This window comes from Lynx canadensis, chromosome D2, assembly GCF_007474595.2.
Source record: "Lynx canadensis isolate LIC74 chromosome D2, mLynCan4.pri.v2, whole genome shotgun sequence".
Lineage (NCBI taxonomy): Eukaryota > Metazoa > Chordata > Mammalia > Carnivora > Felidae > Lynx > Lynx canadensis.
The window spans coordinates 9,232,719-9,361,444 of record NC_044313.2 but is presented as its reverse complement, the minus strand read 5'-3'; the positions used below and the strand labels follow the sequence as shown (position 1 = coordinate 9,361,444).

The following is a 128,726-nucleotide window of genomic DNA, read 5'->3' as shown; positions in this document are numbered from 1 at the left end:
GGGCCTCCGCTCTGTGCCAGACAGGGTGCTAAGTATAGAGGGATCAGCGCAGAGCAGGATGGACCCAGGCCTTCTGTGACCCAAGAACTCTCTTATCTTAAGTCCCCAGAAAGTACAGGCTGAAGTTGATTGCAGTTGTCCTGGGCTCTGACCTAAGAACCAGACCGTAAGCCTTGGGAGGGGGAGGAGGGCTAGAGCAGGGCTCCCCTCGACGCGTTCTCAAACAAGTGCAACCGTAAGCGGCCGGAGGCGCCTCTTGTCTCTGGGAAAGCTCCCAAGAGTTGGAGACTGGACCCGTGTAGACTGCCACAGAAATTTAGCTTGAGAAGTTAGCACGGGCCTGCGTCGCTGTGGGGAGCACACACTGGGGAGGAGGCTTTTTACACCGGGAGTGGAGGATGAGGCTCTCTACTTGTCAGCTGTAAAAGGGGGGGCCTTGGACAGGATGGAGGTTGGGGTCCCTAGACGGAGAGCTTAATCCTTCCTCGACCAGATCTCCGAGGTCTGGTCCATAACAGGCTGTAGAAGAACAAGGGCCCAAGTTCAGTGGAGGGGAAATCCGATTTAGCAAGACCCTCATCAGTAGTGACGCCAGGCAGCCGGGTGGCTGTGTGCCTTCGCGGTCTGTTTAGATGACCTTGGAAAGTCGGAAGGAGCCGACTTGCGTGTGGGTTTTGCGCTCCCTCCCTCTCCACCTGAGGTGATGACTCAGAGAATGGCTCCGTCCTCAGATGTTTTTCCCACGGGCCTGCTCCTGGGTGGGCCCCAGGGCTGAGGTACCACTGCAGGTGGGGAGGGCGCGCTGGGTGGCGTCCAGGTCAGCGGCAGCCCCGGCCGGAGCCCGTCTGTCTCCAGCCTGTCATCCGCTCGGGAGATCACAGAGGGTTCTGCTTGAAGGCATCGGCCTGGAGCCCACGGGCTCAGCCCTCTGCAAACACTGTAAATACTGAGCAGCAGTTCCGAAGGGCCATGGGACTCTGGTGGGGGGTTGGGGTGTTGCCCGCAGATGTGGTCGTATACGAGGCCTCAGAGAGGGCAGCTTGGCGCACGGTCGACACGTAATGGGTCCAGTTCTGTGGCTGCCCTGAGCTGTGGTACCCGGTGTCCTGTGGGGGCTGCTCACCCGAGCACCCCGCGCTCACGCGGGCTTTCTCAGACCCTCTTAGGCCAGCCGTTGTTTCCTCACCTTGCTTTGGGTTCTGATGGAGGTTTTGGCCATATCAATTAGCCTTAAGGTCCGGGAGGCAGAGCTGAGTTGAAGGGGCATCGCTCCTGGAGCTAGGTAAATGTGAGCTCAGCTCTGGGGTCCGCATCTTACCGGCCGCGTGACCTTTGAACGAGTTATTTCACCCCTCTGTGCCCGTTTTTCCATCTGTACCACTTCCTGTGTCTGCTGTGGCGAGTGACACAGTGGCGCACAGCGAACGCTCTAAATATTAGTGACATGGGCGTTCCTTGATGTCTTGGAGCCTCAGTTTCCCCCTCGGTCAAGTGGGGAGTAAGAGCAGTGTCCCCCCTTGCCCTGGAGTTGTGTGCGTCAACCGTGAGGGCCTGCGCTTCTAGATAAGTGCAGCTGCTCCCGTTTTTATTGTGATTAGCCTGCTGTCCTTCTGATTCTCAACTGACAATTTCAATAGTTAACATCTGCCGGGTGCTTGCCGTGTGTCAGACGTCGTGCCGAGCATTTTACATTTACTGGCTGTCTGGGCCTCAGATCAGCCCTCGGGTGGACGCTATATTTACCTCTTTTGACAAGTGAAAAAGTTGATGCCCAGAAATTGAGCGTCTTGCTCAAGTCACGGAGCTAATAAGCGGGCGGCTGCGACGTAAACCCAGGAGGCCTGAGCCCATGGTCTCTGTGCGGCACTGCCTGCCCACCTTTGCCTCCTTGGGACTAAGACTCCCAGTCCCTCCGCCTCGGGGCAGGCCTGTGTCCATCTCACTTCTAGAAGGTGGTCATGGGGGCCTGCAGCCTGCTTGGTTTCTGGTTCCTCCAGGGCCTTGCAGACCCCTCCGTGGTCCCCTAACGGCCCTGCTGGCTGGTGGGTTGGCAACGCCCCCTTCTCTGTCCCCTGAGGAATTCCTACCCACCCGGTCTTGGCTCTGTGGCTCCAGTCCCTGCTTCCGGCTTGTGTGAAACCTTGAGCGACGCCAATGGGCACGTTTACGTGGCTTGATTGGTCCCTGTCCCACCCTCCCAGATGCTTCCCTAGATGCACGAGCCGGGAGAGAGGCCACGGTGCGAAGGGGTCTCCTCACCGTCTCTTCTGGGGCCCCGCCGAGTGGGTGCTGTGCCCGGAAACTGTACGTGGTCCTGGTCTTTTCTGGCTCCATTTCTTCAGCTGCAAACTTTGCAGAATGCTCATGTCTGGTGGGTGTGGGGAAGGGCAGCACGTGTTTTTATGAAAACTTGGCACGGTGCTTGTCTTTACCTGGTCAGCACCTCAGGCCTGAGCCTTGGACAGTGGGGTTTTAGTTGGCCGGCAAGGGCACTGGGCCCATTTCGGTAGATGCCACTCAAGTGAGGCCAGCTTGAGGTTGTGCAGGAGGGGGCACATGTGGGTGAACGAATGGCCCTGTGCAGGTTCAAGGTTACTACGTGAAAGCTGCCTTCTCCCCCGGAGGTGGTTCCAGGTGAGGCCAGAGGTCTGATAGTGGCAGGATGGGTCAGTGGGCTTCCGGAGTTCCCTGGGGCCCTGGGCTGAGCAGGTGGTAAGGCTCAGTGCAGAAGCGTTTTAAAAGCGAGCTGATGCCTGGATGTCACTCTCAGCCATCCGGGTGACGTCATTGACGCAGGTGGGCTGGAGGGTGAGCCTGCCGTCAGGGCTGCTCTCTGTCTCCTGCCCCTCCCCTCCAGGCAGCTCCTCCTTGCCCTGAGATGCCTGGGCTCCCCCTCTCCCTGTACCTCTGCAACTGTCTCCCCGGGCCGCACGACCCTCACCAGCTGTCCGGTAGGGACCGGACCCCACACGGCTCTAAAGAACTCTCGCTAGAACTGACTGCCTCGTGAGCTGTGACTGCCACGTGGGTCTGATGGAACCGTCAGGATGCTGGCTTGGAAAGTCAGTCTCCTGTTTTAAAATACGTGCTGTTGGTTCCATTTCAGGGCCCTCCCCGCCCCGCCGCGCACTCAGCCACAGTCCACAGAAAGGAATCTGGCTCAGCGGGAAGCCAGTTCTTGGAATCAAATAATCCCTGCGTGTTGAAGCACGCATCCGAGGGCCCCGGGCTTCGCAGGGTGCTGGGGCTGGTTCTGCAGGAGCCAAGTGGGCCTCCGACCCTGTCTGTGCCCTGCATCTGGGCCCCAGTTGGGCTGACTCATTGTTCCCACAGGGGACTGGACGTGGCCTTCCGGTGCTTCCGTCAAGATGTGGGCGGAGCACACTGAGCAGAGGCCTTCCTGCCGTGAGGCAGCTGTTTTATTTCGCGCTTGTGAAAGTGATGGCCTCAGCGTGGTGCCTGCCAAGGATCAGCGAAGATCAAATGCAGTAAACACCCACGATTGCATTTTTAGTTTAAAAACAACTGAAACGCAGCTCAGATTCTTTATGGAAATGGATTTCTATCCAACGTGTCTCACTGGGTCAGGTAAGATCTTGGGCGCACACTGCCCGAGGTGCACACACTGCCTTTCAGGCCTCCTCCTCCTCCTCGTGCATCCCCACGGTCAGGGTCATCAGCGCCACCTGCCACAGGAGTGTGCTGTATGCCCATTGCTTCACAGCCATCTGATGATGCAGATATTGTTAGAATACATGGGGGGACACTGAGGCACAGAGCATCGAGTAACCAGCCTGAAGTCACACAGCGAGGAGGACGGTAAAGCTGGTGCATTGGAATTTCGATGGCTGGCTCTGGAGTGCTCTCTTTCAGCCACTAGGCCTTTATACACTTTTGCTGATGATGCCCAGTGACCTCTGTAACAGAACTTTCCATTGGACTGTCTCTGAAGCGGTAAAGAAAGGCTGGCTCAAGGGCTGGTTTGTAAGCATGACTTTGCAGAACTAGAAAGCCACCCCCCCCCCCCCGCCCCCGTTTCATGGGCATCACCGCCATGAAAGGGCATAAACGCTGTGGGCAATAAGGGAGCCTGGGGGCCCCGCAAACTCCCAGCTGGCCCGCCTATCTTGTATTTTTTGCCCTGTGCGCTCTCCCAATGAGCCAGTAGAGTGGGAACACAGGGTCTTAGATGATTGCCAGGGTAAAAACACACCTCACTGTCTAAGGCCCTGCATGGCAGATACTGAGCATAAAGAATGCGTCCTAGAGGAGCGCCTGGGTGGCTCAGTCGGTTAAGCGTCAGACTTTGGCTCGGGTCGTGATCTCGCGGTTTGTGAGTTGGAGCCCCGCTGACAGCTCAGAGCCTGGAGCCTGCTTCAGATTCTGTGTCCCCACCACCCCTCCGCCCCACCCCTGCTTGTGCTCTGTCTCTCTCTGTCTTTCAGAAGTGAATAAACATAAAAAAAAAAAATGCGTCCTAGAAACCTCAAGGAAGAGAGGGTTAATAAATCATTCATGTAGAACTCAAACCTCCTTGGAAATCCCGACAATCAAGGATCCTCAACTTCTAGAGCTATTTTCCGGCTTATTATCCTTGTCCCTTCCCTCGTAAATTAATTGCACTGACATTTAATGACTGGAATCAACAAAGGTGGAGTCGACGTGGAAGATTCTGAGCTGCTTTGTTGCTTTAATGAAAGTAGTTCGCAGTGAATGGAGTTTCTTGAGAATGTTTTGTCGAATTGCGGCAACTGAGTTAGGGGCTAGTCGAATCTGTTTCACTTTTGTCTTGGTCATGTGCCCGTTCCTGTGACTTTTATCCAGCACTGGTTTTGTGCCTGGCACTGTGCAAAGGCTTTACAGCCACTATCCCGACGAATTCTGAATTCGTGACCTGCGGCCCCTCTTCTCAGAGGAGGAAACTGAAGCTCAGAGAGGTGGCTTTCCTTGTTCAATGACACACAGCGAAAGAAGTCAGAGCCGGGAGTGGAAAGCAGGATTCTGCCTCCGGAGCCCCTGAGCTGGTTCCCACGGCAGCAGCCACAATGCATCCTTTGGGTGGGCATCTGCGGAATCTTGTCCTGGCTGCCTCAGTGGTCTGAGCCCCGAGCCCTATCCCTATGCTGGATTAAGGTGGGGAGGGGGGGCAAACACGTGTCAGCCACAGTTTTCCCATCAGTACAAATTACGTTGAGTGTGTTAAGCTAAAAACCTGCAAAGAGTAAAAACACTGAAAAGCGACGGGAGAGAAAACATGTCCGTGCAAAATCCTGCACACGTTTGTAGCAGCTTTATTCATAATTGCCAAACCTTGAAAGCAACCAAAGATGTCTGTCAGCGGTCAAATGGATAAATAAAGCGTGATACATCCAGACGGTAAAATTTTATCCAGTGCCTGAAAGCGATGAGCAATCAAACAATGAAAAGACGCGGGGGAAATTTAAATGCATGTTTCTGAGTGAAAGAAGCCCATTTGTAGAGGCTATGATTCCAAATGTATACCATTCTGGAAAGGCAAAACCATGGAGACAGGAAAAAAATCAGTGGCTGCCAGGAGTTCGTGGGGAAAGAGGGATGGGCGAGTTTTAGGGCAATGAAACTATTCTGTATGATACCGAATGACAGACACACAATTTGTCCAAACCCATAGAATCTACGCCACTGGGTGAACACTAATGCGGCTGTGGGCTCTGGGTGATAAGGACATGTGGCAATGCAGGGCCGTCAGTCGTCACAAACGTACCAGGCTGGTGAGGGATATTGAAACTGGGGGTTGGTGGGGGAGAGGCCCCGGGAACTCTGAACTTTTTCTTCAATTTTGCTGTGAACCCAAAACTGCTCTAAAAAAAAAAAAAAAAAAAAGTCTGTTAATTAAAATTCAAAAGCAAACTTCTGAACAATAGGAGGTTCTAGGTCAGGCCCTAGAGCCAAATGGAAGCCCCTGTCTGATCCAGAAAAATGCTTCCCTCCGATTCAGCCTCCCCCGCTGGCCTCCAGCAGCGGCCCCCTTCCGCTTCCCTTGGCCCAGGTTGCAGACCCGAGACAGGTGTTCTGGGCAGAGGTGAGGAGTGAGTGTTTTTTAGAGAAGAACTTCTCAAAGCCAGAGTCTCTCCCAGCAGGTTCAAGCCTGAAGAGTGGACCCTGAAACAAAAATGAAAAACCCAGTTGCCACCGCTGGGAGTGTGGCCGCTGGCCCCTTCGTGGCGCCCACCCGGGGTTCTAAGCCCTGTGCCCACAACCTGACCCATTCTTTTCCTATGACGGAAACCTGTGTTCTGCTGGAAGAAAATCCATTCTTGACTCGCGTGGCCCGGGGGCGCCGTGCCTTGGGCTGGTGTGGCGCAGGGAGGCATTTCAGGTGGGCCACCTTTGCCTGGGTTTCTGCAAACAGTGCCCTGTCCTCGTGACAGAATTCCTTATGGCCCCAGCAGGATGGGGAGGCCTTTGATGACCGGAGAGAGCTGCTTCTACTCCACGAAGCCACCATCACCTCCCTCCCTCCTGGGCTCGTGGGTGATGCCTTTTGGCCCGCGTATTGTCCACCTGCTGCAGGTGCCCCTGCCTGGCTAAAAGTGTTCTCTTCCCTTCGTGCATCTCCCGCGCCCAGCCGGCTTAGCTGGGTTGGGCTGCTAGATTTGGGACCCCCTGGTCTCTGTTCAGACAGGGCCCCTCTGCTCCCACGGGTTGTTCTTATAACCTCTTCTTTATCTGTAAGGGAGATACACTGCCTCTGAGCCCCGGATACTTAAATTATTTCCTACTGGGCTAGGAGAGGAGCAGAGGTTCCATGAAACATTGTGGCCATGGTGACGGCATAGGTGTGTCCACTAGGGGGTGAACTGGCCGCGTGAAACTCCGGGAGGTGCCAGGGGACCTGGATGTGAAAGGGAAGGATGCCCGGAGGAAGCAGCCAAGAGAGGGCGAAGCTGGGGGCAGGAGCGGGCAGCTTCCTCCAGCCCCATCTGTGCACAGCACTGTGGGCCTGGGGGAGTGGCTCTGAGCCCCCCACCTCTCTGCTTCTTTCCATGCTCCGGCCACACCAGCCCCTTCTCTTACATGTTACACACGGACCACATTTACTTGTCCATTGCTTATTTCTCCTGCTAAGATAAAAGCCCCTGTGACAGCAGGGACCTTACGCACAGGCTCTCCCCAGCCCCATACATTAGAAGAGTGTCGTAGGCAAGGCACGCTAGAGCAGCGGATGGAAAGAGCGGCTGTTGGCCGCTCCCGCCTATTCTGTGGGAAGCACCCTGCAGCCTCCGGCTTCCTGCACTTTGAAATTTGGGACTATTTTAGGACCGAAGGGGCAGGGGAGCATCACTTGGTCCTGGGAGCACCTCTTTGCTCTTCAGTTTGGGTGCCTTATTTCCTCTGCTGCTGTATTTCTCTTCCTTGGTCATAGTTCTCTTTATTGCTGAGCATTTCTGCCATTTTTGAAGATTAGCAGGATTTAGTTTGCCCCGTGGCACTGGGCTGTGATCTGGTTTAAGCCAGTGTGCATTCGCTTGTGGGGACACACCTGGTCTGAGGCCCCCACCGCCATGGGATCCTGACCCCGCACCCCCACCCTGAGCAGAGCCTGGGAACCTGCTTGCTAACAGGCACTCTAGCTGAGAACCCCGGCCTGGGGACGCCAGACCTGTCTCCTTCTCGTGCTGGGAACCAAGGTGACAAGTTGATCTTCTCCAGGGTGACAGCTGTCAGGCCAGAAACGTTTATTTACAGTCATTTCTGCCTTCCTCTGTGCTCACCCCCCAGGCCCCTGGACCCCTGCCATCATCAGATACTTTCTCAGCAATTCCCTTCCCTGGGCCTCTTGAGCTCTCACTGGTGTTACTGGCTGAGGCTGCTGGGGTTCCAGGCAGTGAGTGGGGGGAGAAATGGGGGCGAGTAAGGAGGAGGGGCTGTCGAACAAGATGGGGCCAGCCCCATGTGAGGCAGGGGCAGCAGCCAAGCAGAACTGGGTCAGAATCCACTTGCTGCTGGGTGCACAGCCTGGGAATGACTCTAGCCAGCATCTCAGGCGATGTTGGAAAACGTTCTGTAGTTGGCTTGGGCCTCGGTTTGTTCCTGTCTCTCATCTTCCTTCTAACCTGGTTTAACAATGGTTTGCACTTCATTGTATTTGCTTTTCATAAATAAAAAAAGAAACGCCCTACAAACATATCTGAACTTTCCTTTGACTGCTTTCGCCCAATCCCACCCTTCCTGCCTCCTCACCCCCCTGGTATTTGGCGTGTCACTTTTTTCATATGTTTATATATTACATATGTATCTATGAGCAGTGGGTATTGGCTTCTGTGGGCTTTAGGGATTTCGTTAGTGATATCTAATGTGTATTATCCTACAACTTTCTTTTTTTTCTTTTACTCAACTTTGTTTTTGGAGATCTATCCTGTGTGTGTGTGTGTGTGTGTGTGTGTGTGTGTGTTTATAAAATACACACACACACACACACGTATTTCTGTTTTGCTCCATGTTAGTATTCCATAATATGAATATTATGCCCCAGTTAATTTTTCTATTTCCCGAATGATGGACCTTTATGGTGATGGGGTTCAGTGCCTTGATCTGTAAAGTGGGAATCGATGTACCTCTCTCACATTGTGGAGCCTATGTGTGTGTGTGGGGGGGGGGGTGCAGGTGACAGTACCTTGCTTGGCAGTTGGCCAGAGAACCTTTTCAAGACCTACCAGAGGGAGTGACTTTCCAGCCCCCAGGAAGAGTGCTGTTTCAGGACATGCTGTGTTCAATGTCTTCTCCAATCTCCAGTGATGGCAGCCTATCAGGTTGGCCCCGTAAAAGGAGGGCTTGTGACCCAGAGCATAAGGTCAACACTGAGCTTCCCTCTGACACTGGAGGAAATATTAGGACTCATCTAACTCAATTTCCTCCACCAGTGACCACCATGGGCTGTCCACCCCTGCCTGTACCCCCTCTATGAATAGGGAACCCCCATCCCCAAAGGCAGCTCAGTCTTGTACTGGGTCAAAAATTTGTGTTCTGGTAAGTTCCACTGTTTTGCCCCAGTTCTGCCTGCTGGGGCCCCACAGCATGTTGCAAATTTAACGGCAGCTGGTATGCCCACCGCCGCCCCTGTCCTTTATCCTCTGGGCTAACGTCACACTTGAGAAAGGAAATGCAGCTCTCCTCTGAAATGTTATGTCATCCCCTTGCCATCCCGGCCATCCTCTGAAAGTGTTCCTGTTCCCGAACTTAGGTGGTGAATTTCTGTCTGAGTTGAGCTCCAGCTAAAATGTATTCTGCAGAATACACCAGAAACAGTAGGAGGTGACCTCTGCAGGTGCTTTTTGCCTTAAGTACAGACAACATTGTACTGAACACCTGCTGGCTTTTCTCCTTCATGTCCTCTCCCCATTCACAACTTTGCTTGGAACTGCCCCTTCACCCAAGTCACAGGGAAACTGGGATGGGCCTCCAAGCAGCCTCTTAATCAGTGCAGCTTGTCTCCCGGCACAGGGCCCCACTCTCATGGGCACCCATTCTTTGATGAAGACAGCTGACACTCAGCCCTGGGTAACTTGCACTTAAAAGCTGTGTCAAGTTCTGCCTTTTCACTTGTTGGCCTTTTTGGTCGGAACTAAGAGATTCGGGGCTCCAAGCTGTGGGTCCCTTGGAGGGAGCAAATTCAAATGAGAAAACTGTTGGCAGCCTGCGGTTTTCTTGAGGAGCAGAGAAAATGCAGCAAGAGAGAGGGGAAGGGCAGCGAGGGCGAGAGAGACGGGGGGCATGGACGGAGCAGAGGGAAGGAGGGTGTCTCGACAAGTGCCCTGGTTCCCACCCACTCACGCGGACCTCCAGACCCCCAAGTGCTAATAATGAATCTGTCTTTGGCATGAGCCACTTTCGAACCTGCTCAGTTTCTGTTTCTTGCAACCACAGGAGCCTTGATTCATGCAAACACGAAGCCAAGCCAACTCCATTGCCCAAACCGGCCATCTGACCCACTCCGGAGCCACACCCGCCCTCTGGAAGCCCCTGTCCCCACGGCCTCTGGGCTGCTGTCCTCCAATGTCCACTTTTGCAGTGTGTGTTTATCATCAACCTATTGCCTTGGCAGGAGGAAGGGCACAGCAGTGGAATTAATACAACGTAGGAGCAAAAGAGGAAACTCTGTTGAAAGGGTCAGTCTGGACTTTGTTAGGGACCCCATGCCCCCATTTCATCTGGCCTGGAGAGAAGAAAACAGCTCCCCAGATGGCAAACACCTGTGCCCGGAACCCATCTTGCAGCTTCTGCCAGCAGGAGAGAACCGTCCGGTCTGAGGCTTTGGGAAGCACGCTGCTTTCGACGTCTGTCACACCCAGTGGCTGGAAAAATCGCGTTACTTCAGGACAAAGTCCACTCCCCTCCCTAGCCCACCTCCGGCTGCCCAGTGTGGTGGCTTGGAGGCTTGCAGTTTTATAGAAGTTCTGCCGGGGAGGGAAGTGGGTGCCGTGGTTCTGGTCTTAGCTCAGTCAGCCACTCAACTGGGCCACCTTGGCCAGGGGAACCCTGACCTCTGTGGGTTGTTGTCGTTGTCGTTGGTTAAATAACATTAAAAAAAAAATCTATTTTAGAGAGAGAGAAAGAGCGCAAGCCAGGGAGAGGGGCAGAGGGAGAGAGAGAGAATCTTAAGCAAGTTCCATGCTCCGTGCGGAGCCCTGCTTGGGGCTCCATCCCAAGACCCTGGGATCATGACCTGAGCCGAATCAAGAGTCGGATGCTCAATTGACTGAGCCACCCAGGTGCCCCTACTTCTGCGGTTTTTAAAAATGGGTCTAATGATTCCTGGGCCCACTTACATCATAGAGTTTTGAGAGGATTAAAGAGTAAGAATAATGAGTGAAAGAGTTTTTTCTAAGTAGTGACAATCCGGACAAGAATGGCCACCATTTGCTGAAGACAGAGGTGTGTCCACTCTTGTATTTCATCCTTATAACACGTGCAGCGTGGGTATTATCATCCCCATTTCAGAGATGGGCACAGTGAGGCTCAGATATGCTAACTGGCTTGGCCCAGGGTGCTCTGCTAGGAAGAGCAGGGAGTCGACTCCAGGGTCTTTTCTGACTTCAAGGTCTGTGAGACACACAGGCGTGGAGGCACTGTTCAAGCGGAAGGCAGCATCATGCTGGCTCCCAGTGTGGGTGCATGCTCTTTATAAGATGATCCCGGAGACTCAGAGCAAGAGTGGCTTTTACAAGCCTGGTGGAAGAGAGGACACTGCTGTGTGAACCCAGAGCTGTCTGGAGCTGCTATGCACTGGTAGATGGTTCTTTGTCTCGGGGTAGACTTTGGAGGCCTTTGGGACTGCAAAGGCGAAACCCCTGAACTAAGAGGAGAAGAAAGAAGGAGGAGACGGCCGAACTGCTGTCTTAAGACAAGAGAAATTTGGGGTTTTTTCCTGGGCAGCCCTGAGAGAAAGGTTAACAGGCTGAGAAAAACCAAGGGCAGAGGGGAAAAGAGGCGCAGAATACAATAGGAAGCCAGTGGGAAACTCTTGAAGGTGGAAGGAACTGAAGCAGGTATTTCTCTTTGAAGTCCTTGATCCTCTGTAAACTCCCTTCATTGCCCCCAGACTCCAGGGAAGATTTGCTAATGAAACTTTAGGTCAATGCTTGACAAAGAGGAACGAACGGGTGAGGTGGTGATGCCATCATGAGATCAGCCGCGGAGCCCAGTGGGCACAGGAAGCTGGAGCCAACATCGGTGTTGAGTATGAGCCACAGAAATCGCGGGGATTGTGTTGACACCCTCAACAGGTGGCTTAGGGCGGTGAGCCCCTTAATCTTTAAATCTTACAGACCTGATTGACCAAAAAGCTGAAGGACTTGAAGAGTCGCAGGCACCCAACGCCTTCGTGAGGTGTCACCTCTGCTCTCCACTTTCCCCTGTGTTCCAATGTCACCTGCGTAGCACACGCAGAGAATACTGGGTAGCTGTGACTTTCCTGTTCCTGTGGTTTCATCCCCTCCCTGAGCTAGGGTTCTGGCATGTAGAGAGGGAGAACGTGAGCCTTCCATGCTCCTCATGGTTAGTGCTGACCCCCAAACTCACTGGCTCTGCACACTTACGGGTGACCGAGCAGCATGGTAGAAGCAGCTGCCCACTGTCGGCATCATCCTTAACAGTCCCCATCAGATTTACTTTTTTGTTGTTTTTTTTTTTTTTTCTCTCACCAACCCAACCTAATGCTTTAAAAGGAAACCTTGTCTGAAGAAACCCTGAGGAGGGAACATTTCCCTAGGTGAGCGAGGACAATAGCCAGCACTCAGGCACAGCCCAAGATGGCGCTGCCCAGCTGCAGTGTGGGCTGGGTTGTTGCGGAAATGGTTTCCTGCTTGGAGCCCAGGGCATTTCCTTCGGCTCGACCGCACCCTCAGCTTCTTTTTATTTTGGAGGGGAATAGCCAATTTGGCAGGAGACCTTGACCACTAGATACGGGACTTGTAACTTCTGGGAAGGAGAGTAGCACCATAAGATGTTTTCTTGGCGACTCTTCGAATGCTGTATTTTTCACACATGACGTCTCTGTTGTTGTGTCGTTTCAGCCTCAAGGGGGACAAGTCTGTAATGAGTTAAGGGGGGGTGTCATCTCTCACGTTTCCAAATGTTCTATGCATTAGTTACGCAGCATAGCCAGGCCCTTTACATATATTATCTTATTTAATCTTCCCATAAATGAGACAGGTATTATATTAGTCTCCATGCAAGAGAACTGAAGTGACAGATTTGCCTGTCCCCAGAGCTTATACTCTTACCCCCCAACTTGAACTATCCTTCATGGCTCAGCTGGAAAACCTTTCGTTCTAGAAATCCCAACCCCTACCACTCCCACATGAGGGGCACCCCCTGCCCCAACCCTGTTTCCTGGATTCCTAGGTCTGTGCCTGTTTGAGGCAGGCTGAGCATCCCTACTGCCCCCTTACCCCCCCGTGTCATCTTCCTGATCCCCAAAACCTGTGAATATGCTTCTTCTGATGGCAAAAGGGATTTTGCAAGTGTGATTAAGTATCTTGAGATGTGAGGATTATTCCAGACTATCTGGGTGCGCCCAGTGTGATCACAAGTGTCCTTATAAGAAGGAGGCAGGAGGCTCAGAAGGAAAGATGTGACCACAGAAGCCGAGGTTAGGGAGATGCATTTTGAAGGTGGAGAAAGGGGCCACGAGCCCAAGGGCATGAACACCTCCAGAAACTGGGAAAGGCAAGGAAATGGATCCTCCCCTGGCATTTCCGGAAGAAACACAGACCAGCAGACACCTTGATCTGAAACTGTGAGACCCACTTTGTTCTTCTGCCCTCCAAAACTATAAGATAATAACTTTACATTGTTTAAAAAAATTTTAAGCTTATCTATTTATTTTGAGAGAAAGAGCGAGCAGGGGATGGGCAGAGCAACAGAGGGAGAGAGAGAATTCCAAGCAGGCTCTGCGTTGTCAGAGCAGAGCCTAGTGTGGGACTCAAACACACAAACCATGAGATCATGACCTAAGCTGAGACCAAGAGTTGGACACTTAACCAACTGAGCCGTTCGGACTCCCCTGTGTTGTCTTAAACTACCCAGTTTGTGGTACTTTGTTATAGGAACCATAAGAAATGAATATAGTCTGTGTTGGGATTTCTTTTCCCTGCATTTATAGCCACCTCTCCAGCCAGGATGTAAGCTTCTGAAGGCTGGAGCCACTTAATTCAGCAGCTATATTTTGAGCCATCGCTCTATTTTTGAGCATACTGCCTCTGTGGAAAGCAAGGCAGATGTGAGTGAAACACGTCTCTGTCCTCAAGGAAACCACATCTAGAATCTTTGTGTTTTCAGAGGTCCCGCTCAAAACCTTGCACAAAAGAGACGAGCGGTAATTAGCGAGTGACTGAGGGTCCCCATCATACAAGGAAAACAAAATTGATAATGCAAAAGAAAACACAAATATATTTCGTAAGTTTTTATCAATGAAACTAGAAACAAGGGTCCTCTGATTTTTAAATTAGCAGCCATGAAAATAAAAATGTCTTTGAGCTTAATCTAATTCTAAATGACGAAGAGCAAGGAGAAGGGGAGGCAGCTGGAACCTAGGAGATGTGAAGGAGAGGGGAATTGGTGAGAGGCTGGTGGATATAAGATGAAGGCTGTGGAGGCCAAGAGGCTGGAAGGTTCTGGAAGGAGGAGGGGCTTGGTAAATTCCTGTAATTATATCTGCCTTCTATGATGCATAATGGCTTATCCCATCCTTTGAATTGCTAACTAAACAAATTAGCCAGCTTCCCCAAGGTTAAAGTGGCCTTTATCCTTATACCGCAGCCCTCACCTCTGAAAAGAATAGTGGAGAGCAAGGACTAGAACTGTTAGCATTTCTGCTCCTTGCACCAGGTGTGGGTCAACCCAGGACCTCTCTGATGGGCATCCTGCCAAGGGACGGCACCGCCCTGGACCCAGACAGGTCAACTGCATCCCTTTAATGTGCGATTCTCTAAAGATCACCTGTGTCTGCATTACCTGATTCATATTAGGGTTCCAAAACCCTTCCCAGACCCCTTGATTCCGACCTAAGATTTGAGAACAGTGTGACTTTTCAAGATATTAACAATCTTAGCCATTTTATGAGCTTCATTAGCATGAAGTTTGGGGCCTTAGTACACCTGGACTGGACCAACTGATTTTTGTGGTTGATTTTCTTTTTAGACTTCTGTAGAGTACCGAACAGTAGGGTAAATCATATCTCATAATTGCCCTCTATTAAGCATTATTAGGAGTAACAACAGTAGACATTTTATGGCATTTCCAGTATATGTCAGCAGTTGTGCGAAATAAAAATTTATTATTCTACCGGTTCAACACGTCACATCAGATCAGTAGACAACTTGATAGTATGGTATATGGCTTCTAGAAGCTTGATGTTTGAAACACAGAGGGTGGTGGACTTTGCTTGGACAACTTTTAGGAATCGGAGTTACCCATGATAATAAAGCCGTTATCAGGACAAGATGTATTCCCACACTTCAAGCATTTGATAACCTAAATGTCGGCAATCTGGTTGTTTTATAACATAATGGAGCAATAAACACTAATCTTTCTGGCAGATTATTTCATTACTCTTCATTACTGGCATTGTCTAAGCTGTGAAGAAATACTGTAAATGATTAACTCCCGTGTAGAGATGGGCACACCGGATAATGTCCCTGTGCCGAATGCTCCGAGGCTGGTATGGTTCCTCATGCTCATTTTCAAGCAAAAGAAAGCAGCTTGACCAGCTAAGGTCAGGCAGTTCCCCGGTAGCTGGGCTTCTGGACGCTAGCCCTGGGCTTGTGGTTGAAGATGTGAGTTACTCGTGACAAAATGTATGGAAAAGTGGCGAATGGTAGATTTCTTAAAAAGGGCATTGAAAAGGAAGGTCAGCATGAAGGCTGTAACTCTTGCTATCATGGATCTGTGTTGTGTGGTGCTCCAGTCTAGAATGACACTGTATTTTTAATTGTTTAATTATGTATTTATTTTTTAAATCTAAGTTATCGTCAAGTTGGCTAACATACAGTGTATACGGTGTGCTCTTGGTGTTGGGGGTAGGTTCCCGTGATTCGTGGCTTACCTACAACACCCAGTGCTCATCCCAACAAGTGCCCTCCTCAATGCCCATCCCCCATTTTCCTCCTCCCCGCCCGCCCCCCCCCCCCATCAACCCTCGGTTTGTTCCCTGTATTTGAGAGTCTCTTATGGTTTGCCTCCCTCTCTGTTTGTAACCTATTTTTCCTTCCCTTCCCCTATGGTCTCTGTTAAGTTTCTCAAGTTCCACGTACGAGTGAAAATATATGGTATCTTTCTCTGACGACTTATTTCGTTTAGCATAATACCCTCCGGTTCCCTCCGTGTTGTTGCAGATGGCAGGCTTTCATTCTTTCTCATTGCCAGGTGGTATTCCATTCCATGTATAAACCACGTCTTCTTTACCCATTCATCAGTTGATGGACATAGAATGACACCATATTTTTTAAACTGCTATTTTGAAATATACTTCTTGGGAGATCACATCCATAAAACAGATGAACCGGAGAGTAAATCCACATTACAGCAGAGGCTTTGCAGCGGGAGCCGGTAGGAAGCGAGCAGGGCTCTGGGGGTGAATAGAACTGGGTTTAAGCTCTTACTCAGCTGCTTAGTTATTAGCTCTGTGCCATTGGGCCTTTTTCTCGACTTTATTTCATCTCTAAAATGGGCCAGTAAAATCGACCTCATAGAATTTTTGTGGTGTCTTGAGACACTGCATGTGACATAGCAGCCCTGATGTTAAGTGGGGGGACAAGTGGATCTTCGTCACTGCTATCACCCTTCAGTCTGACCCCTGAAAACACTGGAAGCAACGATCTGTGCCCAATTTTCCGAACTGTCTTGATCACATAAAATGTATCCTACATCCCTATTTTTTGCCGAGGCGGATATATGAAATGTTTTATTCACCTGTGTGACCACCCTCCCTCCCACACTTGCCTGGGGCCTACTGCCTTGTGAGGTGGCACATGTCACACAGACTATGCTTGAGTGGAATTGAATTATAAGCTTTGGCGAAGTGGTGTCGACAGGGGGTGGGGAACTTGGGCTTTTCACCCGGAAGCCGATCTTAATTAAATGGCTAGACCTGAAAAGAGTCAACAGAGACTATTATGTCCATCTATTTACCTGTAATTAAGATGCACAATGGTTCTTTGAAGTAGGCGTGCACTGGGCGTCACAGCTCCTAGCAGCGTGAGGTCTTGGGAACCCGTCTGGATTTCCCTTTTTCTAAGTCAGATTTTGCCGGAGACACCTTTGGGGCCTTCTGGCCTCTCGCCCTGGATCTGATTTTAACAGCGATGGGAGTAAGTAGAGCATCTCCGTAATCATAGTGATCCTGGGTTCCCATGGGAGATAGCAAGTGCTTCTGCCCGTAGGAAGAGCAAAGGTAATTAGTGGTTAATCCTGCAGGCCTGAGACCCCTTAATTATTCTGCAAAGGAGGTGTGACCATATTAATACTTGTCTTAGGAAGTACGTGAGAATAAAGGAGGTAGTTGTTGCTAAGATACGTATGACAATGCACAGAGTCTGAGAGAACTTACTGCTGCCATGTCGTCTGGTCTTCCAGGGCAGGTTGGTGCCCTCCTGTGGGTGACCACGACTGCAGAACGTGTTTTCATACACTTTGGGCATCAACCTGTAAAGCTCAAACTCTCCTGAGAATTGGAGGAAAACCATGAACTCTGTAGTGTCTGGAAAATGCACTCATACCCTGCACGTTAAGTGTCCATGGGCCTTCAAGCCCATAGGTCTGTGGGACTAGGTTTTGGAACTTGTAGCTTAAAGGAAATTACTAGTAAAGGCGTTACGGAACACTTCCAGTGAACTATGCTTGAAGTCCGGCAAGATGCAGAAGGGCACGGGTAGTTACTACTTTTCACCAGCCCTTTACTCTTTTCAAAGCTGGGCGTCCAGGGAGCTAACCCCAATCTTCTTCCTTGAATCACACATTTGGCCAAGGTCAGAATCTGGGTCTCCTTGGAGGAGAGCATTCCTCGGATGTCTTTCCCAGGGAAAGGTCTGGGTGCTCAGATTAGAATACCCACACTAATGAGAATTGCCTTCATGGCTCTTAACTCATTAGAAGTATTTTTATGGTCAAGTTCAAGCAAGCCATCCCAATAAGCGCCTTATGGGAAGGGATGAGGCAAATCTGGAACGGATCACATGGTTCTTTTCTGGTGGTTATGAAGTATGTCCAAACACATTACTTGGGTGACAAAAATAAACTAGGAGTGGATAAAGGGGAGAAATGTCGGTTCAGTCCCTCTTTACCCACGTGTTTGCTTGTTTATTGTTCCTCCTCTAGTCTGGAAGCTCCAGGAAGGCTTCTGCAAAGGGCCTGTGACCATATTAATACTTGTCTTATAGACTACATGAGAATAAATGAGGTAGTCGTCGCTAAGATACGCGGCACGATGCACAGAGCCTGATAGAGCTTACTGCTGCCCTGTGCCCCTGTGGTGGTAGCTCACTGCACAATGAACACCTGGCACATAGTAGCCCCAATAAATATTCATGGAATAGATTATGATCTCTGATTCTCCAACTGTTGTCCTGTGGCAGAAACTCCATCAAATAGTAGAAGTGCTTCCATTGGGTATTTTAAGGACCTATGGAATGATTGTGGCTTCTTTATTTGCGGTAGAAAAATGTATTAGGAGAGAAATCATACGCTCATATAGAACATTGAGCTGCCCAATACATCTTTCCCGAAGTTCTCGTAAATTCTAACAAGGCAGACACAATGCTAATTAAAATGCTTCTGTCGTGGTTGTCGTGGTCATCTTTGCTTTAGTAGCATTTGCTGAATCCATGATTAATTTGTTGTTGACTCCTTGGCAAGGAACACACCATGCAAACACGAGATTGTTTTTATAAGCTTTTTGGTCATTTTGCATTGACGCTTTGTTAATTGTTTTTATTGTGACTATATTTTATGCATGCGCAATAGATTTAAACGATGTCAAAGTTTAGGCAGTAGAAAGGGAAAGTCCCCTCATAAATTTACATCGCCACTTTCAGAGGTAAATATTTTTCACGTCTTGCTGTTTAGTGATTCAGACCTTTATGGATGTTCACATTTGCTGATATGACTGAAGGGCCAGGAGATGACTTTGGCAATGCAGGAACCAGTATGAAATAGTCTGGATCTCATAGTGAAAATGTGGGTCCTTGTCTGGTCTCCTGTACTCTGTTAAGTCAAGATGTCTTAGGTCGGTGCTAGGCTTTTAGTATCACCTTCACAATCATGGATCCCTCTTTCTTTTTTTTTTTTTTTAACGTTTATTTATTTTTGGGACAGAGAGAGACAGAGCATGAACGGGGGAGGGGCAGAGAGAGAGGGAGACACAGAATCGGAAACAGGCTCCAGGCTCCGAGCCATCAGCCCAGAGCCTGACGCGGGGCTCGAACTCCCGGACCGCGAGATCGTGACCTGGCTGAAGTCGGACGCTTAACCGACTGCGCCACCCAGGCGCCCCAACATTTATTTATTTTTGAGACAGAGAGAGACAGAGCATGAACGGGGGAGGGGCAGAGAGAGAGGGAGACACAGAATCGGAAACAGGCTCCAGGCTCCGAGCCATCAGCCCAGAGCCTGACGCGGGGCTCGAACTCCCGGACCGCGAGATCGTGACCTGGCTGAAGTCGGACGCTTAACCGACTGCGCCACCCAGGCGCCCCTGGATCCCTCTTTCTACAATGATAGAACAAACCTCGGGTTCTGATTCATGTTAACACAATCTGTATTTTGAAAAGCAGAGTATGTCCTCATGAGCACATTCCCTGCCTCCAGGAGCTCACAGTTAAGCCCAGGAGATGAGAAGTAAACGTATAAGAAATTGGACAATGCTAGATGTATATATATATATATATATGAAATGCTGGATCAGTGGACAGTTTCTCATGCTCCATCAAAGGCAGCAGCTTCAGGTGGGTCTTAGGGGATGAATAAAGTTGCAGAATTAGAGCTGGGTTGTTGTAAGCAAATGGGAAGAGCTGAAGCAGGGTAAGGCTGTTGCTGGAACAGGGGTTGGCCAGCAGAAACTTTGTACAGGGGCTGGTAGATTGAATGGAGATAAGTGGAGGGACTTGAATGTCAAACTTGGAAGCCTGTCCTGTAGACATTGGGCACAGAATACTTCTAGGAGACTGTCTGATAGCCGCTGGAAACAGGTCAAAGGGCTAAAGAATTGATTCAAAACCCAAAGAAAAAGCCCAAAGCAAAGAGGTAGGTATTACAGGCCTCTAGATCCATTCAAAATTTCTGTAGGGATAAAGCTGAGCCTCGTTCTACAACAGATGCACCATGTCTCCCAGATCGGGTGCACACACAAGGCCCACGGTCCGGCCCCGGCGTGCTTCTGAAGCCCCGACTTCTCACCATTTGCCTCCCACTCCGTTATGCTTCCCTGGCAATTCTCCCAGTGCGTCCGTGCTTTGTTTTATCTTCGTGGCCAGGACACGCTAACCCCCCTGCCCTGAAAGCCCTCCCCAGCTGCCAGCCCGCCCCCTGCCTCCTCACTGCCTACGCTTCTTTCGTGACTTGGCTCAAGCATACCCTTTATGACCAATGCTCTCGCTCTGTGCCACTCCCTCCGGCACGGAGTCTTTCCTAGGTGTCCACATAGCCTCTTTTGTGATCTTATCATGCTGTATTGTTATTACCAGCTTATATGGGTCTGCCCGCTGCATCATAAACTCTTCAAGGGCAGCGACCTTCTTTTACACATTTTTTTTTGAATTTTTTTTTTTAACATTTATTCATTTATGAGAGACAGAGAACACAAGCAGGGTAGGGGCAGAGAGAGAGGGAGACACAGAATTGAAGCAGGCTCCAAGCTCTGAGCTGGCAGCGCAGAGCCCGACGCGGGGCTCAAACTCACAAGCTGTGAGATCATGACCTGAGCCGAAGTTGGATGCTTAACCGACTGAGTCACCTAGGTGCCCCAACGCATTTTGAATCCCAATATTTGGCCCAGGAATTGACATGGAACAATCACTCTCTACATTCGTATTGAATAGATGATGCAGATTAACTATTCCCTTTTCCCTCCCAGGAACTGACTTGAACACAAGCAGAGCATTATGAAGGGATGTAAAGATAGTGAGACCCTAAAACTGCGGTTCTCAAGTGTTGGGCTGTGGCCCCTCCACGTGTTACGAACTCTTCTCAAGAAGGGTCAGTGGAGGTGGGTGAGCATTTGAAATACATTGTTGTTTTATCTCGTTATTGTCGTGTTGACTGCAGGCTCAGTGAATTAAGCAGGACCTTTGAAGTGAAGTAGCTCTTTCCCTGATCTTACTCCAGGGGGGCCTAGTGTGAAATTGGGTCAGAGACAGATGTGGATGTGAGGATGTGAGTATGTAAGAGAGTATAGTCAGGGCAATAAACATTCCTGATCAAACAGAACATGGTGGTAAAGAGCGATTGAGTGAATATCACATAAACTGTGTGCTTTTATAGACAGGATGGAAATTCTGTCGTAATCTTTAGTGTTGTTTGCATTTTGTATTCTTCGAGTTCCTGCCAAAAATCTAGATGGGAGCCATTGCCCTACAAAATGTTCCTCAATGGTGACTAGGCCTCCAGTCAGTAGGTCACAGGTCTTAGGGCGGTGACCTTGGGAAATGTTGGTGGCCTTCTTGTTCCCTAAGCCTGATACCATTTTTTTTTTCAAACCGATGAAATGATAAAAAGCCAAGGACTGCTTTGTTCTTGTTTTTATAAAATTGTCTCCCTTTGGCAAGTTCTACAAATGGGTCTTGTATTCCAGGATATTTAATCATTTCCCAGTAGCAATTATTTGTCAGTCATGGTATTCACGGGCAAATGATTTTCAAGAGCAAGGACATTCACAATCACAGCGTGGAAACTTACGCCTTTTATGATTTTCCTGAAATTGCATTAGTGGTTGACTTTTCATCACGGATGGTGACCAATGTCTCCCTTCCGTACACTGCTCTTCCACATGCTTAATGATGATGCCTTATGCTTATGCCTGCTTGATCTGTAAGTGATGGAGAACGACCTGCTAAAACCCTCACCACAGTTGTGGTTTTATGAATTTCTTTTTGCAATTGTGCCAGTTTTTGCTCGATACGTTTCAAGATTATTTTCGCAGATGCCACCAACGTTTTGTGGACTATTTCTTTTATTACCATGTAGCATTTCTCTTATTTCTGCTAGTGATTTTTACTATTTTGCTATAAATTGATGTCACCACGCCGATTTGGGTTTAGTACTTTCATGGGGTGTGTGGCTTTCTCCAATGTTTTCTTTTTCTTTTTTTCTTTTTTTTTTTAATTTTCTTTAACATTTATTTATTTTTGAGACAGAGAGAGAGCATGAACAGGGGAGGGTCAGAGAAAGAGGGAGACACAGAATCCGAAACAGGCTCCAGGCTCTGAGCTGTCAGCACAGAGCCGGACGCGGGGCTCGAACCCATGGACCGCGAGATCATGACCTGAGCCGAAGTCGGACGCTCAACCGACTGAGCCACCCAGGCGCCCCTCCAATGTTTTCTATGTCATCTTGTTTAGGCATGACTTTATAGACAAGATATAGCTTGATTTAAAAAAAAAACACAAGTGGATAGTCTGTTTCTTTTGAACAGTGAGCATAACCTATTTATATTTATTTTGATTTCTTATATATTTGAACTGATTTTAAACATCTTCTCTTACATTTTATGCTTACCATCCTTTCTGTCTGCATATTTTTTTTTCCTTCCTGCCTTTACTTAGATTGATGTTCTCCTCCTCTTTTGCTGATGTGGAGGGTATAAGTTCTGTATTTCTTGTTTTAATTCTTAACAAATTTCTAAGCTTAATGCTTAACTCTAACTTTTTCTAAAAAAAATACAGTTATTCAGTATCTACGGTTTACCATCTTATAATAGGTATTGGCATTTTGATAACGTCTGTTTAATGCATTTATTATGTGTAAACATGTCTTTAGGCAATGATGTCATCATAACTCACTACATCTACGTGCACGCTTAGAAATACTTTATTGCGGATGTCTACTGTTTTGAGTATTTTGTCTTTAATTCTTTTGAAAATGGCCTTCCTTTTGCTTCTGGAAACTGCTTCATCCATTTGAGTGGGAGTTGCCATGTTCTTGAGACCCCAGCAACTCCCCATTGATGATTGGCTATGGGGTGAGCATCGGACCTAAATTAGGCCAATCAGAGTCCTTCCCTGATTTTGTTGGATGGGAACAGAAAAAAAGAGGGCTTGTCCTCTCTAGTCACAGACACTGGGATGGCTCGTGTATGGCATGAGTTTTGTGAGCACTATTCTTCCAATCCTCAGTGGAAGAGAATGAAGAAAGAACAAAACCCCTCCAAAAGGCACGTGACTGAATGGCACTTGACTCGTCAGGAAACCAAAAGGAGAAAGTGCATGAAACTGTCAGGAGGCTGTGTGAGCAGGCAGAAGGGCCTAGATGGTCAAATGGAGCACCTACATTTAGGGAGGAAAATCCCCTTTATGCTTAAAGTACAAATGGCTTCCATTTTTTCTGTGAGGATCTAAAAAAAAAAAAAAAAAAAAAAAAAAAAGGACTTTTAGAATTGTAATTGTTGCCTTTCAGGGACTGGTGGGACTGGGTACGGTCAAGAAACTAGGATGTTCCTGCACACAGATATGCCACCACCTGAAGGAAGACAAAGGAAGAAGCTTTGGAATAGAAAGATGAAGCTGAAGTGGGGTTGAAGAAGTTTCTGGAATCAGGGAGGATGAAATGATAAAATGGAGTTATTCTTTGAAGTCCATGGAAGTGGTCCACTCAGAACAAGGGAAGGAGCCATGAACTATGTTACTTGGTAGAAGGTGAATTCACGTAACATGCGGGCCGGACAGATGACGCTGTCTAAAATGTAATGTTCAAAATGAATTTGGAAAAAATCCTCAGTGACGGGCTTGGTTTAATATACAACTCCTACCTGAATCTCTTTTGGTTCTCTGTGCGGATTTGTGCGCGCACACGCGTGCACGCCTGCTTATGGAGGGCAGAGGATACGTGCCGGCCAGGTAAGTGGTAGAGAGGCATGAACGCAGGCCAGTCCGGCCCATTCCTGTTTCTGCAGGCTTCCCAGGAGGATGGGAGGAAAATTATTGCCCCAGCAGCGGTGGGACAAAGGGAAATGGGTGTTTTCTCTTCCTTATTTTGGGCAGTGTTTAACAACTTTTATTCTCATGGCTGTACACTTTATTTTCCATGAGAAAGTGTGCCCAAGGGTAGCGGGGCCTCGGCTTTTGAGTGCCTTGCACAATATGTACGTTTCACCACCTGGGGCTGGTTCAGAGACGTATTCTAACTAGAAGACGGGTGGATAAGTTGGCTTCTTAGCGAGTCCCTTCTTGTCCAGAGATCCCCAGATATGACATCTGCATGTTCTGTGATAAACACGGTGCAGCCAGCAAATCCTGGCCAAATGCCCTGACAGAGGACACCTAAATGCACACCCTGATGCTTTGGGTGTCACCTCACAAGCTCATGATGACAGATGGCCGCGACACTCTGGACACAGCCTGAGGCAAAGAAAAACAGAGAGGGACTGGTATAGGAAGGCTGTGAAAGAGACAGCTGGGAGGAACACTGTTCCATGCACAAGCCAACAGGAAGTCAATCAGGAGGGAGACGGGCAGGTACCAATGCAGCGGGAGAGTCTCCGGCCTGGCAGCCAGGCCAGGGTCAAGAAACCCAAGGCTCTCTGGCAGGACCAAGTCCGAGTTCTGAGATGCGACTGCCCAGCCACAGAGTAGGCTGGGCAGAGGGTGAGGAAGAAGGCCCTGAAAACCAGCAAAGCAAAGGGGAAGCTAGGACATGTGCTGCTTTGGCTCCAGACGGGCACGTCAAAAGAGAAGGAGGGAGACTGACCAGGAAGAGGTTGGAAAAGATTAAGGACCCGCAGCGTGGAAAAACAGGCACAAGGTGACCGAGCTGAGGTGACAGAGGGGAGTTGGGCAATCCGTGTTGGCAGCACGAACAGGAAGCTGCCCCCTGATTCCTCGGCGACCTCTGCCATAGCCGCTGCCACACAAAGGGTGCTAAGATAATCTGCCCCTTGTACAAGGGCTTCTGGGGCACACTGGGGGCTGAGGTGGGTACTCATTAATAGAGACTTTGCTCAGTCCTTCCGGAACACACTAACGGCCAGTGGCACCTGCATAGAGCAGAAGCTGCCTGAGATGCTCCTCCCTCACCCTGGTGGCCCTCCTGTCTGTTCTGGAGGACAAGCAAGCCCTCTGCCCCTGCCTACAGCAGCCCTTCCTCATGAGGCCTGTTCGCAGGCAGAGTGGGCCAGTGGGAGGAGGAGGGGTTGGGTCTACTCCATTGACCTCCCCGAAGCTCTGTTGTCTCGTCTGTGAAATGGAGGGGAGGAGAGGAAGGACTGGGCCTGAACGTTCCCTGAGTCCTTGCTGGTCCTCGGATCTTCAGCTGCTGGGTGGGAGCTCATAAGCAGAGACGTGAAGAGGTCCTTGGAGCTTGTGTGTTCCTGCTCTTCGGTTACAAGGCCAATCAGCTGGCCTCTTTAATTCCCATTTCTCAGCCGAAATGAAAGAAAAATGTAACTAAAGTAAAAAAGTAAAGAGAAGTAAACTAAACCTCTGAGTGACCTGACACTTAAGAAGCCCAGCTCCTGGGGCGCCTGGGTGGTTTCAGTCGGTTAAGCCACTGACTCTTGATTTCAGTTCAGGTCATGATCTCACGGTTGGTGAGATCGAGTCCCCGTTGGGCTCCTCGCTGAGTGTGGAGCCTGCTTGGGATTCTGTCTCCCTATCTCTGTCCCCCCCCCCCACCCTCTTTCTCAAATAAATAAATAAGAAGAAAAAACTAAAAAAAAACCAAAAAAACAAAAAACACACCCCAGCTCCATTTATAAAATAAACAAGTAGCAGGGATGGAACACACAGCATGACAGTGACAGTCACTACTGCTGTGTGGGGGATATGAAAGCTGCTCAGAGAGTAAAAACTACATTCCTTCTTCTTCTTTCTCTTTGGATTTACACCCATGTGAGAGGATGGCTAGTATCTAAACTTAACTATAGTTTTTCCATGCTATATGGTAAGTCACATCATTATGCCGTATACCTTACAAGTGCTGTGTGTCTGCTATCCCCATAAAACTGGGAAAAAAAGTCTGATTCCCCCCTCCCCAAATCACTAGGAAGTGATATTTTAAGGTATTAGAGGGGTCCTGATGGATTGCCTTAACTAACCAACTTCCCCACTTGCCGTATTAATAGGGTTCCATTCACACAATGGTTTTTCATGAAGTTCAAAGAGCAGTTCCATTGGGTAAAGACAAATGTAGTTAAGATTCCTTCTGGGGCTGGTTTGTGACTCATAAATCCTTTGAGAACAGGTGGGAGCCTGTGTATGATGGGAAACCGTTCCTTTTTTTTATTTTATAATTTACTTAAAAATTGTATTTGTCTTTTAGAAATTTGCTCGTGTGATACATTAAATGAGCATAACCCATGATGTCATCAAAACACAAGTTTACTTTTTGTCTTTGTCCCTTAAATGTTTTTTCAGTGAGGATCTCTTTCCCTGTTCCAGTAAGAAAAGTCGGTCTGGACCTTCTTCAGAAATTGAGTGTTATGGTCGCTTTTAATCACAAACTAGAGTTTTTGGGCCGGTAGCCTGTGGGTCAGTAAAGGCCCGGGTACTCAGCTTAGGGGCTTGGACACAAGGGTCATCCACCACTATGTGAGCAAGCTGGCCTGGGCAGGAAGTAGCTACACTAAGACATGCCTCAACAAGCTATTGTGGTGGGTGGATGGGCTTAACACAGTATCAACCACCCACTCAGGGAGAGCCTAGGACCAATCTAGGGGACAGGAGGGCCCCTGAAGAATGGTAAGCATTGAGCTTTTCATCAGCATTGGTGAACGCTAGGCTTGTGTAAGGATTTGATTAGATTAGGAAAATTACTATGGAATTTCTTCCATCTGAATATTATGGGGCAATTTATCACCATTGCATGTGCTGAAGATACAAATGTATTATCCTTCTTAAAAACATTTATTAGGGAAGTGCATTTTACACAAATGTAAAGTGAAAGACAGGGATACATTTTGCTCTTTTAAATAAAATAAAGCATTTTATCCTTTTAAAAAATATATAATTCGTTGTCAAGTTAGCTAACGTACTGAGTATACAGTGTGCTGTCAGCCTCAGGAGTAGATTCCCATGATTCATCACTTACATACAACACCCAGTGCTCCTACGAACAAGTGCTCTCCTCAATGCCCATCACCCATTTCCCCTTTCCCTCAGTCCCCCTGCCATCCTCAGTTTGTTCTCTGTATTTAACAGTCCCTTACGGTTTGACTTCTTCTCAGTTTGTAACTGTGTTTTTTTCCTTCCCTTCCCCCCGGGTTTTCTGTTGAGTTTCTCAAATTCCACCTATGGGTGAGAACATATGATATCTGTACTTCTCTGACTGACTTATTTCTGTTAGCATAATACCCTCGAGTACCATCCACATTGTTGCAAATGGCAAGATTTCATTCTTTTTCATTGCCGAGTAGTATTCCATTGTGTAAATATACTACATCTTCTTTATCCAGTCATCAATTGATGGACATTTGGCTTTTTCCATAATTTGGCTATTGTTGAAAGTGCCGCTGTAAACATTGGGGTACAAGTGCCCCTATGCATCAGCACTCCTGTATCCCTTGGGTAAATTCCTAGCAGTGCTATTGCTGGGTCATAGGGTAGATCTATTTTTAATTTTTTGAGGCACCTCCACACTGTTTTCCAGAGCGGCTGCACCAGTTTGCATTCCCACCAACAGTACAAGAGGGCTCCTCTTTCTCCTCATCCTCGCCAACATCTGTTGTCTCCTGAGTTGTTAATTTTAGCCCCTCTGACCGGTGTGGGTGGTATCTCTATGTGGTTTTGATTTGTGTTTCCCTGATGATGAGCGATGTTGAGCATCTGTTCATGTGTCTGTTAGCCATCTGGATATCTTCTTTGGAAAAGTGTCTGTTCATGTCTTCTGCCCATTTCTTCACTGGATTATGTGTGTTTTGGGTATTGAGTTTGGTAAATTCTTTATAGATTCTGGATACTAACCCTTTATCCAATATGTCATTTGAAATTGAATCAGTTATCAAAAATCTCCCAACGAATATGAGTCCTGGGCCAGATGGCTTCCCAGAGGAATTCTTCCAGACATTTAAAGCAGAGTTAATACCTATTCTTCTCAAGCTGTTCCAAAAAACAGAAACAGAAGGAAAGCTTCTGGATGCATTCTATGAAGCCAGTATTACCTTGATTCCCAAACCAGACAAAGACCCCACTCAAAAGGAGAATTACAGGCCAATATCCCTGATGAATACGGATGCAAAAATTCTCAAAAAGATACTAGCAAATTCAATTCAACAGTATATATTTTTTTAATTTTAGAACTCCTATTTTTATTTTTTTATTTTTAAAATATAATTTATTGTCAAATTGGTTTCAACACCCAGTGCTCATCCCAACAAATGCCCTTCTCCCTGCCCGTCACCCACTTTCCCCTCTTCCCCACCCCCATCTACCCTTAGTTTGTTCTCAGTCCTTAAGAGTCTCATATGGTTTGCCTCCCTCCCTCTCTGTAACTTTTTTCCACCTTCCCCTCCCCCATGGTCTTCCGTTAAGTTTCTCAAGATCCACATATGAATGAAAACATATGGTATCTGTGTTTTTCTGACGCAGTAATTTCTTACTTGACACATCTCCAAAGGCAAGGGAATTAAAAGCAAAAATGAACTGTTGGGACCTCATCAAGATAAAAAGCTTCTGCACTGAGAAGGAAACGATCAACAAAACTAAAAGGCAACCAATGGAATGGGAAAAGATATTTGCAAATGACATATTGGATGAAGGGCTAGTATCTAAAATCTATAACAAACTCACCAAACTCCACACCTGAAAAACAAATAATCCAGTGAAGAAATGAGCAGAAGACATGAATACACACTTTTCCAAAAAAGACATCCAGATGGCCAGTAGACACATGAAAGATGCTCAACGTCACTCATCGTTAGGGAAATACAAATCAAAACTACAATGAGATATCACCTCATGCTGGTCAGAGTGACTAAAATTAACAACTCAGGAGACTATAGATGCTGGCGAGGATGTGGAGAAATGGGAACCCACTTGCACTGCTGGTGGGAATGCAAACTGGTGCAGCCGCTCTGGAAAACAGTGTGGAGGTGCCTCAAAAAATTAAAAATAGAACTACCCTATGACCCAGCAATAGCACTGCTAGGAATCTACCCAAGGGATACAGGAGTGCTTATGCATAGGGGCACTTGTACCCCAACGTTTATAGCAGCACTTTCAACAATAGCCAAATTATGGAAAGAGCCTAAATGCCCATTGAGTGACGAATGGATAAAAAAGATGTGGTTTATATATATAATGGAATACTACTTGGCAATGAGAAAGAATGAAATCTGGCCATTGGCAGCAATGTGTATGGAACTGGAGGGTATTATGCTAGGTCAACAGTATATTAAAAGAATTATTCACCATGATCAAGTGGGATTCATTCCTGGACTATAGGGCTGGTTCAATATCTGCAAATCAATCGGTGTGATACATCACATTAATAGAAGAAAGGAAAAGAACCGTATGATCCTATCAATAGATACGAAAAAAGCATTTGACAAAATACAGCATCAGTTCTTAACAAAAACCCTCAAAAATTCAGAATAGAGGGAACATACCTTAACATCATAAAAGCCGTATATGAAAGGCCCACAGCTAATATCATCCTCAGTGGGGAAAAACCAAGAGTTTCCCCCTGAGATCAGGAACATGACAGGGATGTCTACTCTCACCACTCTTGTTTAACGTAGTGTTGGAAGTCAGCCTCAGCAATCAGACAACAACATGAAATAAAAGGCATCCAAATTGGCAAAGAAATCAAATTTCCACTTTTCACAGATGACATGATACTCTACATGGGAAACCTGAAAGACTCCACCAAAAAACTTCTAGAACGGATACATGAATTCAGCAAAGTCACAGGATATAAAATCAATGTACAGAAATCGGTTGCATTTCTATACATCAATAATGAAGCAACAGAAAGAGAATCGATCCCATTTACAATTGCATTAAGAAGCATAAAGTATTTAGGAATAAACCTAACCAAAGAAGTAAAAGATCTGTATGCTGAAGACCATAGAAAACTTATGAAAGAATTTAAAGAAGACACAAAGAAATGGGAAAACATTCCATGCTCATGGATTGGAGGAAAAAATATTGTTAAAATGTGATACTACCCAAAGCAATCTACACATTCACTGCAACCCCAATCAAAACAGCACCAGCATTCTTCTCAGAGCTAGGACAAACAATCCTAAAATGTGTATGGAACCACAAAAGACCCCAAATAGCCAAAGTGATGTTGATAACGAAAACCAAAGCTGGAGGTATCACAATCCCGGACTTTAGCCTCTACTACGAAGCCGTAATCCTCAAGACAGTATGGTATTGGCACAAAGACAGACACGCAGACCAATGAAACAGAATAGAGAATCCAGAACTGGACCCACAAATGTATGACCAACGAATCTTTGACAAAGCAGGAAAGAGTATCCAATGGAAAAAAGACAGTCTCTTTAGCAAGTGGTGCTGGGAAAACTGAACAGCGACATGCAGAAGAATGAACCTGGACCACTTTCTTACACCAGACACAAAAATAAATTCAAAATGGATGAAGGGCTTAAAAATGTGAGACAGAAAACCATCAAAATCCTAGAGGAGAAAACAGGCAACAACCTCTTTGACCTCAGCCACAGCAACTTCTTACTCCACGCGTTTCCGAAGGCAAGGAAAATAAAAGCAAAAGTGAACTATTGGGACTTCATCAAGATAAAAAGCTTCTGCACTGAGAAGGAAACGATCAACAAAACTAAAAGGCAGCTAATGGAATGAGAGAACATTTTCTCCTTTTTAAAAAATTGGAAGTGCTCTGGAAATTAAATTTTGATCACTTATTGCAGCCATTTGTTGACAAGACTGTTGTTTTTTTTTTTAATTTTCGTCTTTGAGGGGACTTTTAAATCTGTGCAGAAATGATAGCCCAAGACTCGAATTGTACCTCATTTTAACTCACCCTGGCTGCTGTTCTATTAACACACAAGAATTATCTAAAGTAGTAGTTTGTGATCAGACACTTACAAGATCTGATGCTACCTTTCCCAGAAACGTCCAGGATCTTCTGGATGGATGGCATCCCCAAGGCCCAGCTGAAGCCCTAAACTGCTCTGTGCCATCTGGATAGGTCCCTCAAACCCGTGGACTTGGCTTCCAAGAGCCCCCTGGCACGTACCGCCCCCAGACACAGCACAGCCAGCCTCTGTGCTCTTAGTGATTCCACTTTTACCTTTTACATAAAAAAAATTTGTGAGATAATAGTTCAAAACAACCAGTGACTTTCTATTTATCAAAAGCAGATAAGTAACGTAGATGAAGGCCTGAATTCGTAGATGCCTAGGCACTGCCAGGTGCCACCTCGTAAATCTTTTTCTAGCATAGATTTAACTCTTATCTATTCCCCAGATCCAAGCTTAGAAAGGTCTTTAATTTCACTCAAGTCCATTTTCTTAAAGCCATATGCCTCCCGAGGGCTCCAGCCCACGTCTCCAGTGCCAGTTCTGGGGCAGAGGCCTTTAAGGGGCCAGGTGGTTTTCATGGGTTATTTTCCGATGTGCCAGTGACCTTTCTCCACGGCTGGATTGTAAGTTCCTTCAGGCAAGGATCATTTTCTTCTTCCTAGTAGCTTTCCAGACCCCTGGCACAGCACTGGGTATGATTACACACTCTAAATATGCATGCGCCTCCAAGCATCCCAACGCAGGCACGCTGCCCTCTCTTGTTCCTCCGTCTGTCTTTATAAAACTCATCTCTCACCACTCTCCTCCTCAAGACCCTGCCAAGGCTCCCCATTTCACACTGAATTAGACACAGAGTCCTTCAGGAGTTATTGAAGATCCTCACCGTGCGGCCCAAACCGCTTTTCTGCTATTCTCAAATGAATCCGAATTTCCTCCTGGCCCTGCTCAGAGTGTCTCTCTGGGTGTGCCCCAGAATCATCTGGGAAGTTTGAACAGAAGAATCTCCAGGCCCAACACCAGAGTCAGTGTATCAGAGCGTCAGGGTGTGGGGCCAAGGCGTCTGTGTTTTAAACCAGTTTTGTCTTCTACGCAACCCAGCACAGCTCTGTGACCCCGATCTTAGAATGAGTAGCCACGGCCGCCTGCCACGGTGTGTAGCTTTTACAGAAAAAAACAAAATGGAAATGGAGCAAGCCCCTACCCTGTGTAAGTTTCTACGGTTCAATTAAGACAGCTTCCAGAGGACCTGGAGAAAGTAGCTTGTTGTTTTTCTGTCCCCAGGACACAAGGCCACAAGGCAATAGGAGGCAAGGTGGTTTCTGGTTCAACCAGGAAGCCAACTTGGAAAAATCTGGCCCTCTTATCTTTACTTTTATCGAGCAGCTCTCTTTGCAGCTTGCTATGGGTTGGCAGTGCATTATTGAAAAGTAGCAAGGCGACAGGCCATTAGAAATCGGTAAAGAGGCAGCATACGGACCGGGAAGACGCTTGACTAGAGGGGGTCAGGAGACTGGATTCCAGACTCAGGCGGCTTGGGCAAGACACATCACCTTCTGGGGCTCAATTTCCTCCCTGGAAAATAAGGGGCATTGATTAAGCGATCTCGAAATTCTCTCTCTCTTTTAAAATGTTTTATTTTTATTTTTGAGAGAGAGAGAGAGAAAGCAGGGAAGGGACAGAGAGAAGGGGACAGAGGATCTCAAGCAAGCTCTGTGCTGATAGCAGAGAGCCAGAGGCAGGGCTTGAACTCACGAACTGTGAGATCATGAACTGAGCCGAAGTTGGATGCTCAACTGACTGAGCCACCCAGGCGCCCCTAAATTCTCTTTTTGTCTTGGGAAGATATGTCAGAAAACAGCCTTTTCTAACCTATCTATTTTGTTGATTTCTTTAAAAATATTTTTTTAATGTTTATTTATTTTTGAGAGAGAAAGAGAGAGAGAGAGACAGAGCACGAGCGGGGGAGGGGCAGAGAGAGAGGGAGACACAGAATCTGAAACAGGCTCCAGGCTCGGAGCTGTCGGCACAGTGCCCGACGCAGGACTCGAACTCACAAACCTCGAGATCATGACCTGAGCTGAAGTCAGACGCCCAACCGACTGAGCCACCCAGATGCCCCTATTTTGTTGATTCTAACATATATGTGTTTTGTCCCGTTTTTAGCATGTCTCAAATTGGGAACCATCTGCAGTCGAGATACACTTTTAATGTATTTTACACTCTTCCTCTCTCAACGTGGTCACTTCATCCAATGGCAAGACTTACACAGAACCCGTGACACACGGTGATGGAGGATATTCTGCATATTTTATGTGGCGGATGCTGCCTTTCTCTCTTTGTCGAATATATGGCTTCCCCCCCCGACCCCCTTCTTCTTGGTTTCTGAGGAGAGAAGAGATAGTTCTATAGAATTCTTGAGGGAATAACAATGTTAGAAGAAAAACTACCCTTCCCAGAGGAGGTTTGTTAGCCCAAGTAGGGCTTGAACACAGTACCTGGGCAGCCAGCGGTGAAGACGAGGAGGAGGAGGAAGGGAGTAGGGGATCCAGACGTGGGGCCTCTCGTATGAGACAGATTCTTGCACATCTGTCTGCATATAAAAGTGACAGCCTCCCGAGAGTTTTGGGTGCTAGAAAATAGAGCGGGATGGACGGTTTTAATCAAGTCAAAGGCAACATTCCTGTCAGGCAGGAAGTGAAAGGCAGCAGAAACCTATCTCTGGGCTGCACAGGCCACCTCAGCATTCCAAGGGTCCCCCAGAGAGGAGCCACTCGTTGGAGCTGATGCTGGAGGGGAGGAAGGGGGCACGGGAGCACAACCAGTCCCTCAACCTCCTTGTCACACCCCTGTCACCTCTGGCATGTGGGACTCTGGTTGGAAAGCCACTGTCCTTCACCGAGGTAATCTGTCCCTGAGGCCATTCTTTTCAGGGAGACACTTCTTTTCAGGCCTCAGGAATAAGAAAAGTAATGCCTCTCAGAGCAACAACTGGGCTCAGTCTCGTGCTGATCTTGTTTCCTTCTTTGCTTTGACGCTAGGAAGCACAGGGCCCCAATTTCAGTTGACGTGGAGCAGATCCGGTCCCCTGGTGGAGGGCCTTATCGTATTTCCGGTTATGGTTTGTGATTTTATCCTGGCTTTGTTTTCCTAGCTTACCGTTAGTTTTCCATATACGTGCTCTCAAACATTTCTTTTTTGCTGGGACTCTGTATGCGGTTTTGAAAATGGCATGAAATTGTTTTGGAGCAAGGGCCCAGCCCAACATGGCGCGTGAGCAAGAGACCCACTGTGACGGTGGCGACCCTGGCGGCCATCAGAGAGAAAAGTCTTCGTGGAGGGAAGCAAGAGAGATTCATCGGGTTTTCTGAGACATGGTGGGGCCATGACAGAGAAGGAAGGAGAACTTGAATAAATCTCTCCGGGAGGAATGAGAAACGGTTAAAGCCCATCCCATGCCCTGGGACTTTCGACGTGAAGAAAAGGTTGAACCCTGGCACGCCTCCCAGTCTGGAGCCCCTCCGCAGAGCCCAAGCCACGCTGGGAGTGACCCCAGATGTGATGGAGGGCTCAGCTGCTCCACCCCAGCCTTGGGTAAGAGCGGTTCCTCCCATAGGGCTGGTTCTCTCTGGCCTGGGGCCAGCTCCCTGCAGAGCCGGACCCCTGGCACTAATCTCAGCCTGATCAAAACCACCCTATAAGGCCATGGAAAAAATGTGTTCGCCCGATTATATCCAATGAAATGGTGGGTCAGCCGTCTCCTAGGGATACTGCCTGTGCACACACATGCATGCTCACATGTGCGCACACACACACACACACACACACACACTTGCACTGGCTCTCTGGGCTTCATGTTGTAATAAGGAAGAAGGAAATATGAATGAAACATTTCTCACTCAAGGAACTAGCTTGAGAGTCAGAGGCAGCTTTGTGGAGGCCATCAACCGTGGTTTCCTTCTTCACTGGACACGCATAAGAAGTCCATTATGGCTGTGCTGCTCTTAAGCTCTGGTGACACCAGTAGCACTTTTGTTTCTTTGGTTTGGCTGGCTGTCGCGTGCTTGTCATTACCCCGTATGCATTTAAGGCTCTTCCTTTGTTCCAATTTCCTTGGAGGTATAGGACTTGTTGTGGTTTTCAACACCACCTGTCAAGGCCATGACAAAAACTGACTTGGTGATTGTTGGCGAGCAAAGCAGTGGATTTGAACCACTGCCTTAAACCCAATGTGAACCAGTTCTCCAGAGTGGAGGGGCCGAGGTGATGGTTTCCTTGTCTCCAGGGCCACCCTTGTCACCTGAGCTCACTCAGGACTCCAGCCAATGTGGGCAACAGATGATCCCCCTTTTAAATAAAAAGCTTTCCTCTTGGGTGATGTGTGTCCTTTGAGCTGCTCCCCTTGGCCCACTTTGCTTGGAGGTCAGAGCCACTGCCTCCTTCCTCAGTGTCAGAATGAGAGCCAGACGGAGGCAGCATCTCTGAGCCTGGAGGGCAGGCGGCTTGGGCCCAATGGGGGCCCTGCTAGCCTCCCCTCATGTTGAACCTCCAATCCTGGGGGTGAAGCGTGAAGATGAGCAGCACTGGGAATAGTCATGCTGGGTTTAAATCTGGATCTTTTACCACCAGCATCACCCACTCCCGTGAGCCAACACTGCTCTCTTCCTTGTTCCCTTTCCCTCCTCTGCCCTCCCTGCCCCGTGTTGCCTCACTGGCTTGAAAGGCTCCCACTCCTTGTTGTTGTTTTTAAATGTTTATTTACTTATTTTGAGAGAGAGAGAGAGAGAGAGAGAGAGAGAGAGAGAGAGAATCCCAAGCAGACTCTATGCTCAGGGCAGAGAGATCATGACCTGAGCTGAAATCATCAAGAGTTGGACGCTTAACCAACTGAGCCACCCAGGTGCCCCGAGGCTCACATGCCTTGTTAAAGGTGAAAGAGGGTGGTGGGCAGAGGGTAGACGCCCACATCAAACCACCCCAACCAGAACACTGGTGGGAGCAGAGGTGGGTTCCAGCAGTCAAGGCCCTGGGATAAGAAGTAAGAATCAGGACCCTCAGGACAACTAGACACATGGTCCCTATGTGAGCCTGGGCCCTGCTATTGAGCCTGGTCTTAATGTAGAACACATGAGGATTGCCCTGAAGCCTTCAGCAGAACAGTGGATCCATCCTGTGTTGTTAAAAGGTCACTGTAGCTTCTGGATGGAGTCCAGATTGGAAGGGGGCAAAGGGACTGTGGGGCCAGTCCAGGTTTGAAGGTGGGGGGGGGGGGGAGGCCCTGGGGCTGTGCAGTGGAGCGAGTAGCCTTCACCAGCCAGGGCCCTGGCCCTTCTTCGCTGGGGACGCCCTTGTGGGTCTCTGCCACTGGACCAGGGATGGCACCACCATACTGAAGATGTACTGGTCCGAGGCAAAGCAGGAAAACAAGGCCTCTTCTCGGGAAGGACCGTCCTTGAATCTGAGCTTCTGTCACTCTTGTCTCTTTGTGGTTAAATGTCCATTAGTTTATGAAATGGTGGTGGTGAAAATTGGGCTTTAATTTTTTTTTTTTTTTATTTTAAATTTTTTTTTTTTTCAACGTTTATTTATTTTTGGGACAGAGAGAGACAGAGCATGAACGGGGGAGGAGCAGAGAGAGAGGGAGACACAGAATCGGAAACAGGCTCCAGGCTCTGAGCCATCAGCCCAGAGCCCGACGCGGGGCTCGAACTCCCGGACCGCGAGATCGTGACCTGGCTGAAGTCGGACGCTTAACCGACTGCGCCACCCAGTCGCCCCGAAAATTGGGCTTTAAAAACATTTTCATTTGCCAATAAAAGATGGCGGCATTGTGTTAGTCCCAAAATAAAATTTGTCTGAAAATGGACGGGCCCGTTACAGCGAAGGTCTGGAAACAACAGGCCCACCTCCTGCCTAAAGCGTGGCACCCGGCAGAGTCTCTCGGTTCTTGGACCCTCTTCCCAGTGACCTTTCTTTATTCCCCACGGCCATGCCCTGGGCCTTAGAAACTTCCAGAACCTCAGCCTGTTGCTGCCAGACCCCAGTGCTGGCATAGAGCCTTCACCTTCTCCTGTCCTTAGCTCCACACAGATTGTGACAGACCCAGACCTCACCTCACTGGCACCCCTGTGCCCCCCCGCCCCCCAAGTTCATTGGCTACCCCACCCTGGCTTCACTTCTTTCCTTTCATCACACCCATGAGCTTCACCTTCCAGACCCCTGAAACCACCGGACAGTTTTCTCCACCCTCCCCTGGGCCTGGGCCCCTCTGATTTGTGGCTCAATCTCAGCCACACTGGCTGCTTGTTAGACCTTCAGTGCATCTTTCCCAGGGTCCCTCCCCCATCCCCTACAGGCTTAAATCAACTGAATGGGCAGATTAGGCTTTTGCACAGGTGGAGATGGCCAGCAGGTAGCAAAAGACAGGGGAAGCAGGGGCCGGGTAGAGAATCAGGGTCAAAGGTGCAAAGCCATGGGTGTAGATGGAGTCCATTAGGAGGCGGGAGAGCCCAGTGCCCCCCTTCCTCCTGAGTTCCCTGTCTCAGGCAGTGGCTCCTTTACTTGGTGGCCCATTGACTCAAAGCAGAGCCGGACATTCTGGGCTCCCCCACCTCCTTTGCCTTATTCCCCCGGCATCCAGTAGACCCTGGCTTCAGTTCCTGTCCCCCCTGAAATCTTCCCCACTGCCACTGGCCCTGCCACATTCCTGCAGGGCAGGGCCATGCTTTACTCAAATGTGTGCCCCTGGTTGGGGATGCGAGCCAGGCATGTGCGGGTGCACCTTGAGGTTTCTTTTGTGCAGCTCGCCTGTGAGCGAGCTGGAGGGCTTGCTGAAGCATGGATTACTAGGACCTGCTCTGCAGCCTAAGATGTTGCAGTTCTGACCAGTCCTCAGGTGATGCTGATGTGGGTTCAGGAACCACACTTTGAGAACCAGTGGTTCAGTGCATCAATGTCTGGAGTGTTCAAGGTATGTCGTGATCCATCTGGAGGGAACTGGGTCCTTCGTCCTTCAGGGCCCCAAGCAGCAACTAGGATGAACCTAGATGCTTTGTTTTCAGTGCTGCCTCATTCCACTGGATTCCTACTACCTTTCCAGTCCGTTCTAACACTGCAGTTATCCTTACAGATGCCTGGTGAAAATCCCGCCATCCAGGACTGGTGCAGTTGATTTTTAGACTCAAGGACAAGTCTGATTTGCGCTGCATTTAATCATGTTTAGCTTCACCAGCTGCTCAGTCTTTTTAGATTGTTGTGCATACCGGTGGTATCTTTGGTTTCTGTTCATCCCTCTTTATATGTCTTTTCCCAGCCACGGGTGGAGGTGTTGAAGGAGACGAGGATGAGGGACTATCTTATGGTGCAGGATGCCCTCTGGGTAGGCACTGACCAATCATCAGCCCCTTTGGATCCCAAGACTTCTCCTAAAATAACTAAATCTCAGCCTTTTAATTTAGCAAAACGACCACCAATGCAACTTGGATTGAACACAAATAATGGCATGAACCAAATTGGCCGTGGCCCCGGTTCTCGCATGCTCCGGCTGGAGGTGGCCTACTGAAGAGTCTCCCGTATCTCTTCCATAGCAGGGGCTGCACGTTGGGGAATTGCGGGTGCACTCCTAACCACAAGCATTTAGAGGTGCCCAGAATAGTTCTTTGTGCAGAACCTTCCCAAGGACAATGACAGGTTCCATTATCTTGATAAGAGTTTCTTTTGGAGACCATCCAGTTTCCTTGTTCCCATTCTTTGTTCACCAAACAAACTCTTGGTATATAATTTGGTCTTTCAAGCAGACTGGTTCTGGAGCCAAAGTATACTCCTATTGTAAATGAACGAATTGGCCCCTGGCTTACCAATTAGTGTCTGGTGAGTATAATTAGTGTTACTGGATTTACTAGAATCTGATCGCCCTGGGGCGAATTGAACTTGAAAAGGCTAACACTCCATGATGCTGCCATCCTGTGTGAGGGTGCTCCCACTGTCCCCCAGGCTCCTTCCCCCTGCTTCCTTCACTTTGTCCTTGGACTTTTGCCCTCAGGGGTTCCCTGTTCAGGTATAATAACCCCCCTGGAGAGGCAGTGCACTGGGCTTCACTAACCTGTGCCTCAGTGGGAAAGAGTTGGAAATAACTCTGGGGAAGATGGTGATCGTTGGTGAAGGAGAGATGGCTCCTGGGTGTCTAAGGGGAGGGAGAGAAAGGGAAAGACAGGTAGCAGAGAGGAACTGGGAAGCCACAGGTTTGGTTTCCTTTTATTTTCCCATTTTGTTGTGAGCCGACTCTGGACAGCAGCTGCCTACGAGGCTTCCAGTTGTGTTGGTCTAGATCTCATGTTGTCCTTAAAAATATTCTCCCTTCACTCTTTTGGGGACAGGCCACTTAGTGTCTTTCATAGGAACCGTGTCAAAAAATTCTGCACCTGTCCCGAGGACCTCAGAGCTTGTTTTCTTTCTCTACCCATTCCTTTGAATGTTTCCGAATATCAAGATGTCCTTTGGTGGATAGCACTCAAACCCAAGACCCACCATTTGGTTGGAAATACAATCTCTTAGGGGTAGGTGGGGAGGGCTTTGGGGTTTAGTGGAAAAATACCAGGCCCTGGAGTCCCACTTTTGATTCAAGCTCTGGTTCTGCCATTTTCTAGCGGTGTGATTTGAGTAAGTTACCTAACCTCTCTGAGACTCAGATTCCTCTGAAGCAGTTACCGAGCTAGTGTGATATTTTGGGCACCTCATTCAAAGTAGTTCTTCCTACCACTGATACTCTATTCTATCGCCTTTTTCATTTCCTTCATAATTCTTATCACAATCTGAAATGCTTCTTTCTATTCACTTCTTGTCTATTGTCTGTGTTGCTCTAGTTTGTAAAGCCCATGAGGGCAGGGATTATGTCTCCCTGGCTTTGGACTTTAGCCCCATTACCTAGAGCAGTGCCTGGCACATCGTAAGTACTCAGGACATATTTGCTAAGTAAGCAGATGAATAAACAGCATTATCTTTTACATATACTCAATACCCAGTTAACGTAGAAGTCACTCTGTGTGAACAGTCCTGGTCTCCTTCTTTCGGATCTGCTCATGTCCGTTCAGTCAATTCCATCTGCAAATATTTCTTGATATTTCTTGATACCTACTATGTGCTAAGCATTGTTCTAGATTCTGGGGATATAGTAGACACGAACCCTTGCCTTGTAGAGCTTGTATTGTAGTGGGAGCAGATAGGCAAAACAGTAAAGACATAAAATATAAGGAGGCCAGATGGTGAGAAGCACTGTGGAGAATGGTGAGCCAGGAAGGGGTTAGGGAGGCCTAAATAGGGGTGGTTAGGAAAGGCTGCAAGGGGGAAATACATATCAGAAAACATCTGAAGGATGGAAGGGAGTGAACTCACAGATTTGTGGGGGAAAATCTTCCAGGCAGAGAAAACAGCAAGTGCAAAGGCCCTGAGGCTGGACTATCACTGGAGTGTGCTGAGAGGAGAGGCTATGGGGGCTGGCTCTGTGGGGCTTATAAACCATGCCAGGGCTTGCAGCATTATTTTGAGAAAGATGAGAGTAAGATGATCAGACTTCTACTTTTCAAGGGTCATTCGAGTGTTTCTTTCTGGAAGATTCTGCAGTTGGATTGTGTCCTGATGGACAGCAAGCTGTATCAATCCTCCTACTCTCCATTCTTCTGATGGGAGGCCATTTCTGTTGGGAGCTGTCCTGGACACCGGCCTGGCTCTGTGTGTCACTTCATGTCTCTGGATCACAGAGTCCCCAGCTTGAGGCCGCATGTTGGTGACCCTGGGAAACAGGAGCGGGGACTGCTCTTGATAACCCACCTTCAACAGCCAATGCCTGCTGAGCACCTGCTCTGCTTGAGGCACCATTATCACAGAGGAGCAGCAGGAAACCCTGAGACAGCTTGCTTTTCAGATCGTGGTGGGGCTGGATGGGGCGGGGGGTCCCTTGTAGCCTGGTCGGGAAGACGGGCTTTCTGAGATCAAAGCCTACTGGTACCGTATGCATCATACGCATTGTGCACGAAGGGTTATTAGAACGGTAACAATGGCTAGCCGTTCTGCTGTGTTACTTAGCAAGGGCAAAATCAGATTTTGGAGGTCAGCCTGACACCCGAAGGTGAGCCGTGGTCACACAGACTTCTGGGACCCAGTGGCCAGAAACAAACAGCAATATCCGAAGACGCCCACCCCTTCCCACCCAGGCTCCCCAGCCTTCTGCTTGCACCCTTAGCTCAGCGACCCTGGTCCGTCCCAGTCACAGGGCCCCTGGGCTCAGAGATCAGACACCCTGCAGAGGCGATGGGAACCTGTGTTGCCTCCAGCCCCCCAGAGGGGCAGGCAGGGCACTTGCCTGTGGGTGGAGCCGATCTTTGAAAGAAAGCAGGGCTTAGGCCACGTAAGCTGAGGGCAGTTGCCTGCCCTGGGGAATCTGCCTGGAACCCCAGCTCAGCATCGGGGCACTGCCTCTGGCAATGGCCGGAGCCTCACTGGGCCTCTAGTTCTCCGTCCCGTAAACGGAAGGGTAGAGCTCCCTCAAGGGATGCCCAGCTCTGCCCCAGGCTGCCTGCAGGAGGAAAGGGTGGTGGTGGGGGTGGTAAGCTGGAGGACGGTGAGCACGGGAAGGAGGAGGAGCTGTCTGAACTGGCACGGACCCCTCCTCCTCCGTTTTGCATTTGGGGGCTTCCCACGAATTTCAATTTAGGAAAGGTTTCTAGTGCTGAAAAAAGTAAAAGCCATGTGCACGCCTCCAGGGTTCCAGTGAGGGCCATCCCTCTGGGACGGAGGTGGGGAGCTTGGTTCCACCTCCGGAGTCTGCAGGCAGCTGGCCATCAGTATGGTTTGCCTGGGGAAGGCCCTTCCCACGTGGGGCCTGCGTGCCGAGCCTCGGAGCTTTGATGAGCTGCTCTGTCCTGTTTTTCTTTTTTCAATTATTTATTTATTTAGAGAGCGAGCGAGGAAGGGACAGAGAGACGGGGAGAGAGGATCCCAGGCAGGCTCCGCACTGATGTCACAGAGCCCGATGCATGAACTGGGCTCTACCCATGAACTGTGAGATGATGAGCCAAAATCAAGAGTTGGCTTAACCCCCCGAGCCAGCCAGGCGCCCCTGTTCTGTTGTTCTTAATGGCAGCTCCGTAGCTCCAGTCTTCCATCCGGATGTGCTGTTCACGCAGGTGCTTCTAAGCCAGTGGGCAGGGGAAAGGGAGAGGGAGCAGATGCTGCTGGAGGGCTGGGTTCCCCCAGAGCCCTCCTCTACACACAGGAAGGCCTCTCTGAACAGGGTCTTATAACCAACAAAGGGCCTTGGGACAAGGTGGGTTTCTGGTGACGAAGGACCTACCTGGTGGTGCCCTCAACCCCACTGTGTCCATCCCGCACGTTAGGGACGTCCACCTTCTTCCTGCTCCACTGACATTAGCCATTTTCCCACCTGGGACACATCCCCAAGTGGCTTTGAAATGACAGGTAGGTCCCCTCCACTTCCCTCTCCCTGGAGTCTTCTGAAAAAAAAAAAAAAAAAAAAAAAAAGCACACACGCCCTTGTTTTTTTTGGCTCTTGACTACTGATCAAAGAGGAAGAAGAACAGAGTCACCAAAATAACGAAAATGGGGATACTGTGCCATTGGGAAAATCACACTAAGCTCTCGAGAAGGATGCTCCCGGGCTGGGCAGAGCTATCGATGAAGCTTGCTTCCCAGGCTCCTGGCAGGATACCCTCCTGCTTCCCTTCTCACACAGTCCAGAAAGTCATGCCTTGTTCTTCGCTGGGTCTTCCCACTGCTGGTCACTGGATGACCCTTGTTTATACTTCGGCACTATGTTTAGGTGTCCCCTTTTCTGAGAAACTGCCTCTGCCATCTGGTTTAGATACATTTTCTGTACATTCCCATCACAACTTGTATTAATACTTACTGCCCCCTGTTGTAATTGTCAGCATGTGCATCTGTCTCTACGACCAAGCAGTGTGCTTTGTTCGGTGAGGGAAAGATACATTTACCCTCTTTCTCCCTCACAGATATTTCTTACTCCGACCCACCACTATTCTCTGCTGTGCTCAAGGCAGACATCACTAAGCTGTAAGAGCTCCCCTGTTTTGATGATCCCAGACCTGGCTTCATGACCATCCTCGGCCCAGCCCACCAGGATCCAAACTAGCATAACCCCTGGCAGAGGAATCGATGTGCTGTCTGGTCTTAGGCATCCCTAGGAGATGTGTATCCTTGCCCTCTAGTCCCCTGAGACCTACCAATTCTTGGAGAATGAAAATCAATGAGGCTATCCTGCAGAAACGTGCCAACTTTCATCAAGGGGAGAAGTAGAACTTGGGAAGAGCTGTAGGATTAAAAACAAAATCCCCGGGGTGAACGTATCTTCTATCTGAATGAAGCGAAGTGTAGACGCCCAGCCTTGAATCCTGACTGGCGTGAGTTCATGGTATCCTTCTAGAATGACACACCAGGAGACCACAGGTTATCGGCTCATGGCAAGGAAACCAAGGTGTCATCTGATAGCCTCGGTGTCTCAGCTGAGAGGCAGGGCACTGCTCCTCCAGGTCAGCATGGCAGGCAAGTCCTGCAAAGGCTTCTACCAAGGGTTACCAACCACCAAGAGCACTTTGATCAAAATACGAGACAGGCAACCTTGGGGAGAGTGGGGGGTTTACCAAAGTCTGGTGATAAAGACTGGGGGTCCCAAAGGGAAAAGTGATACCTCCATGACAAACCCAAGGAGAGGGACCGTTTGTAAGGTAGGAGGAGGTCAGGGGCAGGCTTTGTGGGTTTGCCAAGCTCCCAGAGTTACACAACGTGAACGTCAAGGGCCAAGAAATCAGAGCCTGTGAGATGGTCGGAGGGGGTTTGGTCTGAGGTTTGGTTTCTCAGCTCCCGTGCTATGGGATTAGTGTGAGAGCCAGAAGATGGTGGAAGCTAGGTCGAGCCCACGGAATCTATGAACTCACCCCTCGTACCTTCTACTTTCCAATCATGTTGTTCTCCAAAGCAAGGGGCCAACAAGGGCATGCACTGCCAGAACAAATCATCCCAAAGAGATGATTTCCCCTTGGCACCACGTTCTATGTTTGCCCAGCAGCCCACATCCTGCTATGCCCCACTCTTGGGGCTGACTTCCCCAAAGTTTATTCAAATTCTCCAAGATTAAACTTAAGCCTGTATTCAGAGAGCACCTGAGAGTCTTACAGGTTCACCTAAAAGGAAGTTGGGAATTGTATCACTGTCAGTGTGTCTGCAGTTGGAGAATGGCCAGATCGTTCACAGAGCAATCAATCTAACACACCTAAGTTGTTCCCACAGATTAGCCATCAACTGTTAGCAAAAGTCCTCACTTCCTTTACACTGATTTATGGCAATCGCTTCTCGGCCTTTTGGCTAAGATCAAGTGTACACTGATTTATGGCAGCAGTAGAAATATACCACCCTAGTGGGCACGCCTCCTTTCAGCTGGGAACCTATAAATGTCAAGGTATTTTTCTTCCAGTTGAGAAGAACCCAGCAAAATGGGGATCTCCACGGTCATCTTCCAAATATGTCTTTTACTGGGTCCAGTTCTATCTACAGGTATCATATCTAATTATTATATTCATTAATTTCGCTCCTGCAAATCCAAATCATAGCAAATTGTATCTACTTATTCTCTGGTGTTAGAATTTCCATCTCGAGGGGAGTTTTGTATCAAGGAGGAGGCAAGTCTTTGCTGATAATTGTCATTGCGAGTACTTAGAAGGAATGGCTCTTTTCTCCCCCTTTTGTTTCTGGCTGAGAAATACAATAGTTGTACTTAGAAAAAGTCGATCATTATGTCAGTGTTTTCAGCGAGTAGCTCAACTAAGGAAATGATTGATTGGCCTTAGAAAAATCCCTGGTGTTACGGAAAAGTGTGTGTGTATTATTAAGAGGCCCTAAAATTTTGATCGTTGGTTGAGGACATGGTTTGTGTACTATAAAAACGGGCAGTAAGACTGCCCCTGAAAATGCTCATTACGTGACTTATTTCTGCAGGTATATCTGGCTTGGTAATGTTTACAGGCCAAAGAGCTGAGCACAGACAAGATCATTAAGACTCGAAATTTGTGTCTGTCACTCACCGCTTTAGAAGCTCAACAACTCATGGATATCTTTGTGTTCTTAGAGTGTCAGGTGGTCATGGACACAAAAGAGCCACAGACAAATCAGTGTGACTGTGGAATCTCGGTGTCCGTGTATGAGATAGTACGTGAACAGGCCGGTTAGCCAGTCTGCCTGTCAGCAATCTCTCCGTCTCTCTCCCTTTTCCCATTGTCTCTGTCTCTCCCTCAGTCCTTCCCTTCCGTTTTCCCTTGCTTCCCTTTCCTCCTTCCTTCTCTCCCTCCCTCCCTTCGCTTCTTCCTTCCTTTTTCTCTTCTATCTCCCTCCCCCTTTCTTTGGTGTCACCTTTTTGCTCCATTCGTGAACTTCAGAAGACAGGGCCAAAGAACCCTAATTCCCAGAGAACTTCTAGAACTCTCACGCCTACCCCCAGGCTTTGTAGGGGAAGCTCCCAAGCTAGAGGTTCATTTGGGAGACGGCCTTCGTGAAAGCAGCACCCCCGTGATGAGGCCCTCGCCGCGCTGGTGATGGGGGGCGGGCCAGTTCTACGTCAACGGGGTACTGACTACATGGTGACCGAGGGCGCCCACCTTCTTTTCTTGTCAGGAGGACGTCAGTGGATACTGGCTCCGGGCAGTGGGTACTGGCTCTGGGCAGTCTGGGGGCTGGAAACTTCGTCTCCATCAAAATACTTGCAAATGGGGGGGGGGTGTGTTGTTAGCTCTGGCTTTTATCTAGAAGACATTAATCCCTGGACTTGGACTGGCTGAGCAGGGACACGAGATCCACGTCAGCCACTGAGGGACAGGGTGCGAGCTCCCCCGTTGTTACCTGCACAGGGGCTTACGGCCGCAGGGATCTCGGATTGCGGTAACTCGTGGTTTTACCAGCGGGTGTTACAGGCATGCGCTTGCGCAAACGCGTGTGCGCGCACGCACGCGCGCGCGCCGGTGCTTGCTGTTTAGACGTGGGGGATGACCCTCTGCAACGTGCTCCCTCCGTACCAGGTGCTGGGGTGGAGAGTGTGCCTGTGTTTTCCGATCTAAACCTGCCAACAGCCCCACAGTTAAGCATCACCACTGCCGCATTGCAGACGAGGAAACTGAGGTTCAGAAAGGTTACGCGGTTTGGGCCGGGTCAGCAGCGGGTGAGCGGCTGGGCCGGCGTTTGAACCCTGGAGGCGGTCCGCTGGCATTCAGGGAGCCGTCTTGGCCCGACGACTCTTGCTGCTTCTCGAAAAGAGCCCAGGAGACAAACCTCGGCATTTGGCTCGGGGCTGGAGCCCCCGTGGGGGAGCTGGGTGCCCGCCGGCCATGGCAGCGGGCCCCGTCCTCAGCTTTGGTCCTCGCACAAACTCCTGAGAAAAATTCAGTGCCCCCAGGTTTGTGCGGGGCTGGAGGGGCCGTGGAACCCCTGCCTCTCCTAGCCACGTCTTTGGCGCTGCCGTTTGCCAGCTCTGGGGCCTCTGCAAGCCTCCCTTTACTCGTTTGTGATATGCGACCGTGTTCCAACCTCCTAGGGCCACATCGACGGGAAGTCACCGCCCAGTGTCCGGCCCATAGAGGGCGCCTTGGAACCGCTCACTTTTAAGCCTCTAGACACTGTCCTAACGTTTTATCCAAACCTAGCCACCTAAGGGCCAGTGGTGTCTTGGATTGGATCCTGGGGGAGAAAAAGCAAAAGCAAGTGACATCCAAATAAACCCTGGGGTTTAGTGAGTGGGAACGTACCAGCACTGATTTGGTAGTCAGGACAAATGCGCCCCGGTAGTTTTGGGTAGCATCAGAGGAGTTGGGTCAGGGTGTGTGGGATCTCCGTATTAGCCTTGCAACTTTTTCTAGAACCCTACAGTTATTGCAAGAAAATTTTTTTTTAATTTTTAAAAATGTTTTTATTTATTTTTGAGACAGAGAGAGAGAGACAGAGCATGAGCGGGGGAGGGGCAGAGAGAGAGGGAGACCCAGAATCTGAAGCAGGCTCCAGGCTCGGAGCTGTCAGCACAGAGCCCGACGCGGGGCTCGAGCTCACAGACGGTGAGATCATGACCTGAGCTGAAGTCGGATGCTTAACCAACTGAGCCACCCAGGCGCCCCTGCAAGAAAATTTTTAATGTAACTTCCTTTGGTCCCATTTCTTGAAGGCCAACGTTTTGCAAAACGAGGAAGTAATAACTGCTTACAAATGAATTCCAGCAGGTTGCTGAGCCTTGTGTGTACCCTTCCCACAGCTTCGCAGGGGTTTTAGCAATGACTGATGCCTGAAATAAGGAGAAAACGAATGAAGGGGTTTTCAGACATTGTGAGAAGGTGTTTAATGTGGGTGACATCTGGACAGGGGGCGGGGCGGGGGGGGGGAGATGTGGGACACGGGGAGGCACTCCTGAATCACCATCGTGAGCAGTTCTCCTTTCTTCAGAGCACGATTGTTGCACAAACTCACCAGTGAAAGTTATGTGACTCAGTCTGGTTGAGGTGCCGAATGTTCTGGAACAAGGAGAAAGTCTGTGGCCACACTCCAGTAATGCTGTTTCTCTGCCATGTTGACAACACTCATGCTGTTCCCTTTATCTGGTTACAGTCTTCTTCCCCCTCTCCCTTGCCTTCACTTGGCTAAATCTAGCTGCTATTCTTATTTTATTTAAAATTTTTTTTTAATTTTTTAATGTTTATTTATTTTTGAAAGAGAGAGACACACAGTGCGAGTAGGGGAGGGGCAGAGAGAGAGGGAGACACAGAATCGGAAGCAGGCTCCAGGCTCTGAGCTGTCAGCACAGAGCCCGACTCGGGGCTCAAACTCGTGAACCGCAAGATCATGACCTGAGCCGAAGTCGGACACTCAACCGACGGAGCCACCCAGGCGCCCTGTGTCGAAAGTTTTTAATTCAAAATTCAATTTACTCAGTAGATACAGGACTGTTCACATTTTCTCTTTCTTGTGTCAGTTTTGGTAAATTACTTTTTCAAGTAATTTGTCCATTTCATCTCAATTTTATTTTATTTATTTATTTTTTAATGTTTATTCATTTTTGAGAGAGAGAGAGAGAGAGAGAGAGAGACAGAGCATGAGCAGGGAAGGGGAGAGAGGGAGACACAGAACTCAAAGCAAGCTCCAGACTCTGAGCTGTCAGCACAGAGTCCAATGCAGGGCTTGAACTTGCAAACCCGAGATTGTGACCTGGGCTGAAGTCAGATGCTTAACCGACTGACCACCCAGGCACCCTTAGCTGCTATTTTTAAATACCGCAGACATACCTGTCCTGTCCAGGAATCTTTCCCTGACATATACTCTTAACACACACACACACACATACACACACACGCACACACACACACAAACAGGCACATGTACAGATACACACACAGAGTGTGTCATCCTATGGTTATCACTCTTATTTTTCCATGGCATCTTGCACCAAATTATCTGTGGATTTTTCTAGGGATCCTGCTATGCTGGGAGGCGCTGGAGGGCAGCGTCTTGCTCATTTAGGACCTGGCTCATCTTGCATTTCCAAGAGCCTGACAGATTGCCTGGCTCATGCTGAACATAGTGGTGCAGCCTGAATGCTCCAGTGCGGGGCCAGCTGGGCCAGAGCCGCTGTGCCTGTGAGCCGTCCCCAAAGGCACGACCTCATGCCAGGTCCTGAGCAGGATTTCTGTTTCCTTGTATATAGTTTCTGGGACGCTAAATTAAAAATGGGTGAAAAGACCTAAATGCGAGATGGGAAGCCATCAAAATCATAGAGGAGAACACAGGCAGCAACCTTTTTGATATCGGCCTTGGCATTTTCTCACGAGACGCGCCCCCGGGCCAGAAGTGTGATAAGGAAACAACAGTATACGTTTGTTAAGATTTATGGGGTTTTATTTCTTTTTATGTCTTATACATTCTTTCCTATGCAAGGAGTAAAAAGCAGGATGGATACAGAAATGTGGATGCCATCAGCCCGACTGACGTTTGAAGGTGTGAGAATGTGTGAACCAGTGAAAGTGTCAGCTGAAATTTAAATCTCACAAATAAGCAGAAAATATAATTTCTGGCAGACTATATATATATATATATATATATATATATATATATATATATATGGTGTTCTTTGAACAGTATTGTTTAGGAATAAAATACTTTGCGGGGCGCCTGCGTGGTTCAGTCCGTTGAGCGTCTGACTCTTGATTTCAGCTCAGGTTGTGATCTCGCGGTTCGTGAGTTGAAGCCCCACATCAGGCTCTGTGCTGAGAGCGCCGAGCCTTCTTGGGATTCTCTGTCTCCCTCTCTCTCAGGCCTTTTTACACCCCCCCTCAAAAATACACAAATAAACATTAAAAGAAAAGAATAAAATACTTTGCAATTTCTGTAAGTTGAAATTGATGGTATGAGGCAAGGAAGGGGAGCTATTAGCTATGTGACTTTGGTAAATGACTTAACATCTCTGAACCTCGGTTTCCTAATCTATAAAATGAGGACGTGTATTTTGGAAATGGGAACTCAGAGAAAAGTCATTTTTTTCTTTTTTTTAAAAAAAAAAAATTTTTTTTAATGTTTATTTATTTTGGGGACAGAGAGAGACAGAGCATGAATGGGGGAGGGGCAGAGAGAGAGGGAGACACAGAATCGGAAGCAGGCTCCAGGCTCTGAGCCGTCAGCCCAGAGCCCGACGCGGGGCTCGAACTCACGGACTGCGAGATCGTGACCTGAGCTGAAGTCGGACACTTAACCGACTGAGCCACCCAGGCGCCCCAAAAGTCATTTTTTTCTTGTCCAACCCCAGGGTTTCTCCACCTCAGCAGTACTTACATTTCAGATCAGGTTGAAGTGTTGTTGTGGGGCTCTGGCCTGTGTATTTTAAGACGTTTAATAGCGTTTAAGATGTTTAACAGCGTATCTGGTCTCTAACGAGTTTCTTATTTTTGTGTGTTTAAATATCTAGTTCTTTCATTCTGAAAATTATGTTGCTTTCTGGTGCGAAGTCAGTATTTTATTTTAGAATAAGGGTTTTTTTCCCCCCCTATATATTTAATTCGTATCGCTATATTTTGAATATAGCTAATATAGCTAATATTTTGAATATTTCAAAGCTAATTTTTTGAATGCCAGCTACATGACAGACACTATTTTGAACACTTGGTGTATTTTTTTTTTCTGGTTTTGTCTTCCCAAGAACCTAATGAGGGAGTTCGTGTAACTATCCTCATACAGATAAGGAGACGGAGAGCGAGGTTAATGATTGCTCACGTTTAGAGGGCAAAGGAGCAGCAGCACTAGAATTTAAACCGATGTCCTGTGTCCCCCAAGCTCCTGGGTGTACAGGTCCCACTCCCAGCACCCCCACTTTGCCCCATCAGGATCTTTCCTTTTCAAGAACTTAGTTTTAGGCTGTTAATGTTTCCTAATGAACTTCAGAACCCTTTTTTATTTTTTTTTTTAATTTTTTTTCCGACGTTCATTTATTTTTTGGGGGACAGAGAGAGACAGAGCACGAACGGGGGAGGGGCAGAGAGAGAGGGAGACACAGCATCGGAAGCAGGCTCCGGGCTCCGAGCCGTCAGCCCGGAGCCCGACGCGGGGCTCGAACTCGCGGACCGCGAGATCGTGACCTGAGCCGAGGTCGGACGCTCAACCGACTGCGCCACCCAGGCGCCCCCAGAACCCTTTTTTAAAAGAACCTCTCAAAGAAGAATCTTTGGATGGGAATGATAGTAAACCCAAATTGGTCTACAGTGAATGACATTTCTGTATTCAGTCCTTCCAGCCAGAAACCTAATTCGTCTACCTCTCCCTCTGCAGGAGACGGCCAAGAAGCTTTGCATAGAGTTTGTAATTTTTGTGTTGTTTTTTTTTAATGTTTACTTATTCTATTTTTGAGAGAGAGAGAGAGAGAGAGAGTATGTGTGTGTAAGTGGGGGAGGGGCAGAAAGAGAGGGAGATGGAGAATCCCAAGCAGGCTCCACAGCTGTCAGCCCAGAGCCCAACGTGGGACTCGAACCCACGAACCGTGAGATCGCGACCTGGGCCGAAACCAAGAGTTGGATGCTTAACCAACTGAGCCACCAAGGTGCCCCTAGAGTTTGTATTTTATTCTTATAAATACTGTTTTTTATTCTTATTCTTATAAGACTGTTTCGAAGGAGCCCTTCAGTTAGTGTAGAAGTAGTGTCCCTACCTCCTCAGAGCCCATTTTGCCCCACATCTTCCCCTCTGCCTGGCTTACCTCTGTTTGTACTTCCTGGAATTGTGCCGGGGAATCACATATGATCTCCGCTAGACTCCTGGACATCCCTCAACTGGAGCCCTTAGTTTCCTGTTCACCAGTTGCTTACCTGGATGCCTCACCTGCTAGAGCAAATTTACAAAGGACAGTGGGGGCATCATGCAATGTCAATACATCCCCTGCCTGAGGGGTCCAGCGTCCTATAGGGGCTGCGTAAGTGGTTGTCTAAGGAAGTGTATCTCACCATACTGTTGAACTCGTTGTTACGTTTCCTATACATATGCTGTTGCACAGTGGTTTTCCAATGTGTCAGAGTCACCTGGAGTGCTTAGTAAACACACATATTTGGGCACCACTTCCAGAACTCCTGATGCGTAGTTCTGGGGGAGCCCTAAGAATTTGCATTTTTAACACATTCCGGGTGCTGGCTGCTGCTGCTGACTCGTGGTCCTTGCTTGAAGAACCATTGCTCCAAAAGAACTTGTTCTTATGGAGCTGGAACAGGGAGTTTGTTGGTTACTCAAAAATGTTGTTTAAAATGGGGAACCATAAGCTAGGATACATATTTTAAGTGTTTCGCTTTAACTTAAGACACAGAAATACACTTTGATTCACCAATTTGCTGCCTTAGGACTTTCTCCCAGTAGGGATCTTCGGTGGTTCTCCAATGTCTTTCTTGCATAAACCATACCAATTTTGCATATCTGTAATTTCTAGCCTTTTCTCTAAAGGGAAGTGTGAAATGAAAGACACTTGCAAAGCGGTATGAACACAGACATTCTCATGTGGTTGTATGTCTTTCCTGTGGTTGTACGTCTTTCTTATATTCTTCAGTGTCTCTCTCACCTGATTTCTTTTTAGTAACTTGATTTTATTTCCAAAGCATTCAGCCTCATTTTTATAGAAAGCCATCATTTTCTTTTTACCCACATTTCATCGATGTACTTAATATTTAATTGAATTTAGGGGCGCCTGGGTGGCGCAGTCGGTTAAGCGTCCGACTTCAGCCAGGTCACGATCTCACGGTCCGTGAGTTCGAGCCCCGCGTCAGGCTCTGGGCTGATGGCTCGGAGCCTGGAGCCTGTTTCCGATTCCGTGTCTCCCTCTCTCTGCCCCTCCCCCGTTCATGCTCTGTCTCTCTCTGTCCCAAAAATAAATAAACGTTGAAAAAAATTAAAAAAAAAAATATTTAATTGAATTTAATCCAAGGACGACTGGCATAATCAAGGTTGAGGCTCATACCTGCCTCTAGCTGATTGTACAACTAAGCTGGTTAGGACGGAAGTTGCCAGGATGCTAGGAAACAGTGTACCAGCCCTAGTGATCGGTAGGTTTACAGGGAGGATGGAGGGCATCAGTTCACCTGGCGAGGGGGTTAAATGAAGGTCAGTGAAGGGGCGCCTGGGTGGGTCAGTCGGTTGAGCGGCCAACTTCAGCTCAGGTCATGATCTCGCGGTTTGTGAGTTCATGCCCTGTGTCGGGCTCTGTGCTGACGGCTCGGAGCCTGGAGCCTGCTTCGGATTCTGTGTCTCCTTTTCTTTCTGCCCATCCCCTGCTTGTGCTTGGTCTCTCTCTGTCTTGCAAAAATAAATAAATGTAAAAAATAAAAAAAAATTTAAAAAAAAAGGTCAGTGAAGAGAATGTGTTTACTGCCACCTACAGGATGCCTTTCCACCAGAGTATTCAGATATTGCAAATGAAAATACAATGCACCTAGTTAAATTTGAACTTCAGATTTATAAAAAAATATTTTTGGTTTGTGTGTGTGTGTAAGTGTGTCCCATGCAAATTTATTTGGGACATACTTACACTAAAGAAGTACCCATTGTTTATCTGAAATTCAAATAAAACTTTTTTTAAGATAATTTTTTAGTATAGTATGTCCCTACAGTGTTTGGCATATACTTACATTACGAAATATGCTTGTTTATTTGAAATCCCAACTTAACTGGGACTCCTGTAATTTTTGTCTGGCAATCCTACTTCTGCTCCATATTTTCTTGACATTTGTTGCCTTTTTTCAAGTCTAGATGAAATATCTGCTCCTCTCTGGAATTTTCCTGCCCTCCTTCTAAGCCCATAAATCGTTCACTTTGAGGTTCCCACCCTGTGCTCTGTTTTCCTCTCAAGGGTAAGACTGGATTACTGGCTACCGAGACTGGCTGCTGAGTCGTCTCTAAGCTCCAGAGAATGGAGTCTTGTCCTCTGTGATGGAGTCCTCCCTTCTCCCCGACTTTCAGTGCAGTGCCTCATGGGCAGTGAGAGATCAGTCCATGTTTGCTGAGTCAATTATTTAATGAGTGAGGCCCAGCTAACCCTGCAAAGTAAAGTGTGATGCCACCCCCTCCTCTGCGTGAATTAGCAGGGAGGTGAGATTTAATGCTGGTTTTCAGAAGAGTTCTCATGTGGCCCTTTTTCTTTGTATTTTTCAGCAAGATCAGTGACAGAATCAACCATAGAAGCCACTTCTGAAGAGACACAGACACCAGGTGGTAACTGAACTCTGGGATTGGGTGGTTGTGGGGCCCAACGCCACCCCCAAGGACTCAGGAGGGCCTGCTATGGAGATTCTTGCTGGGTTTTAGATGTAGGGCAAGGAAGGGCCTCTTCTGATGGGGTCTACCAGGGCCCGGGCCTCTTCCTCGTAAGGTTCCACACTGACCAGAAGATAGGTCCTGAGTCTTCATGCTGGCCTCTGCCCAGTGACACCCATTTCCTAAGATCTCTCCCCCTCAGGGTGTTCCCTGGGGGTTGCAGCCACTCAGAGAGGCAGCAGAGGCAGTAGTGGACAGGAGGATCTAACTAAGACTCTGGATATAATCAGTTATGATTTCTCTTCTTTTCTAGAATTTTTATCAAGTGTTGGGAAAACAGTGAATACCTCTGCCTTGGTTGATGCTTTAAATAGTAACTTCTTCTGCTGTTTCTTTATCTTCTTCTAGCCCTGTGTGTGCACGGGTGTGCCTGCCTGTGCAAAAGTGCAGACCTTATGATTTGGGTCACATAGTTCAATGTTAAATATATAGATGGCAAGAGGCAAAACTGTGCGATGGGTAAGAGCAACTGGCCTGAGTACAAGTCCTGCCCCTTATTGCCTACCAGCCAGTTGGTCTTGGGTCACCTTCCAGAGCCTCCGTTTTTCCATGGGTTGTTTTGAGGACTAACCAGGATGATACACGGAAAGCTCTTGAATAGCATCTGAGCAACTGCGTGGTTTGGTCAGGGCTCAGCATAGGTTGTCCTGGACGATGTGTGCTGCTCAGGAAACAGATCCTACCTGTGGCACTGCCCCCACAACGCACATGACTGTGGCCATGGGGAAGACATGGGCCATCTGCTCAGGGGGGCCTCCAAGAGATAATGCATATTACATAGCTCAAGGCAGAATCATGATAGCCATGACCTCTCTTCCTCTCCAAACTGATTTGTCCATCGGGAAAGTGGAAACAATGGAGTGCTTTGACCACCTTATTTTACCGCTAAGTCAACTTCAGTTTACTACTCTCTAAGAGGAGGGAATCCTACCATTATGGGTTGCCATGAGGACCAAATGAGACAATGTGGGTGATGTGCTTAAAGACAGTGAGTATTGGAAATTGTAGAATTATCGTCATCATTGTAATTCTTATTGCAACGGTGGCTGACATCCGTTGTGTGCCGACAACACGCGCCAGCCAGTCTGATACACATTCGATCTACGTCTCTCGTTTAATTCTCCCGATTAAATGAGAATTTAATCGAGGGTCAGTAAGTCTCAGTAAGTGACCACCTCTGTCATTTTATGAGAAAGGAAAGACGTTTTCACCTCCCCACTGTCTTTGTCAACACAAAGCCACTTGACTGTTTTTTGGACCAAACAGTTGCCAATCTATGCTTTTAGTGATTTCAGCCAGTCAAGAACCGAGAAGCCAAAGCCCGCCTTCTCAGCTCCTCATGCCCATTCATACGAATCGGCCAGGCTACGTTCCCTCAAAGAAATAAGAAAAGGAATGGGTCCCACATTTGTACGAAATTAGGTACAAGCCTAATTTGCTTTTCTCCAGAGATGAAACGTTCATTTCTATTTTAATGAAATACAGAAATATCTGCAGCAGGAAGTATGCAGAAACAAGAGCCCACATTATTAAAGAGTGTTACAGTGAATTTATTCTTCAGATGTAAAAAGCCATTTTTTTTAAGTCACCATGTTTCTTGGGACTAGCTTAGCATTTTGTTCTCCACGCACCAGAGACTCAAGAAGTCTTTATCAATTTGAATGAAGTTTCAAAGACAGATTACAGATCTGTTGACGTTGATCCACATGCAGTGGCTATAACTCTACTTCGGAGTCAACCAGAAGAAAACCAATGGTTCATATGTGGATTTCTTGGTCAGGATCCCTGTAGATGAAACACACTCATGTCTGATTTTTCTCTTATTCCTTTGTAGTTTCCCAATCAGATCTTCTCACAACACCTGGTGAGTACTTTCAAAACAATGTCTGAATTTGGTTTAAAATGTAACTATTATCCTATACAGTTATTTATATCTTAAGCACAAACACTGCCTTTAGTGAATGGTATGAGGTCTACACAAAAGCATGATTTGTGTCCTTTGTAGAAATACAAAGACAATAGAAGCTTCTTTCAGTTATAGAATAAATGGACCAAGTAGTTATACTGTTATGTTCTTCTTCAATTTTATTTTGCCTTTGCCTCAAACTTTTATGTACATCAGAATCAATGAGGATATTTTTTGAATGCCAGTTCTTGGGATCTACCTTCCTTCCCTTCAGAGACCCTGATTTGGAGGGTCCGGTTTGAGGCTCAGGAATCTGAACTCTTACGTAACTGAAAATGAAGACGGTCCGTAGACCTCACTTTGAGCAACCATGCTGCATGGCCCAGTACTGAATTAAGTTTTTATGTTTGGAGTGTAATTCCAGAAGCATGACATTGCTAAGAATTTCCAAAGACAGTGGCAGAGATACGTATATATGTATTTTAAGTGCTATCTGTTTTTACTTATTTTTTTCTTAATGTCTGTATTTTGCTCAGTGTCAAGTACAATTAAGTTGGTAACATTTTCCCAAGTGGTTCATGGCTGCATCATAAGTCTGACTGATTGGTATCAAGGCTTTTCAACAAGTGCATTGCTAACATTGAACGTTTACACCCCTTTCCAAATGGCCTCAATATCTTTGCTACCTCATTTGGCGAGAACCAGTCCTGCCATGGACGCTTCTATGCAGGAGAGACTACAGTGTGGGCTCTCTGTGTGGTGTTTCAGGAGAATGTGTTTCCCGATCTCAGGGACTTATGGTCTAATGGCAAGATAGACAGTAATCACACAGTTACAAGTACAGCTGTGGGAAATGCTGGAGCAAGAGGTACATGGCGAGAGAGATGTGATCAGGCTATGAGAAAGAGACCAGCTCCAAGATAGTCACAGGTGAACTCAGGTCTGGAGCTAGTGCAGGAATTCACCAGACAGAGCACGAAGGAAGAGTGGTTTTCTGTTCTTCACTGCGTTTGCTGTCAGGAATGTGAAGGAACAGGTACAGACTCAGATGGACGATAGCCACCCTGTTTCTGCCATTAGATACTCCCCTCCTCCATGCTTAGCCATCTAGCCAGGGTACTGCCCTGATGGGAGGTTATCTCTAGGTTCCATTTTCCAAACTGCCCTTGACACATTTTCCAAAGCTCTAACTAAAAAAAAAAAAGAGAGAGAGAGACTTCCAGTTAATAGAGTTTTTGAAGTGTTGCCTGCCATTGGTGGTAGAATATCATTTGTCTTTTGGAGCAAATGGGTTAAGAGCCACAGCTGGACTTGATTCTTGTTTGCCTTCTAAATTCTTGTCTAAATATGGATGGAGTTGGTGGAAGGCAAAGCCAGAGTTGCGTTCATGAGCAAATCCGTGGGAAGCTCATCCTTCGATCATATCTTGAACTGACATATTAAAAATGAGCAATGTAGCACAATCTCTGCTTTGTGTCATCCTATCCCCCCTGTACCAACCCCTTAAGTTGGCCATTTTCTTGGAGATAGTGAGACTTAATGAAGAGGGCTTATACACAGCTTCCATCCACAACATCCTTAACTCCACTGAGATAGACGCAGACTATACGGCAGAGTAGATGGTACCTGAGAGGAAGAGCTAATCTGGGGGCTTGTGACAGATGTAAGATGAAAGCCTTCTTAAAGATGAAAACCACAATGATTGAAAGCACTCTTAGCCTGGAGTGGTGCTACACAAAAACAATATGGAAATTTAGTGAAGGCTGCTGGGTGACTTCATATTGAAAACCTCATTTTGTTGAGTTTATGGAAAGTAGGTTGGTGTGGACCACTTTCCCTGCAAGAACCACAAGCAGTGGGTTGGTAGCAGGCAGTGGCTGTGACAAAAGTCAGTGCAGGATGATAGCTGAAAGCCTTGACAATAGAGGTGGAGTCTGTATGTCCTTGGACTCATTTGTTCAATGTTTGTGACTCCGCGTCCTTGTCTATAAGTGGGGATACTGGGTTGGGGTAAAGATGAACTGAGATAGTACATATAAATAGTAAAACATGGTGTTGTTCTCAACTATGAAGATGTAATACTTCTTCAGTAAATGTGTTTAAGGTCCAGAGCACTTTCCAGAGTGCTATTGGAGTCACCACACAGTCCCCTTAGGCTTCCCTTCTAGAATAACTGGAGTGGCCTAGCCAGTAGATATGGGCTGGTTTGATGACACCGGTTTGTTTTTATACTCAAGCTCTTCTTCAGGCCCTCCTCACCCCCACTAGAACAATGATGTATGCCATGTTCAAATGTACACAATAATTACTCCAGAAGATTTGGGGCAATGGTTGAGTCTAGATGGAAAGGGACCAGCTCCCTTGGAAAGTGACTAGGTCTTTGGGGGGAATATCTTTTGAGATCTCTTTGAAGCTTTTCCTGGTTGGTTCATTCTGATGGCTCAACTGCCTTGGACATGGTACCCAGCAGTAGAGACCAGACTATTTCTGTTCCTGGAAAACGAAGAAGTGGGAGCTGTTCTTTCCAAGTGATTTACCATCATTCCCAAAATGGCAGCTGACATCATCTACAGCTCTGTGGTTGATTGCTGGAAGAAAGCAAGTGGGTCTCAGTACTTTTGTGGAGAAGTGTCTGTTCAGACTGTGCACAAATAGCCCAACCAGAGACAACCTTAGTGTTCTGTTTGGTGCTATGGCTGGATGTTGTCAGGACTCTGGATCTCGGAGCTTCTGAGTTGATGTTTATTGACTGCCATGTGACTAAGCAAGATACCTGGAACAAGAAAATAGGAATTGTGTGGTGTCATCTGTACTGTGTTTAAATGTCAGAGTTTTCAACAGAGGACTCTCTCAGGCATGTCTGTCATCATGTCCTTGAGTGTGGGAGCAGGGATGGCATGTCAGAAATGAGGTGGGGATGTTCTGGTGCAGACATTTCCTAGGTGTGTGGCCTCTGTTGAAAGAATGCTCTAGCTTCTTGTTTCCATTTTGGATTGCTTCTCCATCCTCAGGGGCGTGCAGCTACATGGCCTCACTGGCCCTGTTACTGGGTCATCACCAATATGAAGCAGGGCAGCTGGAGAAGTCCAGTGTGGAACCCACATTCAAAGTGTTGAGACAAATGGGGTGGTTCTCTGGCATCCAGTCCCCTCCCTGGCCTGTTGGTTTTGCTAGAGAGAGACAGATCTCTGAACCCCTGAGTTCTGCTCCCAGCAGGACTCACATTTACAAGGAATCTGGAGAAGTTTGTCAAATGCCTTAACTTTCCCTGTACCAGGAAGGAAGTTAAGAAAAAAGAGATCGTGAAAGAAAATTTATTAAAATTTATAGTAAGAATTTAAGCATAACAGATCTCCTGTATGAAGTAGATTTTGGCACGTTAGCATTAGAAAAAGTGAAAGTGTTACCATCACATGTCCTTTTAGCAAAATGAGATGGTCCAAGTTCTTGCTGAGAAGTATCACTGATGAAATCCTTTCCACTGAAGTGAGTGAGCGCACTATATTTTGTTTTTGTACTTAGAATTATATTACTGACTCTTTGGTTCTTGAATTTGAGGAAGTTCCTCTACGGTATCATAATTTGAAGGCTCAGAGTCTGAGATCTCAATTGTACAAGCAATTTCACCATTACTGTTAGCATCTACAGGACTGCTATCTCTTTATGTTCCTCTTCTGACTCATCTAGTTATTGCGAAACATCTTCCTTTGTCAATTTTCTTCTCTTTATCATTGATAACAAGTAATGAAAGGTTCTGAATTCTTAATTTAATTCAATGAAAGCCAAAAGCATCCTACAAAGACAGTGTCTCCAGTCTTTAAAAAAATACCCTCTTGAAAGCTACGGTGATATTTGGGTCACTGAGAAATGGTGACCCATTCCATTTTTCTTCTAGATAAAGCCTACCGCTCCATTTTTTTCTTCTAGATAATGCCACCATTCTCTCTTTGTCTTTATTATAGAACTCTTTTTTTATGATAGTTAATAATTAATGAGTAATGATGAACCAATTTCTCAAATGATGAAATAGCAAAATGTCTCAAGATATAGGAAAAAGGGGATCACTGAGAGCCCATAATGTATCTTGGAGTTCTAAAAGGATCCAGCGAACCCATATAGTGACTGTAAGAGTCAGTTTTATTCTGTTTTCTTTTCTTTTATTAAAGTTTTTTTAATAAGTTTATTTTTGAGAGAGAGAGAGAAAGACAGAGCATGAGTGGGGAGGGGCAAAGAGAGAGGGAGACACAGAACCGAAGCAGAATCCAAGCTGTCAGCACAGAGCCTGACGTGGGGCTCAAACTCACGAACTGTGAGATCATGACCTGAGCCGAAGTCGGATGCTTAACCGACTGAGACACCAGGCGCCCCTATCCTATTTTCTTCTAATGAATAAATATTCTTTTTGTCCTTTGGAAGACCTCTAAAAACATAGAAAGGTCATGCCCTATCAATCCTCACAAATAGAAGGCGATTTGCTCAAAAAAAGAAACTCAAAAACTAAAATTAAGTCTGATGGCCCCTGAAGGTGTCCTTAGGGTTAATCTGAAGTCGAAGGGCATGGAGAGCTTTAGAGTGGCCTCACTGATGATAAAGATCCAGGGTTCTCTAGATGTCGGTTTTCTTCAAGATAGACTAGAAATTTCACAGGGTATGGATCAGAAGGAAGAGGTCATCTGCTGCCAGAATAAATACTTTTTTAGGGGGCCTCTGAGTGGCTACTCTGAGTGCTGACTCCACTCCAATTTCAGACTGGAAGGAGGATTCAACTGGCATCCAGAATCCTGGAAACCCGTCTACGCTGCCTTTTCTCGTCTAGCCCTTCTTTCTGCGAACAGATTACGCTATAAACTGTAGCGTAAGTGGGCAGCGTAAAGAGGCATGTACTTCATGACATCTAAAATTATCAAACACTCCATATCCAGCCCACTTGTAATCTATTCTTGCAAAACCCCAAACACTGCAAGAACACTGTCGGCACAGAGACCCAAGAGTGAGCCACAGCGCCCCCTGGCATGGTTGTAAGGTAACGCTCAAGCCAATTTCTGTGACTGTACATCATTTATAAACAGCAGAACCTCTGTTTCAAGGTGAATTTTGTTTCTGTCTAGGTCTGTGGAACCCCTTGACTACAGACTATGGTAAGACATTTTTTCTTTACCTGTCTTCCTGGGGTTTTGCTCACTGGCTGAGCCAGCCAGTTCTGCTGCTGTTGCTGCTGCTGTTGGCTAGTTGAGGCTGAGTGCAGTCTTGGCCACAGGGCTAGCACCTGTCCTTTAGAACGCAGGGATGGAGAGGGAAGGACCAGTGGATGCTGAGACCCTAGGCGTGTCCCAGGTCCGCACTCAGCCAGTCTCACTGTCATTCTCCTTCCTTCTCTCTGCGTCTCGCTCATTTGTCGCGTGAGATTAGCTTCAGCTTGGTGTCAGGAGAGATAGGTGAAAAAAAGCCAGTGCCTCTTCTTCGTGATAGTTATCTTGATGATAACTTACATCTCCGAAGCACTTTCTATGTACCTTGCACAAAATCAGTTTCATACACCAAATGAGTTAATGTATAAAAAAATCATTTAAAATACTGCTTGGCACGTAGTACGTGCTCAGCTAATGCACACAGTAAGTGCTATTATCATGAAATCTTTCCAACACTTTGAGGTAAGTAGTATTATTACCCCCAAGTTGCGGATGAGGAAACTGGGGCACAGATTGGTCACTTGTCAATAGTTATATGTCTAAGGCCACAGGGTGGGGAAGTGTCTGGGCAGAAATTTGAACCCAGAACAGGTGCCTTTGCCTCCGTTCACTATTCTTACTAAATCTATCCATCTTTCCTCAACCTCTGAGCATCTGTGCACACTTTGCACTGAATTTGATATGTCAGAGTCCTTGATGTGACCACTTAGGACAGTGGATCCTACCATGGGGTTCTTGGCTCTGTTGAGACCAATCTCTGTCCTTTCAGAAGCTGCCCTGAGGGTCCAAAAGTGGCCTGGGAGGGGCTGGAGGGCAGTTTTTTTGGTGATTGACCACCAGTAAAGGGCAGCTGAGGGCAGGGAGACTGAGAGATCTTCTGCAGGGACATTCTGAAGGGGCAGCAGGAAAGACTGAGGAGGCCTGGAATGCACCTCTAGAATACTCTAGAAACAGCCCGATTGGCGTTTCCTCTCTCTTTCTCTGATTCCTTCCTTTATAAAGACCACAGCAACCACCTGCCCCCTTATCTTCCATCCCATCCCACCCTCTCTGGTCCCCCCCCCATAAATTTCTCATAACCACAAACCAACCATTGAAAAGCACACCTTAGACCGAGCTCCTGCTGTCACAGTGTTGGGCTGGATTCCTCAGACCCTGCTGCTTGTTTTCCTCCCATAGCGCAGGTGGTTCAGCAGGATCGTGTCAGGCAGGAGCAAGGTGCCCATGACGGTGGCACCCCAGCTCTGTCAGGAGGCTTGAAAGGTGACCTGAGGCCCACTCTTGGATGAATGCCATCCAAGACTTGACCCTGATCAAGTGGAGAATACAGTGAGGTGCTTTGAGCAGGAAAATGAGTTGAACATATTCACAATTTATGAAAACAAGACTTGGGACATTCCAGGGGGAAACAGATCAATCCCATCAGCAGAGGAGGGGGCATAGAGTAAGCTCTCCATAAATGCTTATGGAATCCATCAATGGGATGGATTCAAGAGAGAGGGGCAGAGGGCAGGAAAGTCCACTGACAGGGCCCTGGAGTAGGCCAGGTTCAGGAGAAGGAAGATCTAGCAAAATGGCAGTGAGAATAAAAGGAAAGACAACCCTGTTGATACATTGGATACAAGAGGTACAGAAGAGGGGGAATCCAATATAGCAACCAGATTTCCAACACCGCTCATGTGGAGCTTGGTGACTCCATGATTGAAGTAGACAAAAGAGACTGTGTTGGGTACCAGACAGCAGGGCCCGGCTATCCAGAATGTCACTGGGAATATTGGTCTAGAGCTTGGCTGGGCTTGTAGGGGTTGATCAGCACTGGAGAGGTGGCTTTGGGGGTCCCTCCTCCTGGAAAGCTCTCAGAGCACATGAGCTCTTTCAGGGGGAAGATAGCATGAGAAGAGGGCTAAGAGAGCGTGTGGCAGGGCAGCAATATGTAAGGTGCTGGGAGAGGAGAAACAGGGGTGAAGGAGATGGGGAAATGGTCAGAAGGAGGAGGGGAACAGGGGGTACTGGTAAGTGAAAGCCAAGGGGGCAGAGAGAGGACGAGAGCTTTCCACTCTTTCAATGCAGGTTTGCCTCTGAGGCTGGTGAGCGGAGGTGACCGGTGTCAGGGCCGCGTGGAGGTCCTGTACCAAGGCTACTGGGGCACCGTGTGTGACGATGACTGGGACACCCAGGATGCAGATGTTGTCTGTCGGCAGCTCGGCTGTGGCCTTGCGGTGTTGGCCCCGGGCGGGGCCTACTTTGGTCAGGGCTCGGGGAACATTCTCTTGGGCTCCGTATACTGCTCAGGATGGGAGCCCTACCTGTCGAGCTGCTCCCACAGCGGGTGGTACAACCATGAATGTGGCCACAGGGAAGACGCTGGAGTTGTGTGCTCAGGTAGAGCTGACCTCGCCTCGTGTGGTCGCCTGTGCCCCTTGGATGGCAGAGGCTCCTGCTGACCTCTACGTCACGGTGCATGCCCACAGCACTTTGCAGTTTACCTGCTTTACTCTAAGCCATGTCTTATTTGATGTTAGAGGGCAGGTTCCTTTTCACTCAGAAAGGGTGAGATCCCAGGCTCAGAGAAGGCAAGTGACTTGCCTGGAGTCCTAAAGCTGGGAAGTGGTGCAGGTGGGTTTCAATCACAGGCTCCCCCAGAGTTTGTCAGTGGAACACCCAGTGGTATCGTTCTGATGATCCCTGGCCTGGGATGACCAAATGCCTTCCTATGTGGCCCTATCTCCTCCTTTTAAAGTCAGGAGAGAAGGACTAGGGACTTCTGGTCCTTAAAACTTAAATCTATACCAAAATCAAACACTGAAGTAACCAGTATATTCTCTTTACTGGGGATTAAATGACAAGCAAAAGATATTTACACTCACAGTGGAAGAGAGAACTTCTCCTTGGCTCAACCTAGCACACGCCAATGCCGAGTTTCTCCTTGTTCACACAATGCTGGTGGGTGTTCAAGCACCAAGTGGTCTTTTAATCCACAAAGAAACCCTGAGGATAACACTCAATGTGTCCCCCAAAGGGGGATTCCTAGATAAATTATCCATCTTTAGAGTGACCTCTGGCATTTGCTATGTGGACTGGTGTGTGCACATGCCCCCGTGCACAGGACGTGACCCAGATAATCCATCACTTGAGAATGGCTTCCCCCAGAAAGTGTGGGCCTCCGAGCAGTCACTTTGGAGTGGTTTATTTCAGCATTTGGGGATGCATCTTTGAAAAAACTGCCTTTATTCTTAGTTGGGGCCACCTCCTCAGGAATATCTCAGTGATGGTAGATACTTGTCATTTAAGGGTGTGGGTAAGCTATAGATATAGGCAGTTTGTATTGGAAATGCGACCTTGTAAATCAGGTGGGGCTGTTAGTCAACTGGGTTATTTTTTGGATGGAGACAGTGGAGGCAGAGGCGGGGGTTGGTGGTAGGAACAAAGAACATCTCTGGTGGCATTCCAGCATTGAATAAGGGCTGATGAAATGACAGAGAGAGGAATTCTGTTTTGTAAGGAAGAAATGGAGCCTGTCAGCAGTGGGTGGGGTTTCTGGATCACTGCATACAGCCCTTATTTCAGAGCTAAGGAAACAGAAGTCCACCCCTTCTCAAATGAGAGCCAATACTGATTACCTCTTCCTTTCTCCACTCTAGCTTCTTTGTCTCCCACGGAGGCATCCCTGGCAACAGCTGCGGTAGAAGGTAACATTTGTTATATGGGATCACTATGGGCTCATTACCTCACTGTACTCACAGGGCCATCTCTGATCCAGAAGAGGTGCAAAAGGTGTAAGAGATAGGGGTGCTCAGCAACAAAGAGGGAGCCTCTGAACAAGGCCTCAGGCCTCAATGGGACCATGTCCCTGAGACTGGGGAGGGATTGACCTGCACAGGCACTTCCAAGGAGTTCCAAGGTGGAGCCTGGCGTCTTGTCTCCAGGAAGGCCCTGTTGCTCATGCTCAGGGCCTACCCCTGTGGTCCTCACCACTGCACGTTGGTGCCTGGCCAGGCTGGGGTGCTGGGTCTCTGGCTGCAGGGCCTGGAGAGGCAAGTGCAAACCTGTTGGGGTAGCGTCCTTGCGTGCTTGTGCATTTTCCTGAGCCCATATCAGACCAACTTGGTTCCTTCTCAGTATAAAGTAACCATGGTCCTTCAGCTTATGGGCGTCAGAGGTCCCATGCACCCCCCTGGGGGCACCTCCAATGAAACAGCTGGGAGGTAGTCAATACAGCTCGAGTTTCTGGCAACCTGGGCTTTGGGAAGGAAAGTCACTGCCATATTATCACATGGGAAATGCTGACCCTAGGACAAAAGAAGGAGAGCCTTCACATGAAGGCCCCTGACTAGGAGTCAGCACGGATCAGCTGGGAATCTTAGTGGTACACATGTCCGGCATTTCTGTTCCTCGGGCATTACGCTTTCCTGTCCCTAAAGGCCATGGGGTGAAGTCTGACTTTACCTCTTTCTCTTCCCTATGATTAAGGACACAGATGTCACCAGAGCTGAGGAGGACACTGGCTTTGTTCAATTTAGCCATGTCTTCCCAAGATTCTTACTTGTAGCAGGTGTAAGAGGAGAACCTGCTCCTCTCTAGAGTGGTTTCCTCTGACTATGTATTAGGAGTAACAGCTGGGCCTGACAAGTTCTTTGGTGCAACCGGTCCACCCAGGGGTGCAGGTGAGGAACTCAGGGGCTTAAATATCTGACTACGACACAAGACTGCATATAGGACTTAACATAGACCTACTCTTGTCAGGACCGCCAGTGTGGGGTAGATGTGGGAGTCAACTTTCTCTAGATCCAAAAAGACCTCAGGTAGAAGTCCAATAGGGAATTCAGAAACAAAATGAATGCTTTAGTGAGAGTGGGTTAAGAGGAGCAATCAGGTCATCTCTTCTTCAGGTCCCAGCACCAGGTAGGATCTTGCTGGGGCCTTGGACGAACACCACAGCTCCTTGAAACAATGTGAAAATCATAGGTTTAAAGCCATAATCTTACTTAATGGGTAAACATCAGAAGCATTTTCACTAGAGTAGAAAACAAGGCAAGATGGCCTTTGGGACCCCTGTCATTTAACACTGTGTAAGAGATACTAGCCAATGCAATTAGACAAGAGAAATCAGTTAGAAGCATAAGGATTAGAAAAGTTATTTTTACATCTGTCCCCTGGAGCCCTGCATAGGTCACGTGTGGGATGGTCAGAATCAAGGTCAGTAGGTTAATGAAGAGAGATTTCTTCCAAAATAGTCTTTTAGAATGAATGAAAGAGCTTGAGGCTAGACAGGTTTGTTCCCTTTTCTAAAGTCACATAGCAAGATGAAATCCAGGTCAGAAATAATGTTTCCTTAGCAGGTTCTATTTTACTTCCAGTTATTGATTCTCCTCAGAAGGGACCTAATTTTACATTTTATGTTTTTCCCCCCTCCTTCTATAATCTATCTATGCAGATAGCACTACAGAGGATACTGGGACTACTGGTGCAATAGGTAATGATTAATTTTATTTGGCTCCTTTTTGGTGGGTAATGATGCCAAATATATACATGGGTGTCACTCTTATTCAGGAAGAATTCTAGGAACTGGGGTGAGAAAGAGTGTTTTATGCATATAACACAAAGGAAGGTCCCTTGTGACCCAGGGCCCGGCTTGAGTTGGAGCTTCCTTCATTGTCCATCCCTAGTGGGTGGGGAGGAATCAGTTGAAATATGGGATCTCTAGGAGCCTGGGTGCCTTGGGTCAGAGACCAGTGGAATCAGTCTCTAGACTGCAGAGTTACCTGTCTCATCCCACAAATATGCACTGGTCCCAGCCATTCTAGCCCCAAAGACTTGACTATGGAGCCAGAAGGAGCATGTGAAAAATGTTTTCTAAGCGAACCTCAGAGCCCAAGATATGTATGAGAACTCACAAGACATCCTGGTGTCATCAGACAAGAATTCTCTTCAGCATGGGACAGTCATGGGTCGAGCTGTGTCCCTGTTTTACTCAGACAAAAAACTTGTGGATAGTCTTTAAGCCCTCTCAAGGCTACAAACTAAGGTGCATTTACTTCCCCTTGAAGTTCTAGTGGCTTAGATTGGGGAGAGAAGTCACTGTCCTTTTAACCTTGAAGAATTCTAACTCATGATACTTTAAGAGTCCAGCCTAGTTAAAACTCTCAGTGACCTTCACCTACTGTGAAGCACTAGGAATATGATAGAGTCCTAAGACTTTGTCATTTGTGGCAACATGTAAGAGAAATGTTATGTCTTCATTTAGGGACTGAATTTGGTTTGGTCCTGAGGCTGGTGAGTAGAGGTGACTGGTGTCAGGGCCACGTGGAGGTCCTGTACTGAGGCTCTTGGGGCACTGTGTGTGATGATGACTGGGACACCAATGATGCCAATATGGTCTGTAGGCAGCTGGGCTGTGGCTGGGCCATGTCAGCCCCAGGAAATTCCCAGTTTGGTCAAGGCTCAAGGCCAATTGTCTTGGACAATGTGCACTGCTCAAGGCATGAGTCCTACCCATGGAGCTGCCCCCACAATGGCTGAACTCACACAACTGTGGCCATGGGGAGGATGCCAGTGTCATCTGTTCAGGTGGGAAACAAATATTCCTGGCTCTCTCTTGAAGTGGTCTTTGATGGGAACAAACACACTGCATACTACAAGGCCCACATCCAACCCTCTCTGAGATATCCTGTGCCTCCTAAGGCTTCCTGGAGACAGCAGGCAACTGATGTACAATAAGAAAGAAAGGGTAGAGTATGTTCTCCTCCCCTATTAGGCCAACAGAGAAGGACCAATATGACTTTGCAGCAACAATGGCATTGTGGGTGAAAGGAACCATCCACTATTCAGTGGAAAGAAAAATTGAGCCATTATTCCTTCTCAGTGGAATTATTACTCAGTACACCACCAATTTCCCAGGACGATCTTTCTCAAGGCACACATCTTGTGTGTGGTTGGAAAACGAACCACCTTCACCCCTTTGTGGTCAAATTATGTTGGGTCATCAGTGAGGCAAACTCAGAGAACAGGATTGCGGTCCAAACTGTGCATTTGGGCAGGTAGTGAATAGCAGTTGGAAGTGGGGAAGGTGCAGGGAATGACCACTCAGTAGTACATAGAATGCTGAAGAACCACATATGACTAAGGGACCTGAGCTTCACCCCTGCAGAAAGCCCAAGAGACCTTGTAAAGATTGAGAGCATTGCACCTGGGCTGGTGGAATTGGAGTCTTCCTAGAATAACTGCCCAGACTCATTCTTGCTGTTCCCATGCTGAATGAACACAATGATTTGGCAGCCTGTTGCAGGCAGGGTGGTGGCATTCTGCTTGCTGGAAAGTCAGCCCTCAGACCTAGCAAGGCAGGCAATGGCAACGGGACATAGGGTGGGGCTCCCAGAGGATGGAGAGATTCATGGAGGGCCCTGGCTCTGTCTAACTGAGGGCACAGGAAATCATCAGCTCTGTATGCATAGTCTCATAATCTTCCAGCTTGATCCAGTTGGGGCACCGGTCGCTTTGTGTCTAACCTCAAGTTTCTTTCTCACAGCTACTCACACCCAGTCCACAAGCCAGCCAGGTGAGTCCTTATGACCGTACTTGGAATGTTCCTTTTCTTCATCCCCCCCCCCCCAATGCCTCTTCTACCCATTCTGGGAGAACCACTGTTCTTCAGAGAACCTATGTACATGCTTTGTCCCCCACCCCCATCATAGAGTCCCCAACAGGTGGTTCTTAACCAGACCTGGGATTCTAAAGTCCCATCTGTCTATCAATCCATGATGTTTCATCCAGTCCTTTCAGGCTCTACCAGGAGACAGCGGCCTGCAGGTTCAGGGAACTGGCCCTGCGTTACATGAATTTCAGCTGTAAGGCAATCTTGGCTGATATGATGAGTGGGAGAGTGGACACAGATGACGATTAACCTCCTCTGAAGGGACAGCAGGCTGGATTCTCTTCATCACTCACTGCTTTCAGCAACCTCAGATTCATCAGGGTCACATGTATATCCAAAGTGGCAGGGACAGTGCCCAGGGGATAGGAGTGTAATAACTGATGGCAAGTTTCGGGTACCAAGATACCTGACTGGTTTCAAGTCAACCCACCACGCTCCTGACTCTTTTTGCCCAAGCTTCAGAGTGTGGGAAACTGCTCAGACTACATGCCTCAGAGCAGGGAGGTGGCAAAGGCTTTGTAAGGGAGAAAAGAACATGCTAGGCTTGGAGACTGATGTGGACGGACCAGGTTGTGCTCTTGCATGGCCTTGATCCCAAGAGAGCTGGCTGAGCAGGAGGCTTGTGTATCACAAATAGAAGCAAGGTGGCAGGCTGCAATGTGCATTGTCAGCTGCCTGCCAAAAACTATTTTAAAAGACTGCTTTCCATGATGTCTAACTCTGGCCTTTCCCTTTGTCATCACTTCCAGGCACCTGGCTCCCCAACTCCACACCTATAACACCAAATATAGGTAAATGATCCCCTTGACTCATTCTTCTTCTAGATAAAGTTTGGGTTTGGAAGTGACAGGAGTCGCAGGGTGTGCCCTTCATTATTTTTGTCCCTGTGTGTGTGTGTGTGTGTTTGGTGGTAGAAAGAGGTGTCTCTCACACCCTAGGTCTGATCTTAGGGGGCTGGCCACCTGAGTCAGGGGAATCATGGGATGAAGTTCAGTGAAGAGTCTTCAGCAGGGAGTTAATGTAATACTTAGATCCCTCACAAGTCCTGCTGTGATCTTGCTCATGGCTCCCACGCTATGGAGTGGGGCCTCAGGAAGAGGGGGGCAACATGACGGTACTGCTCCTTTTGTGCCAAGTTGCCATCAAGTCCTGGGGCTTTTTCCAGAAAACATCAGGGGTCCTTAGAAGCCAAAAAGCTGCCCAACAGAGCAGTGGTCTTGGCTTGCAACCAGTAGTTATGGGGCTCGATCCTGAGCAGGCCCAGTGGGGTTTGGGGTTATCTTCCTACTCACCTCGATTGAATCTTAAGGTGCTTCCCTGCATCAGAATATCCTAAGGCCTAGGATGTATAGGATGTTTCCACTATTTCCCTGTGAGGAAGATTAAACTCTAGGCATGTTCAAAGGTGAATGATGCCCAGGGCACTTTGGCCATGAGCAAGCCCCTGAGTCTGGAATATGCCTTAAACCTATGACCAGAAGATAGACATGGACAGTGGGTTTTGTTCTTTGTCTTGCTAGGGAGTGAGGCAGGTTTGGCCCTGAGGCTGGTGAATGGAGGTGACCGGTGTCAGGGCCGCGTGGAGGTCCTGTACCAAGGCTCCTGGGGCACCGTGTGTGATGATGATTGGGACACCAATGACGCCAACGTGGTGTGCAGGCAGCTGGGCTGTGGCTGGGCCGTGTCAGCCCCGGGAAGTGCCCGCTTTGGTCAGGGCTCAGGGCCCATTGTCCTGGACAACATGCGCTGCTCCGGGCATGAGTCTGACCTGTGGCGCTGCCCCCACAACGGCTGGAACTCGCACAACTGTGGCCATAGTGAGGACGCCAGTGTCATCTGCTCAGGTGAGCCTCTCATCATTCGGTGTTTGTCTTTTGGGGGTAGGGGTAGGGAAGAGAGACCTCACATTCTGATCAGCTCATTGGAAGCTACTTATACCATCCTTGTCTTCCTCAAGTCTCCTGAACTCTCCACTGGAATCAGTATTAGCTTTTTCAGGCTGCCAGGTGTGGAGATGGTAAATTAGGACAAGAACCAAACTGCAAGTCTCCATGAAACAATTACGGGCCTCCTGCAACGCTGCATCAGGCGGCGAAAGATCCTCCTGCAAAATGGAGGACTCTCATGGGGATCCCACCTAGGATTACAGAGTTTGTATGTGTGTGCCTATGGTGGCCCTGGGCTTGGGGTCCTGAGTCCCTGACTGCATCTCCCACCCGAGAAATGTGATGCCTGGTCCGTGCACTGGACTGTGCTTCGGAGGACAGCTGCTTTTGCAATTCCTGCCAGGCAAACCTTGTCATGACTCCTGCTGAGGCCTGAAAGATCAGCCATTGCCTTTTGGTGGAAGCTGGACTCCTTGCACTTGCCTGTGCAGCGGGCTGCCAAAAGCTCTCCAGAGATGATCTTTTTTGCTTCAATATGGTCATGACATGTAGACATGAAGCTAATCACCTTACTATTGGATGTAACATTTGTGGTCTTCCTGGTCTTTTTACAAGGAGCATCCTTCCGGGGTGTGGGTGGATTGTGGCCTGCTCTTCATGGCAGGAGACAAGCTTCAAAGGTTGTGACCTCCTCAGGTCCTCTACCTCTGTGTCCAGTCATATCAGTTCTGTGCACTGTGTCTCATGTACTTTTGTTTTCACAGCCGCCCAGTCTCAGCCGACGATCACACCAGGTGAGTTCTGCTGCCTCTTGTCTCCTGAGTATCTCAGTCAGGGTACTGCCTACCTGGGGATCCAGTCAGTAGTTTCAGTGGAGAACAGTGGACTGTTTCTGCCACCTGGGCCTTCCGTGACCATTCTCAATATGTGGACACTTCCAGTCGAGCCCACAACACACGGACTGTCCTTACTGGCTCAGTGAAATAAGAGTCCTCTGGGTTCACGGTCCTAAGACTTTAGGTGACAGACAAGGCTTTCTCGGGAACATTTCTGCTGGATTGCATTGTCTGGACCAAACGCTCCATGTGTTGGGAGAATAGAGATGTTTTCACGTCCTACTCCCCACGTGGAGCCTACGCGATGCGTTTCCCAACAACAGGGTCACGAAAGCATGGCAGTTACCCTTGCACATGACACCACCTTGTTGCCGTTGTGCTGGACATTTGATGGTGGGATTGTGGCTCTTGGCAGGCTCTTAGCAGAGACCCCTTTCTCCTCTAGCCGGCACTCAGATCCCATTATACTTGGTCCCACCTAATAGTCACTTGAGCCAACCTTGATTGACTCCCCCTCCATGCTAATTCTACTTTTTTGTGTGTGTGTCTCTCTCTGTCTCTCCAGATTGGTGGTATACAAGTCCTTCCTACGGTAAGCAGCCTTGATTTCCTGCCGAAATATTATCATCAACACCATAACCAACTGGCGTGGGTGAAATTGCTAAATGTGGGTTCGGCTTCCGCCCTAACCACCGTAGTCAGTGTGGGGCGTTCTGTTTCCCCACAAGAATTATGATTTCCTGCCACCTACCGGTTGTGGGATCAGTGACCGGAACCCAGCTCCACCTGTCTTAGGCTAGGAGAGAGTCAGTGTCTCCCATAATGAGGACATTAGTGGTGGGTGGGTCTAGCTTCAGGAACAACGGGATGTACAAGTCCCAGGACCGGCTGCTCACAGTGTTTGTCTTAGCACCGTTTTCTCTTATGTGCTCGGGCTCACTATGGCTGTGCTTTGTGCACATGAGGGGCCGATGCCAGCGCCAGGTCCCCATGCCACCAGGAGAAGGACTCTGTTTGTCACCCATTCTCTGGCTGACATGTGTTGGGAGGCCTCTGATACCTGCTTGGGAAGAGATGAGTCACCGGAACCATGTGCATGGGCTCTGATTCCCGGGTCAGGGTCCGCATGGCCACCGTGCTATTCCTCAGGAGACAGGGACAAGATGTGATACTAGGGCCTCCTTGACCCTCATGGACAGGGGTCTTGGCCACTTGACTTCATAGGACCGATGGCGTCTGTACCTACAACTCAAGGCAAGCGGTTTCCGACCGAAAGAGGCTCTTCCCTGTCAGAGCTTTGTTCTGTCCCAAGTGCTCTCTGCTGAATGCTGCCCACATTTGCCCAGTCCAGGCACAGAGGCTTGCCTCTCCCAGGGGTGTCAGGCCATGTCGCGCTCTACTCTGGAGCTGGCCTCCGGTTTCGGGTCCAGTTCGGTGCTGACAGTGCAGTGTCCGTGGAGCAACTGAGAGGGCCTGGATTGCCCCCAGAGCCTGGTAGCTCGTCTTCCGTAGGGACCGTAGGGGTGTCTGCTCCTGCTTCTTTCAGTCCTACAGTAGGACGGGGATGATGGTCTGTGTGACTCAGGACTGTAGCCAATGGCCAAATAGTGCTTGCTTTGTGCTCTTTGGGTCTCTGGGCATAACCGCTACCCCACAATTCTCCAGCCTAAGGTCTAGAGTGCGGAGTTTTTAGGATAGTCAGCGCGGTACCACCATCACAGTATCTACTTCCAGAATTGTTCATGCCCCTGATGAAGATTCCATGCCGTTACCATTCACACCCAATCCCATTTCTCTCTGGTCATCACCTGTCTGCCTTCTATCAATATGCATTTATTTACTCTGGCATTTTCGTATGAATGGATTCGTGCTTATGTGGCCTTTTGTGGCTGGCTTCTTTCAATGGCAGACTCTCTCAAGGTTCACCATGATGGCACACGTACACAGTGGCCCCATGAATCCCTAGCCTTTTTTTTTTTTTTAAACCATTCATCGGTTGAAGGCCATGTCGATTAATTGTATCGTTGACTCATTTGAATAGCCTTTCCATGACTGCTGTGTACAATTTTGATATTTGAACAGCTGTTTACAGATCTCCTGGGTATATACCTAGGGGTGGAATGTGTGGGTCAAGTGATGACGTTATGTTTCTTACTTGTGGAAGCACTGAACTGTTTGCCACAGTGGCCACACCAACGTAGGGTGCCATTAGCAGTGTCTGGAAGTTGTGCTTTGTCTACATCCTCAACGACACGACTTCTTCTGTCACTTTGATTGTAGTCATCTCTCTGTGGATAGGATTTGCCGTTTCCTAACGGCTGCGGAAGCGGTCGTCTTCTCATGGGTTTGTTGCGTGTGTCCATCTTCTTTGGAGACCAGAGGTCTCATTGAACGCATGCCTGAAAGAATGAGAACCAGACAATGGTCATGCCCCAGCCCAGCTCACAGGGTGCAAAGGGCTGGTGAGCCCGATCACTCATGAGGTGTGCTGTCATACTGAACCTGGCAAATGACCTTCCTGCCGGCAGACCTGATGCTGCCATGTTGTGTTTCTTTTCTGCCACCCACAGGTCCGGGCTGCTGTAGGTGTGCACAGCTCAGAGTCAGTGATCGTTAGTCCTGCCCACTGGTAGGATATTCAGAGGGCTCACGGACTGTGTCAGATTGAGTACAAGCTCGGGGCTTAAGAGCGACACGAGTCAGTGGTCAGCATAAGGGAGCCTTCACAAGAACCCTCAGGCCCAGTAGTAGGGCGCACGATATAGGACGGCCAGGGGAAGGTGGAGTCTGCAAGCACTAGGTCTAGGACAGTTTCTTGATGGTGGCTGGGTAGGAACTCTGGGCTTGATGTAGGCGCTTGGGTTGGTCATCGAGGTAGGGAGGCACGCGGCTGGCTTTCACCCTTCGCCCCTGCTTCCCATGACCAGTCAGCAATCCCAATGCTGACATTGTGGGCCACCAAACTGTGCACATGCGTAAACCTCATGACCCTCCAGGGTATCTGAATAGCCCCTCAATGATGAATAATGGCGAGCAAGCTTCAGAGAGTCCTGTGCTGGGCAACCTTAACCTGCATGCAGAAGTCATGGTCCCTGAAGTAATTCTTGTCCACTGAGACCTCCAGGGCTTTTCCTCCAGGGAGGAAGAGAAAGATAATTTTCCTGTCTCCTGCTAGGGAACGAGACAGGTTTGTCCCTGAGGCTGGTGAATGGAGGTGCCCAGTGTCAGGGCCGCGTGGAAGTCCTGTACCAAGGCTCCTGGGGCACCGTGTGTGATGACGACTGGGACACCAATGACGCTGACGTGGTATGCAGGCAGCTGGGCTGTGGCCAGGCCATGTCTGCCCCAGGAGGTGCCCGCTTTGGTGAGGGCTCAGGGCCCATTGTCCTGGATGACGTGCGCTGCTCCGGGCAAGAGTCCTACCTGTGGCGCTGCCCCCACAACGGCTGGAACTCGCACAACTGTCGCCATGGGGAGGACGCCAGTGTCATCTGCTCAGGTGAACCTCAATACTCTTAGTCCCCCTCTAATGGCAATTGCCGAGAACCAAAATGCTCCTTCCTGCAAGGTCCCCACCTGACCTCTCCTGGATATCTGTGTCTGTAGGGCTCTTGGGCGCAGCTGATCCCTGACGGGCCACAGAGGTGGCCCGCAGGGGCAGCTGCCCTCTTTCTGTGGACAGAAATTTCTTGGGCTTATCGGTGATGCTGTGGGTGACAAGGTGCATTCACCATTCGGTGGGCAGGCAAAATGACCCCCTGCTTGTCAGCTGGATCATCTGCTGAGTCCACACCTGATTTCCTAGGGCCCTTGTCTCAAGGCGCACCTTTTGGGAATGTGGTTGAAAGATGAGCCACCTTCACTCATTTGTGGTCCTATGCTTCTGGGTCCTCCATGAAGGCAACCTAGAGAACAGAATTGCAGTCTAGATTGCCCATCTGGGGTGACAGTGATAGTAGTGGAGAAGGGGATCGATGTAGGCAATGGCTGGTGAGTGGTACATGGAACACTAATGAGCCACCTAGGACCCTGGAGCCTGAGCTTGGCCCCCTTCAGAAAGCCTGTGAAGCCTTGACAAGGCAGAGCACTTAGCAACTGGGATGGGAGGATTGGGATTTCCTAGCATAACTGTTCCACCCATTCTAGCTGTTTCCACGTGGCATGGATGCAGTGGTTCTGAGGGTGTTCGTGGGCCTGCTGGTGGCATTCCATCTGCCGGAAAGCCAGTCCTCAGGCCCAGCAAGGCAAGCAATGGCAGTGGGACATAGGGTAGGCTCCCAGAGGACTGAGAGATTCATGGAGGGCCCTTGCTGTGTCTGCCCAAGGACACGTGGAGTCATCTGCTTGTGAGATTAGGCTGATTTCTTCAACCTTTGATCCAGTTGGAGCACCTGTGTGCTTTTGTGTCTGCCTTGAGGTTTTTTCTATTACAGCTGTTCACCCCAATCTACACTTCACCCAGGTGAGTCTCAGGTGACCCCACTGGGAATGTCTCTTTTCATCGTTCCCATCTTTCTTCTCACCACTTGGGGGGAAGCACTATTCGTGGTCGAAATTATGGGTATCCCGTGTTTCTGCTTGCCAGTTAGTCACCACAGCGGTTCTTAAAGAGACCTGGAGCTCTAAGAGGCCCGTCTGGCCATCAGCCCAGGAGGTTTCATCTAGTTGTTTCAGGCTGTCCCAGGAGACAGCTGCGTGCAGGTTCAGGGAACTGGCCTCTGTGTTTGGATTTCAGCTGTAATGCAATCTGGGCCGACACGTTGGGTGGAACAAGGGACACGGATGACCACTGCCCTTCTCCTGAAGGGACCTCAGAGCATGCTGGATTCTCTCCATCGCTCGCTGTTTGGAACGCCCTCAGATTCATCTGTGTCCCGTGCATCCATCGAAAGCAGATGAACAGTGCCCTGGGGGTGAACGTGTAACCAGTGATGGTGTGTTACAGGCACTGGGATATCTGACTCATTTCAGGTTGACCCAGCACCACTCAGGCATGCACCTCTGGGTGGGTAGGATGCAAAGGCCCTCTGAGGGAGACAATGACATGCCAGGTTTCGAGATGGGTGTGGACGGACCCGGTGGTCCTCCTGCAGAGCCTTCATCCCAACAGGGCTGGCCGAGCAGCAGGCCTGTGCAGCAAGGTGACAATTGCAGGTGTCAGTGGTCAAGAGGCCCGCCACACACTCTTTTCGAAGACTCCTTCCCAAGATGTCTACCTCTCGCTCTTCCCTCTGTCACGACTTCTGGGTACCTGGCCCCCCTGTCTACCCACCTGTAAGACCAACAAGGAGTAAATATTCGTACCCAAGTCCCTGGCTCACTCTCCTTCTCCATAAAGTTTGGTTATGGAAGTCACAGGAGGAGACTCGGGGTGTGTCTTTGCTCTCTTTGCCCCTCTGTGTGTGTTTGGTAGCAGAAAGAGGTGACTCTCAGATCCCAGGTCTGATGCTATGGGGCTGGCCTCCTGACCCCAGTGGCATCGATGTTCAGTGCAAACCATTCTTCAGGAGGTTAATGTAATGCTTGGAGGTCTGTCCAATCTCCTGAGACCTCTCTCATGGCTCCCTGTCCGTGGAGCATAGCCTTGGGAAGAAGGGGGCCCATGTGCTAGTATTCCACCTTTTGTTGCCAAGTTGCAGGGCAGTCTGGGCTCTGCCTGAACCCAGGCAGCACCCTACAGAAGCCAACAAGCTGCCCAACAGGGCAGTGGTCTCTGCCTGACAGCGATGGCTGGAAGATGCCCTGGTGAGCGTGCCCAGCGTGGATGGGGGTTGTGTTCCTACTCACATGCATTGCGTCATAGCGTCCTTTCCTGCATCGTGGCATCCTTTGGACAGGTCTGTCTAGGTGTCTCAGCTCTTAGGGTGCATGGGCTGAAGATTAAGCTCGTGGCATGTTCGAAGGGGAACGATGCCCGGGGAAGACTGTCTGTGAGCAAGCTTTTGAGTCTGGACCAAGCCTTAAGCCTTTGGCCAGAAGATAGACATGGACAGTGGGTTTTGTTCTTTGTCTTGCTAGGGAACGAGGCAGGTTTGTCCCTGAGGCTGGTGAATGGAGGTGACCGGTGTCAGGGCCGCGTGGAAGTCCTGTACCAAGGCTCCTGGGGCACCGTGTGTGACGACGACTGGGACATCAATGACGCCAACGTGGTGTGCAGGCAGCTGGGCTGTGGCTGGGCCGTGTCGGCCCCGGGAAGTGCCCGCTTTGGTCAGGGCTCAGGGTCCATTGTCCTGGACGATGTGCGCTGCTCCGGGCAAGAGTCCTACCTGTGGCGCTGTCCCCACAACGGCTGGACCTTACACAACTGTGCCCATGGGGAGGACGCCAGTGTCATCTGTTCAGGTGAGCCTCTTGTCGTTGGGAGTTTCTCTTGCTGTCGGGTAGGGAAGAAAGACGTCATGTCATGATCAGATCGTTGGAAGCTCTTTATACCATCCTTGTCTTCCTCACGACTCCTCTACTCTCCTCCAGTGTCAGTGTCAGTGTTTGTCAGGCTGCCAGGTGCGGAGATGGTCAAGTAGGACAGGTGCCAAACTGCCAGTCCCCGCGAAGCCGTTACTGGCCCTCCTGCAACAGTGCAGGTGGCGGCGAGTGATCAGCCTGCTGAATGGGGGTCTCTCGCGGGGATCCCAGGGCTAGGATTGCAGACCAACCTGTATGTGTGTGGCTACGGCCGCCGCGGGTTTGGGGTCCTGAGCCCCTGACTGCCTGTCCCCCGCTGGAGGGGTGACGCCCGGTCCGTGCGGCGGGTCTGTGGTGCGATGGGCCAGCTTCTTCTGCAATGACTGCCAGACAAACCTTGTCATGAGCCCTGCCTAGGCCTGAAAGATCAGCCGTGGCATGTTGGCGGGGGATGGACTCCTCGGTGTTGCTGCCATGGTGAGCAGCTGAAAGCCCAAGGCACACGTTGGGTTTGTGTCAACTCGCTCACCACTCGTAGCCATGGAGCCCCTCACCTTGACATGGGAAATCATGTTCTTGGTGTGCCTGGCCCTTTGAAGAGGGTCGTCCTTCCAGGGTGTGGATGTCACGGGCCCTACCCTCCGTGGCTGGGGACCAGCATCGATGGCATCTGACCCGCTCAGATCCTTCCCCCTTGCGTCCGGTTGGGGCAGCTCTGTGCGGTGTCTCACGTGCTCTTGTCTCTTCACAGCTGCCCAGTCCCAGCCCACGACCACACCAGGTGAGTTCTGCTGCCTCTTGACTCCTGAGCATCTGTCTCCTCTTGTAAGCCAGCCCTGGCCCCAAACTTTACTTCTAAGGGGGACTCTGGAGCTTTTCTCTCTCCTGGGCCTTCCCTGGTCCCTCTCAGTTATGTAGACACTTCCAGTTGAGCTGACAACACACGGACTGTCCTTACTGGCTCAGTGAAATAAGAATCCTCTGGGTACACAGTCCTCACTAAGACTTTAGGTGACAGACAGGCTGTCTCGGGATCATTTCTGCTGGATTGCATTGTCTGGACCAAACGCTCCATGTGTTGGGAGAATAGAGATGTTTTCACGTCCTACTCCCCACGTGGAGCCTACGCGATGCATTTCCCAACAACAGTGTCACGATAGCACGGCAGTTACCGTTGTACCTGGCACCACCTTGTTGCCGTTGTGGTGGACGTTCGACTGTGGGATTTTGGCTCTTGGCAGGCTCTTAGCAGAGACCCCTTTCTCCTCTATCCGGCAGAACTCCTCAGATACCACCACCATTGGCCCCACCTAATAGTCACTCGAGCCAACCTGGATTGACTCCACCTCCTTTCTAATTCTACTTTTTGTTTCTGTCTCTCTCCCTGTCTCTCCAGATTGGTGGTATACAAGTCCTTCCTACGGTAAGCAGCCTTGATTTCCTGCCGAAATATTATCATCAACACCATAACCAACTGGCGTGGGTGAAATTGCTAAATGTGGGTTCGGCTTCCGCCCTAACCACCGTAGTCAGTGTGGGGCGTTCTGTTTCCCCACAAGAATTATGATTTCCTGCCACCTACCGGTTGTGGGATCAGTGACCGGAACCCAGCTCCACCTGTCTTAGGCTAGGAGAGAGTCAGTGTCTCCCATAATGAGGACATTAGTGGTGGGTGGGTCTAGCTTCAGGAACAACGGGATGTACAAGTCCCAGGACCGGCTGCTCACAGTGTTTGTCTTAGCACCGTTTTCTCTTATGTGCTCGGGCTCACTATGGCTGTGCTTTGTGCACATGAGGGGCCGATGCCAGCGCCAGGTCCCCATGCCACCAGGAGAAGGACTCTGTTTGTCACCCATTCTCTGGCTGACATGTGTTGGGAGGCCTCTGATACCTGCTTGGGAAGAGATGAGTCGCCGGAACCATGTGCATGGGCTCTGATTCCCGGGTCAGGGTCCCCATGGCCTCCGTCCTATTCCTCAGGAGACAGGGACAAGATGTGATACTAGGGCCTCCTTGACCCTCATGGACAGGGGTCTTGGCCACTTGACTTCATAGGACCGATGGTGTCTGTACCTACAACTCAAGGCAAGCGGTTTCTGACCGAAAGAGGCTCTTCCCTGTCAGAGCTTTGTTCTGTCCCAAGTGCTCTCTGCTGAATGCTGCCCACATTTGCCCAGTCCAGGCACAGAGGCTTGCCTCTCCCAGGGTGTCAGGCCATGTCGCGCTCTACTCTGGAGCTGGCCTCCGGTTTCGGGTCCAGTTCTGTGCTGACAGTGCAGTGTCCGTGGAGCAACTGAGAGGGCCTGGATTGCCCCCAGAGCCTGGTAGCTCGTCTTCCGTAGGGACCGTAGGGGTGTCTGCTCCTGCTTCAGTCCTACAGTAGGATGGGGATGATGGTCTGTGTGACTCAGGACTGTAGCCAATGGCCAAATAGTGCTTGCTTTGTGCTCTTTGGGTCTCTGGGCATAACCGCTACCCCACAATTCTCCAGCCTAAGGTCTAGAGTGCGGAGTTTTTAGGATAGTCGGCGCGGTGCCACCATCACAGTATCTACTTCCAGAATTGTCCGTGCCCCTGATGAAGATTCCATGCCGTTACCATTCACACCCAATCCCATTTCTCTCTGGTCATCACCTGTCTGCCTTCTATCAATATGCATTTATTTACTCTGGCATTTTCGTATGAATGGATTCGTGCTTATGTGGCCTTTTGTGGCTGGCTTCTTTCAATGGCAGACTCTCTCAAGGTTCACCATGATGGCACACGTACACAGTGGCCCCATGAATCCCTAGCCTTTTTTTTTTTTAAACCATTCATCGGTTGAAGGCCATGTCGATTAATTTTATCGTTGACTCATTTGAATAGCCTTTCCATGACTGCTGTGTACAATTTTGATATTTGAACAGCTGTTTACAGATGTCCTGGGTATATACCTAGGGGTGGAATGTGTGGGTCAAGTGATGACGTTATGTTTCTTACTTGTGGAAGCACTGAACTGTTTGCCAAAGTGGCCACACCAACGTAGGGTGCCATTAGCAGTGTCTGGAAGTTGTGCTTTGTCTACATCCTCAACGACACGACTTCTTCTGTCACTTTGATTGTAGTCATCTCTCTGTGGATAGGATTTGCCGTTTCCTAACGGCTGCGGAAGCGGTCGTCTTCTCATGGGTTTGTTGCGTGTGTCCATCTTCTTTGGAGACCAGAGGTCTCATTGAACGCATGCCTGAAAGAATGAGAACCAGACAATGGTCACGCCCCAGCCCAGCTCACAGGGTGCAAAGGGCTGGTGAGCCCGATCACTCATGAGGTGTGCTGTCGTGCTGAACCTGGCAAATGACCTTCCTGCCGGCAGACCTGATGCTGCCATGTTGTGTTTCTTTTCTGCCACCCACAGGTCCGGGCTGCTGTAGGTGTGCACAGCTCAGAGTCAGTGATCGTTAGTCCTGCCCACTGGTAGGATATTCAGAGGGCTCACGGACTGTTTCAGATTGAGTACAAGCTCAGGGCTTAAGAGCGACACGAGTCAGTGGTCAGCATAAGGGAGCCTTCACAAGAACCCTCAGGCCCAGTAGTAGGGCGCACGATATAGGACGGCCAGGGGAAGGTGGAGTCTGCAAGCACTAGGTCTAGGACAGTTTCTTGATGGTGGCTGGGTAGGAACTCTGGGCTTGATGTAGGCGCTTGGGTTGGCATCGAGGTAGGGAGGCACGCGGCTGGCTTTCACCCTTCGCCCCTGCTTCCCATGACCAGTCAGCAATCCCAATGCTGACATTGTGGGCCACCAAACTGTGCACATGCGTAAACCTCATGACCCTCCAGGGTATCTGAATAGCCCCTCAATGATGAATAATGGTGAGCAAGCTTCAGAGAGTCCTGTGCTGGGCAACCTTAACCTGCATGCAGAAGTCATGGTCTCTGAAGCAATTCTTGTCCACTGAGACCTCCAGGGCTTTTCCTCCAGGGAGGAAGAGAAAGATAATTTTCCTGTCTCCTGCTAGGGAACGAGACAGGTTTGTCCCTGAGGCTGGTGAATGGAGGTGCCCAGTGTCAGGGCCGCGTGGAAGTCCTGTACCAAGGCTCCTGGGGCACCGTGTGTGATGACGACTGGGACACCAATGACGCTGACGTGGTATGCAGGCAGCTGGGCTGTGGCCAGGCCATGTCTGCCCCAGGAGGTGCCCGCTTTGGTGAGGGCTCAGGGCCCATTGTCCTGGATGACGTGCGCTGCTCCGGGCAAGAGTCCTACCTGTGGCGCTGCCCCCACAACGGCTGGAACTCGCACAACTGTCGCCATGGGGAGGACGCCAGTGTCATCTGCTCAGGTGAACCTCAATACTCTTAGTCCCCCTCTAATGGCAATTGCCGAGAACCAAAATGCTCCTTCCTGCAAGGTCCCCACCTGACCTCTCCTGGATATCTGTGTCTGTAGGGCTCTTGGGCGCAGCTGATCCCTGACGGGCCACAGAGGTGGCCCGCAGGGGCAGCTGCCCTCTTTCTGTGGACAGAAATTTCTTGGGCTTATCGGTGATGCTGTGGGTGACAAGGTGCATTCACCATTCGGTGGGCAGGCAAAATGACCCCCTGCTTGTCAGCTGGATCATCTGCTGAGTCCACACCTGATTTCCTAGGGCCCTTGTCTCAAGGCGCACCTTTTGGGAATGTGGTTGAAAGATGAGCCACCTTCACTCATTTGTGGTCCTATGCTTCTGGGTCCTCCATGAAGGCAACCTAGAGAACAGAATTGCAGTCTAGATTGCCCATCTGGGGTGACAGTGATAGTAGTGGAGAAGGGGATCGATGTAGGCAATGGCTGGTGAGTGGTACATGGAACACTAATGAGCCACCTAGGACCCTGGAGCCTGAGCTTGGCCCCCTTCAGAAAGCCTGTGAAGCCTTGACAAGGCAGAGCACTTAGCAACTGGGATGGGAGGATTGGGATTTCCTAGCATAACTGTTCCACCCATTCTAGCTGTTTCCACGTGGCATGGATGCAGTGGTTCTGAGGGTGTTCGTGGGCCTGCTGGTGGCATTCCATCTGCCGGAAAGCCAGTCCTCAGGCCCAGCAAGGCAAGCAATGGCAGTGGGACATAGGGTAGGCTCCCAGAGGACTGAGAGATTCATGGAGGGCCCTTGCTGTGTCTGCCCAAGGACACGTGGAGTCATCTGCTTGTGAGATTAGGCTGATTTCTTCAACCTTTGATCCAGTTGGAGCACCTGTGTGCTTTTGTGTCTGCCTTGAGGTTTTTTCTATTACAGCTGTTCACCCCAATCTACACTTCACCCAGGTGAGTCTCAGGTGACCCCACTGGGAATGTCTCTTTTCATCGTTCCCATCTTTCTTCTCACCACTTGGGGGGAAGCACTATTCGTGGTCGAAATTATGGGTATCCCGTGTTTCTGCTTGCCAGTTAGTCACCACAGCGGTTCTTAAAGAGACCTGGAGCTCTAAGAGGCCCGTCTGGCCATCAGCCCAGGAGGTTTCATCTAGTTGTTTCAGGCTGTCCCAGGAGACAGCTGCGTGCAGGTTCAGGGAACTGGCCTCTGTGTTTGGATTTCAGCTGTAATGCAATCTGGGCCGACACGTTGGGTGGAACAAGGGACACGGATGACCACTGCCCTTCTCCTGAAGGGACCTCAGAGCATGCTGGATTCTCTCCATCGCTCGCTGTTTGGAACGCCCTCAGATTCATCTGTGTCCCGTGCATCCATCGAAAGCAGATGAACAGTGCCCTGGGGGTGAACGTGTAACCAGTGATGGTGTGTTACAGGCACTGGGATATCTGACTCATTTCAGGTTGACCCAGCACCACTCAGGCATGCACCTCTGGGTGGGTAGGATGCAAAGGCCCTCTGAGGGAGACAATGACATGCCAGGTTTCGAGATGGGTGTGGACGGACCCGGTGGTCCTCCTGCAGAGCCTTCATCCCAACAGGGCTGGCCGAGCAGCAGGCCTGTGCAGCAAGGTGACAATTGCAGGTGTCAGTGGTCAAGAGGCCCGCCACACACTCTTTTCGAAGACTCCTTCCCAAGATGTCTACCTCTCGCTCTTCCCTCTGTCACGACTTCTGGGTACCTGGCCCCCCTGTCTACCCACCTGTAAGACCAACAAGGAGTAAATATTCGTACCCAAGTCCCTGGCTCACTCTCCTTCTCCATAAAGTTTGGTTATGGAAGTCACAGGAGGAGACTCGGGGTGTGTCTTTGCTCTCTTTGCCCCTCTGTGTGTGTTTGGTAGCAGAAAGAGGTGACTCTCAGATCCCAGGTCTGATGCTATGGGGCTGGCCTCCTGACCCCAGTGGCATCGATGTTCAGTGCAAACCATTCTTCAGGAGGTTAATGTAATGCTTGGAGGTCTGTCCAATCTCCTGAGACCTCTCTCATGGCTCCCTGTCCGTGGAGCATAGCCTTGGGAAGAAGGGGGCCCATGTGCTAGTATTCCACCTTTTGTTGCCAAGTTGCAGGGCAGTCTGGGCTCTGCCTGAACCCAGGCAGCACCCTACAGAAGCCAACAAGCTGCCCAACAGGGCAGTGGTCTCTGCCTGACAGCGATGGCTGGAAGATGCCCTGGTGAGCGTGCCCAGCGTGGATGGGGGTTGTGTTCCTACTCACATGCATTGCGTCATAGCGTCCTTTCCTGCATCGTGGCATCCTTTGGACAGGTCTGTCTAGGTGTCTCAGCTCTTAGGGTGCATGGGCTGAAGATTAAGCTCGTGGCATGTTCGAAGGGGAACGATGCCCGGGGAAGACTGTCTGTGAGCAAGCTTTTGAGTCTGGACCAAGCCTTAAGCCTTTGGCCAGAAGATAGACATGGACAGTGGGTTTTGTTCTTTGTCTTGCTAGGGAACGAGGCAGGTTTGTCCCTGAGGCTGGTGAATGGAGGTGACCGGTGTCAGGGCCGCGTGGAAGTCCTGTACCAAGGCTCCTGGGGCACCGTGTGTGACGACGACTGGGACATCAATGACGCCAACGTGGTGTGCAGGCAGCTGGGCTGTGGCTGGGCCGTGTCGGCCCCGGGAAGTGCCCGCTTTGGTCAGGGCTCAGGGTCCATTGTCCTGGACGATGTGCGCTGCTCCGGGCAAGAGTCCTACCTGTGGCGCTGTCCCCACAACGGCTGGACCTTACACAACTGTGCCCATGGGGAGGACGCCAGTGTCATCTGTTCAGGTGAGCCTCCTGTCGTTGGGAGTTTCTCTTGCTGTCGGGTAGGGAAGAAAGACGTCATGTCATGATCAGATCGTTGGAAGCTCTTTATACCATCCTTGTCTTCCTCACGACTCCTCTACTCTCCTCCAGTGTCAGTGTCAGTGTTTGTCAGGCTGCCAGGTGCGGAGATGGTCAAGTAGGACAGGTGCCAAACTGCCAGTCCCCGCGAAGCCGTTACTGGCCCTCCTGCAACAGTGCAGGTGGCGGCGAGTGATCAGCCTGCTGAATGGGGGTCTCTCGCGGGGATCCCAGGGCTAGGATTGCAGACCAACCTGTATGTGTGTGGCTACGGCCGCCGCGGGTTTGGGGTCCTGAGCCCCTGACTGCCTGTCCCCCGCTGGAGGGGTGACGCCCGGTCCGTGCGGCGGGTCTGTGGTGCGATGGGCCAGCTTCTTCTGCAATGACTGCCAGACAAACCTTGTCATGAGCCCTGCCTAGGCCTGAAAGATCAGCCGTGGCATGTTGGCGGGGGATGGACTCCTCGGTGTTGCTGCCATGGTGAGCAGCTGAAAGCCCAAGGCACACGTTGGGTTTGTGTCAACTCGCTCACCACTCGTAGCCATGGAGCCCCTCACCTTGACATGGGAAATCATGTTCTTGGTGTGCCTGGCCCTTTGAAGAGGGTCGTCCTTCCAGGGTGTGGATGTCACGGGCCCTACCCTCCGTGGCTGGGGACCAGCATCGATGGCATCTGACCCGCTCAGATCCTTCCCCCTTGCGTCCGGTTGGGGCAGCTCTGTGCGGTGTCTCACGTGCTCTTGTCTCTTCACAGCTGCCCAGTCCCAGCCCACGACCACACCAGGTGAGTTCTGCTGCCTCTTGACTCCTGAGCATCTGTCTCCTCTTGTAAGCCAGCCCTGGCCCCAAACTTTACTTCTAAGGGGGACTCTGGAGCTTTTCTCTCTCCTGGGCCTTCCCTGGTCCCTCTCAGTTATGTAGACACTTCCAGTTGAGCTGACAACACACGGACTGTCCTTACTGGCTCAGTGAAATAAGAGTCCTCTGGGTACACAGTCCTCACTAAGACTTTAGGTGACAGACAGGCTGTCTCGGGATCATTTCTGCTGGATTGCATTGTCTGGACCAAACGCTCCATGTGTTGGGAGAATAGAGATGTTTTCACGTCCTACTCCCCACGTGGAGCCTACGCGATGCATTTCCCAACAACAGTGTCACGATAGCACGGCAGTTACCGTTGTACCTGGCACCACCTTGTTGCCGTTGTGGTGGACGTTCGACTGTGGGATTTTGGCTCTTGGCAGGCTCTTAGCAGAGACCCCTTTCTCCTCTATCCGGCAGAACTCCTCAGATACCACCACCATTGGCCCCACCTAATAGTCACTCGAGCCAACCTGGATTGACTCCACCTCCTTTCTAATTCTACTTTTTGTTTCTGTCTCTCTCCCTGTCTCTCCAGATTGGTGGTATACAAGTCCTTCCTACGGTAAGCAGCCTTGATTTCCTGCCGAAATATTATCATCAACACCATAACCAACTGGCGTGGGTGAAATTCCTAAATGTGGGTTCGGCTTCCGCCCTAACCACCGTAGTCAGTGTGGGGCGTTCTGTTTCCCCACAAGAATTATGATTTCCTGCCACCTACCGGTTGTGGGATCTACTAGTCAGGATGCTTTTGTTCGCAAGTGACCGGAACCCAGCTCCACCGGTCTTATGCTGGGAGAGAGTCAGTGTCTCCCAAATGAGGACATTAGTGGTGGGTGGGTCTAGCTTCAGGAACAACGGGATGTACAAGTCCCAGGACCGGCTGCTCACAGTGTTTGTCTTAGCACCGTTTTCTCTTATGTGCTCGGGCCACGATGGCTGTGCTTTGTGCACATGAGGGGCCGATGCCAGCGCCAGGTCCCCATGCCACCAGGAGAAGGACTCTGTTTGTCACCCATTCTCTAGCTGACATGTGCTGGGAGGCCTCTGATACCTGCTTGGGAAGAGATGAGTCACCGGAACCATGTGCATGGGCTCTGATTCCCGGGTCAGGGTCCCCATGGCCTCCGTCCTATTCCTCAGGAGACAGGGACAAGATGTGATACTAGGGCCTCCTTGACCCTCATGGACAGGGGTCTTGGCCACTTGACTTCATAGGACCGATGGCGTCTGTACCTACAACTCAAGGCAAGCGGTTTCCGACCGAAAGAGGCTCTTCCCTGTCAGAGCTTTGTTCTGTCCCAAGTGCTCTCTGCTGAATGCTGCCCACATTTGCCCAGTCCAGGCACAGAGGCTTGCCTCTCCCAGGGGTGTCAGGCCATGTCGCGCTCTACTCTGGAGCTGGCCTCCGGTTTCGGGTCCAGTTCTGTGCTGACAGTGCAGTGTCCGTGGAGCAACTGAGAGGGCCTGGATTGCCCCCAGAGCCTGGTAGCTCGTCTTCCGTAGGGACCGTAGGGGTGTCTGCTCCTGCTTCAGTCCTACAGTAGGATGGGGATGATGGTCTGTGTGACTCAGGACTGTAGCCAATGGCCAAATAGTGCTTGCTTTGTGCTCTTTGGGTCTCTGGGCATAACCGCTACCCCACAATTCTCCAGCCTAAGGTCTAGAGTGCGGAGTTTTTAGGATAGTCAGCGCGGTGCCACCATCACAGTATCTACTTCCAGAATTGTTCGTGCCCCTGATGAAGATTCCATGCCGTTACCATTCACACCCAATCCCATTTCTCTCTGGTCATCACCTGTCTGCCTTCTATCAATATGCATTTATTTACTCTGGCATTTTCGTATGAATGGATTCGTGCTTATGTGGCCTTTTGTGGCTGGCTTCTTTCAATGGCAGACTCTCTCAAGGTTCACCATGATGGCACACGTACACAGTGGCCCCATGAATCCCTAGCCTTTTTTTTTTTTTAAACCATTCATCGGTTGAAGGCCATGTCGATTAATTTTATCGTTGACTCATTTGAATAGCCTTTCCATGACTGCTGTGTACAATTTTGATATTTGAACAGCTGTTTACAGATGTCCTGGGTATATACCTAGGGGTGGAATGTGTGGGTCAAGTGATGACGTTATGTTTCTTACTTGTGGAAGCACTGAACTGTTTGCCACAGTGGCCACACCAACGTAGGGTGCCATTAGCAGTGTCTGGAAGTTGTGCTTTGTCTACATCCTCAACGACACGACTTCTTCTGTCACTTTGATTATAGTCATCTCTCTGTGGATAGGATTTGCCGTTTCCTAACGGCTGCGGAAGCGGTCGTCTTCTCATGGGTTTGTTGCGTGTGTCCATCTTCTTTGGAGACCAGAGGTCTCATTGAACGCATGCCTGAAAGAATGAGAACCAGACAGTGGTCACGCCCCAGCCCAGCTCACAGGGTGCAAAGGGCTGGTGAGCCCGATCACTCATGAGGTGTGCTGTCGTGCTGAACCTGGCAAATGACCTTCCTGCCGGCAGACCTGATGCTGCCATGTTGTGTTTCTTTTCTGCCACCCACAGGTCCGGGCTGCTGTAGGTGTGCACAGCTCAGAGTCAGTGATCGTTAGTCCTGCCCACTGGTAGGATATTCAGAGGGCTCACGGACTGTGTCAGATTGAGTACAAGCTCGGGGCTTAAGAGCGACACGAGTCAGTGGTCAGCATAAGGGAGCCTTCACAAGAACCCTCAGGCCCAGTAGTAGGGCGCATGATATAGGACGGTCAGGGGAAGGTGGAGTCTGCAAGCACTAGGTCTAGGACAGTTTCTTGATGGTGGCTGGGTAGGAACTCTGGGCTTGATGTAGGCGCTTGGGTTGGTCATCGAGGTAGGGAGGCACGCGGCTGGCTTTCACCCTTCGCCCCTGCTTCCCATGACCAGTCAGCAATCCCAATGCTGACATTGTGGGCCACCAAACTGTGCACATGCGTAAACCTCATGACCCTCCAGGGTATCTGAATAGCCCCTCAATGATGAATAATGGCGAGCAAGCTTCAGAGAGTCCTGTGCTGGGCAACCTTAACCTGCATGCAGGAGTCATGGTCCCTGAAGTAATTCTTGTCCACTGAGACCTCCAGGGCTTTTCCTCCAGGGAGGAAGAGAAAGATAATTTTCCTGTCTCCTGCTAGGGAACGAAACAGGTTTGTCCCTGAGGCTGGTGAATGGAAGTGACCAGTGTCAGGGCCGCGTGGAGGTCCTGTACCGAGGCTCCTGGGGCACCGTGTGTGACGACAGCTGGGACACCAATGACGCCGACGTGGTGTGCAGGCAGCTGGGCTGTGGCCGGGCCGTGTCGGCCCCGGGAAGTGCCCGCTTTGGTGAGGGCTCAGGGCCCATTGTCCTGGACGACGTGCGCTGCTCCGGGCAAGAGTCCTACCTGTGGCGCTGCCCCCACAACGGCTGGAACTCGCACAACTGTCGCCATGGGGAGGACGCCAGTGTCATCTGCTCAGGTGAACTTCAAAACTCTCATGGCAAATACTGAGAACCGACACACTCCTTTCTCCAGGGTCCCCACCCGACCTCTCCTGGATATCTGTGTCTCTAGGTCTCCTGGGCGCAGCTGTCCCCTGGAGTGCCACCGAGGTGGACCACAGGGGCAGCTGCCCTGTTTCTGTGGACAGAAATTGCTTGGGATTATCAGTGACACTGTGGGTGACAAGGTGCATTCACCATTCGGTGGGCAGGCAAAATGACCCCCTGCTTGTCAGCTGGATCATCTGCTGAGTCCACACCTGATTTCCTAGGGCCCTTGTCTCAAGGCGCACCTTTTGGGAATGTGGTTGAAAGATGAGCCACCTTCACTCCTTTGTGGCCCTCTGCTTCTGGGTCCTCCATGAAGCCAACCTAGAGAGCAGGATTGCAGTCTAGATGGCGCATCTGGGGCGACAGTGATAGTGGTGGAGAAGGGGATCGAGGTAGGGAATGGCTGGTGAGTGGTACATGGAACACTGATGAGCCACCTAGGACCCCGGGGCCTGAGCTTGGCCCCCTGCAGAAAGCCTGTGAAACCTTGTCAAGGCTGAGCGCATGGCACCTGGGATGAGAGGCTTGGGATCTTCGTAGCATAACTGTCCAACCCATTCTAGCTGTTGCCACGTGGCATGGATGCAGTGGTTCTGAGGGTGTTCGTGGGCCTGCTGGTGGCATTCCGTCTGCCGGAAAGCCAGTCCTCAGGCCCAGCAAGGCAAGCAATGGCAGTGGGGCCCCACATAGGGTGGGGCTCCCAGAGGACTGAGAGATTCATGGAGGGCCCTTGCTGTGTCTGCCCAAGGACACGTGGAGTCATCTGCTTGTGAGATTAGGCTGATTTCTTCAACCTTTGATCCAGTTGGAGCACCTGTGTGCTTTTGTGTCTGCCTTGAGGTTTTTTCTATTACAGCTGTTCACCCCAATCTACAGTTTGCCCGGGTGAGTCTCAGGTGACCCCACTGGGAATGTCTCTTTTCATGGTTCCCATCCTTCTTCTCAGCGCTCAGGGAGAAGCACCGCTCGTGGTCGAAATTATGGGTATCCCGTGTTTCTGCTTGTCAGTTAGTCACCACAGCGGTTCTTAAAGAGACCTGGAGCTCTAAGAGGCCCGTCTGGCCATCAGCCCAGGAGGTTTCATCTAGTTGTTTCAGGCTGTCCCAGGAGACAGCTGCGTGCAGGTTCAGGGAACTGGCCTCTGTGTTTGGATTTCAGCTGTAATGCAATCTGGGCCGACACGTTGGGTGGAACAAGGGACACGGATGACCACTGCCCTTCTCCTGAAGGGACCTCAGAGCATGCTGGATTCTCTCCATCGCTCGCTGTTTGGAACGCCCTCAGATTCATCTGTGTCCCGTGCATCCATCGAAAGCAGATGAACAGTGCCCTGGGGGTGAACGTGTAACCAGTGATGGTGTGTTACAGGCACTGGGATATCTGACTCATTTCAGGTTGACCCAGCACCACTCAGGCATGCATACCTCTGGGTGGGTAGGACGCAAAGGCCCTCTGAGGGAGACAATGACATGCCAGGTTTCGAGATGGGTGTGGACGGACCCGGTGGTCCTCCTGCAGAGCCTTCATCCCAACAGGGCTGGCCGAGCAGCAGGCCTGTGCAGCAAGGTGACAATTGCAGGTGTCAGTGGTCAAGAGGCCCGCCACACACTCTTTTCGAAGACTCCTTCCTGAGATGTCTACGTCTCGCTCTTCCCTCTGTCACGACTTCTGGGTACCTGGCCCCCCTGTCTACCCACCTGTAAGACCAACAAGGAGTAAATATTCGTACCCAAGTCCCTGGCTCACTCTCCTTCTCCATAAAGTTTGGTTATGGAAGTCACAGGAGGAGACTCGGGGTGTGTCTTTGCTCTCTTTGCCCCTCTGTGTGTGTTTGGTAGCAGAAAGAGGTGACTCTCAGATCCCAGGTCTGACGCTATGCGGATAGCCCCCTGACTCCAGTGGGATCGATGTTCAGTGCTGACCGTTCTGCAGGAGGTTAATGTAATGCTTGGAGGTCTGTCCAATCTCCTGAGACCTCTCTCATGGCTCGCAGGCCGTGGAGCGTAGCCTTGGGAAGAAGGGGGCCCATGTGCTAGTATTCCACCTTTCTTGCCACGTTGCCAGCAGGTCCTGGGGCTCTGCCCGAACCCAGGCAGGACCCTACAGAAGCCAACAAGCTGCCCAACAGGGCAGTGGTCTCGGCCTGACAGCGATGGCTGGAAGATGCCCTCGTGAGCGTGCCCAGCGTGGATGGGGGTTGTGTTCCTACTCACATGCATTGCGTCATAGCGTCCTTTCCTGCATCGTGGCATCCTTTGGACAGGTCTGTCTAGGTGTCTCAGCTCTCAGGGTGCATGGGCTGAAGATTAAGCTCTTGGCATGTTCGAAAGGGAACGATGCCCGGGGAAGACTGGCCGTGAGCACGCTTTTGAGTCTGGACCAAGCCTTAAGCCTTTGGCCAGAAGATAGACATGGACAGTGGGTTTTGTTCTTTGTCTTGCTAGGGAACGAGGCAGGTTTGTCCCTGAGGCTGGCGAATGGAGGCGACCGGTGTCAGGGCCGCGTGGAAGTCCTGTACCAAGGCTCCTGGGGCACCGTGTGTGACGACGACTGGGACATCAATGACGCCAACGTGGTGTGCAGGCAGCTGGGCTGTGGCCGGGCCGTGTCGGCCCCGGGAAGTGCCCGCTTTGGTCAGGGCTCAGGGCCCATTGTCCTGGACGACGTGCGCTGCTCCGGGCAAGAGTCCTACCTGTGGCGCTGCCCCCACAACGGCTGGAACTCGCACAACTGTGGCCATAGTGAGGACGCCAGTGCCATCTGTTCAGGTGAGCCTCTTGTCGTTGGGAGTTTCTCTTGCTTTTGTGTAGCGAAGAGAGACGTCCTGTCCTGATCAGATCCTTGGAAGCTACTTATACCCTCCCTGTCTTCCTCATGTCTCCTCAACTCTACTCCAGTGCCAGTGTCAGTTTTGGTCAGGCTGCCATTTGTCTAGATGATAAATTAGGACAAGTGCCTAACCCCAAGTCCCCGTGATGCCATTCACTGCCTCCTGCAACACTGTAGCTGGCGACGAAAGACCCGCCTGCTGGAGTTCTCTCATGGGCATCCTGTGATCTGGGTTGCAGACCAGCATATGTGTTCCTACTCCTGCTCCAGGTTTGGGGTCCTTAGTCCCAGTGTATGTCCCCCTCGGGAACTGTGATTCCAGATGTACCTTGTCATGACCGCTGTTTAAGCCTGAAAGATTGACATGCATTTTGGGGTAGTTGTATTCCTCTGTCTTGCTGCCATCGTGAGCCACTCAAAGCTCAAGGCAGTTGATTGGTTTTGTGTCAACTTTGTCACCGCTTGTATACATGGAGCCAAGCACCTTGACCTGGGAAATCATGTTCTGTGTTTGCCTGGCCCTGTGAAGTCGGGCATCCTCCAGGGTGTGGATATTACATGACCCACCTCCATTGCTGGGGACTCACTTCCAAGGTGTCTACCTGCTTAGTTCCTTCCCCTCTGCATCCAGTTGTGCTAGGTTTGTGCACCCTTCTCATGTGCTGTTGTCTCTTCACAGCTGCCCAGTCCCAGCCCACGATCAGACCAGGTGAGTTCTGCTGCCTCTTGACTCTTACCCATCTCTCTCACCTTCCTCCTGTCCTAGGCCCAAGTTATAGCTACAAATAGGACTGTGGCATCTTTCTGACTCCTGGACCTTCCCTTATCACTCTCCATCCTGTAGACAGTTCTGGTTGAATCCACAATCGATTTTCCTTTCTGGCTCAGTGGCATAAGTGCACTCTAACTGCACAATCTTCACTCTATGCTTTTGGTGGCAATGTTCTCTTCCGTGGTCATTTGTGTCTGAAAGCATCGTCTGGACCAAATTCTACAGGGATGGGAAAATAGGTATTTCATGTCATTATCCCACATGGAGCCTTCCCAAAAGAATGCCTTTCCTAAGAACATTCTGTCAGGAGTGCATGGCAGTTGTTATTGCAGATTGTACCACCTTGTTGCCATTGTCGTGAACATTCGAGGGCAGGAGTTTGGCTCGTGGTAGGCTCTCCACAGAGGCCACATTCTACTTCATCCAGCTGAACTCCTGAGACCCCACTGTCCTTGATTCTACTTACTGGTCACTTAGCTAACCTTGATCCTATCCCCCTCCTTTCTGACTGTGCTTTGTTTTTTTTTTTTTTTTTTTTTTTTTTCCAGATTGGTGGTATACGACTTCTTTCTATGGTAAGCATCCTGGATCCTGTCAAACCAGCAAACATGAAACAAATTAATCAACTGGCATTGGTGACATTTCTGAATGTTGGGTTCAGCCTCTGTTGCCCCCACCCTGTCCAGTGTGGGGTTTTCCTTTCCTCACAAGAATTATGATTTCCACCACCCACGCTTTGTGGGAGCTACTAGTCAGGGCACTCTTGTTTACAAGTGATAGGAAACTAGCTCAGCCTCTTTATGCTAGTAGAGAGTCAATGGCTCACATATTGAGGACAGTAGTGCAAGCTCTAGCTCAGGAAAACTGGATGTAAAAGTTACAGCACTGTCTTCCCCCCATTGTTTTTCTTACTTGCACTTTTTTATGTTTTACTTTTTTTTTTTGAGAGACAGAAAGACAGAGTGTGAGTGGAGGAGGGGCAGAGAGAGAGGGAAACACAGAATCTGAAGCAGGCTCCAGGCTCTTAGCTGTTAGCACAGAACCCGACACGGGGCTCAAACCCACAAACTGTGAGATTGTGACCTGAGTCTAAGTTGGTTGCTTAACCAACTGAGTCACCCAGATGCCCCCTTACTTTTACTTTCTTATGTGCATGGCTTCACCCTGGGTGCTTTCTACATGTGGGGGGCAGTTGCCAGCCCTTGGTCTCTATGCCACAAGGTGAAAGACTCCATTTGTCCACATATCTCTGGTGACATGTCTTCGAAGGACTTGAGCACCTTCTTGGCAGTAGATAAGTCACCAGAACCATGTCCATGTGCTCTGATAGCCTGGTCAGGGTCCCCATGCCCACTTTCCTGTTCCTCAGGAGAGAGGGACTGGATGTGATACTATGCTCTACTTAAGCCTTATGGAACGAAGTCTTCACTGGTTTATACAATAGGAAGGATGGTTTCTGTACTTAAAGTTCAGGGCAAGAGATTTCTGACATGAAGAAAGACCTCCTCTGTTGCAGCTTTCCCCTCTGCCGGGTAGTCTCTCCTGAATGCTGTCCATGCTTGTGTAGCCCGGAACAGAGCATTGCCTCTCCCTGGGGTGTCAGCCCACATTGCACTTTGCTCTGGAGTTGGCCTCTAGCATAGGGTCCAGTTCTGTGCTGACAGTACAGTGTCTATGGGGCAACTTAGAGCGCCTGGATTTCCCCTAGACTCTGGTAGCTCGTCTTCCATAGGGACAGCAGGAGTCTCAGCTCCTGCTCATTTTAATTCTGCAGTAAACTCTGATTATGGGTTCTGTGACTCAAGACTATAGTAGATGGCCAAATAATTTTTGTTTTTCTGCTCTTTGGGTCTCTGGGCTATATCTACCACAAAACTTATCAATTTAAAGTGTAGAATCCTGAGCTTTTTAGGGTGCTCACCAAGTTGTACAACCATCACACTATCTAGTTCCAGAATTTTTCATCACCTCTGTTGGAAATCCCATGTCTTTAACCATTCACATCCCAAGCCCCTTTATAGCCTGGTCATCACCTCTGTGCCAATGGATTTGTTCATTCTGGACATTTCATATGAATGGAATCAGCCAATACATGGCCTTGTGTGACTGGCTTTTTTCAGGCAGTAGACTCTGTCATGGTTCACCATCGTGGTGCATGTATGCATTGTCAGGATGCATCCCTATCCTTTTTTCTATCCATTCATTTGTTGAAGGGCATGTTGATTGTTTCTCCCTTTGAGTATTTTGAGTAGTATTTCCATGTACTTCTGTGTACAATTTTCTTGTTTGAACACCTGTTTCCAGACCTTTTGTGTGTATATCTAGGTGTGGAATGGTTGGGTCAAATGATAATTTTATGTTTACTTTTTGTGGAAGTACTGAACTGTTTAACACAGAAGCAGCACCAATTTTGGGTAGGAGTAGCAGCATCTAAGGGTTTTGCTTTTTCTACATCCTCAGACTTCTTCTGGTCCTTTATTGTAGTCATCCTTGTGGGCAGGAGTTGCTATCTTTCTGTGGTTAGGATTTGTATTTTCCTAATGGCTAGAGAATTGGGCATTTCTTTCATGTGCTTGCTGCATGTGTCCATCTGCTTGGAGAGCATGGCCCCCATTTTATAAATGCCTGAAGGCCTGAGGACCACACCATGGTCAGTGCCAAAGCACATCTCACGGGATAGTGAGGGCAGGGTCCAGGTGAGCCTGAGGAATCATGATGTCTGGTCTCGTGCTGAATCTGGCAGATACCCTTCCTGCCAGCAGGCCTAATGCTACCATGTTTTGTTTCTTTTCTGCCACCCACAGGCCTGGGCAGCTCTAAGTATGCACAGCTAGGAATCAGTGATAGTTACTCCTGCTCACTGTCATGATATTCAGAGGGTTCATGGACTGTTAAAGATTCAGTACAACCTTCGGGCTTGAGGGTGACATGAGTTAGTGGTCAGCAGTAAAGGAACCTTCAGAAGAAGCCTCAGGCCCAGAGGTAGGGTCCATGATATATAGGACAGTCAGGTAAAGGTAGACACTCCAAATACTAGGTCCTAAGACATCTCCTTGGTGGCGGCTGGGTAGGATCTCTGGGTTTGAAGTAAGTGCTTGGTTGGTTGCTGAGGTACTAGGTCATGCTGCTGGCTTTCACCATCGCCCCTGTATCCCATGACCTGGGTCAGCAATTGAAACGATGACATTGTGGGCAACCAATCAGTGAACGTACATAAGTCATCTGACACTCAAGGGCACCTAAAGTAGCCCCTGGATGATGAATAATGATGAGCAAGCTTCAGGGAGTCCTGTTGCTGGGCAACCTTAACCTGATCCCAGAAGTCACGGTCCCTGTAGTAAGTCTTATCCACTCAGACCTCAGGAACTCTTCCTACAGTAACAAAAAAGAAGATAATTTTTCTGTCTCCTGCTAGGGAATGAATCAGGTTTGGCTCTGAGGCTGGTGAATGGAGGTGACCGGTGTCAGGGCCGCGTGGAGGTCCTGTACCGAGGCTCCTGGGGCACCGTGTGTGACGACGACTGGGACACCAATGACGCCAACGTGGTGTGCAGGCAGCTGGGCTGTGGCTGGGCCGTGTCGGCCCCGGGAAGTGCCCGCTTTGGTCAGGGCTCAGGGCCCATTGTCCTGGACGACGTGCGCTGCTCCGGGCAAGAGTCCTACCTGTGGCGCTGCCCCCACAACGGCTGGAACTCGCACAACTGTGGCCATGGGGAGGATGCCGGTGTCATCTGCTTAGGTTGGTCTTCACAAAATTGGGACTGTATTTATTATTTGTAATTTTCTCTAGAAAAAAAAACTCTTTTCTCTCACAGGTCTCTTAATCTTTCTGAAGTTCTCTAATGGCAGGCAGTTTCCTTCATATCTTGAAAGACACTGCATGACCAATCATCCCTGGTGTCCTTGAATTTTGTGGGAGGACTGGAACATCTTCTCTAGCTGGGGCCATAGAGCAGAGCCACATATTAATGTGCATAAAGGTTGTAAGAACAAATTCTTGCAACACTTTTTTTGTGGAGACCTGCCTCGAAGCTTTTCATTTACCATTCAGCTCCTCTGCACCACTCCTAGAAAGTCTTTCTTAGTGATAAACGGGACAGGCACTCAGCAATTCTGTTTCTCAGAATCCTGAGTGGCTTCTTCCGGAATGTCCTTCACAGAGACTGATAAGGTATTTTCTTTTCTCACAGCCTCCCAGAGCACCTCTACTACCCCAGGTGAGTAGGCACATCTCTGCACAGTGTGGGCCCCTCTCCTGAATTCTCCTCTAATATTTCTAGAAATAGGAGGAGAAGACCAGGCTCTTCTCTTTGAGGACTCTGGGATATGTTGCAGTGACCAGCTGAGTCCCCAGGACCTTAGTTCTTACTTAGCTTAGCCTGAGGGCCCTTCTGAGGCCCCTGCCACTCTCTGCGGCCAGCGCTTGTTCAGAGAGGCTGCTGTGGAAGAGGTTTGGGACCCTCTGGTCATTTCAGATGAAATAATTGTTCGAGTCAGAACCGTGATCATTTGAGAAACACGACCCAGTACAACTTGTATAAGTGCTTGTCTGTTTTCAAGAATCCCTTCACATCGAGAGAGCAATCTGCAAAGTGTGCCTTGCCCTACTGCAAAAATATTTGGTGCCATGTGTGTGGGGAAGTGTTACACACACTAGCCCACCCCAACCATTCGCAGTGTAAATGAGAAATGTCTGGGCTCTGAGAAGCCCTTTATTAAGCAAAAGAATTGAGCTTTCTCTACCAAATGAATGACCGTGGAATTTAAACCTAAAAGCATTTCATTTTCTTTCTAGATTGGTGGTACCCACATACTACAACCACTGGGAGTAAGTATCACGTTCTTCCACCTGAGCGCATGGTGTTCTCATCCCCAGGCTTGGCTGTCCAGGCAGGAGATGCCTGTAAATGAACAGCCCAGTTCAACGTGCACACATAGCCTCCCTAGGTCTGCCCCACCGCACACCGCATCCAAACCACACACACAGCCTGCATCTACCTTCCACACCCTCAGCCCTTACGTCCCCCCTGCCAGGGAGATGATTTTTGTTTTCATAAGGAGATCTATTTCCCCTTCCTTTAAGGAAATGAAATAAGTGATTCTTCAAGGAATAGACTTAAAGGCTTTTATTTCTTGGAGGCTCTCCAAAGCTTTGAGAGAAGGGAGATGATAAATGGGTAATTTCACAAATAACCATGTTTGTACCAGTTTTCCCTTGTGATATGGCTATTGTTCAGTAGCTTTCCATCACTCTTGAAAAATTATATGGCCACTTGTTTATGTCATCGAATATTCTCTTTCCATTGTTTTAATGCCTGCATTGTATTTCATTACACAGTTATGGTCACGAATTATTTAACTAATCCCCAATTGCTATTTATATTTCTTCATTATTATGAATGATCCTTGATGTAGAATATATATTTTTTTGAGAGAGAGAGTGCACAAGCAGGAAAGGAAAAGAGAGAGAGCGAGAATCCCAAGTGGGCTCTACACTGTCAGTGCAGTGCCCAATGCGTGACTTGATCCCACAAACTGTGAGATCAAGATCTGAGCCGGAATCTAGAGTCGGACACTTAACTGACTGAGCCACCCAGGCACCTGAGTATCTAAATATTTTTAAATGGCCTATTAGACTGGCCAACGAAAGTTTGAATGCTAAATACTATTTGTCATTCTCTGCTAAATAGTAATAGCTAATACTGTTGGGTGCTTCTTATGTGCCAGGAAATGCTCTGAGAGTTTTCACGTATTGTCTCATTTAATACTCCTAAGAATCTGATGAGACAGATGTTATGATCACTCCCAGTTCTCAGATAAGGAAGCTGAGGCAGAGAGGTTAAGTGACTTGCTCAAGATCATGGAGCTGATAACGGCAGAGTCAAGCTGCAAGCCCAGGCCTTCTGTGGCAGAAACCCTACTTTCGACCCCACTTTACACTGCTTCTTGTCAACTGGCAGGAGACCCTAGGGAATAAGTTTCTTTACACAGCGCTCTCCATGGGCCAACACTCCCACTCAGCCAGCGTTATCCTTGTAATCCCCTGAACAATGACAATCATCACTTTGTTGCTTTCTTGGCATTTTTGCTTCAAGGTGACTCATGCTCTCTCTGAAGCTTGGGTCACCTCTGGACAGAGAGTCACTTTTCTAGGCCCTTTGGGGGAGGTAGATCCTCAGATCAAGGTCCCTAATGTGAGGCAGCCCAGGACCAGGCCCAAGAGAGGAAAAACTGAGTCATGTTCTAAGGTCAGAGGACTCGTACCCAAAAGACAATTGCTTGTTGTAACACACCTGAAACCTGCCATGTTGGTGTGTCCCTCTCCCTCCTCTATAGGACCCTCTTCAAATTGTGGTGGCTTCTTATTCAATGCCAGCGGGACATTTTTCAGCCCATCTTACCCTGGATACTACCCCAACAATGCTGAGTGTGTCTGGGAAATAGAAGTGAACCCCGGCTATCGCATAAATCTGGGATTCAACAGTCTGCAGTGAGTAACAGCCAGGTCCTCTGGCAAAGGATGGTCCTCCACGGTTTGGGCTGTGTGCGGGGCTGAGATGCTTTACACTCTCAGATGCAATGGACCACATGTCACATTGCTCTGATCCTACCATGAAGCGTCCGGCAACATTGGGAATTCTTTTAATCTGATTGAGGAACAGCTCAAAGAATATTTTAGATTCAGTAACGTTGCCCGTGAAAGTCCAAACTATCTGTAAAATACAGGAGTGATAGAGATTTCAATGTTGACATGAATCCACTTTTTCATACAGGCTGGAGGTGAACAGCAATTGCAATTTCGATTATGTCGAAATCTCTGATGGACCGCTGAACAGCAGTAACTTGCTGGGGAAAATTTGTAATGGCACCAGGCAAATATTCACCTCTTCTTACAACCGAATGACCGTTCGATTTCGAAGTGACATCAGTATCCAAAGCACCGGCTTTTCTGCTTGGTATAACTCCTTTCCTCGAGGTGCGTTCACACTAAACCTGATCAACCTGACCTTGGAGGCTCAGTGTGTTTATGTGGACCCTGCTTCTGGGTATCGTGGTTCCCACATGAAATCAAACATCCCTCCTCCTTGTCTCACAGTTGACTGGTAAACGAAGGCTAAGAGATGTAGGGAATGGGAGACACAGCCTGGTCTTGGGTTTGCCACGAAATTCCCTGGAGACCTGGTGACTGACCTTACTGTGAACCAACATGTTCCCATCTGGAGGGTGAGAGGGTCTGAGCCCCTTCCAGCTTGATCTTGGAGACGTCTGTACCCTGATCAGCCGCCTGGTGACTTTAGGAGTGAGAAAGGCCCATGGGTTATTTGGCCTTTGAGGTCTGTTGTGGGAGTGGCCATCATTTCTTATGCCATGTGTCTTTCAGATGCCAGCCTGAGATTAGTCAGTTCAAATTCCTCCTACGGTGCCTGTGCCGGGCGTGTGGAAATTTACCACAATGGCATATGGGGAACGGTTTGTGATGACTCCTGGGACATTCAGGATGCCCAAGTGGTCTGCAGACAGCTGCGGTGTGGATATGCAGTGTCAGCCCTGGGAAATGCCCATTTTGGGCCCGGCTCTGGTCCCATCACCCTGGACGATGTGGTGTGCTCGGGGACAGAATCTACTCTCTGGCAGTGCCGGAACCGAGGCTGGTTCTCCCATGACTGTGCCCACCGGGAAGATGCTGGAGTCATTTGCTCAGGTACCACATGACATCATTCATGGAAGGCCCCTCTCACCTCTGACCTGCTACAGAGTGACAGCTAAGGGCCGTTGGCTGATGGTATTTGTGGCCCAGTTCTGGAAGTGGAGGCAGACCAGAGCTTGTCAGCTTATGCCCTTGGCCTTCCCACTCCAGGAGACCATGCAGGGGCCACTGTGTCTCCGGTGGGTTTCTGGGCCCCAGAGCCATCACGCTGAACACACAGCTGGGGTGCAGTATGTTCTCACCCTTCTATCTGCCCTGTGACCTTTAGCAATGAGGTCATGTCTGTAGGCCTCAGTCTCCTCGTGTATGGAGAGGAAATGGTCACAATAAGCCTGCTTCCAAGGGCGATTAGGGAATTAAGTGGCTCATGCGTGTGAACCCTTAGAACGGTTCCAGACAAGTAGGAAATGAGGAATGAGTGATGGTGTGACTTTGGCTGTGGCACTGGCGACCCCCAGGTAACGATGGGGCTGGGGGAGCAGCTGGGGAGATGTGTGCAGGCCTCCCCCTGCTAACACAGGTCTCCACAGCACAATGCGCTCACTGAAGAGGTCAGACTGTGTCACTTGGGTGTGCCCTTCCCACATTCTGGCCCCTCCTCCAGACACACTTCAGTGACTGATGCTTTTTTTCTATCCCTTTACAGGAAGCTACCCAACAACACAGGGTAAGTACCCGTGATTCCTGCCCGCTGCCTGGCCGGCCCTCTCCACTGCTGGCGCAAGATGTCCCACTCGGTTTCACAAGAGTTGTCCCCAAGGCCTTCCCCAGCACTGGGGGCAACCCTGCAACTAATGTCCCTACCTGAGGAGGGCTGGGCCTCTCTCTCGGCTCCCTTTGTTCATCAGTAGCCTGGCCAGCCTGAGATTCAGCTCTCTGGTCAGTCCCTAGGAAAGGCCAGCCACCCGTGTAGGTCCTGCCTATCCCTAGGACACCAGACCCTGCTCAGTGCAGGCCAGTAGGTCCTGTTTCATCACTGAACTCCATGCAGGGCCAGTAGAAGCTCCTGACTGCCCGGAGAACTGAGCTCCTGATTGCTCCGGAGCTGTGGCCAAAATTGCTCTAAGCATTTCCAACACACCCCTGGCTCCCGAGATCTTTCCCCTCTGTCCCCACCCCTCCCCTCCTCACCACCTGCTTCCTGCAGCAGCGACCCCTCAGCCTCCCTGCCTTCATTCTTCACACAGCACCTGGGCATCCTTATGAAATGCAGGTGTTGGTCCCAGCCTCCACACCCTTGCACCCTTCATGTGACTCCCCAGGGCCATCTGGCCACAGATCCCCACTGTTTGGGAGAGTCTCTAGAGCTCTCCATGATCCACTTCCTTTGTCTGTTTCATTTCCTCCCCAACCCCTCCTTGCTCCATCCACACTGATGTTCCTTAAATGTGCAACGTACTCTCAGACCTGGTTCCCTTTGCACATTCTGTTCCCTCTGCCTGGAATGCCCCTGTACTTTTTTGCCTGATCCATCCCCACAACCCCAACCCCCCCTCACCCCCAGCAAATTACTTGCCTTCTTTCCTCTGCTTAGTCTGGGTCAGGAGCCAATGCTCTGGGCTCCCACCATGTCCTGGGCTTACCCTGATCACAGCCCCATCCTGCTATGCTGGGATTTGCTCCTTCCCATCCATCCCTCTGGGCTGTGAGCTCCCTGAGGGCAAGTATCCAGCATTTGGCTTTGAACCCAGGGTCGGCACATTTCCTCCCAGCACAAGCGAGGACAACAACTGTGTCCACGATGCCGGGAAACTGATTGTTATCTTTTCTCTTTATCAACAGCTCCTGTTTACAATGTCACCTACCCGAACAGTAAGTTCTGGGCTCTCTGAGAAATCCCTTTTTTCTTCCCCTCAGTGACAGTGCCACCAGGTGGGGCGGCGGGGGTTAGGAGAGCCTCTCTGGACAGTCTGGGTCTAGGACACCTCCTGCTGGGTTTCTGTCTAGGGAGTTGTTTAAAAATTTCCCCCAGGTGACTGTGCCGTGGGCTCTGGGGGTCCTCAACATTTTTGTTTCATCCCGACAGCAAATTACTCCTGTGGAGGCTTCCTGTCCCAACCATCGGGGCACTTTTCCAGCCCGTTCTATCCTGGGAACTATCCAAATAATGCCAAATGCCTGTGGGACATCGAGGTCCGAAACAACTACCGTGTGACTGTTGTCTTCAGAGATGTCCAGTAAGTGTGTGGGGCTGCCTCACGGATATTTCAGAACAGAGCAAATGGCACCTAGCCCTTCAGGAATGATGTTTGCCCAGTCGACATGTTCTCTTATGGGTTCAATTTGTTTATCAAGCACAGAGGCAGCCCGTGGAGGTGCAGCCAGGACAAGAGCCTTGGTTTAAAGTCCCAAGTCTGTCACTAGTTTGCCACGTGACCACAGGAAGTCACTTAATTTTCCTGAACCTGAGTCAAAGCAAGAGAATAAAATACCTGCTTCCCTCTCCTCTCTGGCTACTGGGAAGAAATATGTGAAAAGAGAAATATGTGAAAATACTTGGAAAATATTATCCAATAGGAGGGATGATTGTTGGAGTAATAGCAACATAGAGAATCCTATTAACCACCCTGGTTGTGTTTTTTTTTGTTTGTTTGTTTTGTTTTGTTTTTTTTTTAAACAATTTTCTCTCCACTCCTTCCTTTTTTGGGATGAGTTCTTGGGGTCAAGCAGAGGTGGAGAAGTCACTACTGCAGAGGTTAATTTATCTGTTCCTCATTCAATGAAGAGTGGGAATCACTGTTTTAAGCAGGAGAGACAACATCAAAGCCACATTAATATAATATTGGTCCAAGGAAGGGAGTGACCATGCAGAGGTATTTTAGAGTCCAGGAAGGAGGGTACCATTATTTTTTCTGTAACAGCCATTCTTGAACATGATGGTTTTCTCTCTTGCTTTTTGGTTGCGGTGCCCTTGCGAATCTCTGCCTTGGAAATTCATTTGGAGTCTTGTAAAAGATATAATATTATTTTAATTTCCTCATCATTATAATTCAATTTGGATTTCAGAGACTGTACTTAAAGCCCGTTCAATCCTCTGGAGAGGGGTTGACCACCTAACCTTCAGAGAGGTTATTTGACTTGCCCAATATTTATTAGTTCAGTTGCCTATTTCTATCACTATGAATTCATGAATATTTATATTATTCTATCGGAAACCAGGGTCTGTTTGATTGAAGAAACAGTCTAAGGCAGGCTGTGATCCCTTCCTTTCATGGTGCAAAGGGGTGTCAGGAGAGGGGCTGTAGATTCATATGTGTGACCCCAAAAGGCAGGACTAAGATCCATGGAAGTCACCGGAAGGTGAATGTCACTATATTATCTTCAGCTATTATTTTCAGAAAGTCGCCATTTCTGGCACAAAGGTGTGGCCCCCGTCACTGAAGTCTGACCCCCTGCATTAAATCCTGGCTGAAATCGAAGCCAAAACTCTGTGTTCTGTCCCTGCAGGCTTGAAGGAGGCTGTAACTACGACTATATCGAAGTGTTTGACGGCCCCTCCCACAGCTCCCCTCTGATTGCCCGCGTTTGTGATGGAGCCAGGGGCTCCTTCACTTCATCATCGAACTTCATGTCCATTCGCTTCGTCAGCGATGGCAGCATCACAAAGAGGGGCTTCCAGGTCGACTACTATTCCCGTCCTTCCAATGACAGCACCCGTAAGTCCCCTCGTAAGAGTTCGTTGTCAAGGGCACCTCTGAGAGGCTTCTGCTGCCCAACCCTTCTGTGGTTGTGAAGTAAGAAACTAGGGCAACCTTGTCAGGTCACCGAGGCTTATCTGGTGCTGGGAGGGGCCAAGAGCAGTGGTCTTGGACTCTGGCTGCCCAGAAATGAGGTCAAGGGCCAGAACTGGCCGATGGGCAGTGTGGTGACCTTACTGTGGTCATCAGAGACTAAATGTGAGGTCATACTTTCAGCACATGGTGAGATGTCCGCACCAGGGGACACAGGTGACCTTGGGGCCACTGAGACTGTGTCCTGAGACAGCAAGTTTGGCTGTGATCTCAAGATGGACTGAACCATTCACTCAGCTGCTTCCAGCTAATGGCCACGATTTGAGCTGTTAAATGGACTGATTTACAGATTGGCTTAGGGACCGGGCAAGGTGATATCCAAGCTCTCTTTTGCAGTCAGGATTTTAAGCATCGACTTGTTCCATAGCTAAAGGACTTTATTTTACAATTTCCAACCCTTCAACTGGAGCATTACTTTATGGATAAATGGCAGGTTGGCAAAACATTTTACCCATTTCGCGTCCTGCCTCCATTTATCCATCAGGGGAATCCTAAGTTCCTGTGCCCTCAAAGGGGTCTTGTGAGAATGACACTGACCCGAGCCAGGGGGCAGGTGGGGGGTTGGGATGAAGCCTGTTCCGATGCGGACTGCCTTCATCCGCCATCTTGGTCTCTGCGCCTTTCTACGGGAGGGGTGCCTGGCGGGCTTGCTGCGGTGCTGACTGCCGGTGTTGTTTTCCCTTGGTCACCAGAGCTGCTTTGTCTGCCAAATCACATGCAAGCCAGCGTGAGCAGGAGCTACCTCCAATCCTTGGGCTACTCTGCCAGGGACCTTTTCATTCCCAGCTGGAATGAAAGCTACCGGTGTCAGCCCCAGATAACGGCCAGCCAGGTGACATTCACAATTCCATACTCAGGCTGTGGCACCATCAAGCAGGTGAGCCTAAGGCTTTCTACTCTCTCTCCTACTGAGTGATCTTTCTTAAAGTGATGTATGCTGTGTTTCTTGAATTCATGATGCTACAGTCAGTGTAATCAGGGTGAAGATTTCAACCTGTCCCTTGATGCTATGATGTAGCTACAGCCACTTCCAAATGTAAGGATGAGGAAGGAGGCTGCCTTCCGCACCCAGTTTTCCCCACCCTGTCGGGCATAGAGGGTGCAAGGCAGGCTGCCACTCACATCAGCAATGACCGTAGCGTCTCCCAGGGGCAGCTCCAGGTTTTATAGGGCCTGAAGCTTATAGAGTTTGGGATTAGGGTTGGTGAGGCGGGGGTGGAGGGGTGCCTCGTTAAAGAGAACAATGCGACCTTTTATAAATCTCATAAAAATATATGGCTATGCCAACACACCACTAGGCCTTGGACAAAACCATGCATGTGGGAAGCCCTGAGGCTTAAGTTTCATTAGCTTCACAGAAAATCAGCCTCTGCAGCTACCATTTGCTGAGCTGTCACCATCTAGGGTGACCGACTGTCTTGGCTTGCCTGGGACTTTGCAGATTTCAGCATGGCAGAGTCCCGTATCCCACAAAACTCCTCGATCCTGAGCAAACTGGACGGTTGCTCATCCTACCGGGGACCAGACACTGGGATTAGCCGGTGTCACGCTCCCCAAATCCCCGTCAAGTGTTCTCTCATTATCAACCCACTTTAAAAATAGGGAGGTTGGGCTTCGAGGGGTCAAGCAGGTTGCCCAACACCACTTGGCCAAGAAACAGTAGGGCAAATGCCAGACTCTGGGAATCCCAAAAGCCTTCCCTGGAGTGAAAGAAGCCAGCCACACAGGAGTACTTACTCTTCGATCCCCTGTGTGTAAAATTCAGACACGGAGAACAAGTGAGTGATGGCAAGCCAACCTGGTCGGAGGGGATTGCCTGCAAAAGGGCAGGAAGGAGCTGTTTTGGTTCGTGGAAGTGTTCCGTCTCTTGTGGTGGTGCTGATTGTCAAACCTCGCTGAGTGGCATCCTTACAATGGTGGCATTTAATGTTATGTAAACTCACTTTAAATTATCTGTTCTAAGTTCTGAACGTTTGGCTGACACCTAAGTAATCACTTCAAGATTTCGTCTTCAGGGAACAGGCGCAGTGCAAATGTTTTTACGTGGCTTAGGACTGCAGTAAACACACAACATGAAATGCTCAAACATATATAATGTGTGCAGCACACACACACGTTCAGAGGGTGTCAACTCACCAAAGACGTACTGAGCATTTGCCGTGACCCAGCACTGGGTCAGGTGCCGGGAAGATGCTGTTCATTACCTGGCAAGGTCATTCCTGATCCTTTGACACGTAAGAAACAACGGGAGACGAAGGGGATGGTCATTTAGCCAAACAGATTGGCCTGTCGGCCATGAGTGGGCGCCTAGGCCTGAGGGTCTAAATTGCCACTGTGGCCATTTCCTCAGTCCCTACAGACACGGGCTCCTTTTCCTCAGTCCCTACAGACACCAGCTCTCCTTCTGAGATGAACTGAGTGGGTCAGGGAGACCTACATGCAGAGAAGGGAGCGTATCACTCACACCATGCAAACATTTTAGTCAACCTGGCTTTTTTATATTTTGCCCTATAATTTAATTCTGTTGGATTCTGGTGTGCCATGAGTTTAGTCAGTGGGAGTCAGTGCACCAAAGGTGATTATCCCTCCTGGTTCCAAACGTGCAGCCTGGAGACTCTGACATCTGGGTCACCTCATCGATGTTCCTTCGTCTCCATTAGGAGCCACCAAAGCAACGTGCCGGTGCTGGTTCTTCTAACTTGGCTGGTGGTGGGCAACACATGCTACATTGTCCTTCCTCCATTTATTTAAATGGCTGCGTCCCCTACCGGGCTGAGGGCCTCAGGGCAGAGCCAACGTCTTATTCGTTTTTGCAGCTCCCAGTGGTGCCCAACCCTTTATAATCATATTATTAACCACTAATCTGTATGCCAGCAACTGAACTAAGTTCTACATGACTTCCGAAGTTCTCAGGGCAACTTTTATTCCCATGTAATCGTGAGGAAGCACAGGCTTGCAGAGGTTAAGCCACTTGCCTGAGGCCACCTGGTCATGAACTGCAGAGCCAGGATTCAAAGGCTGGACGGCACGCAGCGTCTGACAAGTGTTGGCTGGTGTGTCTGAATAGGTGAGGTCCCCCCACCACAGGGGAGGGACGCCAAGTGGAATCCTGAGTCTGAGACTTCATGAGAATAGCAGTTGACTTATGTGCAAGACTCCCCGTTACATAGTGAGTTCCTTCCAGACTGAGCAGACATCTGATAATGAATTGTAATATAAAGTCAGAACTGCTTTTTATGATCAACAAATAAACCTTCACGCCACATTCATTGCTTGGAGTGGATTCAGAATTTAGCTTGACCACAGAAGTCAGGGACAAATATGAATTCTAAGAAAACTTTGGTTTCAGTATCTGGAGTGACATTGAAGGCACCTCAGCTGGTCTCTGAAGGAGTAACCAAGTGACATCTATATGGTTGCCTTTGACAACCACTTTCACTCAAACATAAAGCCAATTCTTTTTTCTTTAATTCGTTTTAGAAAATATAGTGTATTTTCCATGCATGGATGGTGGGCATAGAAGAGATAAGGTCTCCCAACCCCACCAGAAGGATGCCTTCCCCAGACCTGAGTCCAGAAGGTTCTGGTACTCCCCTGCTGTCTGGGGCTGCAGAGACCTCCCCAGCCTCCCAGTGGAGAAAAGGAAAAGGAGGGGAAGGAAGGGTTATAGGGCTGGCAAAAACACTTTAAATTACTTGTTAAAATGTTCTCCTTCCACGTGTTTTTCTGGAAGGGACAAATTCAGTTGAGTTCTGCAACTGCAGGCAGGAAGTGAAAGCCTTTCGAACAACTCTGGTTTTAATTTTGGGGAGAGAGAGAGCGAGTGAGCACAAGTGGTGGAGGGGCAGAGAGAGAGGGAGAGACAGAATCCCAAGCAGGCTCCCCACTGTCAGCACAGAACCTGATGTGGGGCTCGAACTCACAAACCCTGAGATCATGACCTGAGCCAAAGTCAGGAGTCGGGCACTTAACCAACTGAGCCACCAGCTGGCCCCCAACACACTCTGTTCTGAAGAACAATGGTGTTTAGGTGTATATACAGGTGCTGGATGCAGCAGAGAACTTGTCTAGACTCCCAAATAGCCAGGAACTGGGTTTTGTTCTGGACAGGGCACACAACGAAATGTGACCACATGGCAAACTGCTTTTTTTTTTTTTTTTTTTTTTTTTTAGAGTAATTTAGCTTCACATTTTAGGACACCACCATGGTGTTATTTTCATTCTTGTTCTTGCAAAAGCACCAGTTGCTTGTGAGAATTCATACTTGGCTAGCAAAAAGAAGTTTGCTTCTGGCCATCGTAACACTGGGAGGGGGAGTGTTACCCCTGCCTCTGCCTGGCAACCATTGGCTTGGGCTCACCTCGCTTGGGGCCAGGTGATCATGACCTTGAAGCTGCCAGAGGGCCGCATTTATCTGTGTCTTCTTGGCCATCTGGGCCCCATTTTTCATTCATGACAGTACTTTCGCTGAGCCCTGTCCCTTGTGCCTTTCATTCATTCCACGGTTTTGACTGATGCTGATAGAACTGTTGACACCATGCCAAGTCCTGATGACATCATTTTTCCCTTGAGATGCTCACAGACCATGGAGTGCAAGGCTCTCATCCCCAGAAGGTCACTCTTAGGCACATCGAACAGCATGAGAGATCAACATTCCTATGAATTTGCTGTAAAAGGCACAGTAGGAAGCGGTCCCGTGGTAGGGGGAATGGAAAAGCAGAGGGTGACGGGAAGGACGCCAGCATTGTTGCAGCCCATTCAATTGCCCACCTGAGCCTCTGGGGGAGCCCCCACCCCTGAGGTCGCTTCCCGTCCCGGCAGCCTCAGACACCAAGCTGCAATAGCTACTGAGCCATCCGAACAGCACAGTGACAACTGATCCCACCAGCCTCTCCCCCAAATATGTCAAATACATAGCCACCTCCCTTGGTTTATCCCAGCCATGGTGAGAAGGAGGCAAAGCCAGCACAGAGGGCCCTGAGCCACAGAGTCCGGGCAGCTTAGTTGTGCAGCACGGCAAGGGGTCATCCAGACACGCCCGTCCTCCCAAGAGGAGCGGCTCCCAGGAAACCCTAACACCTGGCCCACACTGTGGTCCCCATCACATGGTAGAGGAAGGGAGTTGTGTGAGAGGAAGGAGTCCTGCTGGTGTAGCAGCATGCCCAGCCCAGGTCGTGGGAGCCATGGTAGCAGCCGCGTGCCTTCTCTGTGTGGTCCTGGGAGGGTTTTGAAGTCTGGCTGAGTCACTTTCCCCTCGTGGTCACCCAAATCAGCAATGAGCTTCCCTTAGCAGGTGACAGTTGCCTGACTTTGCTCTCCCGCCTTCCTCTCCCAGGCCAATAATGATACCATCATCTATTCCAACTTCCTCGAAGCAGCTGCTTCAAATGCCATCATCAAGAGGCATAAGGACTTCCGCATTCATATCAGCTGCAGGGTGCTCCAGAACACCTGGATTGACACCATGTACATTGCTAATGACACCGTCGACATCAAGGAAGTGCAGTATAGCAGTTTCAACGTGAACCTTTCCTTTTATACATCATCTTCATTTTTGTATCCTGTGACCAGCAGTCCATACTATGTGGACCTGAACCAGAACTTGTACCTTCAAGCTGAGATCCTCCATTCTGATGCCTCCTTGGCCTTGTTTGTGGATACCTGTGTGGCGTCCCCATATTCCAATGACTTTACATCTTTGACTTACGATCTTATCCGGAGTGGGTAAGGAGTGTCTTCATGGAGTGAATGTTAGCCTTCACCTGACAGTTCAAACCCAAGTAGCCCAAAGTCTCAAGGAATGCAGATTTGGGTTCTGGTGGTTCCAATGTAACCATTCAGGTTGTCATTCCTGGTTCACATATAGGGAGACAGATGTGTGGAGATGGTGGAGAAGTGAATGAGTCACCAGCAGTCACCAAGCAGGTTAGCTGTAACTGGGATCTGACCCAGGTGACCAAACTCCATAAGAAGATATATGTGTGGTGGGGAAAGCCTTGGTTCTGCAGCAGATAGAGGTTGAGATGCCAGCTCTGCCATGGACCAGCTGCATTGCTGTGGGCGGGCAGGGGCATCTATCCTGAGCCAGTCTCCCCACCCATCAGATGCTCATAGTGATGCCCACATCATAGGCTGTTGGGAGGATGAGATGGGAGGGAGTAGATGCGGCCCTGGGCAAAGAGCAGGCACAGAAGGTGGTCCACAAGGAAGGCTGTGGGTGAGTAGCAGGGGTCAGCAAGAGTCCCTTAACCTAGAAGCTGAGAATTGTGGTTCCAACCAAGCCAGTTGGTGGCCAGTGGTGGCCAGACTGCGGTTACTGGTACCCAGGTTGCGCTTCTCTACTACAGTCCTGCTTCCCTGGATTATTTATTTATTTTTGAGAGAGAGAGAGAGAGAGAGAGAGAGAGAGAGACAGCATGAGTAGGGGAGGGTAGGAGAGACAGGGAGTCACAGAACCTGAAGCAGGTTCCAAGCTCCGAGCTGCCAGCACAGAGCCCAACACGGGGCTTGAACCCACAAAGCACGAGATCATGACCTAAACCAAAGTTGGACGCTCAACCGACTGAGCCACCCAGGCGCCCCTTGGCACCTCAGTAACAATCACATAGAAGCACAATTTAGAGGTTGTGCCGATAGGCTAAGGGGCTCTGTTATGAATCAGGGTTGGGAGGTTAAATCTTACACCTCCCTGAGATACTAAAAACAGCATCTCTTTCCAGGCACAGTTTGAGTATGTGTCAATTTGGTAAATAGGTGTTAAGGCCTGTCTCGTTCCATCTATGCAGTTGGCTCCGTTCACGGCAGCCCCCCCCCCCACCCCCTTGGCAGCAAAGATGGGAGAGAAGCTTACCCAAATTCTCTTTCTACAAATAGTAACACGGTGACATTGGAATTTATGTCGAACGATTGAGATTAACACAAATGAGTGATTTGGCTCTTCTCTGCTAAAAGATTCTTTTTGGCCAAATTCTGGCATATATGTATATAAGATAATGCAGTGTCCTCAGGAAAGGGGGATGTGCATGTGGGGGTAAATGTGGGCCCAGCTGTCCCTGGAGTACAGGGATGCATTGGTACATCTCGCCATCAACCAGATCACCCACCTGGGGGCCCTTCAGAGTAATCTGGAGCTTTAAACACACCCATGCCCAGGCCCCACCTGCACATTCTCTTTATTTGGTCTGTGGTGGGGTTTGGGGATCCGTATTTTTCAAATTTCCCCCAGTGATTCTGAAGTGCAGCCTGGATTCTGGAGCTCTGGCCTACACAGACCGCCATGACTAGTGTGGTTTTTTGGGGAATGCAATCATTTCCCGGCAGCCCCTGAGCTACCCTGACCTCATTTACAACTGTCCTACTTCCTGACGAGGCTCTGGGTACTTTCCCTCTCACCTTTGCGGCTAAAGTGACCCCTGTGGGAAAAAAGAACATGGTATTTGAGAGAATGTGTGTTGAAAGTGGAGGAAGGAACCTCTGGAAGGCAGAAGGAAGACAGCGAGTAGACCCCGGGTCACATTTCGCAGGCAGAGTCAGGGCCGCCCTAGGGACAGCTCCCGTCCACCACAAAAAATCTCCGCCTAAAACCCCACGGGCCAGTTTCTTTGCTCTCCTCTTCACTACATCATGCCAAATCCTACCGTAGGAGACACTCACGGGTTAGGCAAGCTCCTTCCTCAGCTCGGGGTGGAGCTGGGAGATACTCCTCATCCATATCTTAGTACAGTTTCTTTCAGGGGATTCTGGTCATGTTCCTTCTAATACAGTGGAGATGAGGCGACTGAGGGAAGAAGGAGGTGGTTGATGTTGGAGTAGGGGACGCCGAGGGTAGTCAGGCTCGTGTGGAAAGTACAGCCACCCGGGCCAGGTCAGCAGACACAGCCCTGGAGAGAGGGTGGCACCAGAGACACTGGAGAGTAGCCGAGTGTCATCTTGCCTGGCCCTGAGACCAGGAAAGGAAAGGAAATGCCATCTTCTTGCCTGCCTGCCTGCCCTCTCTCTGAGCCCCGCGACCTCCCCGAATCACCTGGATTGCCAGGGCCACTGAGCACATGGTCACTGGGCACCCATTGTGCAATCCGGGGCCTGCTTGTCTGTGCGGCAACCCTGGGCTGATTTCCCACTTTAAGATGCTGCTGAGGTACCAGAACTAGGATTTTCCTGGAGGCTGCCAGGCCATGTGTGAACCACACGTACTGAGGGAAGGAAGGTGCAGCTGGGAACGCGGGCCTAGAGGAGGCCGTGGGGCTCCACGCCCGGCCCGGGCGTGTCCTGAGAAAGGCAGCGCACCCAGGGCTGACAGGCTGCTTTTCTCCTCTTCCAGGTGTGCCAAGGACAGAACCTACCAATCTTACTCTCCGCCCTCGCCTCGCATTGCCCGCTTCAAATTCAGTTCCTTCTACTTCCTGAAGCGCTTCCCCTCCGTGTACCTGCGGTGTAAAATGGTGGTGTGCCGGGCGGACGACTACTTCTCCCGCTGCCGCAGAGGCTGCATCGTGAGGTCCAAGAGGGACGTGGGCTCCTACCAGGAGAAGGTGGACGTCGTCCTGGGACCCATTCAGCTGCAGGCCCCGCAGGCTGTGAAGAGGAGCCTGGCCAGGTGGCCGCCCTCCCGCCCCTAGGCCTGTGGCCCGCGGGGACCCGGGATGATTCTGTCGGTGTCGTGGTCTGCCTCAAATCGGGCACCCACCGTGTGCCAGGCCTGCCGTGCCACACCAGGCGATGTGGAGTTCACTAGATCTGCTTCCCGCCTTCTTCCATGGGCTCCCGGTCTACGGGGGGACCATGTGTAGTGCTCGGGCAAGAGAGTTCTCCCCCGCGACACCGATACCTTTGTCCTCTGGGATCTGAACTCCCAGAACCTCATACTCCTCATCTGTAACACAAAAATGTTGATACTTCCCTATTAGGACTGTTGAGGAGCTACAATAAAATAATGTTAAACTGCCTTGGCCTCTACCTGGTTTAAGTTCTTGGGGGTGATGAATGGTGGCTTTTGTTACTATGGTCATTGTCACCAATATCAACAACACAGCATTAATGATAACATTATGACGCATGACAGTAATAACAACAGGGGCCCGTGTCCCCGGGCACGGCGGAATCGGGGTCTAGGCCGTGGGGATGCAGGCAGGATCGGTTTATTCCCGCTGCTCACAAGGCTGACGTCTCCTCGGGGGTCGGCCGTCCCACTTTCCTCCTCTTCTAGAACAGGGATCGCATTTCCTGCTCTGCTGTTTTGTTGGCAGTGTGGATGACGACATGTCAGCAGACTGATTCCCAGGTTTTCTGGTCCAGGCTGAGACAGGTCAACAGCTGTGGTAGCACCGGTGACAGGGACAGGTGTGGGGTAGTGGTAGTCATCACAAACCCTCCTCTGGGTTCTTGGGTTCCACCCCACGCGGCATCTTTGGCGGCTCTGTCTCCTCGTGTCATGTGTCCTGGTGCGCCCGTGTCCGGCTGATTCTAGGCTCTTACCTCACATAAGCACTCATTCCGTGACCATTCGTCGAAGGACTCTTATGTGCCAGGAGACAGAAAGAGATCAGAGTCCTGCCCCCTGCCCCCTGTCCCCATGGAGCTTACATTCCATGGGGAGGGGATGCTATTCAGAGATAAGTTGAGTACATCGTACTTCCAGTGGGGTGGGAGCTATGGAGAGGACACAGGACAGGGTGACTGGTGACAGGGGGCCAACAGGGACGCCGCGGGCACTGCCATCTCTTCTGGAGTCTTCCTGGCTGTGTCAGTCTTCACCCTAGGGCCTCATGGCACCCTCATGGCCAGTGGTTGGCCTTGGAGCCCTAGGATGTGAAACCAGGAGGACTTAAGTGGTGCTCAAACATTGGCCCCACCAGCTCTGGAACCCATGTGAGAAAGGAAGAAAAGGGACCCCAGAGTTTGGCACCCAGCAGCCCCCCAACTCTATTTACCTTGTCACAGGCACAAGGTGAAGGACAAGTGCAGACAGGTAGTGGCCGGTTTTCCTGGAAACACAGGCTTGATGCTGGGACAAAATGTCAGGCAAGCAGATGCCAATATCTTCAAATCCTGCAGGCAGCTCTGAGCCAACAGAGAACAAAAAAAGCAGGAGAGCTCTTTCTAGATGGAATCTCTCTCTCTCTCTTTTTTACTTATCATAAGCTAGGTTCTTTGGATGTGGTATACTTCTTAGCCTTTACTTATGATAGAAAAGCTGAATAAAGATCTTTTTTCAAAGCAAGTGTTGGTTTGTTCAGTATTTCTAGTGGCTCACCTAAGCACTGGATCCTTTGGAATTCAGGAAACAGGGTGGGCTGTCAAAAGGAATGACAAAGGCCACAGGCTCTGCCTTGTGGCTTCCACAATTCTAAGGAATAGATAAGGTGTCTTCCTTTGTCCTTGACATGTTTTGGTTCTGCCCAAAGGCAGAAATTCAGGGTAAAGGCTCGAGAAAGATCAGAATGCTAATGCAGCATCACATTTAGTGCCTGAGACTTAAAAGTAAAACATTGTTGCTTCAATTTTCCAGGGATCTGCATCTTCTAGCTTTTGACCGGACATCCAGTACAGTGAGTGGGGCAGAAGGTGCGGGAGGGGACAGAGATTAGGGAAGAGAGCAAACTCCTCAGGGCCCCTAGATTTCTGGGACCTGTTTGCATTGTGATCTCCAAGGAAAACATTGATTGACAGGTGGCCCTAGGATGTCAGAAGAAACAAAAGGATGGGATGCTTTCCAAGGAGGCAGTAAATTTGACGGAAACTGGGAGAGCAAACATACCCTGGGCACCTCGGTCACGCTTAGTAAGAATGGGAGCCTTCGCATATTGCCTTGGCAAGGCCAATGTTTGTCTTTCTGAGCCAGGCCGAGGACCCTGGCCCTGAGAGGGGACTGCTAGGGGGAGCCTAACTCCAAGCATGTGACTTGAGCAGGGTGAGAACCACAAGGGCAGCAGCTGTAGGCAATCAGAACGAGGGTAGGAGAATTCCAACAGAGTTGTGGATTCATCCACATCTACCAGTGGATTTGGGCTGACGGAGAGGTGGGAAGCAGTCGCAGGGAGAAATCTTCAGTTCCCATGGGATGCAGGTGACCCTCCTCCCCCACCTCCTCCCCTCTCCATGAGCTCTGCCAGGGGGCATCAGAGCATCACATCAGAGGAGCAAAGCAACAAGCAGGACATCTAAGAACTGCTGAAAGGATCAGAGCCTGGGAAGCAGCACAGATCATTCATTCGTTCATTCCGTGGGACACCAGCCCCAAGCCAGGCTCTATGCTTGGCCCTGGAGATACAGAGAGGGGTTAGAAATGGTCCTTTGTAAAGCGGAAACATGCTACACCAGACTCCTCTTGGATTCTTCTCTCTCACTGGGAATATCCCCTCCCACTCAGGAACGAGCCATCCTTCCTGGATGACCACCATGTCCAGACTTACTCCTGGCCATGGGCTCTTAGCAGCCATCAAGGGAAGAGGAAATGGCCCTTTCCTCAGCACAAGGTTGGGCTCTGTATATTTCAGCGAAGTCGTGTGGATGTGGCTAGTGGGGAGCAAGTCTCTCCTCTGGAGCTGGGGCTCTGGCCGTGTAGAGCTGGGGCAGAGAGAGCAGCACAGAACCCCTGCATCTCCAGCGAGGAGCATATAGGACGTGAGCGGAGCCAAATTTTATGGCAGCTATATAGGTGGGTAGGTGACAGCTTAACAGATACCAGTGAACGGCTGTGGACAGAGGAGCGTGGGAACAAGAGACAGGTCGAGGGACAGAGAGGCAGAAGGTATGGCTGTTGGTGACGGGGACATCGAGCCAGTCCCCAGGCTCTGGACAGAGGCTGTAGGAGAGGCCAGAGCCCGCCAGCCAGTCTGTCGGGCAGTCAGGCACCCCGTGTCTGCGCCACCGCTGGGGCAGAGTGGAAATGACATGAGCTGCTGTGTTTTCCGGCAACCCAGACTGGTTTCAGGCAGGGTGCTCACTCCAGGCTGAACATGAGGATTATTCCCGGGCGCTCAAGCTTCTACTGCCAACGTGCACCCAGACCAGTTAGATCGGAATTCCGCGGGGCGGGCCTGACGTTGGTGGTTTCAAATATCCAGGGAGTTCCTAACCAGGAACATCGAGAAGAACTGTGTAGAAGTCCTTAAGTGCCTCTGAAGGGGCCAGCTGGGGCCCTGCTACTGAGGAGGTAGAAAGGTCCTTGGTGTCCACATGGGGGGAATCTGGAGGCTGGGCCTAAAGCCTTGCCCTAACTACTCCCAGACGCCTTTTGACTAGATACCTACTCAATTTGTTCTTTTATTTATTTATTTATTTATTTTAACATTTATTTATTTTTGAGACAGAGAGAGACAGAGCATGAATGGGGGAGGGTCACAGAGAGAGGGAGACACAGAATCTGAAACAGGCTCCAGGCTCTGAGCCGTCGGCACAGAGCCCAACACGGGGCTCGAACCCACGGACCGTGAGATCATGACCTGAGCCAAAGTCGGACGCTTAACTGACCGAGCCACCCAAGTGCCCTGCTACTCAATTTGTTCTAAAGAGAACATCTGAAACGGCGTTTTCCAGAAGTACCTCATGTTGCCTCAGCCTATCCGCTTAATAAAAAACCTATGTGGAGATGTTAGTTCTGCATCTCTCACCGGCGCTGACTTTGGACGTGGAGTGAAACGCAATCCCCCCGACAGCTGTGCGGGTCAGCTATCCTGGCAGGGAGGGACACCACGGCTCAGAGAGGTGACAGCAGAGAATCCAGGCAAGACAGGGCCAGGGCTTTCCAGATTGGCTGCAGAGCCCCGTCCCCGGACTAGTAGTCTCAGGTGCTCCTCCTTCTTGTGTCCTCAGCCCCAGGGGGACAGGCCTCAAAAGGGTTTGCATCTTCTGCAAAGATGCAAAGGGCTGTGGGGTGGACCCAGGATCTTTAAGGAAACAGGTGCAGCCTGAGGGGTTTCCAGAGGTTATGGACAACCGCAGTCCAGCTGGGTGCGGTGAGATGTCACCCTGTGCCAGGGGGTGTCACTCCTCCAGGCTCCCTGTACCTTCAGGAGCCCACTGCCTGCCCCTCAGCTGCACCCGCAGCAGAATGACTGGCACCCACACTCCGCCCCAGTGACCAGAACAGCAAGGCAAGCTCCCCTGTCCTGAGTTGTCTCCTCCCCCATCTGCACACACAGCCCGCCTGCCAGCCCCTCCCAGACAGCAGCCTCTCCTCACACTCCTGCCATGCCTCCTGGGAACACGAGAGGGCGACACAGCTGTGCCCTGGGCCTTCTGCTCCTAGGGAACTTGTTACTTTGTTCCCTTTGGGTGCCTGTGATGGTCCCTCACGGGAGGCTCTTCCGCAGTGTTTTGCTCTGATAAAGAGCCCAGTAAAGAGCGGCCTCTGCCTCCTCTCCCCACCTTTATGAAAACGGAGTCCTTCTGTGATCTCAGCAACAGCGGGGTTGATATTTCCCATTTCACCCTGATTCTCATGGCGGAGTGGGGAGGCTGCCCAGCGCCTCCCTGGACACTGCTCCCCAGACCTGTTCCTGGTTCAAGGACCCCTGGAATGAGCAGCACAGATTCTGCCCCAGGTGGGGACGCGTTTCCAGACAGGTGTGATCAGGGGAGCTTCCACGTGAGCCCCGCGGGGACGGCCTCAGCTCAGAGCCGCTGCAGGGGCCATGGATGGACGTGATTTTCCCGTTGATTACTCTGATGGCTGGGACACAGGGTACCAAGTCACAGGTAGCCTTGCTACGTGCCAACTGGGAGGAGGTGGTCAGCTCAGGGCAGCCGGCAGCTGTGATGTGATGCATTTTCAGAAATCGCACAAGTCTGCGATTCATCACAGCCCTTAGGAAAAACTAAGTTGTAAGAACTGAATACACGAATTCATTCAGTTGCATTCACAGCCAAGGTGATAAATGCTCAAACTCATCATTTCACTGTTACTTAGCTCCATTCTATTATAATCTCTCCCTCAGGGTGTATCTATGATTGTATCTGGTGGATATTGTTTGTACGGGGGGGGGGGGGGGACAGCACATCCTTTCCCAACTGCGTGCTCAGTGATGTGACGCTGATGGGAGATATTGGCCACAGTGGCAGATGAGACACCACAAAAATCCTGCCACGATTCAGGACCACACCCATTGCCAATCATGAAATATTTCCCAACCTACCGTGCCCACATTCACCAGGAATGGGCCTCGGGGAGCTTGAAAGCCATCCAGGGATCTCCATGAATTGAGATTCCTTCTTTAGCATTACATCTTAGAAAAAGAAAATGCACTTCGGTACGTTTGGCATCTGAAGTTATCTGGGTGAAGAGACTCCTGGCAGCTTGAGAAGGCGCCGGTGAAAGCAGGGCCCACATGAAGCCCAGGTGGGGTGACGGTGGTGGGCCCGGGCCTGCCCTGGGTCCCTGAGAGGGGGAAGGAGCCCAAGTAGTGGTTGGGGCGGGTCAGGGACAGGGAGGCAGGAGGTGGGGGCTACGGCTCAGAAGGCAGGCACCACACGTCTTGTCTCCCTGCCCGAGCCCAGCACCCCAGCCCTCTCCTGTTCTGCTTTGCCAAGGGGAAGTCTGAAGCCTCTCAGCCCCAGCTTGGGGTCTCTAGCCTGAGGCCACCTCCAGGTGACAGCTCCACGTCTCCAGGATTCTACATTTTTGTGTGGCCGGAAGACAGTACCGTCCACGCTCTGAAATGAGGACCAGCGTGCCTGACAGATCACAAACACACATTTGTGCCCCAGAGGCCAAAGCCCCAACAGTGAATGAAGGCGTCCTGTGGGGACTCCGCATCCCGGCACAACAGTGGTGCTCAGCCCTGGGCTGCTGCTCAGAAGGAACAGGAGACAATTGGGACAATTGGGACAATTGAGACAATTGGGACAATTCCCAAAACAAGCTAAGAAAAAGTTTAACAAGAAATGTGAATTAAGAAGGGAGAAATAAGTCAAAATATGTAAGTAACCATAATAAAAGTCAGTGGGTTATATTAATCTGTTAAGAAAAAGATTAGCGTATAAGCTGTTAGGAGCATGAACTGATGCAGAGACTTGGAAACTGGTGTGGCAGGGTCTGTACAAATGAAATAAGTATTCCCACAAAAATGACTCCAGCGCATTGACCCAATGACCTGCTTTCTTCTGGTCACACAAAGATATGGGTTAGAACATTTATAGCAGCACTTTTTTCCAGGCTACTGGACCTACACAAGTCCCAGTGCAGAGAAAAAGGGGGAAAACCTGGGGCTACATCCACACAGTGAAATGCTAGGCACCAATGAGAGTAAATGGTGTAGGGGGACCCAAAAGGCAACCAGTGAACCTCAGAAACATAACAGGGGGTGAAAGAAGCCAGACATAGAGGAGTATGCACTGACGCATCCATGGAGGTCAAGTACAAACCAGGGAAGCCTACTCTGTTCCCTTTGGGGGAGGGGCAGGGTAAAGGGACTGCAATCGGTCATATAGGAATTCTTAAATGCTGAAAACAGGCTGTACACTTCAGATAGTTACACATTTATATGTATTCATGCCTGTAAGTTGTACTGTAGTAAATGGTCAAACGCATGAGTAGGAACTTGTAAAAATCTAGCTACATTCTACTTTCCGTGACAGCAACCTAAAACAAAAACATAGAAGGTTGGAAATAACTGCTGAAAATAGCAACCCATCCCTTCCAAAATGTGATGAATTTGAAATAATGATACAAAATAATATGATATTTAACATACAGATCAATTATATAGATACTAAAATAATGAAAACAGCAATAATAAAGAACATACAATCACTGCCATCAGTTGCCTACCTAACCACATAACTGCAAAGCAAAAACTCAGAGCATGAAAGGGAAAACCAAGCCAAGCCAAGGATTGGCCATTAGACTTCACCTGCCATACCCATAGATTTGGGTGAATTCTTCTCTTTTCATGGTCCCCCAATATCCTACCAAGAAGTAACCTTTCTTACTCACCCAGTAAGCCAAGTAACAGGCTTGGTTTTTGGTGAAGGTTGTGTAAGCATCAGTTCCAAAACGTCCATTGTAGCTTCTAAAAATGTGTGGACCTGATTTCTGAATTATGGATGTTTCAGGGAAAGCCATGGTAATATAATCAATAGACACCCAAAAAGTTGAAAACTTTTGTTCATACATGTGTTCACATGGATGGTACAGTAGCTATATTCATAATTGCCAAAACTCAGAAGGAACCAAGATGTCCCAGGCAGGTGAATGGGTAAAGGGACTTTAGATAATGGAATTTCCTTCCAGACAGTGGAATGTTACTCAGCACTCAAAAGAAATGAGCTATCAAGCCATGAAAAGACATGGGGAAAAAAGCTAAATGCAAATTGCCAAGTGAAAGAAGCCAATCTGAAAAGGGATACAGACTGTGCAATTTCACTGTGTGATTTTCTAGAAAGGGCAAAATGATGGAGACAGTAAAAGATCAGGGGCTGCCAGGGGCGGGGGTGAGGGATGAATACACAAAGCATGGAGGACTTTCTGGGCAAGGAAAACACTCCAGGGATGTTTCCAGGGATGGATAAATGTCATGGTACTTTTGCCCAAACCCACAGAATGTACACACCCAGAGTGAGTGCTACTGTGAATGTGGACTTCAACCGATCACAGTGTTTCAATGTAGATTCACCATTTGTAACAGATGGAGCTCTCTGGTCGGTCCTGACGATAAAGGGGGTGTGCTGATGCGTAGGTGGGAGGCAGGGGGGTTATGGGACATCTCTGTCCTTTCCTCTCAGTTTTGCTGTGAACCTAAAACTGCTTTCAGAAATGAGTCTTAAGGAAGCACGAATAATGCCACAGATTCCCTTAATAATAATTTTTTCATCCGTGCATCAATTCCTTGATTCAGTACATACTTCTTGATTGCCTTACCACAATGGAACTCATCAGCAAAAGTTTTCTGCTCCAAAAGACCATAGTTCCAGACAGTGTTACAAGGAAACATCACTGTGTTGAATCCTGTTCATCGTATCCAGACTATCTTAGAGGAAACCAAAAGGCTATCCAACTCATTTTACAAGTTTAGAACAATCTGATACACTTGTATTCTGATAGAAGCAAAGGGCAAGGGCAGTACAGGGGAGGAAATGTTAGGAAATCTAATTTGTGAATGTGGATGCAAACATAAGGTAAAATAAAATCAAATAGGAGAGAAGTTTCAGAAATTAAAATTAGTAGGGTCGAAAGTCTTCTTAAAAACAAAGATTTAGGGGCGCCTGGGTGGTGCAGTCGGTTAAGCGTCCGACTTCAGCCAGGTCACGATCTCGCGGTCCGTGAGTTCGAGCCCCGCGTCGGGCTCTGGGCTGATGGCTCAGAGCCTGGAGCCTGTTTCCGATTCTGTGTCTCCCTCTCTCTCTGCCCCTCCCCCGTTCATGCTCTGTCTCTCTCTGTCCCAAAAATAAATAAACGTTGAAAAAAAAATTAAAAAAAAAAAACAAAGATTTAGTGCTCGCTTCGGCAGCACATATACTAAAATTGGAACGATACAGAGAAGATTAGCATGGCCCCTGCGCAAGGATGACACGGAAATTCATGAAGCATTCCATATTTTTAAGAGGTTAGAGTGGGAGAGAGCCAAAGCATAAGAGACTGTTAAAAACTGAGAACAAACTGAGGGTTGATGGGGGGTGGGAGGGAGGGGAGGGTGGGTGATGGGTATTGAGGAGGGCACCTTTTGGGCTGAGCACTGGGTGTTGTATGGAAACCAATTTGACAATAAATTTCATATAGTAAAAAAAAAAAAACAAAGATTTATCTTAAGGATGCAAGATATTTCAAGTCAGACCATCTATTCATGTCATTTCTCATGGTAACAGAAATAACACTAAATTCCTATTAACATTTCAATCAGCTGTAAAGAAAATTGAACGAAATTCAATAGTTATGAATGATGACAAAAAATCTTTTAGAGACTAGTCATTAAAGGGAAAGAGCTGAACGTCACAAAATACAACTAGAAAAAAACCTCTGGCAAATATCGAATTTTGGGGTGAGACGTTGGAAGCAATTCCATTAAAATTAAGAGTGGTACGTGTTGGTCATGACGTTTAGTCAACATCGTGATGGGGGCTCTAGTTACCCCACAGGAAAGAGACGAGGGGACTTTAAGTATTGACAAAGAAGAACTTATTTTCAGCCAGTATAGTAAACATGGAAAATCTAATTCATCTACATTAAATCGTACACAAACAGGAAAAATCAGACTTTCAACCACAGAAAACAAAGCGGTGGTTGCCAGAGGGGATGGGGGACAGAGAGAAAAGTGATTGAGACCCATCGAACTTGATGAGCATGAGAAATGTACAGGATGGCTGTGTCATAATATTAAAAAATTAGAGGAATATTAAGATGAAGGTTGTTGGGTCCATGTGTGAAAAAGATAACACTTCTTATTGTAATACTAACTATGTGTATCTGGTTTCTATGGAAGGAAGTATTGAAAGACCTAAGAGAAAATGTGAAATGGAGAGACATAGATGTTAATGGTTCAAAATCTTTGATATTATAAAATGGTTAACTTCTTTCAGAAACCTACTGATTTCATGTGCTTCCAAAAATATCAAATTTCCTGGAGTTTGACAAGATAAGCCAAAGCATGTATGGAAGCACAATGGGTCAAGAATAGCCACGGGGCACCTGGGTGGCTCAGTTGGTTGAGCGTCTGACTTCGGCTCAGGTCATGATCTCATGGTTCGTGGGTTCGAGCCCCGCGTCGGGCTCTGTGCTGACAGCTCAGAGCCTGGAGCCTGCTTCAGATTCTGTGTCTCCCTCTCACTCTGCTCCTCCCCTGCTCATTCTCTCTCTCTCTCTGTCTCTCAAAAATAATAAACATTAAAATTTAAAAAAAAGAATAGCCACAACAATTTTGAGAAGGAAGAGAAATCACACATAGCGAAGAGAAAATGCACCTGCTGCTCATTAAGGACACTTCTACAACTGTGGCCATTAGCCTATCATGTTATTGGCACAAGGAGAGACAGCTAGACCAGTGGCAGAGGGACAAGTGGATGTTCATAAAGAGGTGAAGAAACTAGCGTGTTCCCTTCTACCATTCACAAATGATCAATGACAATACAAAAGTTCACTAACAGGAAAGTGTATAAATGAATTGATTTTAGGTGTTTTGTGGAATGAAATACTTACAGCAGTTAAAATGAAGGCTATAGAGCTATTTCTATCATCCTGGATAAACATCAAATTTGACGTAAGATTGAGAAAAGAAACCCCAAGTGTTGGCAGGGTAAATCTATTACCAAACTTTCAAACCAGTAACACAATATTCCATAATGTGTATGGATACATCAGTACCTATTACTCAAATAGTACCGAGGTGGTCGGTTGCCACTTGATCATGAAATTGTAGCTGAAGAGAGTGATACGCAGTCATGGATTTGATCGGCAGCACAATTTTCTTGATTTGACTTTTGAAAGCCCAGTCGATAGAGCTGGATATTACCTAAGTCTTTCAGAGTTATTTTATGCAAACCTTCAGGATGAGTGTTTTATCAACTCTCATATTCACATATATCCCCATGATTACTCTTGATATTTATTGGGTTGTATTTTCCGACAGTTCTGCCTGGATTTTGGAGTTTTGGGTGAAGCACGTAACTGTAGATACGCATGCAGATACGCATATACACCTCAGGGCCCCTGGGGGCTGAAGGGGACATTTTGTCAGGATGGCCTGGAAAGGTGTTTTGTAAAACCTTACCCAAACTGCTTGGATCTCCAAAAGTGAAGACCTGGGGCAGGTCTGCTCAGCTTGGGGGCTGGAACAGAGGACAGCCTGGTCTTGTGCTTCCAAGAACCTCTGAGGGGCAAGCACTTTGCTTTCGGGGAACATGGGACTTGCAGGGGTGAGGACGTTTTATGCTGAACGTGACTCTCGTTGCCTGGATAGACACAGTTTGTTCTCCACTCTTTGGCGGATGGACATTACTGTTGTTTCCTCTTTTTGCCTCTTAGAAATATTGCCGCCATGAACATTCATCATCGAGTTTCTGTGTGGACGTGTTTTCATTTCCGGAGATATAAACCTGGTGGCGATGCTGGGCCACCTAGTACCTCTTGTGTCACATCGAGAGCCTGTCAGACCGTCTTCAATAAGGGCTATGCTGTGTTCCTGTAGCTGTGACACTGCCTGGGACTAGCCGTGTGTGTTTCTGTATTATGGATATATGCCAAATGAAGAGAAGTATACACTGTCATCCATGTGGCCACATGTCCCCAGAGGCTGATCTGCCCCACAGCTGCTCTGACTGACGCCTGGACCTGCCAGGTGACTATTTAGGTGGTTTTGCCCCAAGGGACAAATACAGGGCTCTTAGTGAGAATGGATACTTCAGAGGTCAGTCCTCCTCTGGTTCTGCGTTTTTCACGCTCTGACTTTGGGCAAATCTCTTGGTCTCGGTTCCTTACCTGTCCAGAACACAGGGCCTGCCAGATGTTCTGAGGCTCACGTAACTCAGCAGAGGGAAAGATGTTCCACATTAACTCTCAGCAGGATGGCTTTCCCATCAGGAGGTCGTGCTGGGTTGCGGCCACCTTGTGAGTCTCATCCAGGACGATAGGGGGAGGGCAGGGGAGGAGATCTGTCCATCACTTCTCAGTCTAGGCCAGAAAGGACCTGAACCTGGCTGAGGGGGACAAGGGATGATGAGCAGATCCCCACACTTACTTAGCCCCATAGAACACAGCAAATCCTGACACACTCTGGGTTCCTGAGACACTTCCGGCCAATGCAGCAGAGGAGGGCAGGAGATCAGATTTCAGGAACCGTGTCTATATAACCACAGGCCTTCAAAGCCACCCTCACTCCTGAGGTTGGCGTTGGGACCGCTCAGACGGAGCTGTTCAGCGCCTTCCCGTGGGCCTTGCTACTCAGTGCAGGTAACCGTGGCCCATAGGCCCCTTTCTCCTGGGTCTCTCTCTGCTCTCCCGCTCAATTTAGATTGGGAGCAATCTGCTTGTTGCCTTCATAGAAGCCCCATGGGTGACACTCTCCCAGACACTCTCCTTCAACAAAATGCCTCCCTTCAGCCTTAAGCTAGAGGAGGAGGGGACAATGGAAACGGCCAGGAACCTGGGTGAACCCCATCCTGATTTAATTTACTGTATTCAATTGCTTAAACTATAAATTTTATATAAATACACAAATTTATTGGAATTATTTTTATAAAAATAAATAATTTAAAATTAAAGTTATTTAATTTTAATTATAAACTAATTAAAAGTATTTGTTTAAATTGTTACTGTAAATAAATTCACTGTATTTAAATTATTTAGTTATAAATTACAGATTAAATATTCAATTAAATAAGAGCAATATATTATTGTATAATAAATATATTATTCACAGAATTATTTCAAATTCAGCACATTTTGGGGAGGGATGGGTTGCTATTTTCAGCAGTTATTTCCATGTTTGCACGTCTTTGTTTACACAGTAAATCACGCATTCGACCATTTACTGCAGTACAACTTACATGCATAAATACATATAAATGTGTAACTGTCTTCAGCGTACAAGTTGTTTTCAGCATTCAAGAATTCCTGTCATGGCCACTTGCCGTCCCTGCACCCACTCCGCTCTCCTAAGGGGAACAGAGTAGGCTTCCCTGGTTTGTACTTGACCTCCATGGATGCGTCAGTGCGTACTCCTCTATGTCTGGCTTCTTTCACCCACTGTTACGTTTCTGAGGTTCACTGGTTGCCTTTTGGGTCACCATACACCGTTTACTCTCATTGGTGCCTAGCATTTCACTGTGTGGATGTAGCCCCAGGTTTTCCCCCTTTTTCTCTGCACTGGGACTTGTGTAGGTCCAGCAGCCTGGAAAAAAGTGCTGCTCTAAATGTTCTAACCCATATCTTTGTGTGACCAGAAGAAAGCAGGTCATTGGGTCCATGGGCTGGAGTCATTTTTGTGGGAATGCTTATTTCATTTGTACAGACCCTGCCACACCAGTTTCCAAGTCTCTGCATCAGTTCATGCTCCTAACAGCTTATACGATAATCTTTTTCTTAACAGATTAATATAACCCACTGCTTTTATTATGATTATTTACATATTTTGACTTACTTCTCCCTTCTTCGTTTTAATTTTATTTTTTATTTTTTAAAATTGACATCCAAATTAGTTAGCATATAGTGAAACAATGATTTCAGGAGTAGATTCCTGAATGCCCCTGACCCATGTAGCCCATCGCCCCTCCCACAACCCCTCTAGCAACCCTCAGTTTGTTCTCCATATTTATGAGTCTCTTCTGTTTTGTCCCCCTCCCTGTTTTTATGTTGTTTTTGTTTCCCTTCCCTTATGTTCTTATGTTTTGTCTCTTAAAGTCCTCATACGAGTGAAGTCCTATGGTTTTTGTCTTTCTCTGACTGACTAATTTCACTTAGCATAATACCCTCCGGTTCCATCCATCTTGCAAATGGCAAGATTTCATTCTTTTTTAATTGCTGAGTAATACCCCATTGTATATACATATACCACATCTTCTTTATCCATTCATCCATTGATGGACATTTGGGCTCTTTCCATACTTTGGCTATTGTTGATAGTGCTGCTATTAACATTGGGGTGCATGTGGTCCTTCGAAACAGCACACCTGTATCCCTTGGATAAATGCCTAGTAGTGCAATTGCTGGGTCGTAAGGTAGTTCTATTTTTAATTTTTTGAGGAACCTCTGTACTGTTTTCCAGAGTGGCTGCACCAGTTTGCATTCCCACCAGCAGTGTGAAAGAGATTCTCTTTCTCCACATCCTTGCCAATATCTGTTGTTGCCTGAGTTGTTAATGTTAACCATTCTGACAGGGGTGAGGTGGTATCTCATTGTGGTTTTGATTTGTATTTCCTTGATGAGGAGTGACGTTCAGCATTGTTTCATATGTCTGTTGGCCATATGGTTGTCTTCTTTGGAGAAGTGTCTGTTCAGGTCCTTTGCCCATTTCTTCACTGGATGATTTGTTTTTTGGGTGTTGAATTTGATAAGTTCTTTATAGATTGTGGATCTATACTAACCCTTCATCTGATATGTTGTTTGTAAATATCTTCTCTAATTCCGTTGGTTGCCTTTTAGTTTTGCTGATTGTTTCCTTCACTGTGCAGAAGCTTTTTATTTTGATGAGGTCCCAACAGTTCATTTTTGCTTTTGTTTCCCTTGCCTCTGGAGACGTGTTGAGTAAGAAGTTGCTGAAGCCAAGGTCAAAGAGGTCCTTGCCTGCTTTCTCTTCAAGGATTTTGATGGCTTCCTGTCTTACATTTAGGTCTTTCATCAATTTTGAGTTAATTTTTGTGTATGGTGTAAGAAAGTGGTCCAGGTTCATTTTTCTGCATGTCGCCGTCTACTTTTCCCAGCACCACTTGCTGAAGAGACTGTCTTTATTCCTTTGAATATTGTTTCCTGCTTTGTCTAGATTAGTTGGCCATACATTTGTGGGTCCATTTCTGGGTTCTCTATTCTGTTCCATTGATCATGGTTATTGTGCCAGTACCGTACTGTCTTGATGATTATAGCTTTGTAATATAGCTTGAAGCCCGGGATTGTGATGCCTCCAGCTTTGGTTTTCTTTTTCAAGGTTGCTTTGGCTATTCAGGGTCTTTTCTGGTTCCATACAAATTTTAGGATTATTTGTTCTGCTCTGTGAAGAATTCTGGTGCTATTTTGATAGGGATTGCATTGAATATGTGTATTGCTTTGGGAAGTATTGACACTTTAACAATATTTGTTCTTCCTATCCAGGAGCATGGAATATTTTTCCACTTTTTTGGTGTCTTCTTCAATTTCTTTCATAATCTTTCTATAGTTTTCAGTGCATAGATTTTTCACCTCTTGGTTAGATTTATTCCTAGGTATTTTATGGTTTTCGGTGCGATTGTTAATCTTTCTCTTAGCTGGTTTTGTGCATTGTTCTCTCCTGTTCCTTCTGAGCCACAGCCCAGAGCTGAGCACCACTGTTGCGTGGGGACGTGAGGGCCCCTCTGGACTCCCTTATTCACTCTTGGAGCTTTGGCCTCTGGAACATCCTGGGGCACAAACGTGGGTCTGTGATTTATTAGGCATGCTGGTGCTCATTTCAGAGCATGGATGGTACTGTGTCTGGCTACACAAAAATGTAGAGTCCTGGAGGACTGGAGCTGTCACCTGGAGGAGGCCTCAGGTCAGAGACCCCAAGCTGGGGCTGAGAGCCTTCAGATTTCTGCTTGGCAAAGTGAGGTAAAAGGACTGGGGGACTGGGCTCAAGTAAGGTGATATGTGTTGGACCTCTCTGTCTTCTGAACCTGGAGGTGGCCTGAGCTGACTTCCTCCTTCCAGTTGGCATGTAGCAAGGCTACCTGTGACTTGGTACCCTGTGTCCCAGCCATCAGAGTAATCAACGGGAAAATCACGTCCATCCATGGCCCCTGCAGCAGCTCTGAGCTGAGGCCGTCCCCGCGGGGCTCACGTGGAAGCTCCCCTGATCACACCTGTCTGGAAACGCGTCCCCACCTGGGGCAGAATCTGTGCTGCTCATTCCAGGGGTCCTTGAACCAGGAACAGGTCTGGGGAGC

General features: G+C 49.2%; 1 protein-coding gene and 1 non-coding gene across 2 annotated transcripts; both read left to right on the top strand.

Moving 5' to 3' along the window:
• The first annotated feature begins 58,025 nt into the window (after nucleotides 1–58,025).
• On the top strand, nucleotides 58,026–113,130 carry LOC115527700 (deleted in malignant brain tumors 1 protein). Its single transcript, XM_032595304.1, has 32 exons — nucleotides 58,026–58,077; nucleotides 62,735–62,911; nucleotides 68,190–68,219; nucleotides 69,065–69,106; nucleotides 69,836–70,159; nucleotides 70,966–70,972; nucleotides 73,456–73,477; nucleotides 73,965–74,004; nucleotides 74,213–74,536; nucleotides 77,056–77,379; nucleotides 78,191–78,220; nucleotides 78,836–78,862; nucleotides 81,438–81,761; nucleotides 84,281–84,604; nucleotides 85,416–85,445; nucleotides 86,061–86,087; nucleotides 88,690–89,013; nucleotides 91,531–91,854; nucleotides 92,595–92,624; nucleotides 96,103–96,426; nucleotides 96,878–96,904; nucleotides 97,483–97,515; nucleotides 99,024–99,177; nucleotides 99,461–99,663; nucleotides 100,069–100,389; nucleotides 101,042–101,062; nucleotides 102,178–102,207; nucleotides 102,422–102,572; nucleotides 103,843–104,051; nucleotides 104,879–105,063; nucleotides 109,522–109,910; nucleotides 112,507–113,130. The coding sequence occupies exons 1-32, from the start codon at nucleotides 58,026–58,028 to the stop codon at nucleotides 112,802–112,804; spliced, it is 5,127 nt and encodes a 1,708-aa protein (XP_032451195.1). The 3' UTR covers nucleotides 112,805–113,130.
• Nucleotides 113,131–121,617: 8,487 nt separating this feature from the next.
• On the top strand, nucleotides 121,618–121,724 carry LOC115527806. The gene has a single exon (XR_003973043.1). It is a non-coding gene; the product is annotated as a U6 spliceosomal RNA (small nuclear RNA).
• The last annotated feature ends 7,002 nt before the right edge of the window (nucleotides 121,725–128,726 follow it).

What these genes read in the sequence shown, in the direction of transcription:
- LOC115527700 (XM_032595304.1), top strand. Translation starts at nt 58,026, where the DNA reads ATGGCAGCTGACATCATCTACAGCTCTGTGGTTGATTGCTGGAAGAAA. An exon ending in CCCGGGCGGGGCCTACTTTG is followed by an intron (nt 62,912 to 68,189) that starts GTCAGGGCTCGG and finishes TCTTTCTCACAG; the next exon opens with CTACTCACACCCAGTCCACA. An exon ending in GTATAACTCCTTTCCTCGAG is followed by an intron (nt 99,664 to 100,068) that starts GTGCGTTCACAC and finishes TGTGTCTTTCAG; the next exon opens with ATGCCAGCCTGAGATTAGTC.